Genomic DNA, 144179 nt, shown 5'->3' with positions numbered 1-144179 from the left:
TACTGCAGTAATCTTCTAAAGCACAGAGTCCTAATTGCTGCAAAAGGAATGAGAAGATAGGATTAAAAAGGGCTAAGAAAATATACAGGTCATGCCTCACTTCCACCGAAAATACACAAATCTGTAAAGCACTGGCCAACAGCGGAAAGTGAGCTTTGCAAAATTGTATTTTAACAGGAAATTCCACCGAGAACTAATTGAGCCTACTTTCCGAAATGCCCGTGCGCATCCTCACCTGCACGCGGATCATCCCCAAAAGACATCCCTGTCAGGATCCTCCTGGACCCCACAAGATGCCCTGAAAATGTGATATGGATAAGAGAGCAAAGATAAAAGTTATTAGGGCTATGCACAGAGACATGGCAATCTCAGAGGTCTTCTTCCCTTTGGGAAATAGCCTAAAAATGGCAATATTTTCTTGGATGGGAAAGAGCAAGGCACCTTACTGGGATTTCAGGGTTGAGAGAGCCCTGCACCACATCTTTAGTCCTCAAGGACTAGTAAATCGGCATTGCCAAGGTGCATCTGCAGAGCCGAAGCCCTTGTATTGGAAACCTCAGCGATAACGCAGGCTGCGGCATTGGCCTGGAATATGGAATGAGTACAAACCGTTTAGGAAGAAATATTCTGGCTCGGAACTGACAGCCAGTCAAAAGCAGCCCCTGATAAAGATAAATAACCTGTGCTCAGGGAAATTTTGTGCATCATTAAACATGGTGAGCCTATTAACTAGCAGGGGGTGGAGTTGAATCCCGAAAGAGATAAATCTAAATTATGTGCACTGCAGTGATCATAATAGTAATGCTCCATATTGGCTAAGTAGCTGACATCAACAGGGAAGGAAATTTCAGCTTTAAATGAACCAGATGAAAGAACACTGCAGTGTGCATACAGATTACTAATTAATTGGAAAACATTTTATAAACTTTTTCGCCCTTCTTCATGTTACTTTTTTGGTGAGTGCCAGAATACAAAAAGCTTAGAATTTGCATGTCAGCCCTTACATTTTTCTTTCTCGCTCTTATTTTAAATATTTTTCCCCCCATGCAGTTTGATTAATTATGCCTCAGTTTACTTTCCATTAATCTCCCTCCTCAAGCATTGATTTCTGGTTTGTTTTTTTTTCGGCCAGTAGTTTCCCTTTATTCTAGAGTTAGACTTCACAGAACATTAGGGACAAAATGAGCAAAAAAGATCTCTAAAATGTGGAAAAGGAGAAAAGACAAAGCGGACAAAACTTCTGGCTGTTCCAGACTACTTTCACACCAACCGCCTGCGAGCTTCCGGGTGAATAGTAATAATAATAATAATAATAATAATAATAATAATGAAAGTGTGCATTGAGTCGGAACATTTTGTGCCAGGAGATATTACAATTGAAGGGTGTCAGGTTTCTCTTTTATTCTTATAAAGAGAAACTCCTGATGGGGCATAAATATGGTCTTTGTTCTCTCAGCCTACCAATGTGAAAATAAGGAGACATTTAAGGCATCTGAGCTCCTCATTAAATGGCAGCCTGGATAAAAATGCTACGGCATTAAAATAAGAGCAAATCGGCTTTGTGCTGGAATCTGTTTTTTATCTAGCAGGCCTTGTGTTAATGTGTCACCAGATGCACTCATAAAACTGCAAGAGGAAATGCTGACATTTTGTTTCATCATAATTATAACAATGATATTGTTCAATACCCGTTCAATACTAATTAATGAAAATAATGTTTAATAATATTGAATGTAAAAAGATTGGTGGCACAGTATGGTATGTATAGTACACACAGTACTGGCATAAATGAATAGGAAATTCGCAATAGTGATATCCCAAAATGTTACAGAATATGAAGTATTTCGGCAGTGGTTTCTATTAGAAGATCATTGCCCACACGTCTAGATGGATGTCTCTAAACAAGGACAGGAACATCTAAAAAAGTTAAGGGCCGGTATTCTGGTAATACAATCATGGGAAACAGCTTTTGGGAAATATTTGAATAGGAAATACTACAACTTTGAATGTCTGGGTGGGGATGCCAGCTTTCCCTCAATTGCTGCTTCAGTTGTGGACTTTCAGCAGGCTTCTGCTGTCAAATATATCCCTCAAGATTAAAGTTCACATCTGATGAGCTAACAGGAAAAACCCATTTTCAAAAAGCAAAAATAATTCTTTTTTTTTTTTTTTTTTAAATCAGAGTCCATCATCTTCTTCCTGCTCTTTTGGGTTTATAGCTCAATCAGAGCCAGCCTTTGCTTATGGCGCTATGAAACTTTCTGTTAAGCCAGAGGTGGACCCTTGGGCCGAGGTGGGGATGACGCTACCTGTAGGAGGGATCCTATGGGTCCCCACCGTTGGCAGGCGGAGTGGGCTGAAGGACGAAGGCCAGCTGGTGCTTCACCAATACCAGCCCTCATTTCCCGTGGGTAGAGCCTTTGGGTACCAGGGCCAGCTGGACTTAGGTGGGCCTCCATATGTCGTTGTCGATAGAAGGATCGAGAGGTCAGCCCAGAGGCAGCAACAGTGGAGAGAAGAAGTCTGTACTGGATGAGGTGGAGTCCCGGAGACCCAGGTGCCAAGAGAACCAAAGTCAGGCAGGGGGTGCCTGAGAAAGAACAGGCTGAAGCCTGAATAGGCCAAGTCCAGTACATAGACTGAAGAAGCATCGTAGGGCAAGCTGGCGGCAATCTGGAAGCAGTGGCAAGCAAGGCTGCGGTCTGGATGAGGAGAGAGTCAAGAGCGTAGTCAGGCAATGCAGAGGTCCGGGCTTGAAGAGAGGCAATGGAATAGTCAGGCAATGCAGAGGTCTGGGCTTGGAAAGAAGTGATAGAGTAGTCAGGCAATGCAGAGATCTCAGTTTGGAGAGAGGCAATGGAGTAGTCAGGCAATGCAGAGGTCCGGGCTTGGAGAGAGTCTACAGTGTGGTCAGGCAAAGCAGAGGTCGTAATCCAAGAAGGCAATCCAAGAATAGGTTAGGAATCAGGAACACAGGAATGATTTTAAGGAGCGGTTCATACGCTCAGTTTGTCCATTGGCTTGTGGATGGTACGCTGTCATTAAACTGATGTTGATGCCAAATTTATTACAAAGGGCGTGCCAATATCTGGCAACAAATTGTGGACCCCTGTCAGAGATAATGTCCTTGGGCAAGCCATGTAGTCAAAATATATGGAGAAATATATGGGACAGTGCTATATCAGGGTATAAATTATATCGCAATGATAGGGAGGATCAACTTGGTGGGGGTGTGGCACTTTATGTCCGGGAGGGTATAGAGTCCAACAGGATAAAGATCATACAAGAGACTAAATGCTCAGTAGAATCTATATGGGTAGAAATCCCATGTGTGTTGGGTAAGAGTATAGTGATAGGCGTATACTACCGTCCACTTGGACAAAATGGTCAGACAGATGATGAAATGTTAAGAGAAATCAGGGAAGCTAACCAATTTGGCAGTGCAATAATAATGGGAGATTTCGATTACCCCAATATTGACTGGGTAAATGTAACACCAGGACTTGCTAGAGACATAAAGTTCCTGGATGTAATAAATGTCTGCTTCATGGAGCAATTAGTTCAGGAACCAACAAGAGAGGGAGCTATTTTAGATTTAATTCTTAGTGGAACGCAGGATTTGGTGAGAGAGTGGTAAGAGAGTGGTGGGGCCACTTGGCAACAGTGATCATTACATGATCAAATTTAAACTAATAACTGGAAGGGGGACAATAAATAAATCTGCAGCTCCAACACTAAATTTTAAAAAGGGAAACTTTGATAAAATTCAAATTCTCAAACACCTAAAACCACTGCTTCACCCCCAGGACTTCAGAACCGTTCTTCAAGCCCTCATCTTCTCCAGTTTGGACTACTGCAACTCCCTTCTAATTGGCCTTCCTAAATCAACCTTAAGACCACTGCAGTTACTCCAAAATGCAGCTGCCAGAATTCTGACTGGCAAAAGAAAATCCGACCACATATCCCCAGTACTCTACAACTTACAATGGTTATCGGTTGAAAAAAGAATAGAGTACAAAATTCTCACAATCCTACACAAGACAATTCATAAAGTAGATTACACTGCCCTGGACAATATTATACATTTACATAATTCATCACGTACAACAAGGTCAACATATAAAATTCAGCTGGATGTTCCTTCACTACCACAAGCCAAATTATCCTCCATAAGAAATAGAGCCATCTCCATCGTCGGCCCAAAATTATGGAACTCATTAGAGATGTGAATCGTGTCCTCGATCGTCTTAACGATCGATTTCGGCTGGGAGGGGGAGGGAATCGTATTGTTGCCGTTTGTGTGTGTAAAGTATCGTCATAATCGTTAAAATCGTGAGCCGGCACACTAAATCCCCCCCCCAAATGCCTTAAATTACCTGGTGGTCCAGCGGCACACTAAAACCCCCTAAAACCCACCCCCTACCCTTTAAATTAAATCCCCCACCCTGGGGGTCCAGCGGGGGTCAAGGAGCGATTTCCTGCTGCAAATCGTTTTCCGTACGGAAAATGGCGCCGGCCATACGCGTATGGCCGGCGCAATTGTCCGTACGGAAAATGGTGCCGGCAGGAGATCGACTGCAGGAGGTCGTTCAGCGAGGTCCGGAAATCTCGCGAGGGTTCCGGACCTCGCTGAACGACCTCCTGCAGTCGATCTCCTGCCGGCGCCATTTTCCGTACGGAAAACGATTCGCGGCAGGAAATCGCTCCTTGACCCCGCTGGACCCCCAGGAACTTTTGGCCAGCTTGGGGGGCCTCCTGACCCCCACAAGACTTGCCAAAAGTCCAGCGGGGGTCCGGAACGACCTCTTGCGTCGAATCGTTTTCGTCTATGGCCGCCGCCATTTTGCGGCGGCCATTTTGAAAAATGGCGCCGGCTGAAGACCTCACGATCTAGTGTGCCGGTTTTCGTACTCTCCCCCTTCCCCCGATTTAGCCACGGACCGCCGCTACGGAGGACTCCCAGGTAATTTAATGCATTTGGGGGGGGGTTCGGGAGGGTGGGGGATTTAATTTAAAGGGTCGGGGGTGGGTTTTAGGGGGTTTTAGTGTGCCGGTTTTCCTGCCCTCCCCCTTCCCCCGATTTACGATTTTTTGACGATAAATCAGGGGAATTGGTATTGTATCGTGGCCCTAACGATTTTTGACGATTTAAAATATATCGGACGATATTTTAAATCGTCAAAAAACGATTCACATCCCTAGAACTCATTACCTCATCACCTCAATTCGCAAGTAAACGTTAAATCTTTTAAAAAAGAACTTAAAGCCTGGCTACTCTCACAGTCCTGCAATGGTTGTTCACCCAATGACAGCAGAACATAAATCTTTGATTTCATCCTCTGTACGTTCCATTCTACGTGAGCAATCCCCCTCCTACGACGACCGCCCTGACTCACAGAAACCTTTCTCGCTTTTGTTACGGTATCAACCGTCCCCCTACAAGATTTTTTATACAGTCATATATTTAATGTATTTATTGACCATTACTAAGTTATTGTTCTGATTCAATTTTTTACTGTTATACTGTTATGGATTTAAATGTAACTGGTTTGTTATAATGTAAACCGGAGTGAAGGCAATGTCTGCTATACCTCGGTATATAAACGAATGCTAAATAAAAAAATAAATAAATAAAATGAGGAAAATAGTTAGAAAAAAACTGAAAGGTGCAGCTGCAAAGGTTAAAAGTGTTCAACAGGCATGGATATTGTTTAAAAATACAATCCTAGAGGCGCAGTCCATATCTATTCCACACATTAAGAAAGGTGGAAGGAAGGCAAAACGATTACTGTCATGGTTAAAAGGTGAGGTGAAGGAGGCTATTTTAGCCAAAAAAACATCCTTCAAAAATTGGAAGAAGGATCCATCTGAAGAAAATAGAATAAAACATAAGCATTGTCAAGGTAAGTGTAAAACATTGATGAGACAGGCAAAGAGAGAATTTGAAATGAAGTTGGCAATAGAGGCAAAAATTCATAATAAAAACTTTTTAAAATATATCCGAAGCAAGAAACCTGTGAGGGAGTCAGTTGGACCATTAGATGACCGAGGGCTTAAAGGGGCTCTTAGGGAAGATAAGGCCACTGCAGAAAGACTAAATGAATTCTTTGCTTCCGTGTTTACTAATGAGGATGTTGGGGAGATACCAGTTCCTGAGATGGTTTTCAGGGGTGATGAGTCAGATGAACTGAACAAAATCACTGTGAACCTGGAAGATGTAGTAGGCCAGATTGACAAACTAAAGAGTGGCAAAACACCTGGACCAGATGGTATGCATCCTAGGGTACTGAAGGAACTCAAAAATGAAATTTCTGATCTATTAGTTAAATTTTGTAACCTATCATTAAATCATCCACTGTACCTGAAGACTGGAGGGTCGCCAATGTAACCCCAATATTTTAAAAAGGTACCAGGGAAGACCCGGGTAACATTAGACCAGTGAGCCTGATTTCAGTGCCGGGAAAAATAGTGGAAACTATTCTCAAAATCAAAATCGTAGAGCATATAGAAAGATATGGTTTAATGGAAAACAGTCAACATGGATTTACCCAACGGAAATCTTGCCTAACAAATCTGCTTCATTTTTTTGAAGGGGTTAATAAACATGTGGATAAAGGTGAACCGGTAGATGTAGTGTATTTGGATTTTCAGAAAGCATTTGACCAAGTCCCTCATGAGAGGCTTCTAAGAAAACTAAAAAGTCATGGGATAGGAGGCGATGTCCATTTGTGGATAACAAACTGGTTAAAAACAGTAAACAGAGAGTAGGATTAAATGGTCAATTTTCTCAGTGGAAAAAGGTAAACAGTGGAGTGCCTCAGGGATCTGTACTTGGACCAGTGCTTTTCAATATATATATAAATGATCTGGAAAGGAATATGACGAGTGAGGTTATCAAATTTGCGGATGATACAAAATTATTCAGAGTAGTTAAATCACAAGCGGATTGTGATACATTACAGGAGGACCTTGCAAGACTGGAAGATTGGGCATCCAAATGGCAGATGAAATTTATTGTGGACAAGTGCAAGGTGTTGCATATAGGGAAAAATAACCCTTGCTGTAGTTACACGATGTTAGGTTCCATATTAAGAACTAACACCCAGGAAAAAGATTTAGGCATCATAGTGAATAATACTTTAAAATCGTCGGCTCAGTGTGCTGCAGCATTCAAAAAAGCAAACAGAATGTTAGGAATTATTAGGAAGAGAATGGTTAATAAAACGGAAAATGTCATAATGCCTCTATATCGCTCCATGGTGAGACCGCACCTTGAATACTGTGTACAATTCTGGTCGCCGCATCTCAAAAAAGATATAGTTGCGATGGAGAAGGTACAAAGAAGGGCAAACCAAAATGATAAAGGGGATGGAACAGCTCTCCTATGAGGAAAGGTTGAAGAAGTTAGGGCTGTTCAGCTTGGAGAAGAGATGGCTGAGGGGGGATGTGATAGAGGTCTTTAAGATCATGAGAGGTCTTGAACGAGTAGATATTAATTGGTTATTTACACTTTCGAATAATAGAAGGACTAGGGGGCATTCCTTGAAGTTAGCAAGTAACACATTTAAGACTAATCGGAGAAAATTCTTTTTCATTCAATGCACAATAAAGCTCTGGAATTTGTTGCCAAAGGATGTGGTTAGTGCAGTTAGTGTAGCTGGGTTCAAAAAAGGTTGGATAAGTTCTTGGAGGAGAAGTCCATTTACGGCTATTAATCAAGTTTACTTAGGGAATAGCCATTGCTATTAATTGCATCAGTAGCATGGGATCTTCTTAGTGTTTGGGTAATTGCAAGGTTTTTGTGGCCTGGTTTGACATCTTTTGGAAACAGGATGCTGGGCTTGATGGACCCTTGGTCTGACCCAGCATGGCAATTTCTTATGTTCTTATTCAGGAGCAGATGGTAGGCCCGGTAGTGGAACAAAATGGGCCATTTTAGAAAATCTATATATGGTAACCCATATGACCGTGTGACCCTTAGATGGTGGTAAGTCCATGATGAAATCCATGGAGAGATGTGGCCACGGTTCTTTGGGAGCTGGAAGTGGCTGGAGCAAACCCCATGGTCGACCGACCGGGGGTTTCTGTTGAGTGCAAATTTTGCAGGAATTGATGTACGCTTTAGCGTCAGAGACAACAGTGAGCCACCAGAAGAACAGCTGGAGCAACACTAGGGTTCGCGCTAGCCCTGGGTGACCGACAAATTTAGTCATGTGCCCACAGGAGGACTCTTTCACGGAGTCGATGAGGCATAACAGTCTTCCTAATAGGAACTGGGTGAGTCGCAGACAAACAAATACATGCTGGGTCAATAATGTGACCGGGTTCTTCCGGGGTATCTTCTGGTTCAAAGGAATGTGATAGGGCGTCTGCCCGAAGATTTTTTCCAGCTAGACAATAGCGAAGTTCGAAGTTGAGCCTAGAAAAAAACAGGGCCCATCGAGCTTGATGGGCGTTGAGACACTGGGTATGGCTCAAGTGTTCCAGATTCTTGTGATCTGTGAATATAGTAAATTTATGTTGAGTTCCCTCTAGCCATGGGCGCCATTCTTCTAGAGCCAATTTGATGACAAGTAACTCACAATCTCCAATGCTATAGTTTTGTTCCGCTGAAGAGAACTTGCGAGAGTAGAATGAGCAAGGGACTAAGGATCCAGAAGCAGAATGTTGGCTCAAGACTGCCCCAGCCCCAATAAAAGAGGCATCCACCTTGACCAAAATGGGGTGGTTTCGGTCTGAACGGTGAAGACAAGATCCAGCTAGGAAAGCCTCCTTGAAGCGCTGAAAGGCTGTAATGGCTTCCGGGCTCCAGTTCCGGGTATCTTAGCCCTTACGGGTCAATGCAGTAAGAAGAGCCGCCAGTGTTGAGTAATGTGGAATGAAATGGCGGTAATAATTCATGAATCCTAGAAATCATTTTAGTGCTTTAAGACCCACAGGCTGTGGCCAATCTTGGATTCCTTTGAGTTTTTCAGGATCCATAGAGAATCCTCATTATGAAATTATATACCCAAGTAAGGGCAGACTGGACTTTTCAAACAAGCACTTATCCAATTTCACAAACAGATGGTTTTCATGAAGACACTGAAGTAATGTGCGAACATCGGTGTGATGTATAGCCAGATCCTTGGAGAAGACAAGGATGTCATCGAGGTATGCCACGACCTTAACATATAATAGGTCTCTGAAAATTTCATTAATCATTAGTTGAAATACTGCAGGTGCATTACAGAGGCCGAAGGGCATCACCAGATATTCGTAATGCCCGTCTCTAGTGTTGAAAGCTGTCTTCCAGATGTCATCAGGGCGAATACGCACCATGTTATAAGCTCCGCATAGATCCAACTTGGTGAATATAGAGGCTCCATGTAGTCAGTCAAATAACTCAGAGATTAAGGGCAACAGGTATTTGTCTTTGCAGGTGATAGCATTTAAGCCGCGGTAATCAATACATGGCCTTAGAGATATCTTTCTTCATAATGAAGAACAATCCTGCATCGGAAGGAGATGTTGAGGGATGAATGAACCCTTTCGCAAGGTTCTCTTGGATGTACTTCGTCAGGGCCTTGGTCTCAGGTAGGGACAGAGGATAAGTGCACCCTCGGGGAGGCATGGTGCCAGGCAGAAGTTCAATAGGGAATCAAAGAGGTGGTAGAAGGTCTGCTTTTTGCTTTGAAAAAACATCTTCAAAGTCTGCATAGGGAGCTGGTATGCCTGAGGAGGTGGTCGCCAAAGGAATCACAGGGGGTGGCACCACTTTTTGTAGACAAATCTGATGGCAGGTGGAACCCCATTCCACTAGCTGGAATGACCCCCCAATCAAATTGGGGGGAGTGACATTGGAGCCAGGGTAGTCCTAAGACTAATGGGTGGATAGATTTCTCTAATACCAATAGTTCGATTTCTTCAGTGTGAAGGGTGCCAGTAAGGAGTGGAAGGATCTGTGGTCAGGGAAATTCGACCGGGTAATGGTTCTCCATAAATTGAAGCAATGCACAAGGAGGTCTCCAAAGGATGGGTATTTATACCCAGAAGTTGAACTATATCCTTGAGGATAAAATTGCCTCCTGCGCCTGAATCCAACAGAGCAAGAACTGGAAAGGTCCGGGAGTCCTAAATCAAGGTGACAGGTATGGATATCTGAGGGGCCGGAGACGTTGCGCCCAAGTTCAGGATCCCAACTGAACTTAGGCCGGGTAGTTTCCCGGACGGACTGGGCAGGCCTGTAGATGATGGCCACGTGCTCCACAGTACAGACACAGGCCTATTTGTCTCCACCGGAGGTGCTCCTCCGGGGACAGCCACACACGGCCCAACTGCATGGGTTCTTCCATCTTGGCCACGATAGAGACCCTACCGGAGGCAGGGCTGGTGGCTGGTGGCAAACGGGAGCGAACCAGAGAGGGCTTTTGGGGCATCTGATTCTTACGGTGACGCTCTTGGAGACGCTGATCAATTCAGCCAGTTAGATCGATAAGATCCTCAAGCGAGGAGGGGATCTCCTGAGCTGCCAGTTCATCCTTTTGCTGCGGGGAGAGTCCATCCAGGCAGATAGCTCGCAGTCTTCCTGCCAGGAGAGTTCTGTGGCTAAGGTTCGGAATTCAATTGTATAATCAAATAGGCTTCTTTGGCCTTGTTGAAGATGTAGCAAATTAGTGCTTGCCATGGCAGGCCACCCAGGATCTTCAAAGGTCCGCCGGAACATGGCCAAGAATCCTACAGTTCCTGTAGGAGAGAATCCGATCGCTTCCACAAGGGCGAAGCCCAAGCCAATGCCTTCCCATCTAGACGAGACAAGATAACGGTGACTTTCGTGAGTTCATCTTGAAAGATAGAGGGCTGCAGAGCAAACTGCATTCAGCATTGGTTGATGAAACTCTGCAGAGCTTGGAGTAACCATTGAAACAAAGCGGAGCTGGTAGGGCCAACAAGGCTCTAGGAGTAGAGGAAGACAGCTGTTGGTGAGAGGAAGCTGGCACTGGAACTGAGTTGCCGGATAGGGCATCAAGCCAGGCATGTAGACGCTCAAGGGAGGAGGCCAGTGCCTCAAGAAAATGTTGCTGTTCTCGTACCTTTGAAGCCAGGCCAGGAATAGCCTGGAGGGAATACAGCTCCGCCGAGTCCATGGCCTTTGCAACCTGTTGCACCGGAGGTGGACCCTTGGGCCGAGGTGGGGTTGACGCTACCCATAGGAGGATCCTATGGGTCCCCACCAACAACAGGCGAAGTGGGCTGAAGGACGGAGGCTGGCTGGCGCTTCACCAATACCAGCCATTATTCTCCGTGGGTTGAGCCTTTGGGTACCGGGGCCAGATGGTCTTAGGTGGGCCTCCATATGTCATCATCGATGGAAGGATCAAGAGGTCAGCCCAGAAGCAGCAACAGTGGAGAGAAGAAGTCTGTACTGGACGAGGCGGAGTCCCGGAGACCCGGGCGCCAAGAGAACCAAAGTCAGACAGGGGGCGCCTGAGCAAGAACAGGCCAAAGCCTGAATAGGCCAAGTCCAGGACGTAGACTGAAGAAGCGTCGTAGGGCAAGCTGGCGTCAGGGCCGGTGGCAATCTGGAAGCAGTGGCAAGCAAGGCTGAAGTCTGGACGAGGAAAGCGTCAAGAGCGTAATCAGGCAATGCAGAGGTCTGGGCTTGGAGAGATTCAACGGCGTGGTCAGGTAAAGCAGAGGTCCTGGCTTGGAGAGAGACAACAGCATGGTCAGGCAAAGCAGAGGTCATAATCTGAGAAGGCAATCTGAGGGTAGGTTAGGAATCAGGAACACCGGAACAAGGAAACCAGGAACAGGAATCAGTGAGGACCAGGAACGAAGGAGAATCACCAGGAGGCAACGAGTACACGACCAGCGTGGAGACCTGTTGCAAAGGCAATCCTTAGGAGTGGAGCCCGGCCTTAAGTACTGGAGCTCCTCTGATGTCATCATTTGGGGCCGCGGCTAGGTTCCTGCCGCGGCCCCTACTTAAGACTCAATGATGAGTGCACGCGCACCTTAGGGAGGGGCACAGCGCTGAGCGGTGGTGTTTCTCCACGGGCCACGCGGAGAGGCCTAACTCATAGCACAGGGATATGCAGCTAAGCCAGAGGCACCGGGGGTGGCCCAAGGACAGAGCTGGTGGCCCACTGCCGCCAGGGACGAGGAACCAAGCACTGGATTTGTCTGAGAGAGGTGAGGGGCTGGACTGCGGGTCTGCCACAGCCGGCACGTGTAACGCTTTCTTCACAACTAGCCGGGTATTTTTTTGTTTTTTGCTGTTTTTATATCACTGTCCAACTCAGTTCAGTCATCACTGCAACAGTCCTCAGCTTGGGGGGTGGGGGAGGAAGACAATGGCTTTTTCCTGAGACTAGCTATCATAAGAGCATGACATAAGAAGCGCCATGCTAAATCCCGCCAATGATCTAGCAAAACCCACTTCCTGTATGTGACTTCTGATTTGCATCCTGCAGGTGAGAAGTGGCCCATTCTTTAAAACAATTGATTAAGAACCAGGGAAACCAGGCTTGAAATCCCAGCTCTTGTTTTGCCAGTTTCTGACCTAGCCAATAGGTGGAACCATTGACTGATGACTGAGACTGATGCCTCCATAGCATCCCCAGTCTCAGTAGGCCTGAGAAGAAGAGACCGGATCCAGGAACTGAAGAGTGTGGTACTTGCCACTCAACTACCTGTATAAATAATTGTTTAGTGCATTACATTAGCTGAACACAAACAGCAAATGTTTTGCTCTGAATGAAGCTCTAAAAAAAAATCTTATGTATCAGAACTCTATTTCACTTCTATTGGAAGTGATTTGTAAAGGTCCTTATATTTTGGAGAGAAAGATCCCAGCAGAATAAATATAAATTATATTTAATTAATTAATTTAAAAACATTTATGTACCTCTATTTGGATATAACCATAATAACAGTAATGTTGTCATCAGTATACACAATGGTATATTAAAATAGCAGTATTCATCATTATGTATATATCTCCAGTTCTTGCTGTGAGTCCAATGAGCCTCTTCTAATATTTTTCTTTTTTGAGTACCAGATCACCTAGATGGGAATGCATTTTTGTATCACATATGGTAGTGGGGGGGTGGGAGGGGTGAAGCATAACTGTGTATTAGCATACTTGTGTACTACTATGTTCTCTGGGATTGATAGAGATGTGCTTCGTTTTTTTCTACCGGGTCGTTTTTCGGTTCGGATACTTCGTGGTACAATTCGGGTTTTCTCGTTTCGTTTTTTCGAAAAACGAAACGAGGAAAACCCGAAACCGGGCCGAAAAACGAATCGGTAAACGAAGCTTAAAAAAACCCACCCCAAGCATTTAAAAACATTTAGAAGCATTTTACAACCCCCCCCCCCATCCCGATCCCTCCCCAAGACTTACGAAGATCCCTCCCCAAGACTTACGAAGACCCCCCCAAGGCAAGCCTTGGGGGGGTCAAGAGCCCCCTCCTGACCCCCCCAAGGCTTGCCAATAATCCCTGGGGGTCCAGCGGGGGTCCGAAAGCGATTTCGTTGTCGGCTGCCAGTAATCAAAATGGCGCCGATAGCCTTTGCCCATACTATGTCACAGAGGCTTTCGGCGCCATTGGTCAGCTCCAGTCACATGATAGGAGCACAAGATGGCGCCGATGGCCATGTGACAGGGGCTGACCAATGGCGCCGAAAGCCCCTGTGACATGGTAGTTCAGGCTATTCGGCACCATTTTGAGGCGCACGGCTGCAGTAGTGCACAGAGGGCAAATGGAACCCGGGACCCCGCTGGACCACCAGGGATCTTCGTAAGTCTTGGGGAGGGATCGGGATGGGGGGGGGGGTGGTGTATAATAGTTAATTTAAATGTTTGAGGTGGTTTGGTGTGGTTTTTTTAATTAAAAAAAAAAAATTGTGCCCCTCTCCACAGGCAAACCCGAAAAACGAAATTTCCCCGAAATTCAGGGAAATTTCATTTCGGGTTTCGGGACCTCCGAAACCGCAACAAATTAGGAAATTTCTTGCAATTTCCTAATTCGGCCGAAAAACGATACACATCTCTAGTATTTATGTGGAGAGTACACTATGTTTATGTTCTTTCTTTTGTTTGCTAATAAAAGCTTTAATACAAAAAAAAAAAAAATAGCAGTATTCAAAAAATCTCATATAACAACAATAAATCCAGTATATTCTTCTAGTGTATGTAGTATTTGTTGTTTCATAGTATGTCATAAAATGTAATACAGTAACATTTAATTACTAATACTACTAATGTTCATTTATATAGCACTAAAAGAAGTATACAGTGTTATACAGATACACATACGAGACAGCAACTGATTTTTGGAGCTTACAGTATAGTCAAGACAGAAGAAAAAAGTAATATCTAAGGACGAGAAGGTGGGTTAATAGATGGGGGTTTAATTGAGAATGGGATCTCTTTCTCTAACTGGAAAAAGTTTCAAGAAATTAGGTGTTTGCCCCACAGAGAAAATCAGGAAATGGAGTGGGTGGGTGAGGGGTGGGGAAGATGGGCAATTAGGTAAAACTAGTTTATCTACTATACAGCCTTTTCAGTAGCCTATTTTCTGCCTTATAACAACTTTCTCACACTGATGATATATTGCCAAATGCCACTACTGCATTGGTAATAGGGATGTGTATTTGTTTGAAACAGACAAATAAGCTAATTCTTCAACTCCAAACGTTATTAACAGGTACAACAAATAAACAAAGTCTTACTGTGCAAAACTGGAGATACCAGTCATTAACACGGTCTAGGCCAAAGAAATAAAGCCAGGTAAAATGATGATTGTTTGTTTTTTTTTTTTGCAGGACTAACTTGATTAGCTGCTGAAACACACAGGCCAGACAGGACAGAGCTGACTGAAAACATGAGGAAAAACAACCAGGAATCCCTGCTTCCAAGTAAGAAATTATTTATTTAAAATATTTATAATTTATTTATAGTAATAAATTATGCTAGGCAGAGAACAAAATAAACATAGAACAATATTAGATTAAACAAAAACATAAAAATTAAAACAACTTAAATACAAACATCTGTCATTGCTGTAAATTATATTCTTCATATTGTCTGGAGACCAAAAACATCATGTTATCCAAAGGCCTCTTTAAACAAACATGTCTTAAGTAACTTCCTAAATATAGTAACCCTTTAGAGCCAGCTGCACCGAATATAACAGAAACAGTGAACATGCAGGCTGACTGCCAATTGGCAATATTATAGAAAACAAGAAACTATGCAAACTAAAGCAACGGAAACAGAAAGGCTGCTGTGGAAGCAGGACACTGTGAAAGCAGGACAACAGTGAATAAACAGAAAAACACTTGTAGAGACAGGACAGACACACTTTCATGACTGTCTCTGAAAATGGAGATACATATATTTATTTATTTTGTTTATTTGAAATTATTTATGATCGCTTTCCCAACCAAAATTATTTGTCCAAAATAGTATACAACAGTAGGGCATCCTTCACAATAAAATAAAACAATCATGTATATATATGGTAATACTAAGTTTTCATAAACCAGTTCTCTTCAATAAGCAGTTTTTTCTGAAATTTTAATGTCATGTTCTTCTCTGATCTTAAGTGGGAGCCCATTCCATAATTTAAGAATGACATACATGTGGATTTCCTCTTGTGGCATCATGATTGGGTATCCAGAATTTTCATGCAAGTGGCAGATTGACTAAAAGTACCTTGGAGGTCTTGCTGCCACTCTACCTAGCTGTCATATCCCTGACACCATACCTTGGGAGGTCTTGATGTTGCTTTGCCTTGATGCACCTCTTGGACTTTCAATGTCATTCTTCTTCCTTCCTCAGCCCTCACTATCTTTCTTGGGGCCTTGCTGCCTTGCTTCCATTCTTCTTGCTACTTTGCTCTGCACCTATCATTTGTGATTTTAATTGCTAGCTGTTGGTCCAAGCTACTCTTTATAACTTTGGGTGGTTCCTTCTCTACACCGGCTATCTGAGGTTCTTTCCAAATTCCCATCCCTTTTGGTACTTGCTGACTCTTGATCTTGCCCTGGAAATCCAATGCTTTATGCAGTCCTTACCCAGTTATCTTTAACAGTTTCATGCCTTCTTGTACTTTTTATTCTCTTATGATTCTTCTCTTATGATTCTTATTGACTATTGGTTATATCTGGTATTTAGCCTTCAACATATTATACCATAGCAAAAGAGAGAGGCAGCATAAGTGCAGGAGCCAATACCAGGACCATGTTCCTTATTTGTTACTACTTCTCAGGTAATGGAGGCATTATTTGCAAAAATTGATTCAGAAAAAGAATCCTGTCTTGGATTACATGAATCAGAGGATATTGAACAATTAGTTTCTGAAGAGAATTTGGGGCCTTTAGTTAGTAGCACCTTAGAAGCTGACATTCAGAGCTACTTAGTTGGATTAGGGACTTATCTGGCAAAGTAGTGGCAACTGAATAGCTGGCAATGTTTAGCAGTCACCACTTAGTCAGATAAACCACCTTTCTGGCTAAAGTTAGGGGTGGGCAATTGGCGTAACAGGATGGCTCTACTTATCTGGCTATCTTAGCCAGATAAGTGCCAATATTTGGAGTTATCTAGTGTTAAAGGTAGTAACTGCCACTCCATGCAAGTATCTCCATGTTTCTTTTAAGTATAGTAACTGATGCTTTGTTCAGGTTACCCCCAAACCTTATGTTAAGAGTAGTAATAATAAGAATAAAAACCAAGCAACTGACAACCACCTAACGAAATTACTGCTAACAATGGGGTCCATATTCAGCTAGTTAATTGGATATACCTGTCTGGCTAATTTAACCAGGATAGATATTCAGCACCACAGGATAAACTCAGCTATCCTAAAAGTTAGCCAGAAAGGTATATCTGGCTAAGTTTAGACCTGCCTAAAGCATGGCCAGAGTTAGCTGGCTAACTCCCAATATCGGCATTAGCCAGTAAATATAACTGGCTGACTTTTCCCCTGTCTGGAACACCTCCTACCTGCCCCAGGAATGCTACTGACATATCTGGCTAAATTCTAGCCAGATAAAGAACTATAGGGCTAGAATTTAGTTGGATAAATCACTGAATATCTTGGCTAAGCCATTTAGATGGATAACGTTTCAGTTATCCATCTAAATGGCTTTTGAATATCTACCCTGGTGTGTAGGTGGCCTAATTTTCACCTAGATAGGATTTCAGTCAGTGCTGGGGAGGAGCTGGCTGTCATGGTACATGTGGGTATGAATGACATAGGAAAATGTGGGAGGGAGGTTCTGGACGCCAAATTTAGGCTCTTAGGTAGAAAGCTGAAATCCAGAACTTCCAGAGTAGCAATCTCTGAAATGTTCCCTGTTCCACGTACAAGCTCCCAGAGGCAGGTAGAGCTCCAGAGTCTCAATGCATGGATGAGATGATGGTGCAAGGAAGAAGGATTCAGTTTTGTAAAGAACTGGGGAACCTTTTGGATAAGGGTGATACTTTTCCAAAGGGATAGGCTCCACCTTAACCAGAGTGGAACCAGGCTTCTTATGCTATCATTTAAAAAAGAGATAGAATAGCTTTTAAACTAAACAAAGAGGAAAGCTGACATTCACTCAGCAACACAATTTTCAGAAGGAGGGATCTGTGAAGGATACTAATAAAGCATTAGAGTTAGGGCATCCCAATGGAGAGATTCCAATAATAAGTAAAGTAGTCCAAGTGCCTATAATTAAAGACTCACCTGAGCTAAAAGATTCCAATTTATTCCTGACAACTGAAAAGCAGAATATTAATACAAGCAAAAAACACACTTTGAAATGTTTGTATGCTAATGCCAGAGGTCTAAGAAGTAAGATGGGAGAGTTAGAGTGTATAGCAGTGTATGTTGAAATAGACTTAATTGGCATTTCAGAGACATGGTGGAAAGAGGATAACCAATGGGCTGGTGCAATACTGGGCTACAAATTATATAGCAATGACAGAGAGGAGCAACTTGATGGCGGGTTGGTGCTTTATGCAGGGATGGCATAGAGTCCAACAAGATAAAGATACTGAAAGAGACTAAATGCACAATTGAATCTTGATGGGTAAAAATCCCTTGTGTGTTGGGGAAAAGTATAGCGATAAGAGTATACTATCTTCCACCTGGCCAAAATGATGAGACAGACAGTGAAAAAATGCTAAGGAAAATTAGGGAAGCTAATCAAATTGGTAGTGCAGTAATAATGGGAGATTTCAATTACCCCAATATTGACTGTGTAAGTGAAATATCAGGACATGCTAAAAAGATAAAGTTCCTGGATGGAATAAATGACAGTTTTATGGAGGAATTGGTTCAGGAACCAATGAGAGAGGGAGACATTTTAGATCTAAATCTCATTGGATCACAGGATTTGATGGTGGGGCCGCTTGGCAATAGTGATCATACAATCCCATTTGAATTAATGAATGGAAGGGGGACAGTAAGTAAATCCATGGCTCTAGCTCTACACTTTCAAAAAGGAAACTTTGATAAAATGAGAAAATTAGTTAAAAAATCTCTGAACGGTGCAGCTACAAAGGTAAAGCATGCACATCTTAGAAGCGCAGTCCAGATGTATTCCACTATTAACAAAGGTGGAAGGAAGGTAAAATGATTATCAGCATGACTAAAAAGTGAGATGAAAAAGGCTATTTTATCAAAAAGATCTTCATTCAAAAATTGGAAGAAGGATCCATCAGAAGAAAATCGGATAAAGCATAAGCAATGGCAAGTCAATTGCACACAGTATTCAAGGTACAGTCTCACCATGGAGTAATACAGAGGCATTATGACATCCACTGTTTTATTTGCCATTCCCTCCCTAACATTCTGTTTGCTATTTTGACCGCCACAGCACACTGAACTGCACAGCACACCATGATGCCTAGATCTCTTTCCTGGGTGGTAACTCCTAAGATAGAACCTAACATTGTGTAACAACAGCAAAAGTTATTTTTCCCTATATGCATCACCTTGCACTTGTCCAAATAAAATTTCATCTGCAATTTAGATGCCCAATCTTCCAGTTTTACAAGGTCCTCCTGCAATTTATCACAATCCACAATTCACGTGGTTCAGGTCTAGTTCCTCCATTCTTTACCCGCCACTCACCTTTGCTTGTGGTGGGCACACCTCTCCGCTACCTCTCCAGTAGACCCTCTGAGGCCCACCTAAGTCCAGGCGGTTAGGGTACCCAAAGGCTCAACCTGTGAAACCCCGGTTTGCTATTGGCGAAGCTCCAGCTAGCCTCTGTCTCCTTGTGTGCTCCGCTTCCTGGTGGCAGGCGCTCTCTGGGTCCGACCAGAGGGCCATACCAATCCTGCACCAGGCCAAGGGTCCACCTCCAGCGCAACAGGTTGCCAAGGCCATGGACTTAGTGGAGTCCTCTGCCTTGCAGGCCATTCCCGGTCTGGCTACACTCGTCTGGGAGCAGCAACAATTCATTGAAGCACTGGCCACCTCAGTGGAAAGACTGTGTTCTCAACTCGAGGAGTCCACTATGGGCAACCCAGTGGCTCTTGCCCACAGCTCGTCCGCTGTCTCATCATCCTCATAAGCATTGCTGGCCCTCCCAGCTCCTCCCCATTTCAATGGGGACCCTCATCTCTGTCGAGGTTTTATTAATCAATGATACATGCAGTTCTCACTGCAACCCACTCTCTTTCCGGATGAAGTGACGAAGATCACGTTCATTCTATCTCGTCTGGAGGGGAAGGCCCTGGCATGGGCCTCCCTGCTTTGGGAGTGCTCCAACTCAATACTACAGCAGCTGCCTCAATTTATATCAACATTCAGAATCACCTTCGAGGACAAAGGCTGACAGGCGGTCGCCAGTCACCATCTGCTACACCTCCGCCAAGGATCACACTCTCTGAATATTCTGTGGAGTTCTGAACCCTGGCAACTGAGCTGGGATGGCAGGAAAACTGCCTGCGGACACTCTATCTCGAAGGACTGTCTCCTGTTCTGAAAGATGAATTGGCCGCCCGAGAGATCCCTACAGCTTTGGAAGAACTCATCTCTCTGGTTGGGCAGATAGACCACCGTCTCCGGGAACGGCACCAGGAAGTAAAGGCTCTCCGACCTCCCGCCCTGAGACCACCCCGGTCTACGAGCCCCAGGTTAAAGGCATTACCAGCGGGTCCTTGACCCCTGGAGGAACCAATGGAGATAAATCGCGATCGACTTACTCCCGAGGAATGCCTCCAAAGAAGAAAGTCTGGTCTCTGCCTCTACTGTGGGGGTTCTGGCCATCTTCTCCAGACTTGTCCAATGCATCTGGGAAACTCCAAAGCCTGAACCCGCCAGGGGTCCCGAGCTTGGGTGCCACAGTTTCTGGCCCTCAACTGCTGCTGCCTGTCTCCCTCCTCAGGGAGGCACATTCCTTCGCTACCACCACCCTCATAGACACCGGGGCCGGTGGGAACTTCATCATTGAAGAGATAGTCACTCTCCTACAGATACCTACTCAACCACTGGAGATGCCCTTGCGCATTGCCTCCATCCACGGAGAACCTTTACCTGACCATATCACTCACCGTACCATGACTATCCGACTGACCGTGGTAACCCTCCACGAAGAAGAAATTAACCTCCTGATCTTAAAACGGTTAGTGCACCCCATAGTCCTTGGTCTCCCATGGTTCCAATTACATTCACCCCTCTTTGACTGGCAGTCACTTCAACTGACCCGGTGGGACCCTTGATGTCAAACCCGTTGTTTACGGTGGGTGTCCCCGCCCGTACCAGTACTAACTTCCATAACCCTTCCCGGGTTACCTATTCCTTACATGGAATATCAGGATGCATTTTCCAAGCAGAAGGCCGATATTCTGCCCCCGCTCCGGAAGTTTAATTGCCCCATAGAACTTTTATCTGGCTCCACACCACCCAAGGGCAGAACTTACCCTCTCTCACTCCCAGAGACCCAAGCGATGACTGCATATATTAAAGAAAACTTAGCTAAGGGGTTTATAAGACCTTCTACCTCCCCGGTGGTGCCGGGTTCTTTTTTGTAAAGAAGAAGGATGGGAGCCTGAGACCCTGTATTGACTACAGGGGTCTGAATGCCATTACCCACTTCCGCTCATCAGTGAGCACTTTGGCTGCAAGGGGCTCAGATCTTCACAAAGTTAGACATACGTGGAGCCTATAACTTAGTCCGGATTCAGCCTGAAGACATATGGAAGACCGCATTTAATACACGGGATGGACACTACGAGTATGTAGTAACGACCTTTGGGCTATGCAATGCTCCCATATGATGAATGAGATCTTTCGAGACCTTCTGTACTCATTCGTTGTAGTGTACCTGGATGACATATTGATCTTCTCCAAGGATCTGGATTCCCATTGTGCCCATGTCCAAACCAGTTCTTGATAGTAAGATATTACTCTAGTAAGTTAATTTTGTTGTCTGCTGCATAAGTTGAAAAAAGAAAAAAACCAAAAAAAAACCCCACCCCCCATACCAAATTGCTCTCCAGCTTGTAAACTGTTTAAGTCTCTCTGTTTTGAAATTAGCTGGCATAAATAAGTTGGTCAAACAAAAATTGGGGCATAAAGACTGTTTTTTAAAACAATTGACCAAAAGCAAGGAGCAGTCCAGAAGTGCCCTGCTTAACCCAGCTTGTACCAGGCTTAACTGTTTGACTCCCACCCCTGGGGCTTGTTTTCTAATAAAGACTGCCTAAAGTACCATTGGCGGCGAGATAAATTAGTGCATTGGTAAAAGTCAAGAAAATACAATTCACAAATTCCCATGATGAGGACTATCCAATGTAACTGCTGTGGAGCCTTTATTCTGAGGGAAAGCATCTGGACACTTAGAGCTTGCCCAATTTGTGCACAACTCTCTTCCTTGAAAAAGGAGCTGTCTGAGATTAAAGATCAATTAGCTTCAATTAAAAGTAATACACCCACATTGCATTACTCAGAACATAATTCCCCAATATCACAAAAAAACCAGGAGTCAAGAAAAGGAGATTCATTAGGCTCAGGTAGGCCCCACAGTCACCCATTTTTGACAGATGGGCAGCCAACAGGTACACCCCCCCACTCAAACAGGTCATTAAGTTCTTTAAAATCCAGGAATACAGTGGGCTCAGGTAGAATTAGACCTGTGATGAGGAGACACACAATGTACCAAATGCAAAAAGAACAACAAGCCATCTCTATATTAAAAACTGAAGAAGTTCTTCAGAAAAACATTGAAGTGTTACCAGAAATGAGAGAAAAAACACAATGCATGCAGTATTTCATGATCCATAACCAAAAGAAAAATCTAATTCAGATGAATAACTCTGTCAACAGTGGCACAACTAAAAAAAGAGAGAGTGAAGTGAATAGCAAATCTCAACTAATATCTTATAAGGAGTCCAGGAAAAGCAATAACCTTAAAGAGAGTACCTGGAAGGCTATGACCACAAATGCTCATAGTTTGGGAAATAAAATCCCAGATCTGCAGGCCCTAATGGCTGAGGCACAATTGGACATTGTTGCTATCACAGAGACATGGTTCACAGAATCTCATGATTGGGATACAACAATACCAGGCTATAACTTGTTAAGGAAGGACAGAGAGGATAGAAAAGGGGGAGGTGTGGCTCTTTATGTCAGAAACAACATCCAAGCATCTGAGCAACAAGGAAGTTGGGGTAAGGAAGAAGCTCTATGGCTCGACCTAAAAAAAGATGACGGAGCATCCATTTATATTGGAGTGGTTTACAGGCCTCCAAACCAAAAGGAAGAGCTGGACAGAGACCTGGTTGAAGACATCCATAAGATAGGTAAGAAGGGAGAAGTGGTGATCGTGGGTGACTTTAATATGCCAGATGTAGACTGGAAAATCCCATCTGCAGAAACTAAAAATAGTAGAGCGATAGTGGATGCCATGCAAGTATCTTTGTTCAAACAAATGGTGTTGGAACCCACCAGAGAAGGAGCTATACTCGACTTAGTGCTCACTAATGCAGATAATGTCTCAGATGTCCAGGTGGGTGCCCACCTCAGCAGCAGTGATCATCAAACGGTATGGTTTAATATCACTAAAAGAATAGGGAAAAGAACCACAAAGACCCGAGTTTTACAGTTCAAAAACACAGACTTTGAGGAAATGGGGAAGTACCTGGAGGAAGAACTTAAAGGATGGGAGAACGAGAGAGATGTGGATCAGCAGTGGACCAATCTAAAAGGAGCAATCACCAAGGCTACTGCTCTATACGTTAGAAATGTAAAGAAAAGCAAAAGAAAATTGAAACCTATCTGGTTCTCAAAGGAGGTGGCTGACAAAATTAAAGCTAAAAGAACAGCATTCAAGATATATAAAAGATCCCAAAGGGAGGAACACAAAGAAGAATATCTGATTCAACTGAGGGAGACAAAGAAATTAATCAAGTTGGCAAAAAGTCAAGCGGAAGAGAGGATTGCCAAGGAGATAAAAAATGGAGACAAAACATTTTTCAGATACATCAGCGAAAAGAGAAAGATCCAAAGTGGTATAGTGAAATTGAAAGGTGGTAATGATCAATGTGTGGAGGGAGACGAAGAAATGGCAGAAATATTAAACGAATACTTCAGCTCTGTGTTCACTAAAGAAGACCCTGGAGAAGGACCATCTCTACACAACAAAAAACTGGTGGGAAGGGAATAGATGAAAATCCTTTTACAGTAGAAAATGTGTGGGAAGAGCTAAAGAACCTGAAAGTGGACAAAGCCATGGGGCCTGATGGGATTCATCCAAGGATATTGAGGGAGCTCAGAGATGTTCTGGCGGCTCCGCTGTGTGACCTGTTCAATAGATCCCTAGAAACGGGAGTGGTGCCGAGTGATTGGAGAAGAGCGGTGGTGGTCCCGCTTCACAAGAGTGGGAACAGGGAGGAGGCTGGCAACTACAGACCGGTCAGCCTCACTTCGGTGGTGGGAAAAGTAATGGAGTCACTGCTGAAAGAGAGAATAGTGAACTATCTACAGTCCGGAGAATTGATGGACCAGAGGCAACATGGATTCACCAGGGGAAGATCCTGTCAGACAAATCTGATTGACTTTTTTGACTGGGTAACCAAGGAATTGGATCGAGGAAGTGCGCTCGATATCATATACTTGGATTTCAGCAAAGCTTTTGACACGGTTCCGCACAGGAGACTGGTGAATAAAACGAGAAGCTTGGGAGTGAGTCCTGAGGTGGTGACCTGGATTGCAAATTGGTTGACGGACAGAAGACAATGTGTGATGGTAAATGGAACCTTCTCTGAAGAGAGAGCGGATTTAAGTGGTGTACCGCAAGGATCGGTGTTGGGACCGGTCCTGTTCAATATCTTTGTGAGCGACATTGCGGACGGGATAGAAGGCAAGGTTTGTCTTTTCGTGGATGACACTAAGATCTGCAACAGAGTGGACACGCCGGAAGGAGTGGAGAGAATGAGACGGGATCTAAGGAAACTGGAAGAGTGGTCGAAGATATGGCAGCTGAGATTCAATGCCAAGAAGTGCAAAGTCATGCATATGGGGAGTGGAAACCCGAATGAACTGTATTCGATGGGGGGGGAAAGGCTGATGTGCACGGAGCAGGAGAGGGACCTTGGGGTGATAGTGTCTAATGATATGAAGTCTGCGAAACAATGCGACAAGGCTATAGCAAAAGCCAGAAGAATGCTGGGCTGCATAGAGAGAGGAATATCGAGTAAGAAAAGGGAAGTGATTATTCCCTTGTACAGGTCCTTGGTGAGGCCTCACCTGGAGTACTGTGTTCAGTTCTGGAGACCGTATCTACAAAAAGACAAAGACAAGATGGAAGCGGTACAGAGAAGGGCGACCAGGAAGGTGGAGGATCTTCATCGGATGACGTACGAGGAGAGATTGAAGAATCTAAATATGTACACCCTGGAGGAAAGGAGGAGCAGAGGCGATATGATACAGACTTTCAGATACTTGAAAGGTTTTAATGATCCAAAGACAACGACAAACCTTTTCCGTAGGAAAAAAATCAGCAGAACCGGGGGTCACGATTTGAAGCTCCAGGGAGGAAGATTCAGAACCAATGTTAGGAAGTATTTCTTCACGGAGAGGGTGGTGGATGCCTGGAATGCCCTTCCGGAGGATGTGGTGAAGACCAGAACTGTGAAGGACTTCAAAGGGGCGTGGGATAAACACTGTGGATCCATAAAGTCAAGAGGCCGCCAATGAAGAGTGGGTGACTCACCAGAATGATGGCTTCTGCCTGGAGACAACACCCTTATTCAATAAACGTACACATGCTTACTGTGACTCCAACATCGTTCTAGCTTCAACAGCAAGAGGAAATGTGGAATAAAGGATCTGCACTCACAAAGGGGGGAGTAGCTGGCTTGTTACGGCGGTTACTACCCCAAACCAAATAAGCCTGTGACTTCTATTTCTATGCATATACAGCATAGTTCTCTGCTTCAACGGCAGGGGAGAAGAAAAAACTGATACTTCACGCATATCCAGCATAGCTCCCTGCTTCAACGGCAGGGGAGAAGAAAAAAGGGTTCACACTCACAAAGCGGGGAGTAGCTGGCTTGTTACGGCGGTTACTACCCCAAACCAAATGTGCCTGATACTTCACTTTCGATGCATATCCAGCATGGCTCTCTGCTTCAACAGCATGGGAGAAGAATAAACTGATACCTCAAGCATATCCAGCATAGCTCCCTGCTTCAACGGCAGGGGAGAAGATAAACAACCAATAAGGGCTGTATAACATAGTCTGAGTAAAACAAATAAGCATGGGTGTAGCTTGCTTATTGTGGCGGTTACTACCCCTACTACCCCTAACTTATCAGCTAGATATTCACTTGGATGCAGCTCCATCACTGCTTTCTACATTAATGGTGGGGGTGGAAAGGAAATAGAACCAAGAGCTAAGAGAAACAGATAAGTATGAGAGAAAAAAGTGTGTGAAGCTTGCTGGGCAGACTGGATGGGCCATTTGGTCTTCTTCTGCCGTCATTTCTATGTTTCTATGTTTCTATGTTTCTCTACACCAAACTAGAGAAATGCCTTTTCGAGCAGTCCAGACTTCCATTTCTGGGGTACATTATCTCTAGTCAGGGGTTTACCATGGACCCGGACAAACTCCAAGGTATTCGTGATTGGCCATGGACCCGGACAAACTCCAAGGTATTCGTGATTGGCCCCAGCCAAATATTCCTGACGTTCATGAATTATTATCGTCACTTTATAGCAAACTACTCTGCGCTGGCCACTCCACTTATGGCCATGACAAAGAAAGGAAATGACCTTCAGGTCTGGAGCCCCAAGACTCAGTCTGCGTTCCAAGCCTTGAAAGAAGCCTTCCATATTGGCCCGTGTCTCCGCCATCCGGACACAAGCCGCCCCTTTGTTGTAGAGGTTGATGCATCTGCCATTGGAGTTGGGGCGGTCCTGAGTCAGTATTCTACCAAGCGAGCGCTTATCCCATGCTCCTTCTACTCCCATAAGTTCTCACCCACAGAACAGAACTATACCATTGGGGATCGCAAACTTCTGGCTGTGAAACTCACCCTCCAAGACTGGCACCCCTGGCTTGAAGGAGCGCAGCACATGTTTACTATTTTTACTGACCATAAAAACTTAGTACACTTGAAAGAAGCCCAGCTATTCAATCCAATACAATCCTGCTGGGCCCTCTTCTTTGCATGCCTCAACTTTGAGCTTCGGTACTGCCCGGTGGCAAAGAACCTCCGCGCAGATGTGCTCTCACGTTCCTTAGAGCCAGAGGATACTCCCGAAACTCCGGTGCATATCATTGACCCTGCCTGTATCTCCATCGCAGTCACCACCACTGTACCAGCCGGTAAGACAGTGGTGCCCCATCGTCTCCGTGAACGTGTACTCCGTTGGGCTCACGACTCCAAACTTGTTGGCCATCTCGGCTGAGCCAGAACTCTTGAAATGCTCCGCAGACATTATTGATGGGCTGGTATGGTCAAGAACTCCCGCGACTATGTTGACTCGTGTCCCGACTGCGCACAACAAAAGCCCCCTACTGGACATCCTTGGGGGCTTCTCCAACCACTTCCTGCACCCACCGACCTGTTTAATCCGTTAATGTGCTTCATCAGGGAGACATGATTTTCTCATGGAGTTTTAACATTTTTTGGTGGATGGCATTTACTGCAATAATTATCTTTTATATATTTTTATAAACTGTAATAAAAATGTGTGATAAATGCTTGACATTAATTAAAAAATATATAGGTATTCTCCCATTTTTGTTTTCCATATTTATATAAATTGGGATTTCTCTCTTTTGAGATAATTTTTCACTACCAATTATTACTTACTATTACTTACACATATATGTATATATACTTTGCCTGTTTGTTGTTTAATACTTAAATATTAACTTTAGGAATACAATCAAAATGCTGGAACACTAATTACTGAAAGCTTAATAAAAAATGAACATATATTCGTTTACTAAAGGAATTTGATGAGATTCAAAATATTTAACTTATTTTATTGGCTTTATGTTTATTAAGAAAATTACTATATGTATATTTGAGAGTGCTCTTACAATAATAATACTGTCATTTCAATTTGCCAAGCCTAAATGTATCCAAAATTTGTTCAGATTTGTAGTTCCAAACCCACTTTCTCCAAGAGAACATTAAGTAGGGATGGGCAAACAGATATGGCATCTACTGATGAAAATATACTTTTCCCATTACTCATTGCTAAATTATAAACTTTAGGAGACAATCAGAATGCTACCACACTACTGAATATATGGTGTGGGGTCTGTATCAGAAGGCATATGAAGAAAAGCTTATATTATATAGATAATAGTTTCTTCAATCAAAATGTAAAAATTCCCTGGGGGTCTAGTGGCTTCCCTGCTTCTCCCTCCTCACCAACCAGAATAAAAAGACCAGATAATAAGCTATCAGTCTGAAATTTTGCTGAATAAATGCCAAAATATTTATTTAGCTGGCTAACTAGTGAATTATTTGACTAAATTCCTCTGAGTATGAACCTCTTAGGATTTTTAAGTTATCCAGATACTTGTAGGATAGCTTTAGGAGAGTATATTCTGTGGGACATTTATCACTTTGAATATCCAGGACAAGTTATCCAGCTAACTTTAGCTGGATAACTCATAGAGATGTGAATCGTGTCCTCGATCGTCTTAACGATCGATTTCGGCTGGGAGGGGGAGGGAATCGTATTGTTGCCGTTTGGGGGGGTAAAATATCGTGAAAAATTGTAAAAAATTGAAAAAACGTAAAATCGCAAAACCGGCACATTAAAACCCCCTAAAACCCACCCCCGACCCTTTAAATTAAATCCCCCACCCTCCCGAACCCCCCCCCAAATGACTTAAATAACCTGCGGGTCCAGCGGCGGTCCGGAACGACAGCGGTCCGGAACGGACTCCTGCTACTGAATCTTGTTGTCTTCGGCCAGCGCCATTTTCCAAAATGGCGCCGAAAAATGGCGGCGGCCATAGACGAACACGATTGGACAGCAGGAGCTCCTTCCGGACCCCCGCTGGACTTTTGGCAAGTCTTGTGGGGGTCAGGATGCCCCCCCAAGCTGGCCAAAAGTTCCTGGAGGTCCAGCGGGGGTCGGGGAGCGATTTCCCGCCGCGAATCGTTTTCGTACGGAAAATGGCGCCGGCAGGAGATCGACTGCAGGAGGTCGTTCAGCGAGGCGCCGGAACCCTCGCTGAACGACCTCCTGCAGTCGATCTGCCGGCGCCATTTTCCGTACGAAAACGATTCGCGGCGGGAAATCGCTCCCTGACCCCCGCTGGACCTCCAGGAACTTTTGGCCAGCTTGGGGGGGGCCTCCTGACCCCCACAAGACTTGCCAAAAGTCCAGCGGGGGTCCGGAAGGAGCTCCTGCTGTCCAATCGTGTTCGTCTATGGCCGCCGCCATTTTTTGGCGCCATTTTGGAAAATGGCGCCGGCCGAAGACAACAAGATTCAGTAGCAGGAGCCCGTTCCGGACCGCTGCCGTTCCGGACCGCCGCTGGACCCGCAGGTTATTTAAGTCATTTGGGGGGGGGGGGGTCGGGAGGGTGGGGGATTTAATTTAAAGGGTCGGGGGTGGGTTTTAGGGGGTTTTAGTGTGCCGGCTCACGATTCTAACGATTTATAACGATAAATCATTAGAATCTCTATTGTATTGTGTTCCATAACGGTTTAAGACGATATTAAAATTATCGGACGATAATTTTAATCGTCCTAAAACGATTCACATCCCTAATAACTCACATAGTCAGTCCCCTTCCATCTTCCTCCACTTCTAGTAGTCCCTCCAGGAGCTCTCTCAAAATGGCTGATGCCTTCTGGAAACACACAGCTCTTAGTGAGTTTGACCGGCATGGTGCCCGCCTGTATGCCTGTGCTGGTCTTATGAGACACACCGAGAGATCAGTGTGGGAGCACAGACACCAGGTGACTCAAATTTTCAGAGAAACATGTGATGCTAGAAGGCATCAGCTGATCCAGGGGCAGTACTGGAAAAGACTGTGAATGGTACAGAAAGGTGAGAAGTCCAATTATGATACTCATTGTTTAATATTGAAGCAATCCAATTTTCAAGTTGGAGGACTTGGAAGCAAGTTTAGGGGTGCATGGACCTGTCTGCTACAGGACACTTCCAGTTCCCCTCCCACTTTACTTCACGATCCTAAGTTCAGGAAAGAGACAATGTGTTCTCCTCAGAAATAGACTTTTATTTATCAGATTTACTACTCCTAGATATTTTATCACAATAGACATCTCTGTTATATTTTTCCCTTCCACACAAACTATTGTGGTGGTTATACCACACAATTTTTAATTGTGGGAGAAATATGTAACCAAAATCACAAAGTGAAGCGAGCCTATATGTGTGATGGCTGCCCACCTCGGTTGGGGTTGCCATTGTGCTAAAAGACCTGAGGCCCAAAAAGCACTCCCCCCCCCCCCCCCCCCCCAGGTAGCAAATTGCCTCCTGGCTTAGGAATAGAGTGTGTATATATGGGTAAATGTCCTATATGTTTGTCTTAACTAGAATGTAATCTCTACAGATCAGGGATTGTCTCTTATGTGTACAGTGGTACCTTGACTTACGAACTCAATTGGTTCCAGAGGGCTGGTTGTAGCTCAAGTTGGTTGTAAGTCAAGATTATTTTTTCCATAGGAAATAATGGAAATACCCATAATGTGTTCCAAACCTCTCAAAAGCACCCCTTACCTAACCATTTCTATAATAAAAAATGGTTGTATAATGTCTGTAATGACCAAAAACACCAATAATTTCCTAGAGTACTCACCAAAAAGTTATAAAATGTGCCTAGCCTACCACAAAAAACAATTTCACCTCCTCCACCAGTTTCTTTATGATATTTGCATATGGACTCTCTACCTGGGTAACATCAAGCTAGGTTGAGAGAACATTGCACAAATCTCATTTTTGGGTGCATTTCCTCACTCCGAAGGTCATCAAATCTTCACAAGAGTGCACTGTTCTGTTCTTACATCACACTGCATGTCAAAGTAGCCCCTAACCCCTACACTAATATCTACACCTCACCTCGAGTAACTAGGTGGGCCTCATATCATACCTATAAGGGATAGGGATGTGAATCATTTTTTTACGATTTAAAATATCGTCCGATATATTTTAAATCGTCAAAAATCGTTAGAGCCGCAATACAATAACAATTCCCCCGATTTATCGTCAAAAAAATCGTAAATCAGGGGGAGGGGAAGGGGAAGGGGGAGGGCGGGAAAACCGGCACACTAAAACAACCCTAAAACCCACCCCGACCCTTTAAAATAAATCCCCCACCCTCCCGAACCCCCCCAAAATGCCTTAAATTACCTGGGGTCCAGAGGAAGGGTCCCGGTGTGATCTTTTACTCACGGACCTCTGTGCTTTGTAGAAATGGCGCCGGTGCTACCTTTGACCTGTCATATGACAGGTCAAAGGTAGCGCCGGCGCCATTTTGTTTTTTTGTCCCCCCACATCAGGAGCGTAGGAGATCGCTCCCGGACCCCCGCTGGACCCCCAGGGACTTTTGGCCAGCTTGGGGGGCATCCTGACCCCCACAAGACTTGCCAAAAGTCCAGCGGGGGTCCAGAACGACCTCCTGCAGTCGAATCGTGTTGCCGTACGGCCGGCGCCATTTTGCGCAAAAAAATCGTTAGAGCCGCGATACAATAACAATTCCCCCGATTTATCGGGGGAATTGGCAAAATGGCGCCATTGGCAAAATGGCGCCATTGGCAAAATTGGCAAAATGGCGCCGCCGTACGGCAACACGATTCGACTGCAGGAGGTCGTTCCGGACCCCCGCTGGACTTTTGGCAAGTCTTGTGGGGTCAGGAGGCCCCCCTAAGCTGGCCAAAAGTCCCTGGGGGTCCGGGAGCGATCTCCTACGCTCCTGACGTCGGGGGACAAAAAAACATAATGGCGCCGGTGCTACCTTTGACCTGTCATATGACAGGTCAAAGGTAGTGCCGTTTCTACAACGCACGGAGGTCCGAGAGTAAAAGATCACACTGGGACCCTTCCTCTGGACCCCAGGTAATTTAAGGCATTTTGGGGGGGTTCGGGAGGGTGGGGGATTTATTTTAAAGGGTCGGGGTGGGTTTTAGGGATGTTTTAGTGTGCCGGTTTTCGATTTACACGATTTACATGATTTACACGATATTTAAAAAACCCAAACTGCGATTATCCGATTCCCTCCCCCTCCCAGCCGAAATCGATCGTTAAGATGATCGATCACACGATTCACATCTCTAATAAGGGAGCCCGGACCGACGTGCCGCAAATGTGCAGTAGAGAGCGGCTGGGACCGACGGGCTGCGCGGATGGTCTGGGCTCCCTTCTGATGAAAGTGCTGATTTGACGCCCTAATGCAGAGCGATTGTCCTTCCGATGTGGGGAAGGGGGGAGGGAGCTGGGACGGCCAGCGCATGCACGGAAGAAAGCTGAGTCTTCAAGGCACAGAGATCCTTCCCCTCCGACGCTAGGGAAGGAGGGGGGGGGGGAGCTAGGATGGCCGGCTCATGCACGGCAGAAATTTGACTGCAAGGCACAGAGTTCCTTCCGACAAGTGAGAACAGCAGAGAAAGACGGCACGGCTCGCACACACACACTGCAGCATAGGTCCTGCCACTTCACCAATCATGTCATCTGAGGTAAGCCCCGAGCAATACACAATGTCATTTGCAAATCCCCAGCCCGTCCCCCGAGAAGCGCACATGAACAGCAAGTACAGGGGAAAAAACACAAGGGAGTGACTGAGGGGAGAGGGAGGGAGATGGGAGGGGGGAGAGTGAGGTGAGGGGGAAGGTGAGAGGGAGGGAGACTAGAGGAGGGAGGTGAGAGGGAGAATGGGGAGGGGAGGTGGGAGGGAGAATGAGGGGGAAGGAAATGGACTGAAAATAAAATGTTAATGTAGCACGTTGTTACGGGCTTAACGGCTAGTAGGGTTATAATTAAATGCCTACCTAGTATGAGGGCATTATGGCTAGGCTAGGCTCTGTTACTGTCACAACTCAAGACCGGAAAAGTTGGTTGTAACTTGAGCCGGTTGTAACTCAAGGGCCCACTGTATTTGTATAACACTGCATACATCTAGTAACACCACAGAAATAATAAGTTCTAGTAGTAGTAGAGTAGTGTGAACATGGAGAGTAAAAAGAGCTGAGCATTTGTGCATGTGTGTGAGTGGAAGGTGATGGAGAGCAGAACAAGGGAAAAGGAGAAGATAGACAAGGGAAAAGGGAGGAGGAGGAGATATGTAATGTGGAGGAAATAGACTAGAACATGAGGGGGGAGGAAGGAGGAGAGAGGAGCAGGAAGAGCGAGGAGACAGCACGAAGAGAGGGAGACATCTCAGCAACCTGATCCATTAGAAGTGACATCGCAGACATTGAATAACCTGAAGACACCTCCACCCAGACCCAATTCCCACAACATACAGTTCACTGTGAAGAAAAATGATCTTTCTCTGCACCTGGTCCTGGAGGACTATCCTATCTGCTTTGGAAAACAGCCAAAGGGTTCAGAGCAGCAAAAGACAAGTCATATAAGGCAATTTCTGTGGCTGTCAGCAGCTTGAAGGTGGCTCACCTTAGTCTTAACCACCACAATAAAAGATATAGAATCTGTTCTGGGAGAAGATAGCACAGATTCAGGCTCATGAACATCACACCACATGAAAGAAGCAGTGCACTATAACCTTCAGCATTATGGAAGAAGGACTGAAAGTCATCCTGGAACTGGAATAGGTGAAAGAGCTCTCAGGAGACGAAGGCATGGTCTCTATTCTGGCTGTAGAGAGATCAGATGGGAACACCTGCTTATCTGTAAACCACCACATCCCGTAGATGGAGACCTTCTACCTAACACCAAGTGGATGGCAGGGTGGGGTTACCTAATACATAGACATTCACACAAAACAACAGCACTAAGAAAACATGGAAACCAAGAAATACTACAGGGATCATACTTAGCAGGCATGCTGGGGGAAAGGGCAGGGGCAGGAAGAAGGAGGGGTGGAATGTGATGTGCCAGTGGGTGGGGGATAAAGTGCGAAAAGGGAATTCACAAGCACTGATTGTGGGAATGGCTGTGGGTTTCACAAGCATTGACTGAGGAAACAGACAGGATTGGGACTGGGAGAGAGGGCACGATCTGACCAGCCAGGGTGATAGGAGATAAAGGGCCAGCATGATGGGTTGGTGTGCTAGCCCCCTAATACTACCCTTCTATAAGAAGAAAACATTGCAGCTGGGCAAATGTTTCCACCATATTATGCAAGGTTCTGAGTAGGAGGGCAATATCTAATGATTTTATTTCCCCCCTGTTGGAATATTTTAAATACACTTCTGCCAGTGATTGATTTAACATGGGTTAGCAACTAGCATGTTTTTTAGTGCATGTGCTAGTCCGAGATAGTGCATGCACTAACAGCGCAAACTGGTGAATTGGCCCGTACAAGGAATTATTGCAAATTTCAAATAAGCAAGGACAAGGGAAGATGAGAGAGAGAGGAAAAAAACAGGAAGACAGAGAGAATGCCTATGAGCTTATCAATCACTGTACTTTAGAAAAGATACTGGTAGCATAAAGGTACATTATATTGTGATCCTGTTGGAACTGCAGGACAGAATTCATTTTGCAAAGTATGGACGTGGAATTTCCAAATGTCAATCATACTGCCACCTCTAAACCTTTAGGGATCTGTTCCGCTGTCATTTGTATGACACATGCCATTCATTTCTGGGGAAGTTAAATGACAAAGCCTCACGTCTGGCTCTCTTGTAATTGGTATTCTGCTGCTAAGGGAATCACACTTATCTCAGGTAGATTATACTCCTGAAAGAGGCTGGAGGTTATGCATTTTACAAAGGGGTAGAAGAAAATGAAGGCAAACTTCTTGCCCTCGGTGGAATTGAGCAATGTACTTCTCTAGCTCTTTTTCTGGCTATATATATATATATATATATATATATATATATATATATATACTTACTGTGCATGCCTCTGGTATATACACATGTGAGGTGCAATTAAGGCCAAAAGGCACAGGGCTTAATCTTAATAATGGTGCTAGCCTAGTTATCCATATTTTAACAACAGCACTTACACAAACTGAATATTTCTGTATATGTATCTCAAAATGCACTAACCCACCATATGGGGCACAACACTTGCTTTTCTAATTTGTATTTATTTTGGTAAGGAAGCATTTTTATTTTTTAATTTGACTTGTTTCTCTGGATGGCAGAGAATTGTTTACTTATAAATGTCTTTATGTTCTAAGTGTTGAATCTGTGGACCCTTGGGCTGGGGTGTGATAAGCTTTATCCGCAGAGAGGAGCCCTGTGGGTTCTCTCTGCCAGCAGGTGGACCCTGGCAAAGCCGAGACCAGTCAATAGCTTCACCTATACCAGCCCTTGTTTCCCTCGGATTGAGACTTTGGGTGCCAGGGCTGGCAGGACTTAGGCGAAGGTGACTGGAGATGGCAAGAGTCGTAGTCCAGGGGCAGGTTATGGTCAGAGGCAGGCAGCGTTCAGGCATAGCGGGAATCCAGGCAAGGGTCGAAACCAGGTATCTGTCCAAAGGAGAGAAAGAGGGATGGATAGGGCTGAGGCAGGCTGGGCATGCAGAGCAGGAGCAGGCTGGGCTGACGAAGGTTGGAACAAGCTGGGCAGGTGAAGACTGGAATAGGCTGGGCAGATGAAGACAGGAAGCAACAGGAAGCAACAGGAAGATAGGACATAGCTGGACCTGCTGCTGAGACAGGGTGCAATCAGGGAAATTGCCCTCAAATAGGGCTGACAGTGATGTCATCAACAGGGGCCATGGGGGCCTTTCCTGCCACGGTCTCTTTAAGAGAACCCGCATCGGGTGCATGGGCACCGAAGGAGCACTGGCAGAGGTAGGAGTTGGCGGATCCTGCTGCATGGTGGTCAGTGGCCTCCTGTCACAGGAAGAATCAGCAGCGTCTTGCTGTGCTGAGGATGGTGGCGGCCAGCTGGAGCGTGCCGGCTGTGGAGGTGAGAGCGATGGCTCGCGAGAGTAGCCCGCAAGCCATCAAACGCAACACTAAGTTTGGTCTACCTGGGAAAGGCCCCTTTGACTTCACATTAAACCTGTTCTTTAGCACACTGAAAGGCACGGTCCTACCCACCCCTGCTGGTAGGCTGCAAGTGTTGTAGTCCAGTAGATGGTGCACTAGACTTCTGGACAGTTTGCAAAGACTTCTTCTCGCGGAGGGCTGAGGGAGCCACCAGAAGTATGGATGCCTGAGAAATCAGGAGGATGTTCAGAGAGCTTGAAACTCCTTCCCAGCCCTCCTTACTCCCATCAGTTATACTCTTGCTTGCTTCAATCCCCTCATTCCCAGCATCCACTCTTTCTCACACTCAATCTTTCTCATCCCCAGCAATCATTTTCTTACAATCCCCCCTCATCTCTAGCAGTCTTTCTCTCACAATTCCCCTTATTCTCAGCAGTCTCTCTCTCTCAAAGTCCCCCTCATCCTCAGCAATCACTCGGTCAATGCTCTTTTATACCCATCAGTCACTCTCTTGCTGACTTCAATCCCCCTAATCCCCAGCACTTTTTTACTTAATCTCCCCATCCTCAACATTACTCTTTTATTCCCACTCATAGCCCAAATTATCTCTCTCAATCCCCCCATCCCCAGCAGTTACTCTTTCTTAATCCATCCTTATGCCCAGCAGTCTCTCTCTCTCTCTCCCAATCATCCCTTATCTCAGCAGTGAATTTCTCTCTTAATTGCCCATCCCCAGCAATCACTTTCTCTCTCTTAATCCCCCCATCTGCCGTTGTCACTCTGTCCCTCTTAACTTCCCCATCTCTAGCAGTCATTTTCTTTATCCTCCACGACCCCAGGAATCACTGTCTCTTTCCCAATTCCCCCTATCCACTGTTTCTCTGTCCTCTTTATCCCCAGTAGTCGCAATTTATAGCCTAGTGGTTAGAGCAGTGGGCTATGAACCAAAAAACCAGGGTTCAAGTCCTGTTGTTTCTCCTTGTGACTTTGGGCAAGTCACTTTACCCTCCATTGCCTCAGGTACAAACTTAGGCCTAGATTCATCACAGAATGATGAATCCAGCAAAAACAGAGGTGGGCCTGTGAAAGCCTGCTGCCTTCACACCACTGTGGTGTCTTTGCTGCTGGCTTTCGCACAGAATAGCACCACCGTGAAAGTTGGTGCGCTACTGCCAATGGTAATGTTATTGCTGACACTGCCGACTCCTCCCCTCCCCTAATTTGCATGATTTTGCATGCAATAAAGCTTTAGTGAATGACCCCCTAAGATTGTAAGCTCTCTGGGGGATAGGAAAATACCTACATTACCTGAATGTAATCCACTTTGAAGCGTTGTGAAAAGTGGAATAAAAATAAATAAACAATCCCCTCCTCACTCTCACCATTCAAAATTCTGCAGCTAAAATATTGACAGAGAGATCACGCTATGACCATATCACACTGATTCTCTATGCATTACACTGGATTCCAAGTGGCATGGAGGGCTCAGTTCAAAATATCAATGTTGGCCCATAAGGCTTTTGAATAATGATGTTACCCCTGCTTTAGCTCTCTTCTGAAGATCTATCACGCTCTGCTGACAAGCCTCTGTCTGAGGTCTCTGATCCCAGACTTACAAGGCTGAATGAATCTTGCAAAAGAATGTTTGCAGTTATGGTACCTGCTTTATGGAACAGGCTTCCAGAAGCAACAAGGAATGAAAGTTGAGGAAAAGCTTTCAGGAAACAGCTGAAAGCTTTATTTTTGTTTTCAGAAGCAGTTAGACCCATCTAGATACTTATTCTGTTCTCTTGCAGCATCTGAGACTATGATACTTTTATAGCATAGTCAGGCTGATGCAATATCGGCGCGTGAAAAACGGGTGCTCGTGATTGAGCGCCCGTTTTCCTATCGCACACCCATCCACCTCTCCTGGGTGTGCAGTGCAGTTGGAAAATGAGCTGCTGTGTAGGGATGTGAATCGTTTTAGGACGATTAAAATTATCGTCCGATAATTTTAATATCGTCTTAAACCGTTATGGAACACAATACAATAGAGATTCTAACGATTTATCGTTATAAATCGTTAGAATCGTGAGCCGGCACACTAAAACCCCCTAAAACCCACCCCCGACCCTTTAAATTAAATCCCCCACCCTCCCGAACCCCCCCCAAATGAGTTAAATAACCTGCGGGTCCAGCGGCGGTCCGGAACGGCAGCGGTCCGGAACGGGCTCCTGCTCCTGAATCTTGTTGTCTTCAGCCGGCGCCATTTTCCAAAATGGCGCCGAAAAATGGCGGCGGCCATAGACGAATACGATTGGACGGCAGGAGGTCCTTCCGGACCCCCGCTGGACTTTTGGCAAGTCTCGTGGGGGTCAGGAGGCCCCCCACAAGCTGGCCAAAAGTTCCTGGAGGTCCAGCGGGGGTCAGGGAGCGATTTCCCGCCGCGAATCGTTTTCATATGGAAAATGGCGCCGGCAGGAGATCGACTGCAGGAGGTTGTTCAGCGAGGTGCCGGAACCCTCGCTGAACGACCTCCTGCAGTCGATCTCCTGCCGGCGCCATTTTCCGTACGAAAACGATTCGCGGCGGGAAATCGCTCCCTGACCCCCGCTGGACCTCCAGGAACTTTTGGCCAGCTTGTGGGGGGCCTCCTGACCCCCACGAGACTTGCCAAAAGTCCAGCAGGGGTCCGGAAGGAGCTCCTGCCGTCCAATCGTGTTCGTCTATGGCCGCCGCCATTTTTCGGCGCCATTTTGGAAAATGGCGCCGGCTGAAGACAACAAGATTCAGGAGCAGGAGCCCGTTCCGGACCGCTGCCGTTCCGGACCGCCGCTGGACCCGCAGGTTATTTAACTCAGTTGGGGGGGGGGTTCGGGAGGGTGGGGGATTTAATTTAAAGGGTCGGGGGTGGGTTTTAGGGGGTTTTAATGTGCCGGTTTTGCGATTTTTAGATTTTTAGATTTTTCACGATTTTTCACGATTTTTCACGATATTTTACCCCCCCAAACGGCAACAATACGATTCCCTCCCCCTCCCAGCCGAAATCGATCGTTAAGACGATCGAGGACACGATTCACATCCCTACTGCTGTGTTAAAAAAGAGGTGCTAGGGGAAATTGTGCATTCCTAACACCTCCTTGGCATCAGGAGCCCAGGAGAAGTGGCTGTGTGCGGGTTAGGAAAATGGATGCTCTGTAACCCTGTTATAGATCCATCAAGCTAGGCAAGAGAACATTGAAGAAATCTCATCTTTGGGCAACTTTCCTCACTCCAAATTATGTCAAATCTTCACTGAGGTGTACTGTGCTGTTCGTATGTCTCACTCTGCATTTCAAACTGGCCCCAAAACCCTAAACCACACCAAAACCTCACCTCGAGTTATTGGCTGGCCCTCCTATATTGATATAAACAGTTGACTACCTGAACAGCCTTATAAAGAATGTCTCTCTCTCTCTCTCTCTGACTTGTTTATTTTATAAGACTCTGCCTTCCCTCTCTACTCCTGGGAGACTACTTGGGTGGGTTCCAGTTCCCTACGTTCTTACTCTTGGGAAACTCCAACAGGAAGCAGGGCAAATTTGTCTCTCTTATCACATCTTTTGTGGAGACAGTGACTCCCGAAATAACATCTAAAACCCCATACTGCCACAATAACTCAGTCACCTTAGCGGGAGAGACACAGCCCAGAATTGGTGGAGTATAAATAAAATAAAAAAAAAAAAACCAAGCTCTTTGGGGCGGATTTTCAGAGCCCTGCTCGCCTAAATCCGCCCAAAACCGGGCGGATTTACGCGAGCAGGGCCCTGCGCGCCGGTAAGCCTATTTTACATAGGCCTACCAGCGCGCGCAGAGCCCCGGGACTCGCGTAAGTCCCGGGGTTTTCAGAGGGGGCATGTCGGAGGGCGTGTCGGGGGCGGGCCCGAACCGCGCAGCGTTTTCGGGGCGTGTCGGGAGAGTTCCGGGGGCGGGCCCGGGGGCGTGGTTATGGCCCGGGGCGGCCCGGGGGCGTGGCCGCGCCCTCCGGACCCACCCCCAGGTCGCGTCCTGGCGCGCAGGAGGCCCGCTGACGCGCGGGGATTTACGCCTCTGGGAGGCGTAAATCCCCCGACAAAGGTAAGGGGGGGGTTTAGACAGGGCCGGGCGGGTGGGTTAGGTAGGGGAAGGGAGGGGAAGGTGAGGGGAGGGCAAAGGAAAGTTCCCTCCGAGGCCGCTCTGATTTCGGAGCGGCCTTGGAGGGAACGGGGGTAGGCTGCGCGGATCGGCACGCGCCGGCTATACAAAATCCATAGCCTTGCGCGCGCCGATCCAGGTTTTTAGCAGATACGCGCGGCTCCGCGCGTATCTACTAAAATCCAGCGTACTTTTGTTTGCGCCTGGAGCGCAAACAAAAGTAGGCTATTCGCGCTCCTTTTAAAATCCGCCCCTTTATGTACTCTTCAATCACATGTCATCCTCATACTTACTGTCTCTCTTCTCCCCTCTCCCCAGCAGTCACACACCATCACTCTCAATCCCTTCTTGTCCTGAACAGTCACTCTCTCTCTCTCGCTCTCTTTCTCAATCAATCCCTCCTCTTGTCCCGCAGTCTCTCTTAACCCCAGCCATCCCCAGCAGTCTCAACATCCACTTCATCCCCTCTGATGCTACCTTTGTGCTGATACCTCCATATGGACTCTCACTCAGATCTTCAAAGAGCCACATGAGGCTCAGGAGCCATGGATTGCAGACCTTGTCCTTAGCACCTCATCTTTTCAGTAGGACCCACAAATGGGAACTCTAAGTAGGAAGCATCTGAGCATTGGCATACTAGAGATACCAGTGTACATGCTCTTTTGAGACAAGGGCGCAGTCCCAGAGAACATAAGAACATAAATGCCATGCTGGGTCAGACCAAGGTCCTTCGAGTCCAGCATCCTGACTCTCTCCACCAGAGGCTAATCCAGGTCATAAGTACCTGGCAGATCCCATAAAGTATATCTTATTCCTGTCACTCACTCTCAGGGATATCTATAGCTTTCTTTAGTCTATCTGGATAATAATGTGTTATGGATTTTTCCTCCACAAACTTGCCCAAACTTCTTTTAAAACATGCCATGCTGGTCACCTTGGCCACGTCCTCTGGCAACAGATTCCACAGCCTGAGTGAAAAAGCACTTTATACAATTTTCTTTAACTCTTCTGGCTGTTAGTTTCATGGAGTGTCCCCTTGTTTTAGTATATTTTGAAAATAACCATCGTTTATCTATCCATTCCACCACCATTCATGATTTTATAATCTTCTATTATGTCCCTTCTCAGCTGTCTTTTTACCAAGATGAAGAGCCCTAATCTGCCTCTCTTCAATGACAGATTTAGGATTTTTGGTGTCCCTAGGCACTGTTGGTGCTGTTGCCCTCCTGTCAGCCCCCTCTTCCCCCTGAGGTTGGACATTAGGGAGCAGACGTTCAAGGGTAAATTTCAAAATTCTGAGGCAAATTGGAAAACATTTCCATTTTTTAATATTTCATTATAAAAATAAAATTGTTTTGCACTATAGCTGTTAGTATAATTTATCTTAATTTTATTGGGTAAAGAAAAGTGATCTGGCATATCAGTACAGGGAGGAGATCTCAGTAATGGGGAGAGGAAAGGAGGAGGGATCAGGAGTGGAGTGAGGAGAAAGAGAGAGGGGTGTGAGAAGAAAAGAGGAATAAGAATGGGGAGGATTAGGAATCTAGGATGGGAAAAAGGAAGGAGAGATTCTTGGATTGAAGAAGGGGAGGAGGGAGTAGGAAGGGTTGGGGAGTGGGTTCCAAGATCTGGGGAAAAGGGAGTTTGGAAGGAAGTCCTTAGATTCCAGGTCTAGGGGTTAGAATCCAAGATCAAGGAAAAGAGGATTTGAATTGCAGAGGGTGGGGAGGAGAGGAGGGAGGTGTCCTTACCATGATTCAGTTCTATTCCTCCTTACATCCCCTCTCTAACATCCAATCCAATATGATATACACATACTCTGGCACCAATGCCTTCTCTCTGTCACATACGAACATGGCCCCTTAGCTTTGTTCCCCTCTAACACCCCCCACCCCCCCACAGCTAATACCCCTCTTATGCCCCATCCTCTCTTCCTATCCTCCATTGGTCTCTACTAAGCTAATCTCCCCAAAATGATCCTCCTTTGCTCTGTGTGCCATAGACTCTCCTGTTTCCTGCATGCTGCCTGGAGGGGAGGGGCCAGATCAGGAAACAGAGGGCTGTAGTCTTCTGAGTGTGACTCAGCACAGCGGAAAAGCAGCACATCTTCAGCCAGCCTGCTGCCCCCCCATATTTCAGCTGCCCTAGGCACAGGCCTAGTGTGCCTCTTGATAAATCTAGGCCTGCCTCCCATCATAGGAAAGCTACTCCATTTCCTTTATCATTTCTGATGCCCTTCTCTGTACTTTTTCTAGGTCTGCTATGTCTTTTCTGAGATGAGGTGACCAGAACTGTACCCAGTTACAGAGGCAATATTGATATTTTCTATTTTATTTTTGGATCAATGTTAACATTCTGTAAACTGCCTCAGGGGGGAGTTCATCCCGCTTTGGTGTCCTAGGCTGAGACAGCAAAGGTAAGCCACAAAGGTTTCCTTGAGGGGGAACATCTGGAAAGCCATCTTTACTGCCAGGCTTTGTGTGGTCAAGTATAACCCACCCAATTAGTCTCCCAGGGTAGGGAGGGAAAGCATGGATAAAATTAGGACAGCGTCCTGTGAGAGAAAACTTCTGCAATAAATGATTCCATGATAATAGGTTTAATAATTTGATTGTACTAGAAAAAATAAAAAAATTGAAACTGGCTGGTAATAAACAATATAACCTATACTTGGGATCTTTCCACAATTATTTTCTAAACATTACCTCAAGAAAAGGTTTTTTTTATATACTTAGGCTATAATTTGAAACTTCAACACATTAAAAATGTTTTTTCTTTTAAACATTATTAACATTTATATTCCTTTTCTCATAGGACTTTATGCCAAAATAACTATGTCAGATAAGTATTGTCTTAGTATTTCTCTTTGCTTTAACCTAACTGCATTTTATTCACAATTTGTATTTTTAAGAAATTGAATCTTTGTGTTACCTACTCCCTAACTGTACAAAATCAATAACAAAGCCTAACTTCCTCAAACAATCTTCCACCAGTAGGGGTTCCCTAGTGAGGTGTCTGTCAGCTTGTTGAACTTATTTTCTAACCATGGAAAATAAAAAGATAATCAAAGAATTCCCTGTCTTAAATTTAAAACTGGGAAACAGTCCTTGTGCTTCCACTCATACCTTTTCACAATCTTTCACACTCTTACCTCTATTAAGGACAGGTGTAATATTCCGCATTCCTGTCCAATATACATACAATTAACTAACTTGCCCCTTATCTTGGTACAGAGCACAGGACCAACTTTGAATCAAAATCACTTTTTCCTCTCAGTCATCTCTCACTCACACAGTAACACAGGTGTTACCAGTCCCTGTGACTGTTCCCTCTTAGGTAAAAGGCTGACTCCTCCAAGATTTCTCTTGGGTTCGGCTGGTGAACAGTGCTTCCACCTTTGTCCAGCACCACCCATCTTCTGCAAACGTTTCTCACAAGAAATCCTATTTCCTACAGAGCATATCCTTGCTCTGCTGGCCTCACACAAAAATATTGCCATTTTAAAAGTTGTTACATTCTTTATCCCTGTATCTCCTAGCCTTCTTCATGCCTGGCACAGCTGCCAATCAGTTCTATTTAATTTCTACCTTTTTTGTACAGTAGCTGTGTGGACTTCAAAAGTTACAAAAAAGAACAATCCCTTCAATGTATACAGTAATTACAACAAAAAATAGAAGGGAAGAATCGCATTTCACACTTTTATTAAAATAATTTTAGAAATAGTAAAAATGTACAGTAATATTACAGTGCATAGGGAACATAGTAAAAATATAAAAAACTTCCAAACACATTCTCTCTCATAGGGAGGGGCACAGCGCTGAGCGGTTGTGTTTCTCCACGGGCCACGCGGAGAGGCCTAACTCATAGCACAGGGATATGCAGCTGAGCCAGAGGCACCGGGGGTGGCCCAAGGACGGAGCTGGTGGCCCACCGCCACCAGGGACAAGGAACCAAGCACTGGATTTGTCTGAGAGAGGTGAGGGGCCGGACCGCGGGTCTGCCACAGCCGGCACGTGTAACACTTTCTTCACAACTAGCCGGGTATTTTTTTGTTTTTTGCTGTTTTTATATCGCTGTCCAACTCAGTTCAGTCATCACTGCAACAGTCCTCAGCTTGGGGGGTGGGGGGTGGGGGGGGGGGGGGTGGAGGAGGAAGACAATGGCTTTTTCCTGAGACTAGCTATCATAAGAGCATGACATAAGAAGCGCCATGCTAAATCCCGCCAATGATCTAGCAAAACCCACTTCCTGTATGTGACTTCTGATTTGCATCCTGCAGGTGAGAAGTGGCCCATTCTTTAAAACAATTGATTAAGAACCAGGGAAACCAGGCTTGAAATCCCAGCTCTTGTTTTGCCAGTTTCTGACCTAGCCAATAGGTGGAACCATTGACTGATGACTGAGACTGATGCCTCCACAGCATCCCCAGTCTCAGTAGGCCTGAGAAGAAGAGACCAGATCCAGGAACTGAAGAGTGTGGTACTTGCCACTCAACTACCTGTATAAATAATTGTTTAGTGCATTACATTAGCTGAACACAAACAGCAAATGTTTTGCTCTGAATGAAGCTCTAAAAAAAAATCTTATGTATCAGAACTCTATTTCACTTCTATTGGAAGTGATTTGTAAAGGTCCTTATATTTTGGAGAGAAAGATCCCAGCAGAATAAATATAAATGATATTTAATTAATTAATTAATTAATTAATTAAATATCATTTATATTTATTCTGCTGGGATCTTTCTCTCCAAAATATGTTGTGTTCGTGGACCCTTGGGCCAGTTGGAACAGGCGATGGAGTGCTGTAGGGGTCTACAGCAAGTGTCCCAACCAGGAGGCGGTTCGGAGGCTCGGAGCAAGCTGAGATGTTGGACTACGGTGGAATCCTATGCGACCAAGGACTCGGTACCTACTGGGAGCACGGACGACGTTGGACCCTGGTGATAGGAGAATCTTCATCCTGGAGACCGGTACTCCCCTGGGAGGAGCCCTTAGGAGTCCAGCTGCTGGGACTTTTGGAGAAAGTTTTTTTTCACTCAACGCATAATTAAACTCTGGAATTTGTTGCCAGGGGATGTGGTTAGTGCAGTTAGTGTAGCTGGGTTTAAAAAAGGATTGGATAAGCTTTTGGAGGAGAAGTCCATTACCTGCTATTAATTAAGTTGACTTAGAAAATAGCCACTGCTATTACTAGCAACAGTAACATGGAATAGACTTAGTTTTTGGGTACTTACCAGGTTCTTATGGCCTGGAATGGCCACTGTTGGAAGCAGGATGCTGGGCTTCATGGACCCTTGGTCTGACCCAGTATGGCATGTTCTTATGTTCTTATGTCATCTTTAGTGACTTTTGTTTTCAGTTTTATTTTGTTTTTCCTGGGAATTTCAATGTTAAAACACAAAAAGTCTCCTGTTTGTTATAGCAAAGTCATTTTTCCCTTTATTTTTCATCTTTTACATATAGTGCCACCTTGCCACCGATTTGATCTGTCCTATCATGTTGTTATAATTTATTCCCTGGTATCACAATGTTCCACTGGTTGTCTTCCTTCCATCACATCTCTGAAATGCCTATAATGTCTACATTCTAATGTAACAATCTTACTTTTCAGACTTCAGACAGAATTTTGGCAAGGTGGCCAGACAGTAGCACACTTCTGGATCTATCCTTGTGGGCTAGGCACGGATTGAGTCCTTTCTGCTCCAAACAAAATATTTTTCTGTGGTTGTAAAGACTCATTTCAGAATTCTCATTAAAAGTCAGCATATTAGTTATGAGGCATCTATTCATCACAAGTAGCCAAAGAGATTGTACTTTTCTTTCTGCTAAATGCAAACCATTGGAAACGCCAGCCTAATGTATGGAGTACCTTCTTACTGCAACTCTGTGTTCTCTGCAATTGGGGGTCCATTTCAACATCTACAACTCACCCCCACCCCTTTACCACTATAAGTAAGACAAGAAGAGGCTACATTTAAAAACATATATAAAATAACATGACAGCACTTACATGTCCTTAAAGAGTTTCAAGCGTGAGCTAAAAACATGGCTCTTTAGAAATGCATACGACTTAACGTAAAATCCCAAAATGCTGATAACTGCAATGTCAGTACCAGAGACTATGTTAGCGGAGTGAGCAATAAGGACCAAACCACATAAAATGTATTTTTATTAGAATCAGAATCTGTAGTTGCTGTTGTGTCAATCTAGAAAATGTATGAATTTGTACTAGATTATATATTTGCTGATGTGTTGACCTAGAATATTTATGGATATGAACGAGAATATGCTTTTGCTATTGTGTTGACCCAGAATATGAAAGCTGACAAAGATGTGAATGCTGACCAAGAATTTTAAAGCTGACCTTGTAAACCACTGTGATCTTCTTTTGGAATGACAGTATACAAAATGCCTAAACAAATAAATAAAGGAAACTCTTTTTGTCACAATGCATGGATTAAGAAGAACACTGGCAGTAAAATGAAAGACTTTGAGATTCTACCCAAAATACCCTAGCTTAAGAGTTAGGTTCATTCCTGCCAAAGTAGACACTGCCCCTGAGAGAAGAAGTACCACTTGGTGTCTGGGGGGGGGGGGGGGGGGGGGTGTTAAGAAGTCTATTTTGAGTCATGTGACCTTGCTAGCTTCATTCAGAAGTTCTACTTCAAATTAGTGAACAGGTACTATAAATATATACAAAACATACATGCTGCAGACAAGTGGATGGGGAAAGATAAAAAGAGAATTAGATAGATCAATAGATCTGTTTCTAGAGGTAACATAGAAACAAAGTAGATGACAGCAGATATGAACCAATTGACCCACCCAGTCAGCCTAGTTGTCTTTCTCTCTGGTAGATGAGTATGTACAATCTCGTACCTCAGCCAACAATAGCTTCCCATTTCTCTGTGTAAGGTCCAGCCTCTCTACCCAGTTACAAATCTGCCCTTTGTAGATGTCTCAAGCATGTTTAAATTACATTTCAATGCTGGTGTCACAGGTTGGGGGAGGGACATGAGGAAGAATACACACAAGCAAAGCACAGACTATCTGGTCCCTTGAGATTGCTCAGGATGTTATGATGCTCTAATTTACAAGAGGTAGACCTTAACCTCATTGCAGGAATTAAGTCCATATTCAAAGGAGTTTGGATAACTTTTCAGTTAGCTGGATAAAACCTGACATTTAAAAAACTGAATCATTTAACTGGACAAACTTTATCCAGCGAAGTCATTAATTGGATACAATTTATCCAGATAAATTGGAGCCATTCCAGGGGCATTCTGGGGCAGAGTTAACGTATCCAGCTAACTCTGATAATCTGAATAATTTATTCATCTAAGTCTGGTTATGCCTCACAGCAGGGTTAAAGCTATCCGGGAACATGTATTTGGATAACTTTACCTTAACCAGCTATATTGAAATGATATAGCTGGCTAATGCTAACAAATAAATAAATAACATACAGGGTCATTTACCATTTCACGTTAGGGCCTTAACGCTAGCATTAAGGCCCTAATACATGCAATAATGCCATAATGCATGCGTTAAATAGAGCAACACGCGTTAGTATGCAAATGCCACATTTGCTATGCAAGTGGGAGGAGTTTGGGTAGAGTTAATGGTAATGAGTAGCTCCTAACATCAAATGTGATATAGTAATGCGGGTTTTTACGCCAAAAATAACTACACCTTTTTTCTGTGTGTTTTGCTTGCATAAGTGGGAAAAGATTTTTATCAGGAAGTTTGTAGCTGCAGGCACCTGATCTCCGCTTCCCCTCAAGGCTCCCAAAAATTAGTAATAAGATTGCAGGTCTGTTGGCTTGAGGAGCCTCCCCAACCCATTCCTCCATGCTTACTCAAAACATATCCAGCTTCGGGTCCTCTTCTCATTACCACCTTCTCCTTTACTCCCACAACCCTAACCCAAACTTTCTCACCCAGCTGGCACCCCTGAAAAACCCCAGGGTCACCAAGATCACAGTGCAATCAGACCACACCCAGCAGCTTCCAGGGTTGCTTTTACAGCAATGCTGGAGATGTAATTTATCAGAATTTCAGTCAGAGCGTTAGTTTACTGTATTCTGAATTCATTTTTAAAAATATACTTCTGAAGCAGGCATCTATGTTTTGAAACATTTTTATGTGATGATGTGTTTCTTTGAATTTTTTTCAGAAAAAATTATCATTGAAGATGTAGAGGTTTATGTGCCCCTGATGCAGATATTGATATCCAAATACTGGCCTGTGTAGGGCTTTGGACATTCAGTTCCTTGATATTAGACAGATTGCATAAATATGCTATGTTCAATAAGATGAGTATTTCTGTCTTTATTATCTATAGTAAAATTGTGCCATTGAGTTTTGGACTGTTATTAGTGTATTGAATATATTTTCAAAAAATTATTTTGGACTTGGAGCCTATGATTATAATAGAGGGTTAAGAGGCTTAAATCATGGCCTATATACCCTAAAATATGATGGCCCATATATAAAGATTTATATTGTAGTGATAGACAGTGGCTTGTGGGTGTTGAAATATAATTGTCTGTTTTGTAGTTTTTGGTTGTGTGATACAGATCCCTCCCACACATTGGCAACCTCTAGGCTGGTAAGTTCCCACCTGTCATGTGACTCCAGATGTTCTACCCAGTGTCCTTCACATCTCTATTCTCTCAAGTCCTCCAGGAAAAGACTGTTCCTGCAACACCTCCACCCCCATAGTTACAGGCAGCTTGCAGTTCCTGGCACCTCAGTTTGCTTTAGGCAGGCTTGTTGTACACGGTCCAGTCTCAATCACATTCCTAATTTTCTCATCCCAGAACAACATAAGCTCAAGGAGGGAGAGATACACATTTTAGGACCGTGTCACACACATCAGTATCCAAGGACTCTTCCAACCCCCTTATTAAACTGTTTTGAACCTTGCAGTTTTAAGATCTGATAACTATTGGATCGCTATCATCTGCCACTAACCCACCTCATCATACATTGTTCTTCTGGGTCACGGCAATCCAGTTTCCTTCTGCTGATCTTCGTGTCAGCTGTGTACCTTCCCTTCTAGCTCCTTTACAATATTGATGGTAAATATGTTGAGAAGAACTGGCAATAGGACTGATCCCTGTGGAACCCCACTAATTGCCCCTTCTCATCTTAGAATGAACTCTGCCACCATCCTTTATTGCTTATCATTCAACCAGTTTCTCACCAAATTTACCACCTTAAGATCCATCCCCAAGTTGTTCCTAATTCTTGGCGCTAAGTTAAACAGAAAAGATGAATCGACTGTCCTGCAGGGAAACTTCTTCAATGCCATTAAAAACTAAATGATCTGACCATGCCTTATGACCAGGAGACAGGTGGCTATCCTTAAAAAATACACAAATTATTTATTTCATCTACAGTTCTGGGTGGGGAACAATATTACGTTCATAAAATAAACATAGCTACAATTAAAGAATATCTTAACAGAAAGACAATTATAAATATGATTTGGAGAAGATGTATTATGATAACTTGAAGGTGAATTTTCCAGTTAACACGCACCCAGGCTAATTCTCGAGATTTCAGTGCTAGTTAAAAAGTAAGTGTGAGAAAAGAAGAACATAAGGAAAAAATATATCTATTAAACATTTATGCCAAATGCTTGTCTGAAATAAAAGTTCTTTCTTGAATGTCCCTGAAAAACAATCACCAGGCAGCAAGTTCCAAAGCTGCAGGCCTGAGACATAGAAAGTCCTAGCACGAGTTTCCATGAGTCATTCTTGCCACGGAGAAGGAAAATAAAAAAAAATTATGCTCTGCAGATCCTAGTGCCGGAGAATGTATATGGATCTTCAGATGTGAACTAAGGCAAATAGGAGCATCCTCATTCAATATTTTATGAATGAATGGCAAGATCTTGAATTTAATCATTCACTGGATTGGTAACTAGTGAAGAGATTGTAAAACTGGAGTAATATTACACATGGTTTCTATTTAAAAAAACCCCAAAACAAACAGCAACCTTTGACTCAGTTCATGAATAAATTGTCTGTCTACATTTCGTATTTTAGAAGTACAGACTCCTCACCTCCACTTCTGCAACTCTAATACACACAGAAAAATGATTGAAGCAGTGCAAGTCTAAAACTTGTGAGCAGCAACACCAATCCTCAAGGTTACCTTTGCTGCAGTCTCAATCACTCGCCTCCCTCATGTCATTTAGACCTCACAACGAGCTCACAAATGCATGCAGGCAGTGAAAGATTTGCTATGCAAGATGATAACTGCTATCAAGTTGATGCGCTTTATTATATGAGGGAGAATTTGAATTTTAGTAGGGTGCTATTGAATGTAGGGTGGGGCTGAAGGGTAAGATGAGGGAGTAGGGGAGTGGTTTTACTCTGTGGGAAGGGATGGGAGTAGCTCGGAGATTCAAAGTCCTGTGGGAAAGGCTAAAACTACAAATTATACCGAGAAGCATTAATTTCCCAGTCCTCGTCACCTCCGTACATGGGTTTCTAAAACTTGCTTAAATTCTGGTTAGGATTTGGTTTGTCCAAATATAGCTATCTCCACCATAGCGTAGTTTAGAAAGTTTCTCACATGCTGAGCCAAATTAAAGTTCCCTTTTTACCGTTTTTTTTCTCAGAGTCAGTTCACTGCTATTGTTTCTAGTGCCACTTGTTAACAGAATTAAAGGGGCATTCTTTGGTTTTCTCCTCCTCTGTTGGAATACATTTATTTATGATCTGCTTATAAAGGGATGAGCTAGAGGATCCAAAATAGCTTGCGGAATAAACCGAAACATGGCAGTTCGTCAGAATTCTTCCAGTTTACAGCAGAAATGCTCTTCTGTCGTCATTTTATTCTTTTCTAAGGTGTCTATGTTTGTTACATCTGATTCATCATTTTCCTACCATTGCATTTCAAACCATTCTTATCCAACTTCCATGTTACCACAAGAATAATGGCAAACTGTCCTCAACAATAGGCAGCTTAATGGGTAGAGCTGGCATTATTTCTGATGGAACTAATGGCGTCTGCTTACTGCCACCTGCTATACTACTTGGTAGTTTGTTGGAGAGCATTGTATTGTTAATGGTTTCAGAGAACTGATTAGAATGCATTGCTTAAAATCTTGAAGGCAGCAGACAATAGTCATTGTTTGCTTCTGTGTGTCAGGGACTTGATTGCCATGATTATAGCCTTGTACTGCATGCATATTCATAGCATGGACAAAGACCAATTAGCAAGTGAGTTTAAAAGCAGCCTCTTCACATCGCATTAACCAAACAGGGCAACAGCAGAGTTGTGAGAGCAGGCAGCAGCTCGAAAGTGAAAATAAAACAAAACCCGGAGCACTACTAGATGGTAAAGAGCAAGCTCATCTGTGGATGCCTTTTCTGCAAATTGGGATGCTAGCACATTGGTTGCTTACCAGAACATATAAATAAAAAAAAATAAATAAATTGAACAGCAAAAAAAATATAAAAGGGGTAAATCGTCTGATCCTTCATTCTCTTCTACCGCTGGGAAGTAAAAACTGGAAAAAACTAGCAGAAAAAGCATGCAAGGCATAACGTTGGGAATGCTTTCCCACACGGATTTCAAGAGGGATGTGTGTGTGTGTGTGTGTGTGTGTGTGTGTGTGGGTGGGAGAGTTTGTGCTGGCGCTGTATTCGGGTGGAATGGAGGGTGTGGGTATATGAGGGGGGTTATAGACAGTGTGTATGGGATGAGACAAGTGTGGTGTTTGGTTATGTCTGAGGGTGCATGGATAGGTGAGTGTGGGTGGTGGAGGTATATATTTAGTATAGAAATAAATGTTGGGGGTATAGTTCTCTGTGTAATGGTGAGAGGGTGTGTGGCTGTGTGTAATGGGGAGATGGATGTGTGAGCTGTGGCAAAATGGGATGTCATGTTGGAGTATTGAGAGTAGAAAGTGCTTTGGTGGTGAGTGAAAACGACTTGTAAGTATTGTTTTGCTGGGAAATTTTGTGACTTAAATCTTGAGAGAGAGGAGAGATTGTGGGGTAAATTGATTATTCTGTATGCAATTCTTTACAAAGAATAAAGCTAGGTTATTTTTCAGTGGGCTTTTGACTTAAAAGAGAAAGCTAGATTAATTTTCCCCACTTCCCCAAAGTACATTCTTTCATTTATAGACTGTTATACCAATAAAGAAGGCAAGAAATTTTTCACAAGAGACAGTCAGGGATTTAGATAAAACAAGGCAGTAACCCAACACTTATTAGTAGATTAACCTTAGTTCCTTTGCAGGTCATTGCCAAACTAACATAAAATAAACCAAATAAATGTACAGGACTTTGCATTAGATTAAGCATCCCTGCAATCTTAGGTCCCTATTTTCTAAGCATTTTGTCCATAGACACAAAATGGAAGAAAACCATTAGTGAATAGGCCCCTTACCCCCTCATTTATCAAAATGCACTAAGGTGTTTTCGCATGCGTTAAGGGCTTATCGCATGTGAAAAACCCCGTTAAAGCATGCGATAGCATTATATCGTATGGTGCGATGCAAATTTGAAAAACAGGAGGAGTTAGGGGTGGGCTGGGTTAGCCAGTCTGTGAAGTGCTATCACACAAGTTGATTTTAACTACACCTTTTTCATTAGTGTTAAGCCATGCGATAGCTTGTGTTACGGGGCGGTAAGGTTTTATTGCATGGTCGCCTGAAAGGCCTGTTTTAGTAGATTTGAAGCTCCCAGAGCACCAGCCTAGCCATGGGGGGGGGGGGGGGGGATGTTACCCAGGTAGAGAGTCCATCAAGCTAGGTAGAGAGAACATTGCACAAATCTCATCTTTGGGTGAGTTTCCTCACTCCGAAGGCCATAAAATCTTCACAGGAGATAACTGTTCTGTTTTTACGTCTCACATTGAATGTCAAAGTGGCCCTATAACCCCCTACACTAATACCTAAACCTCACCTCCAGTTGCTAGGTGGGCCTACCATATATATATATATATATATATATATACATACATATATGTTTATGTTAATAATTTAACTTTTATTAATGTTATTTAGCTTTTTGCTTTGTTTAAAATTATTTCATTATTGACGTTTAAATGTATTAGACTAAGGAATTTTACTTCCTGCTTATTCTGTTTCATTGTAAACCGGTTTGATATGCATTTTATGCAGGAAAATCGGTATAAAAAACTAAAAATAAATAAATAAATAAATAAATAAATAAATAAATAAATAGGGATACAAATACCTATCTAGGGAGAAGACATTATGGCTAGGTTCTCTCTCTCTCTTTCTCTCTCTCTCTCTCACTCACCATTAACAAGGGTCCCCCAGTGGTTGAATGCAGGAAATGCATCAGGTCTGGCACTTATTGCAAAGTCTGAAAAGGTTATCGCAATATGCGCTAACTTAGCTCTTCGCATGGGTAATTAGTGCAAATTGTGATAAACTGTATATTAGCATAAACCATGCCCCTTTTGCTATCGCATTTTGATAACTCCAGGCCTTAGTTAACTCATAACTCAACAATGTAGACAGCAATGAGATCAGGGCTTTCCAGTCTTTTGTACCACATGCCGCATGTATGAATAGCTATCAGTTGGTGAGAGGTTGTGAATGTGCACTTGATGCGAAGATTTCCTGGCTTTCAGAGAATAAGTACAATCTCTGGAGGTCACAGTGGCAGACTTGGAGGAGCTGAGGCAGAGAGAGGTATATAAAGTAGATTTCCAGGAACATAGTAGAACAGTGCTAAGTGTAGTCAGGAAGCCCCTGTGCTGCCTTGAGTAGCTGGGTCACCTAGACGGAGAGCATCACTATTCTATAATTAGGACCTGCCTGCTAGGTAATGCAGTAACCTCTCACACCAAGGATCTGTCTCCAGGATCATGTGCCCAGGAGGGAAAGGCTAGGATGGTCACTATTGTTAGTGATCCGATCATTAGGAATGAAGCTAGCTGAGTGGCTGGTGGATGTGAAAATCTCTTGGTATCTAGGAGTGGTAACTGTTAGGAGAAGAGGAGTCGCCTAGAGGTTAGAGCCCTGGGCTATGAACCAGTGAAATGAAGTTTCAAATCCCACTGCTGCTCCTTGTGACCTTAGGCAAGTCACTTTATTCTCCTTTGCCTCAGGTACACAATTAGACCTGGATTCACTAAACTGCAATCATTTTTCACAGGGTGGTGGTATGGTTTTGTCTTGTGGCAAAATGACAGAAGGCAAAACAATGCAGCCTTGTCCTTGATCTGCCTGGCAATTGGTTTCTTGAAAGGAGGGTTGGGAATGGCACCCTGTGGCCTTTATTTGATCTATGTTGATTGGCTAGATATTTTTATACTTTTGTGATCTGGGCTACCTCAATCAGAGGCCCTGAGGGGAGGAGGGGGTCATATTTGATCCCTGGACACTTCAATGTGTTTGCTGTTTCTTTTTCTTTTTTTTTTGGGGTGGGGGGGGGGGAATCCTTTAAATCTAACTTGGGATCATCAGGGTCTGTGTTAGGGTCTTGAAGCTCCTGCACTAGATTAGCATTTTGATCAGAGCTATAGATAAAATAAAATGGCTGACACATTTCAAAGTTAGCTGTGTTATTTTATTTACATAGGATTGCCTATGCATGAGCTGATTTGCATGGGTTTGCAAAATTCATGCATTCAAATACCATGCAAAGCAGCTCATTGGAATAGGGGAGGAAATTTTTCCAAATTTATGTAAATTATTGCTGATATTGCACAATATACGCTGTAATGCAGGTCATAGCCCTACCACAGCTTGATGAATCTCCCAATTAGATTGTGAGCCATCTGGGGATAGGGAAATACCTTCAGTACCTCAACACTGTAGATACACTTTGCTGGGTTCTATATTAGATTTTACCACCCAGGAAAAGGATCTTGGACAATACTTAGAAATCCTTGGCTCTGTGTGCTGCAGCAGTCAAGAAAGTAAATAGAATGGTAGATATTATAAGGAAAGGAATGGAAAATGGAAATGTAAGATATAACCGAACTGAGAACACAGCAAAATTTAAAAACCTTCAAAAAAGAACTAAAAACTTGGATGTTCATCAAAGCCTACCAAAACACCCAATGACTCTATGTTATAATTTCCCTCCCTACCGGCCCATATAAATATGTAGAACCAATGCAAACACGTAATATAACCTGTACAGTTTTGACAACCAAACTACGTTTATAATGCCTTCAATAACTATGTTAACAATCACATGAATTTTTTGAACACTTTGTTAAACATCAAAACTTTGTAAACCATTGTGATGGCGAAACCAAACAACAGTATATAAAATGCGATAAACAAACAAATAAATAAATAAAATAAAAAAATAAAAAATGCCTCTGTATCGATCCATGGTGCAATTCTGAATATTGTGTGCAGTTCTGGTCACCCCATCCAGGGGCAGATTCCAGATAAAGATCGGCCTGGGGATTTTCCGCCCAGGCTGGCCTAGGAGATACCCCGTAGTCTGCCGAGCACGGCTCTGGCCCGGCCGTGCTCGGCAGACCACGTGACCAGAGTGACTGGCCCACCGGGGGATACCCAATCCCCTGATAGGCCAATCTGCCCCTGACCCCATCTCAAAAAAGAAGGAAAGGTTACAGAGAAAGGAGACCAAAATGATAAAGGGGATAGAATGGCTCATCTATGAAGAAAGCATGAACAGATTAGCGCTCTTTAGCCTAGAGAAAAGACAGCTGAGAAGAGATGATAGAGATGATAGAGATGGAGAAAATCATGAGGTAGATGGAATGGGTAAATAAGAAATGATTATTTCCCCTTTCCAATAGGTATGAGGATTAGGCACACGCCATGAACTTAATAGGTAGTACACTTAAAACAAATTAGGGAAAGTAATTTTTTCACTCAGCACAACATTAATCTATGGAATTTGTTGTTAGAGTATATCGAGGAAGCAATTAGTGTAGCTGGGTTGAAAATGTGTTTATAAACGTTAATGGAGGAAAAGACTATAAACCATTATTAGCCATAATGACTTTGGAGAACCACTGCTTTTCCCTGGTTATGAGCAAGAAGAACTGGACCTATTCTTTAGGGTTCCTGCTGGGTATTTGTGACCTGCATTTGCCACTGTTGGAGATGGGATGCTAGCCTTAATGGACCTTTGGTTTGACCGAGTATAGCATTTCTTATGTTTGTTTTTGGGCGGGTAGAGGTTTATTGTGAATGAAGGGGTTTGTGGAGGAGGTGTGTGTGTATGGGAGTTGTGGAGTATGTTTTATGGGGCTATGGCTGTGTATGTGTAGGTAGTAGATGTGATTGTGAGGGAGTGTATGGGAATGTGTATGTTTGTGGGTGAGGGCTTTATATGCGTGATTGGTGTGCGGTGTGCAGGCACAGTCTCAGCCTCTTCTACCCATTTTCTCCCTCTCTGACCATCATCTAATAACTTTCACTCTTAAAAGCCCTCCCCTGCAGTCTTGTCCTGTCACTTCCAGCACCTTCAGAAATATCCCGCCTGTTGACTATGGTCTCTTCTCCAGCACTGTCTCAACCCTCCTCACCTCTACATCCTTTTTTCATTCTATCCATGAAGAAGTTTTGCTTTAGTCATTCTTGCTCCATCCCTCTGCCATCTTGTATGGCGTGCCAAACCTTAACCTTGGTTCACCTCCAGAGTGTACTTCCTATGTTCCTGTGCCCACTCTGCTGAACATCTCTGGCTGAAGTGCCATTCCCATCTGTAATGGATGACTTTAAGCAACACACCAATAGCACGTCTCGCACGCACAAGTACTCGCCCAGTTGGTTGCAAGTCAGTAGGATTTTATTAACTGGAATCTGCTCAAAAGTCAGATCAAACTTTTTAATAATTGACGTCATCTTAATTTTGCAGGAAAACACAGCAAATGACACTATAGTGGACTGGTTGTTTAACATATAAAGCAAAGCATACAGATGGAAGCAAACTGTAATACAGCTCGTCTGCTAACCAAGCCACAGAAAATGCAGCCATGCAGACGGCTAAAATAATGCTGCTTCCTGAGCTCCCAGGCTTAGGCAAGTTGGAGAAAAACTCCATTTCTATTGTTCTTTATGCTAAAAACACAGAGAAGCTAACCAGCACATCTCACCTGCTTGGAAGTTAGAATAAACTTAATTAATGACCTCTGACACAGGCAGCTTGAGGATGGGAGAGACAAAGAGGAGGGAAGCATGAGGGGGAGAAACAACGAATTACTCCTGCTGAAAACTGACTTAAAACAGTGAAATAGCAAGGAAGCTTCCATTATTACAACGTTGATATGATCAAACAGAACAGTACGAAAAGGAGGAAGGGCTGTTTTTGTTGGTTGTGGAAATAATCAGTAATAATGGGTTAACTCCCCTCTAGGCTGCACATTGGAAGATTCCAGCATTGCTGACAAGCATACCCAAAGAAAAAAAACACTTCAGTTAGAAATAAAGAAAAATTCTGGCAGAATATAGCACAATGAGAAAGATTTCTCTTTTTATGTCTGCTACACATGCTGACTTCATTCATTTCAAATTCATGCTCACCTGCTTCAAATCTGCTGTACTTGCCGAGCAAGATTATTATGAACCTCTGAGTAAGACACTTTTCTCTAACGCACACCATCTCTTTGCCATGTTCATCTCCCTCCTCAAAATACCTCAGCCTCCTATCTCCCATTCACTATCTGCTAACATTCACTATCTGCTAACATTTTTCCGTGAAAGAATGACAAGATTAATCATGAACTCTCATTTAGATCACCTCTAATGGATGGACCCAAAGGTTGCGTCACCAAGAAGACCCGGGTGTTTCTCTAGTTTAGTCAGTAAGAGTGGAGGTTAATGTGAGGGGGAGGTTACCATTCAAATGCAGCCCCTGCCTTTGAGGGGTCTGGAATGGCTGTCCCCTGAGAGTCTATTTAGCAGCTCTCCACAGAGAGGCAGTCCCCTCTCTGTGAAGAGCTAAGGTTTGCTAAGAGTTAGGAGATGTAGAGGAGCTTTGGCCTTTGTTATTTTTTTTTCAGACCCAGTCAGTGGAAGCAGGCTATCCCAGCCTGGGGATATTGGCCAGGGTCTAGAGGGTTTTCATTCCAGTCTACTCACTAGCTGGTTGGGATATCCCTCTGGGTTGGTTTCAGGCATTTGAGATTTTTCGTGTTATGAGCCTCACTGGACACCCGGGCCTTTCTGGGGCACATGGATTGGGGAACCCTGTGTCTAGGATGCCCAGGGATAAGGAAGACCTGTCCCTGAAGTGATGGTGACCTGTTGTGAGGAGGAACTCTGGTGTTAATATCATTTTGAGGAAAAGAAAGCATTTTATTAGAAGATTGAGGAGGAAGTTTTGGCTACCCTTCCTTCCTGCCTGAAGCAAGAAAGCTGCTTGTTTCAAGGGGATCTTTCCCATCAGGGATCCAGAAAGAATAACTAAAGAGATCCTGAAGATCTGCTAACCATGAGTAAGGGAAATCAAACATCACTATGGACACCCATCCCTGGAGAGGGAAAGAGAAGATTTACTCTCTGTGCCGTAGATCTTTACCGTTTTTACCAGTTTGGAAGGGTTTTTGTACAGTCTAAAGAAACCTTGCCCACCTGGAATCTCCACTTTTCCTAATCAAAGAGAATGGATGTTTCTCTGGCCCTGATAGGAGTCCTGCACAGACAGAGGGAAGGGACAATAAACAAATCAAGGCAATTCTGTGGTGCTACAGTTTGAGTTATTGTGCCGTTCATCATCAGTGTTAAACGGTAAAGGGATACATATTCAAAAGCCGTTTAGACAGATAACAGGAAAGCTTAGCTGCATATTTAAAAGGCTTATCTGGCTAAATTCTAGCTGGATAACTTAACTAGCTGCTCAGTGGTTGAGTATTTACCCCTAAAGACTTGAATTTTGGACACTAAAACAGTAATTCTAGAGAACATCTACACTCACTGCACCCTCCTTAAGGATAAGTCTATTTCTCAAGGTAACACAAAGAACCAAAAGGAATGTGTAGAAAGGACACCCCTGTCACATTGGGCCCTGGAAACATATCTATCCCACTACCACCAACAAAGGATCCGGCCCTGGAAGTAAGAAGGAATGTGAAAGAGTGAGCCGGTGAGAGGTTCCAACCTCAAAGAGAAAGAAATACTTTTATGGCCCCACCCATGCAGAATAGGCACACTGGGATGGAGTTACACACTTCCTCTGCCTCCATTTCATTCACTTACCCTTCCTTTGGTCTCTTCCTTTTCTGAAATCACAGAGGAGGAAGCCACCCATTTTCTCTTCTCCTTCAAACTTACTTCTTGTTCCTCTGATCCCATTCCCACTTTACTCCTCAGTTCTATCTTCCCTGCGGTCATCCCTCCCATCTGTCACATCCTCACTTGATCACATGCCACTGCAGCTATTCCCTCTTCCTTCATACATGCTGAGATCATGCCACTCCTCAGTAAACCATCACTGCACTGTCCCTACCCTACTAACTATCATCCCATCTCCTTCCTCTTTCCCCATTCAAACTGCATCTCCACTGTCTTGACTTGCTTTCATCTAAACCACTTCAGTCTGGCTTTCACCCTCTACATTTCACAGAAGCCGCTCTTGCCAAAATCTCCAGAGACCTCTTTGTGGCCAAGGCCAAGGGCTTTTACTCGATTCTCATCCCCCTTGACCTAGCATGTCTTTGGGACAATAAAGGATGTAAGGGATGTCAGGAGGACTGTGGCGATCTTTTCATGGGCATGGGTGGGGACATGGCAAAGGGAAAAAGACAGTTGATGTGGGGGGAACCCGAACTGCCAATCATGGAAGCGTCAGCCTGGCAATGCCATCTTTAAAGCACAATGTACCTCCAGCATTAAAACTGGCAGGTAATGCACATTATCGTGCCAGTTTTAATGCTGGTTAACACATAGTCCCCTAAGCGCTCTACTTACCATGAGTTGAAACATTTGTTTTTTAAGGGACACACACAGTTGTGGAACAGGCGCATAAAGCACCTCTGAACATGGTTAGGATTAAAATACAGCGATGAACAAGCAATAGACTAGATCTGCAACTATTATAACATTAAAGGCATATACACAGATGTTGCTATTTTATAGTTGAGCTATCACTGTGTGATTCAGAGAGGGAAGATTAAGTTTACAGGTGAATGCATACTAGACGGCATGAATCATGTCAGAGATTTAATTTAATGTGCTTTAGAACCAATTATATTTTTAATACACTCTATCCACAGCAGGTCCTCAAGAGACATACAAATAATGCTGCTGCTTTCATTAAGATTCACAAAATGGCTCTACATCTTTGCACACCAAATATTTCTAATCATTTCTAAATTTAATTAGCAAGTACCCAGTTTTGATTAACATATTTTAAATATAAATGTATAGAAGACTACAGTACTTCAATATCTTGTCAATAACTTTTATATTAGGTCTATACAGCCAATCTCTATGTTCAACCCCTATAAAATCAAATCTCATGGTGCACTGAAGACATACAGCATATTTACATACTAAATTAAAATGCCAAGTTTGTTTACTGTCATTGTACCATGTTAATTAAACATAGCACTCTGCATAATGTCATTTACATCATGGTGCATTTGTAAGGTACCTGTTGATTGGTTATTTTTTAAAGGAAGTGTATAAGCAGCAACATGTTAATAACAGTATCCAAAATGTACCTTAATTCAGAATTACATGCAGAGAGAAGATTAATTTGCTTATTGCCTGTAGCTATTATAAGAATGTCATGGAATTTTATCTTCAACCTCAGGGCCATGAAATGTCCTTGTTTTATAAGGTTTTAGAACACTGAGGTAGGGTTGGGAGTGGCAGTACAGTAACTGACATGGCCTACACTCCCTTTGTTGTGTCACTTCATGTGTCTTGAAAGACAAAACAAAATTGTCGAAAAACAGAGCTAATCTACTCATGTCTCCAGACAGGATCCACGGTATCTCTAACATCCCAGATGAATATGACATCAAATAGAAGGGAAGCATGGAATCAACATGATGGTCCTCATGCCATGCTGGGACAGATCAATAGTCCACTGAGCCCAGCATTCTGTCTCTGACAATGGCCAATAGGGGTCAATTGCAAGTACCTGGCAGATGCTAATTAGGAAGCCCATTTCTTGTTCTTCCCTCCCAGAACTGAAGGATTGCAATTCTCAAGTCTGAAAGAGACAAGGAAAGAAATCAGGATAGCAAAAGCTCAGGTAGAAGAAAAGATTGCCAAAGAGGTAAAGCATGATGACAAAACCTTTTCTAGCTATATCAGAGACAGGAGGAAGGCCAGAGATGTCATTGTAAGATTGAAAGATGACAAGGAACAATGGGTGGAGAAAGATGCAGGAAAAGCAAAGTTATCAAACAAATACTTTAGTTCAGTGTTCACTATTTATTTATTTGTGTGCTTTTATATACCAAAGTTTGGAGCAGTCCTTCACTCCAGTTTACAGTTATAACAACATAATACAGTAAACTATAACAGGCATCTTAAACATTGGAAACAACGTAATACGTTAAACTATAACATAGTTTGGAACATTGGAAACAGATAAATATAATAGCACTATAACGTTTCGTATTGATAACATTTTCTACTTTACATCTTGAATGACAATGGTCTGTTGTTGTAGCAGATAATTTAAACGCTATAGTACATTATTTGGTTATAAAATAACGTTTTGTATTTGACAATTTTTTTGTTTTTTAATGCTAGAAAATGGGATGTGAGGTTATAGGGTAGGTAGGGAAAGGAGTGGGTGGAAGGGGAGGTATGAGACAAAGGTGGTAGAATGATGGGGTATTTTATTGTCGCACTCTGTCTTTTCTTCTACCATCCCAATCCTTTGTCTTCCTAAATCAGTATGAGTGGGAAATAATTGCTGACAACTATACTTCAGACCGACCTCTAGGAGCTAGACAAACTTGCATGATTCCCTTAAATCAGGTCACCGTTCTAATTCATTCCTTTTACCATCGATGAAAGATGGTAAAGTGGTCAGATAATTAATTTGATCACCAAGGAGTGACTGTTTGCTCTTATTTGGGAACTTTGGTCTAAGAGTCCTAAAAAAGCACAAGATTCTGGATGGAATCAGGCATAAGGACAAAATGGAAGCAGTCCAGAGAAAGGTGACCAAAATGCTGCAGGGGCTGTACAGAAAGCCATATGAGATGAAACTGAATGATGTTAATATACTTGGGCTCATAAGTTTAATACCCCTGGCTTTAGAATTTGTAAGATGTGTAGCATTTTAAGAAAACATGAGTGATCAGACCAAACACGTCTGTTATTTTTAATGTATTTCAAATTAAACTATTTTATGCATCACAGAATAAAACAATCATTAAATAAACCATAGAAAAAATGTGATTTTTGAGCATCATTAATTCCTTTCAGGTATTTGAAGGTTTGTATCATATCTCTCCTGTGTTTTTTCTTTTACAGGGTATGCATACAGTTATGCTCATAAGCTTACATACCCCTGGCAGAATTTGTAAAATGTGTAGCATTGTAAGAAAACATGACTGATCAGACAGAACACATCTGTTATTTTTATTGTGTTTCAAATTAAATTATTTTATGCATCACAGAATAGCACAATCATTCAACAAACCATAGCAATACAAGAAATAATAAAATGGTCCTGTTCAAAAGTTAGCATACTCTTTGTTCTTAATATCGTGTATTGCCCCCTTTTGTATCAATGACGGCTTGCAGTGTTTGTGATGGTTGTGTTTGAGGCTCTTTATTTTCTCATGTGGTAAAGCTGCTCATTCCTCTTGGCAAAATGCCTCCAGATCCTGTAAATTCTTTGGTTGTCTAGCATGAACTATATGTTTGTTCTCCCCAAAGTGGCTCAATGATGTTGAGGTCAGGAGACTGTGATAGCCACTCCTGAACTTTCACTTTCTTCTGCTCACAGATCCTTTGGCAGTTCTTTTGCTTACCCCATGCTTCAATAATCTCCAAAGTCAGTGCAGCCCTGATTGAAATGCAAAACAGTTTTTCAAGAGCTAAGAAACTCATTGACTATTTATACACCAACACTAATTACAATCAAACACGGCACAGGTGTGGATACCTACCCTTATTGCCATCTCAACTTGTGTATGTCAACTTGAGTGTATATTATCAGCTGATAAAAATAGGGGTCATGATATGAAACTACAAGGGGGAAGACTCAAGAACCATGTCAGGACATTTTTCTTCATGGAAAATGTAGTAGATGCATGGAATGATCTCCCAGAAGTGATGAAGACATTAACGGTAATGGAATTCAAAAGGGCGTGGGACAAACACTAAGGATCCCTACTGGCTAGAGAATGGAAATGAAGAAATGGAGTAACTTTTCTATTACACCCGTAGTTTTCATTTAGGTTTGGGGTAGCCTGCACAGTTGTTACTTCCCTTAACAGAAAGCTTGGGGGTGGCTTGCACTGAGTGCCAATTGCTACTACCCTTAACAGAAGGCTTGGGCTTGGCCTGCATGGAGTGACAGTTGCTAATACCCTTAACAGAAGGCTTGGCCTGCATGGAGTGACAGTTGCTAATACCTTTAACAGAAGGCTTGGGCTTGGCCTGCACAGAGTGACAGTTGCTACTACTCTTAACAGAAGTCTTGGGCTTGGTCTGCATGGAGTGACAGTTGCTACTAATGTTAACAAAAGGCTTGTTGATGGCCTACACAGAGTGGCATTTACTACTACCCTAAAAAATAAATACATAAAAATGGTGGGCAGACTGGATGGATTATTTTGATGTTTATCTTCTGTTATTTACTATGTTACTATGTTATTATGTCTTGTAGAGCTGAAGCCGAACAGTCTTCCAGCTGGCAGATGTCTTTTGAAAAATAGGTGTTTTAGAGTTATATGTTTATTTCAGTCTTTGAAGGTATTTACAAATGGGAGCTGGGAGCCTTCAGCAAAAAAAACCCTGATCCCTAACTGTATGGATAGACTGCGTGAGCATGGAGAGAGATAGGCTAGATGCAGGTCATTAATCAGACACCAGTTTTAAACTTTGTAGGACTTCCTTCTCTGTAGTATTTGCAGAATTGCAATTATTTTAAATTACAGTGGAAGTGCATGGAACACGAAGGTAACTCAATAGATCTTTAAGCTACAGCCTGCTTCAGGAGAATGCAGCTCATACAAAAACCTCTATATCACACCTTATCTCTGTTGTGAAATGTAATGATTATGAAAGGGCCTTCTCTTGTGTGCTTATTTCTCTATTCTGTGACTTAATTGAAGGGGATACCTAAAATACTACAAACCTGATACACAAAACTCTTGCTTGTGTTTTGCTGGCATTCACATCTGGTGCTCTTTGGGAGGTGAGTTGAACCTGTGGATATATACCTTTCAATTTGTGTTCTTCCAGACTGGTAGCAATTTTAGGGGTGCAAGATTAGCACATGCTGATGTAAAGGAAAATAAGAGGAGTCTAACAAATATTGTACAACTCAGCATGGCAAGCAGTATGCAGGGCTATGCATGGTTTAGAGAGTTATGGCTCTAGGATATCCTTTAATGGACTTTATTGTTGTAGAAAATAAACCATTGTATGTACAACATAATGGACACACACTGTAAAGTAAATATAAATGTATAAAAATGTACTTTCATTAATACATTTATTTAACTTTTTAAAAACTATGTACAACAGGTAAAAATAAAAAGAATGGGGTGGGGAAATCTATGGTGCAAATTATTTACAGTAACAAAAAAAGTTCCAGGGATCTAAGGAAGCTGGATGCTACAGACTTAGGAGTCTGGTCAATGTGGTGGGAGCTTCTGAGCAAAGAGTTGTACCACCATGATGAGATACTGTTGCATCTCACTAACCTCCTCATTTATCAAAATGCGCTAAGGCATTTTTGCATGCGTTAAGGGCTTATCGCATGTGAAAAGCGCTGTTAACACATGCGAAAACTCCTTTAACGCATGCAATAGCACCATATCATATTTGATGACCCTCGGAGTGAGGAAACTCATCCAAAGATGAGATTTGTGCAATGTTCTCTCAACCTAGTTTGATGTTACCCAGGTAGAGAGTCCATCAAGCTAGGTTGAGAGAACATTGCACAAATCTCATCTTTGGGTGAGTTTCCTTACTCTGAGGGTCATTAAATGTTCACAAGAGAGCACTGTTCTGTTCGTAAGTCTCACATTGAATGACAAAGTGGCCCCTAACCCCTACCTAAACTTTACCTCGAGTTACTACGTGGGCCTCCCATAGAGATATAAATACCTATCTAAATTTTGGTAAATCAAGGCCTACCATATCTAGCAGAAGAGTGAAGTCAGGTTGGATTCCTCTCATCTCTTCCACCATCATTTGCACCTGGGCAGAACAGGGAGGAGGTAGGGGTGTGCATTCATTTTGAACTTAAATGGAAAACGCAACTTATTTTTTTTTTTAACTTAAAAAAATGATTAGGCGTAAACGATCGGATTTCCGACTTATTCAACATAGCTATGTTGAATACGTTGGAAATCGCGATTGTTGATCTAAATAAAAATTTAAACCCCTCACCCTCCTTAATCCCCCCCCCAAGACTTACCAAATCTCCCCAAGCTGGCCAAAAGTTCTGTGAGGGTCCGGGAGCGGACGCGTGGGGAATCACGTGACGTCACGTGATTCCCCTCGGGTTCGCTCCCGGAACCCTCGTTGGGCCCAAAAGGCACTTTTGGCCAGCTTAGGGGGGTCAGGAGGCCCCCCCAAGCTGGCCAAAAGTGCCGTTTGGGTCAAATGAGGGGTCCCAGAGCGAACCCGAGGGGAATCACGTGACGCCGCGTCACTCCGACGTGGCGCCGACGTCACGTGATTCCCCTCGGGTTCGCTCCCGGAACCCTCGTTGGGCCCAAAAGGCACTTTTGGCCAGCTTGGGGGGGGTCAGGAGGCCCCCCCAAGCTGGCCAAAAGTTCCTTTTGGGCCCAACAAGGGGTCCCGGAGCGAACCCGAGGGGAATCACCTGACGCCGCGTCACTCCGACGTGACGCCGACGTCACGTGGTCCATCGCGGTTCCGCTCCCGGACCCCTCGTTGGACCCAAACGGCACTTTTGGCCAGCTTGGGGGGGCCTCCTGACCCCCCCAAGCTGGCCAAAAGTGCCTTTTGGGCCCAACGAGGGTTCCGGGAGCAACCCGAGGGGAATCACGTGACGCCGCGTCACTCCGACGTGGCGCCGACGTCACGTGATTCCCCTCGGGTTCGCTCCCGGAATCCTCGTTGGGCCCAAAAGGCACTTTTGGCCAGCTTGGGGGGGTCAGGAGGCCCCCCCAAGCTGGCCAAAAGTGCCGTTTGGGTCCAATGAGGGGTCCCAGAGCGAACCCGAGGGGAATCACATGACGCCGCGTCACTCCGACGTGGCGCCGACGTCACGTGACTCCCCTCGGGTTCGCTCCCGGAACCCTCGTTGGGCCCAAAAGGCACTTTTGGCCTGCTTGGGGGGGGCAGGAGGCCCCCCCCAAGCTGGCCAAAAGTTCCTTTTGGGCCCAACGAGGGGTTCCGGAGCGAACCCAAGGGGAATCACGTGACGCCGCGTCACTCCGACGTGACGCCGACGTCACGTGCTCCTTGCAAAGGAGTTCAGGAATGGCGTCCTGACCCCGCTGGACCACCAGGGAGTTTTGGTAAGTCTTGGGGGGGGGGGGGGATTAAGGCGGGTGAGGGGTTTAAATTTTTATTTGCACATATGGACATAGACTCAACTTATGGAATTCTTCATATGTCCATATTGACCGCAAATGGGACCCCCTTTCGACTTATGGACATATGAACTTAAACTTTTGGTCTGCACATCCCTAGGAGGAGGGACTACCAGGATGGGAGGAAGTTTGGTCTCTTCTATGGGCCTGGGTATGCCAGTTGGGGTGGAGGGACTGGACAGCCACCACTGGGTCCCCTAGTGGAGGGGATGGAGGAGTAATGTCCTGCTCCTCCCCAGTGGTGGCATGGGCTGTCTGTGCAGGAGGAGCAGGGACCTTACCACTACCTTCCTCCTGCTGCACCTCCTCTGACAGCAACAAGGAGTTATCACCTGAGAAGAAATTAGCAAATGACTGTCATTAGGTGTGCTTATATGCTCCAAGGTATAATGTATCAGAGGTTATTTATTTTCTGGGAGAGCTCTAGGCAAAGGGAAGTGCTCTTAGCTATGGAACACCCATGTTATATAGATGGTGGCAAGGCCATACTATGATTCCTTGACATACAGAAGCTTGATTTCTGAAGTATATAACTTGATGGCACCTCACTTGTGATATGGGCACAGAGTTAGACTCTGTGTCAGGATTTTAAGCATAGGGTTGTGATCTACATAGCAAGACATCTAGGGCTATGATGCAGTACATACTTGATTTTGATAAGGGGCATATACATTCAGTAGACATTCATTTTGGAGTGGGTGGGAACACCCTGAAGAGTTTCTTGTTAGGGAGTCACAAGTAACACTTCATGACAGTACTGCCTCTGACCCAGAGAAATGCCTAGATCTAAGTGGGGGCTTGTTTAAGCTGAAGGCAGGCACAGGGTGGTACAGTGCTAGGCCTATAATGTGGCTTGTGGTGGAAAAAGGACATAGACAGCCCTTGTAAACATCTCCCTGATGGCCATATCCCACCAGGAAGGATTCATCATAGCTGGCTTGCAGCTGGTCTAGCCACTTTAGTCTCTTCTGGCATGGCTCCTGGGCCTTCTTCTTCAGCTCCTCAATTTATAGAGAGAAATAGGATTACAAAGTTGTGTGTCTACTATAGCTGTCTCTGTGACCTCTATACTGTTATATATCAATGAATTCTGTTGACATCTGACATGAGTGGCATGGCCTTTGCACTCCTTTAATACACCTAGAAGTGATGTGTTGCCACCTGGCCCAAACGTGGACCACAACACAAAGCCTCCATGAAGCACCATGGCACCCCTGTTCATAAGGAAGCAAATTGTGCAGTCCAGCCAATGGGAATATCCCTTTCCAGAGAGCAGAAAGCTTTGGGGAGTTATAAGAACCATGCAACAGGACCAAACCTCTCCCTTCTAAAAGGAGGCCATAGGTTTTTTCTGTTATTGGTGCCATCATTAAATATATTAAATTTCCCAGAGGAACATTAAATTAACACTTAATTACACCTTTACTATACTTGAGACTATTGGTTTAAGTCTATTCTTGTTATCCTTCATGCCTACTATTTCAGTTACGTTACATTACATAGGCACATGTACATTCATCATGCTATTAATAGAACGTACAACCAAAAGAGCCTTTAAAACAATGTTGTTTGAACGTAAAAGCTGCTTGAGAAATAAAAAGATGGAAGCACCTATTACACCGCATTGTGTGGATTTTCAACACAAATTCTCGTTTAAAATGTTGATCGGGTTGAACGGGACATTAGGGGTGGTGATCGAGACAGAAAATTACTTCAGCTTGAACAACCCTGGATTTATAGGGTTAACACTGTATTGAACCACATGGAATCAACATTTCTATCGAGTGGTGTTCTTTTTTGTAACATCTAGATTTAACACACTGATTCTCTTCAGACCTGGAAATTGAATTCATCCGAAACATGCAGGGGAGTTTTCCTTGATATTTTTTATTTTCAAATTGGAAGAAGCTGGGTTTTGAGGGTTTGGGTTGATAGCGTTTACTGCACATGTTCATAAAGTGAAAACAATTTTTCAAACTGTTTTTGTGGGAACAATAAAACAAGGAATAGAGCATTTGTCTCTCAATATCAGTTTAATGATGTTTTTTAGAATAAGAACAGAATAAAAACATTTTTTCTGACCCAATAAGGGTGTTTACGCAAAACTCATCATTTGCTATAAAAACACTGTGCGCATGCGTTGGCATTTTATTTCATGCAAGTTTGAAAGAGCGGCTCAATCCATTGTAATGAAGTGCTGAATATGTAATGAACTGTGAGTATGCATTTTTATGGGAACAAGTACTATATTTATGTATTTGAAGTTATGTACCACATAACATTTGTTTTAAAACTAATTATGTGCTCTCATTTCTCAGAAATCACCCTGAAGCAGCTAGAAGGCAAAATACTAGCCATTGGCGGCAGTTTTGTTCTTCATATTCAGGAGCACAAAAATATGAGATAAGTCTCAATTTTATTTTAAAATATAAAAGGACAAAAAATATGGATTAAAAAGTACGATGTTTTCGATAAAATGTGGGTGGATATGGAAGTTTTTCTAACCCGTGCTAACATTACCCATTAGCATGTTTTTGCATTTGAAATGAATAGCGTACGCTGGGTTCTGAGGTCTTTTCCTCCATGCAAATAGTATTCAGCAACAACAGATCATTAACTCTCACAACTATTACTGTATCCATACATACCTATTGACTCTTGACCTATTTGTAGGCCACATTGGACCCACCCTATTGACTCTCCAGGCATACCTGAACCTGCCTCTATCCCCACCCCCCACAGTACCCTCTAGTAATCCTCCATGCACACCTGAACCTGCCTCTACCCAACCCCTGCTCCCCTAGAACCCCCCCAGTGATCCTCAAAAGCAAATCCTTGCCTGCTTTCACCTCCAATATCCACATTCTACTTACCCCACATAGGCATGAAGCTCTGCAATTAAACAAGCTTCTCAGCAGGTGCCAAGCCTGCTTGTTGATCACAAGAATGGGGAAGAAGTCCTGCTCATGCTCCACCACCAGAGACACCAGGTCAAGTTACCCCTGGTAGGTGTCGTGAAGGGCCTCGAAGGCCTTGCATTCTGTTGTGAAGGGCCTTGAAGGGCTTACGTGGATGGCCTCGAAAGGCCTTGCATTCTGTTACGTGAACGGGTGTTTTAGTGTGCCCTTGGGCCTCAGCCCAACCCCAGACAGATCCAGGACTGAACCGAGGGTTGACGGCGTGTTCCACCATGGCTGACGGTCTTACCCTCCGCCAGGCCTGCAAGCTCCCAAGGCCAACAACAAGATGAATCGTCCTCCGACCATTCCGAGCCCTTTCAGACCTGTCGCTTGGATCGGCATGGAGCAGCAGGCCTGGCCTGAGGATGAGGGCAGACGGACCTTGACACGAAGACATGACAGACTTGGATTGATGTGACAGCATCACAGACGAAGACTTGGGTTGATGTGACGGCATCACAAACGAAGACTTGGGTTGATGCGACGGCATCACAGACAAAGACTGGGGTTGATGCAAAGGCATCACAGATGAAGACTTGGGTTGATGCAACGGCATCACAGACAAGACGAGGAACTTGACGAAGTCCAAACGAGACGAGAGATTGGGCGGAAGGACATTGGCACTGTCTCTCAGGGTGCCCTACATAGTCCACCCGCAGGACTGGTCACGGACCACCCTGTCCCACTGAGCGCCATATACAGCCTGAGGAGGCTGGTCACGGACCATGCTGAGAACGGGACGAGTGCAGGAGAGGATCCAGTCAAAGCAGAACTTCCACGGAGCCGATGTTGTCCGAAGCTCCACCAACGGCTGGCAGGACATGAAGCTCAGGAGCGCAGGGACCGGAGTCCACTGCCGGCATCTCCCAAGACGAAGCAGCATCACCTGGAGATCCAACAGCCGGCAGTATGGAAGGCTCAAGAGCACAGGGACACAGGAGCAGGATACCAAGGAACCTGGAACATCAGGAAGCAGAAGATCTATGGCGAGACATCAGGACACCTGGACAAGGACCTCAGGTAACGAAGACATGGCATGACGAGAAGACGAGACGAGATGAGGAGCTCCACAAGAAGACAGAAGACCTAACGGAGCTCTGGCAGGCAGGAGCCTCCAGATTGAAGTAACTCCGACGCAAGGCGAAGCCGTACTGATGGAGCAGCCCTTTTATAGGGCTGGAGCAGGAAGTCCAATCAGAGGTGGGGCCAGCACACTTCCTGTGTCTGGCCCTTTAAATACAGAAGAGAGGCGCAGCCACACACCTAGAGGGAACAGGAAGAGCTGTGCAGGACTGTGGACAGCGGTCTGCACCGACGTACAGCGTCAGAGGCACAGGGCTGGGCCTGAGGAGCAGGCCCGATGACGGCAGCGGCTCCAGCCACTGCAGAAGTCCACGGAGGCAGCTCCTGCCGCTACCCGAGCCCGGGGGTGTGGCCTCCTAGCTGCAAAGATGATGGATGTCGTCAGCGGCGGCTTCCAGCCATGAAGAGGACGCTGAAAGTCCACGGCTCCGGCCGCGGTGAAGTGGAGACTTGATGGGCGGCCTCCAGGCCACGTGAGCAAGGCGAGACCGCGGCTCCAGCCAAGTCGAGGGCCCGACTCCGGCGGTGTCCGTGCTGAGTCGGGCAGAAGAAAGCAGCATAGGGTGAGTGAGTGCCTGCTCGCAGGGAGACGCGCGGGCAGCGTTCATAACAGTAGGTTGCCTAGTTGATGGTTCAATAAACCTGCCACTGAAGAACCAGAAGTTGTGTGATGCAGAAATGTGTACATAGATGGTACATGCAAATTTGCACTTAAACTAAAAAACACCCAGAAATGTATGCAAAAGTCCACCTGTAGCATTATTGTTAAAGTTACATGTATTTTATATTGTGCATGCACATTTGTATGCGTAATATGAAATACATGCGCACAAGCATGTGAGCCCATTTGTTCATGCATATGGGCTCAGGTGCAATTGTTTTAAAGTTATCCTTCCTATGCGCACTTGCCATTCTTATGCACGAAGCAGACTCTGAAACTGCGCAACAAAGTACATCAGCCTCTCAGCTTGCACTGATCTCATTATACAGCTGTTCAAAATCCTAGGCACTTCTGCTCAAATAATGGTATAAAAACCACATAGAAGCATAAAAGCCACTTATATAATGAAAGTAGGTGCTAAACCCTCATAGATGAGCAGAAGGCATGAATGCAAAAAGTGTTTTTTTCACAATTTGTTCACTTATTAATAAAGTGTAACAGTAATGCCTGCTCTATTTGTTTAATCACGGGGTTTATTAACTCTATGTACAAAGGTATTAAGCCACTTTATGTCCTTTTTTTTAATGTATTTTTTTCAAAAACAATTTTTTGATGCTTTGTTAAATGCATATATATCTTTTTTCTTTCTTTGTTAAACACATATATATTACTCCAACACCGAAAGAAGCTTAGAAAGACACTTATCCTTTTATGTAGCGCAAGAGCGTAGAACAACAGCTCCGCGACACCCGACACCATGGGTGTTTCGGTATCTTCGTCAGGGGCTATTATATCATTAAAAAAAGAAAATATATTCTGTATATATCCAAACTAAATATAGTAAAACTTTCTGCTCTCAGAAATACATACGTGTCTTAGCTGGAGATTTGTTATGTGGCAATGGCATTTTAGCAAGGATTCGCCATTTTGAAGACTATGTTTATACAGTGTACTTAGATCATTAACTGACCAATCAGGGATAAGGATACATAGGAGCCAATCAAAATGGAAAGAAAAGTCCCTTTAAATTAATGATGACCATTCAATGCTATCATTCATCCCTTGAGGAAACTCAGTGGATAATTTGAAAATCCATCTTTGCTCTTTGTAATTAAGGAGATCATGACTGTCTCCTCCTCTGATGTTAATAGACATTGGGGTACATTTTAAGAAACAGCGCGCGCGCGTACCTTTGTTCGCGCACCAGGCGCGAACAAAGGTACGCTGGATTTTATAGGATACGCTCGTAGCCGCGCGTATCTTATAAAATCCGGGGTCAGTGCGTGCAAGGGGGTGCACATTTGTACACCTTGCGTGCGCCGAGCCCTGCGCGCGCTGCCCGTTCCCTCCGAGGCCGCCCTCCGAAATCGGAGCGGCCTCGAAGGGAACTTTCCATTCACCCCACCGCACCTTCCCCTCCCTTCTCCTACCTAACCCACCACCCCCCCCCCCGGCCCTATCTAAACCCCATCCCTACCTTTATCTTACAAGTTACTACTGCCTCCGGGCAGTAGTAACTTACGTGCGCCGGTGTGGCAGGCCCCGACACAGGCCGCTGTGTCGGGGCTCTCGGCCATGCCCCTGGACTGCCCACACGCCCCCGAACACGCCCCCAATCCGAAACCACACCCCTGGCCACGCCCCCAACCACCCCTTTTTGCAAGCCCCGGGACTTACGCGCGTCCCGGGGCTTGCGCGCACCGCCGAGCCTATGCAAAATAGGCTCGGCGCATGCAGGGGGGATTTAAAAGGGTTACACACGTACCTTATGCACGTAACCCTATTAAAATCCAGCCCACTGTGTCCAAAATGGTCCAACGTAACTGAGAAAAATTGTGACGTGCTGTTAGGCAATGCTTCACGATCGGGGCTTCAACGCTTTCAGTGTTAAGCCAACTTCTATGCTCTGTTAGCCTGATTGATCTTGAGGTTCACCCCACATAAAGAAGGGGACACTCGCATTGAATCACATATACGACATTATTAGAATTACAATCTGAATTTGATGTCTTCTTATATACCATGCCAGTAATCTGATTTATTTTTATTTATTTATTTTTATATACCGACATTTGATCTCAGATATCACATCGGTTTACATTCAGGTAATGTAGGTATTTCCATACATTACCTGCCCCTTAGAGTTTACAATCTAAGGGGCAGATATTCAAAGGGGTAGGCGCATAAGATATGCGCGTACCCCCGAAAACCTGCCCCAAGCTCCCCCTGCGTGCACCGAACCTATGTTGCATAGGCTGCCGGCGTGTGCAAAGCCCAGGGACACGCGTAAGTCCCGGGGCTTTCCTGGCGGGGCGTGTCGCGGCCGACACGTCATCAGGGGATTTTCGGGGGCAGGGCCGCGAGCGTGGTTCCGGCCCAGGGGCATGGCTGCGGCCTCCAGACTAGCCCCCGGACTGGAACATGGCACGCTGGCAGCCGGCCCAGCGCGCATAAGTTACGCCTGCCTGAGGCAGGCGTAACTTTTAGAATAAAGGTAGGGGGGAATTAGTTAGGGCCGGGGGGTGGGTTAGGTAGGGGAAGGTGTGGGGAGGTGGAAGGAAAGTTCCCTTCGAGGCCACTCTGATTTCAGAGCGGCCTCGGAGGGAACGGAGGCAGGCTGCACGGCTCAATGCGCGCAGGTTTCGATTTTGCACAGCCTTACATGCACTGACCCCAGATTTTAAAAGATATGCGTAGCTACGTGCATATCTTTTAAAATCCGGTGTACTTTTTAAAAATCTGCACCTAAGTTTGTACCTGAGGCAATGGAGGGTAAAGTGAGTTGCCCAAGGTCACAAAGAGCGATAGCAGGACTTGAAGCCTGGTCTCCTGGTTCGTAGCCCACCACTCTAACCACTAGGTTATTCCTCCTCCCATTGCTATCTGATGTTCCCAAATACTTCCCAATATCATCATAGCACACATATCACATTGTCTGCAGGCTTTGTGTGTATATTCTTCTAAAGAATTGACAAGTTTGGGCAATGCAGCGCTCAAACAACATTTTTTATGTTTGATCCTCTCTGAAATGAAATAAGAGGTTGTTCAGTAAATTCTGGATGGCATTGTAACACATGCCAATGTTGACGAATGCTGCAGACAATGGCAGATGATTAATCTGTGTGTTGTAATATGTTTATGCATCTTGTGACAAAATCCTCCTGGCTTGGTATTCCAACAATGATTCTCTTGGGGAATAAGGGCTCGTTTGTATGCTGCCCGTAAAACTGAAATAGGATAACCTCGGTCAAAAAAACATTTTGCTAGTAAATGTGCCTGGTATTTAAAATTATCCAATGAAGAACATATACGGCAAAGGTGAAAATATTGACTCACAGGGAGGTCATTTTTAAAGGCCTTCAGATGGAAACTTTGGTATCTAAGAAGATTGTTTCTGTCAATGGATTTTCGAAATAATGTAGTTTTTATCTGAGAACCTTCTCTAATTAACATTATAATCCAAAAATGATATATGAGAATTGTAAAATTGTGACGTAAATTTAAAATCATTATCCATTGAGTTTAACCATTGTAAGAATTGTTGTAATGATTGTACGTCAGACTTCCACAAGAATAGCAAATCATCAATATAGCAGACCCAAAAGATAACTTCATGAATAAAAGGGGATTTGTAAATACATGTAGTTTCTAAACGATTCATGACTAGGTTAGCGACTGAAGGGGCCACCGAAGACCCATCGCTATACCATGTATTTGTAGGTAAAATTTGTCATGAAAAGAAAAATAATTCTGTTGAAGGACCAATTTTGCTATTGCCATTAAAAAAGCGGTAGGTATCCAATGATTTAAGGATGATAGAGCTTCTGCTACCACCTCAATGGCCACTTCATGAGATACATTTGTGTAAAGTGCCACCACATCCATTGAGACAAATAAAATTTGTGTTGACGGCAAATGGATGTCATGAATCTTCCTCAAAACATGAGTGGTATCTTGCACATATGAACGTGTTAACTTGACACATGGTTGAAGATCTTATGGTACTTATTGTGGAATGTACCAAGAGTTCTATGACAGAGACAAGTGAAAGCTTGGAAGCTTTTCAGGTTTCAATCAAAAATGAGTATTCAGCCAACTGGACAAAATAATTGAAAAACACAAAATAGCTTTGGGAGATTTCCGGTCTACTCTTAAACAAGCAAAAGTCAAGAAATTGAAGAGGGACGAGGATGACTATTTGACCAACAATGTGTATAGGTGGCTAAATAAAGAATCCACAGTTCCAAATTGAGTAACTTTTGAAGACTCAAATAGTGATAACTCGAGTGGATCAGATAGCAATGTCACATACACTTTTCTCTCTCTCTCTCTCTCACAACAATTGTGATACTTAGTGCAAAACATTATTGTACTCTATGGTAATACCTGTGTTAAGATATCACACTTTGTGGTAAATAGGCTATTACCATAAAACACACCTCTTTTCCTATCACATGTGATATTTACTGCATTTTGATAAATCCAGGCCAAAGTTTGTAACCTTTTTTAAAACTCTTTGAGAGCTTCTAGTAGCATATCCTTCACCGTCAAGAGCTAGAGAGGAACTATAGAGCCTCTGGATATGCTCAGTGGGAGTGGGTCATCAATACTTGATCCAGATAGCCACTGTAGGCTAGCTAAAAAGAAGCTGTACCGGAAAATGCAGAGTTGTCATTAGCACTGCTGTTTGTGCTAGTTCCCATGCCACCCTACTGCATTTTCCGACAAAAGGTTTGGGGCTTTAAAAGGCGGAGCATAGTGGCATGCCACCAAAGGGGTACACTTCAATATACAGTTTTGGCATTCTCTTTATATTCCATTATTCGATTAATGATGGGAAAGAAGAGAAAGCAGAATATTCATTCTCACACGTCTGAGTTGCAGACTCCTCATTCGTCCTCCTAATTGACGACTCAACATTTTTTTTGACAGGATATGTTGGTTACCTTGGAATCTGGAGTTGTTTACCCTGTTCATAAAGAGAGAGTAGTCTCATTGAATCCCATTGCACCTATTCCTCCCCAATCAGGTGTGGTAGTTTCAAGTGACTCTCTTAGTGGGTTGATTTGTATTTACATGGGGAGATGTAGAAAGTCTCTTGATAGGAAGATCATTGTCATCAGTTTTATCCTTGGGTTCTGAGGTTAAAAATTACCAATCTTTGGAGAAGCCTGCGTAGATAACAATGGAAGTGTTGTGGACAGCTATTGCTAAGTTAAACTAGTTGATTTCTATGAAATTTGATTTATTGTTAGGATCTGTTCCTAAGCTATTTCAGTTAATGAAAATTCTCAGAAGTTATGCAATCATTCTATAAAGTTAAAGCAATTGGAAAATCAATGTTCTAGATTACAACAATGTGATACCATTTTAATTAAGGATTTTCAGATAATCCATTAGAAGTTAGAAAATACAGAAAAACATTTGAGATGCTTTAATCTTAGGTTTCTTAATTTTTTTGAAGTGTCCCATGATACCTCCTAAAACGATGCTGGAAAAATTATATTTAGATTTTTGAAAGGCCTCTGAGGAAGTAATTCCTGAAATTATTGATCTTTATTATTTGGAAGAGAAGCTCATTCACTGAGGAAGAAATCTAATTCTTTTTCTAAAGTGGATCTTTCTCTATTTTTGGAACAGTCTAGTTCTGAGATAGTGGAGACATCCACATTGTTGGTAATATTTGCAAAAGAAAGTGATAAGCAGTGGATTTTGAGATTCTTTTTTTGGGGGGTTAAAATGTTTCTTTTATGGGTCTATATATTTCAGTATATCCTGATTTGGTTAAGAATCCACAGGATTAAAATGGATTTTTCTTTAAAAGAATCCTAGAGCTTTGGCCTCAGAGAATCTTTTTTTTTACGATTCCCATGTAAATTCATTATAAAATTATAGGGGAATTAAATATGTTTTTCCAGACCCTATACAGTCGGAAGGATTTCTTGAAATCAAGTCTGTTTCATAGGCCATCCAGTGCTCCTACCATGTGACAGGGGCTGGCCAATGGCACGGATACCCTGTCACATGGTAAGGGCAAAGGGGCATCGGCGCCATTTTTTTTTTTGGAACAGCTGATGCCGCGAAATCTCTCCCCGAGGCCCCCCTGGATCTCTCCTCTCCCCAAGGCCCCCCCTGGATCTCTCCCCGAGGCCCCCCGAGGCCCCCCTGGACCACCAGGTAATTTTAAAAGGTTTTGGTTGGGGAGGGTCGATTTAAAGGGTCGGGTGGGGTTTTTTTTATCGGGCCATCGGCGCCATTTTAATTAGTGGCAGCCAAAATGGCGCCGATGGCCCGAGAGCGGGAGATCGCGCCGGGACCCCCTCCCCCACTGGACCACCAGGTAACTTAACATTTTGGGGGGGGTTCGGGAGGGTGGGGGAGGGTAAGGAATTGGTTTTAAAGGGTCGGGTGGGTTTAGGGGTTGTTTTGGTGTGCCGGTTTTCCCGCCCTCCCCCAAATAATTCCCGTGCCCTATTTAACGATACAATACAAATGCCCCTGACGATAAATCGGGGGCATTTGTATTGTATCGTGCACGCTAACGATTTTGGATGATTTTAAAATTATCTGACGATAATTTTAATCATTCAAAAATGATTCACATCCCTAATCGTGTGTCTTCGCTGCCAGCGAAAACATTGCCAACGTTATCGGCAGCAGTAGCGTGCTGAACAGCACCACCTTTCACAGTGGTGCTATTTGGTGCAAAATCCAGCAACGAAGACACCGCGGTGGTGCGAAGGCTGCGGGCTTTCGCAGGCTCGCTCCCCTTCACCCCCTGCCCCCCTTTTTCGCTGGCTTCATCATTCAGCGATGAATGATGAATCCAGGCCATAGGAAGGTCCTATATATACATAAAATGTGAATTTCCGATTTTTATTTTTTCTTCCTTTAACTCCCCTTGATGGGGTCTTGCATTGATGAATCATGAATATTTTTTGTCTATATTTTTTGGAGTATAATCTGCTCAAGGTAATATATTATTCATCTAATATTCCCATATCAAGTGTTGTACTTGTTATTTAGAAAACCTAAAAAAATTGCTGCACCATGATTTGTCCTCCAGCTAGTCTCTTTGCCAATTTATCCTGCCTTGGCTAAAACAAGGCAGTGAGCTCACACAGGAAAGAACTAGTTGCTAAAGTTATTGGTTGTTATTTCTCAGCAATACACAGCCATAGACTTCAATGGGCCATAGAAATGAAAGGAAACATAAATGAATGGGACGAAGTTTATTCATTTCATTCACTGGACTCCTCCATTCATTTTGGAAGGCCACAAATGAAATAAATATGGGCGCATTTGTTATGTTTTACCATTTTGTTTCAAATGAATGTACATCCCTAATATTTGTATAGTGCTGTGTATGTCTAATTTCACATTAAGAATGATTAATAGTAATATTAGTAGTATATTAAAAACATTCACAAGTTTAAGTGAGAACTTTTGATTTTATTTTAAAATTTGTTGTTTATTTCAAACTGTGCTGTTTTACTCATATTGTTATCTGTTTTATATACTGTATTTTTTGCTTTTTTGTATACCACTTTGGGCAATCATTATATGATTGTGGATACAGTAGAAAAGAATGCTAAATAAAAAATAATAAATAAAGTCTGGTTTCATAGTTTCAGGTAAATTCAAGATAGCATGTATCACTCTCAAGTTCATAAGCATAATCAAAAGTTATTTCCTATTCATGCAAGTAGTGGATTTCTATTGTGACATTTCCTTGTCTCGTTAATATTTTCTTCGACAAGATTGAGGTATCATAATTTTTAATGACTCATATATTGGAATCTGGGAGAAATAATATTATACCATATGACTTTGACCTATTCAATATTCTGCAGTTTGATTTATGGGCTATTCTTATTTTTCCATTTTCAGTGTCAAATCTGTAAGGGGAATATGCAATGGCCATATTATGGATTGTCCCCTCTGCCATCATGATTTTACTTTAGTATGCTAATTATATATTAATGCTTAGGAAGAAAATGGTAAGGATTTTTACTTTAGAGAAAAATGAAAAATGGAGGTTCAGGAAACCTAAACATACAAAAGACTAGGAAATGGAGAGGAACACATGGAATAACTACATTAGTCAGGATTTGTTTATGTTTTTGTTGATGGGATGCAGAGAAAATACATTTTGCACATAGCTAATGTAATAGGTAAATGTCATTAATGTTAATTATTAGCAGTTTTATACAACCAATGCCTAGCCTTGAACACGAGTTTCATTACGTTATATGTGTCTCTATTAAACCTCTTATTAAGGCTCCAGTTTAGCTACACTGGCTGCAATATTCATGAAAACATGGATCCTGGAAATGTCCTCTTGAATCAGGCCGTTTTTAATCCAAATCATGCACATCTTAGGGTTGGCTCCTTTTTGCTTTGTACCATGAAGCCAATAGGTCTATAAAATATTTTTTTTTAGAACAGTATTTTACTCTAATAAAACCTGTCTTACTGACTGGGACATTACTAATCTAAGGGTCACGATTAATAGCAGAGGCTTTATTTTGGCCTACATGCCTCCTTGCATGCCTCATGGTTATGAAGAACATTTTAAAAGGGTACATTTTCAAAGGCTTAATCATATACCAAGTAAAAGCAGGGATTTTGAGGGCAGAATGGATGAATTTGCCTTACTGGATTTCTAGCCACTTAAAAATTATGTAGTAGATTTTAAAACACTACGCCCGCGCGTACATTTGTTCACACGACCATTGCAAACAAAAGTACGCTGGATTTTAATAGATACGCGTGAAGCCGCGGGTATCTTTTAAAATCCGGAGTCGGCGCTCGCAGCCTGCCTCTGTTCCCTCCGAGGCCGCTCCGAAATCGGAGCGGCCTCGGAGGGAATTTTCCTTCCGCACCTTCCCCTCCCTTCTTCTACCTATATCACCCCCCCAGCCCTATCTAAACCCCCCTACCTTTGTTCGAAAAGTTACGCCTGCCTGAGGGAGGCGTAACTCATGTGCGCTGGCCAGCCAGCCGGCGCACGATTCCCCGGCTCAGGAGCGGTTTTGGAGGCCTCGGCCACGCTCCGGGCTGGAACCACACCCGCAGCCCTGCCCCCAGATGACGTGCCACCGCGACATGCCCCTGGCGCGCTCCCCAGGAAAGCCCCAGGACTTACGTGCGTCCCTGGGCATGCGCGCACCACCGAGCCTATTCAACATTGGCTCGGCGCACACAGGGGGAGCTTGCGGCGGGTTTTCGGGGAGTATGCGCGTATCTTACGCGCGTACCCCTTTGAAAATCTGCCCCTATGTGCATACTTTGCAGTGTGTGTACTTCTAACTGCAGTAGAAAAGAGAGGTTCCAGAAGTTTGCAAATTGATTGGGTGGAAAAGCTATGCTCGTTCATTAAAGTTTAAAATATGTGCACACATATCTAATTTGCACACTGGATGTCCACAGTTGAGATGACTTTATACGTAAATTAACCATTCTGAAGAGAATGGTGTGCCTGTAGCAATGACCAATGAGAAATGCAGTGCTGTAGGACACGAAATACTGACAGAACTGAAGTCCAACATAGTTTAAATCGCAGCATAAAAAATGCATTGATCATCACTCATAATTGTATTAGTACAATGGTTCATAAAAGCCATTGTGACATGTAAGCTGTAGTGTCAAGGATTCAACCTTAGAGCTGATGACTGACAGTACTGGTTTCAAGTTTCGATGTTACTTTTTTATGTATGAATTACCATATGTCGTGGCCCTTGTTGCACCACTAAAGTCTGTTCTATGTAAATAATGGATAATTTTACAGTAAGGGGAAGAGTATCTAGTTGTTGTGTGATGGCTGGTGTCTTCCCCCAAAGGGGATGGGTCTTTCGAGGTTTATAAAAGTACCTCTTATGTTAGAGGAGTTGTTTTGAATTGGAGAAGGGTTTCTGAGACTGAGGGGTAGATTTTATAAACGTACGCGCTCGCGTACTTTTGTTTGCGCACCAGGCACGAACAAAAGTATGCCGGATTTTATAAGATATGCGTGTAGCCACTGTTACGGTCCTGCCCGTGAGGAGCGCGGGCAGGTCCTCACCTTCTCGCGGCTAGTCGAGCCGCTGACGCTGCTGCCGCTGCCGCGGTCCCTCCGCGGTGTCCGGGCTCCTCCCCGGCTGCCTTCTTCGCCGTGCAGCGGGGCCAACCCACCGCAAGCTCTCCCTCGCGGCCGGGACCCCGCTGTCCTTCCGGGCTCTCCCCGACGTGCCTCTGCCTTCCTGGGGTCCTCAGCCGGCAGGGAGGGCGTCCCTGTCGGTGCCTGTGCTGCAGTCCGGGTCCTCGCCCGGCAGGGAGGCCGTCCCTGCTGGTGCCTGCAGCCTACTCAGCCCCTGCAGCCAGCCTTACCTTCTCTCCTGCTTCTGACTTCACTGCTGGAAGCCGCTCCAGCAGCCTGCCACTTCTCCAGCTTCAGGGCAGGGCTACCCCCACGCTTGCCTGGCTTCCATGGCTCCTCTACGTGGCTGAGGATGCCACCAGCTTCCAGCACTCTTCTCTCCAGCTTCCTAGGGCACGAGCGCGCACCTCTCGTCTGTTCTTTAAGGGCCAGACAGGTGTGGCCCCTGCTGGCTCCTCCCTGGGCGTTGTCCACCTCAGTTCTACAAAGGGATTCCGCGTCCAGTCTGTCTTTGCCTTCGCAAGGAGTTGGTCACTCCTGAGATCCTCATTCCAGGAGCTGCCTTGTGTTCCAGCCTTCTGCAAGGTCCAGTGTTCCATGTTTTCCGTTGAAGCTTCCTGTCCTGTGTTCCAGTCCTGATGTCTCTAGTGGTTCCAGTCCTGATGTCTTCAGTTGTTCCAGTCCTGATGTTCGCTTGTTCCTGTTCCTGTCTTGAGGTCCGATTCCTATCCAGTATCCATGATCCAGTCCATATATTACAAGCCTTGCACCTGTTCCTGAAACCCGCCTGAAAGCTAAGTACCTTGCCTTGAATCTCCTGAAAGCTAGCACCTTGATCCTGTGTCCTCCAATGTCCTGGTATCTCGCGGCAAGCCACACCGTGGTCCGTGACCAACCCTCGGGGCGGGCTGGTTAGGGCCATCTGTGATGCAAGCCATGTACCTCGTTTTCAAGTCTTTGAGAAGTCCTTGTTCCTGACCCTGTATCCTGCCTTGGCTGCCGGTGACCTTTGATGTCAGTGCCAGATCCAGTTCCTGATCCAGTCCTATATGTGCTGCCCTTCGTCTTTGTCTGGTTCCTGAGCCTTCTGGCCTGTTGGGCCCTGGAGTGGCCAACAGGTGGGATTCGTCCCTGCGCTTAGGAGCTTCTGCCCTGCCAGCCGACGGGGCTTCGGATGTCAGTATCCCAGCATCGCAGTTCGCGTCGCCTGGTTCTCTCCTGCATTATCCCGTTCTCAGCGTGGTCCGTGACCTGCCCTCCAAGGCAGTGTTGGGGACGCGTGGGACAGGGTGGCCCTTGACTCAGTCCCAGGAGTGGTCTGAGCAGGGTGCCCTGAGGGACTGTGCTCATGTCTTCCTTCAGTCCTTGTTCCTGAGTCTACATCTGCACCTTCAGTACCTTGCTTCTGAACCTACCCCTGCATCTTCAGTACCTCGCTTCTGAATCTACCTCTGCACCTTCAGTACCTTGCTTCTGAGTCTACGTCAGCACGCCCAGTTTCTGAGTCTTCGTCTGCACTTCCAGTATCTTGCTTCTGAGTCTACGTCAGCACGTCCAGTACCTTGCTTCTGAGTCTACGTCTGCACTCCCAGTTCACTGCTTCTGAGTCTACGTCTGCACTTCCAGTACCCTGTTCCTGAGTCTCGTCTGAATCTATGTTCCAGTCTTCGCTGCCCTGGCCTCTGTCCGGCCTGCCGCTTCGTGCCGTACCCTGCGGCAGGTCCGAAAGGGCTGGGAACGGTCGGAGGACTGTTCACAAGACCAACATTGCGTTGTTGGGTCTTCCGAAGCGTGCAGGTCCGGAGGAGGGCCTGTCGCCTGGTCATCACTCCAGTCTTGCTTCCGTCCTACCCATGCTCGGGCATGCCACGCCTCCCGCGGCCCTCTTCGGAATCCTCTGGGGTCGAGCCGCGGCCCAAGGACACACCTCACTCAGGAAGTGGGATCGCTCTCCGAGCGCTCCACAACAGCCACGCATATCTTATAAAATCCGGAGTCGGCACGCCCAAGGGGGTGCACATTTGTGCACCTTGCGCGCGCCAAGCCCTACGCGCGCTGCCCATTCCCTCCGAGGCTGCTTCGAAATTGGAGTGGCCTCGGAGGGAACTTTCTTTCCACCACCCGCACCTTCCCCTCTCTTCCCCTACCTCACCCCCCCCCCCCCCCCCCCGGTCCTATCTAACCCCCCCCCCACCGTTGTCGGCAGAGTTACGCCTGCCTGAAGCAGGCGTAACTCTGCGCGCGCCATCACCCAACCTGGGGGCTGGTCCAGAGGCCTCGACCAAGCCCCACCCCAAAATTCACTCCGCCCACCTGCTGTTCTGCACAGCGCTGCTTCCGTCTCTCACACACATCCATTTGCATGCAGGTAACAGGTATGACAAAAGCAATAGAACATTAAACTGATGCACAAACCTGCCTAAAAACTTGCATTGGATTATTCAGAAATGGATTAGATTTTGACTTTCTATGTCAACATAAGACAAGACCCTGAACTTTAACAGAATTGCAATGGCAGGCACATACAGGGATTAAAAAAAAAAAAGTGATTGTTATTAATGCATTATTTGTTCACTGCTGCAAATATTTTATATTAATATTGAATTCATTGTTTTATTTTTCATTACAGATTTTTTCCCATCGTATTAATCAAGTGCATTGCGCTACTAGCATTAATTAGTAATCAAAGTGTTTTTTTATTGCCTGGATTATCCTGCTCTGTACAATATAAAACAAATTCCAGAATTATCACCAAGAAAAGTATCTCATAACAAATGATCCTCTTTCCTCTTTTTTTTTTTTTAATCTTTTGTCTTCTTGGCACTGGGATGAACAATGATTCTTTTTTAATTGTTTCCTAGTTAACTGAAATAATGGACCCCTCATTCACATTATATTTCTTCGAACTGTATTTTGAAAAGTAAAAAAAAAATTGCAGTACTGCATGTTAAAAAACTATAAATATTGCCCTTCCAACCAGCCCATAAAGTTGGGACCATAGGGCCTGACTATCTTTACTGCATGTACTACCAGTGAAAAAAAAAAAAAAAGAAAAAAAAAAAACCTTTCACAATCAATAGAACTCAGCAAAACTGCAGCACGTAGCATCTGTAGCTCAGGCTGCCTTGAGACTACGGTTTCCAAAGGGGCTGCTCACCTACGTGAGAACTGTGTGCACATTTTCACAGAAGTGCAATCTGCAAAGGTTTGCTTTTAAATTGTTAAAAGAATTAATTGGGGTTCTACGCAACAATAGTAGAGGTAATAAAATTCTTCTTGGGAATGAGTAAAACTTGAACGTGCACAGTAAAATACCCCTTAACTTGGTAAGTAAAAGGTATTATTGTGTAAATGTTTCATTCTTGCCACACAGGTATGGAACCTTGTTCTTGCTGCTGGAGATGGTCATGTAGAAGGGATGGGGGAGGATTCCTCCCTGCCAACAGATCCTTTACTTTTTTGGCTAGTCAGGATGGAGGATTTCAGCTGCCATTAGACCTGCTAAATTTTAATATCTGGTCCGAGGCAGTTGTTAAATTTTTGGACTTTATGGAGTCTTAAAGAATTAACAGGTATGGAAAGCATACTTCCTGTATGCTTGGTAAAGTCTGATTTGTATATGATGTTTCCTCATTTATATTCACACAGACATTCATTTTAGCTTTTACATATTAATGTCTTGCTGTAGAACATTAATTTTTAGCACATATAAAAAGCCCATAATGTTCACGTTAGACGTTTTTACATAGACCCCCGCCTGAATTTACAAAGAAAGATTTGTTTTATCTAAACTAGTGGGACTTTGTTTTTATATTGTACATTAGGTATTTACTTTTATTGTATATTCAAGAAGACAAGAGGATGCCAACATTGACATGTCAAAGGGCTTTTATAAAAGTTCTAAGCAATTTTATAGTATAAGTAAATATGGCACATTTTGACATCATAAATATTCATTTATTTCAAACGTGTTTGCCAAAGTCAGTTCATGTTCACATTTCTCCTTATGGTTTGAAAGCCAGTTGCAAACACTAAAATAGTAACTTTCAAACCGGAGTGTGGACACACACTGATGCGCATGCATTGGTGCGCACCCAAAGGCACGGCCATTTTATAACTTGTGAGCATATATGCATGCAAGTTATAAAATAGCCTGGCCGTGCACACTTGTGGGGCCTTATTTTAAGTGGGCACGTGCTTAGATACGTAAATCCTGCTTCTACTACGTAAGTCGGGGGATTTTAAAAGGGTCGCATGCGCACACCATTGCCAGTTACACCAGTTCTTCCACAGGTTTGCCCAGTTAAGATCTCAATCCTCCAAACCCCTCTAGTTTAATAGTCTTCACTCCCTTCAGTTAGCCCAAACTCTTAAAACCCTTCAGTTATGGCTAGTTTTCTTTTTCTTTTTTTTTTTTTAACTTACATCTTCATAGCAGAGTAAACTTACATGGCTCTAGACCTGGGCACACGCCCAGGCATGTCAGTATTTGCACACATATCTATCAGCTCCACCCTGGAATGCCCATGCCCCACCCAGACTCTGCCCATGCCAAATCCCTTTTTGAATTGGAGTGAGATGTGCACACTGTGGGAGATACACATGTATCTTTAAAATACAGTGGGCACGTGTGAGCCTGACTTGTTTGTGCATCCCCTAATTGATGCTTACACCAGGCTTTTAAAATTCACTTCTAAGGCACTAGAAGGAAATGTCTTTAAAATTCAATTACTAGGTGAAAGGGTATTAATATTCCAGTTGACTCCCATAGGAACAAGATGTTAAAGATGCAAGCTAAAAGTCATAGCAATTCAGAGTTGTCCTGCTGTTTAGAAGCTGGCATGTATTCACAAACACCTTTGCAATCTGATAGAAACACAGAAATATAGTAATGTGATGGCAGAAAAAGACTATATGACCTATCTTACAGGCTGATACAGTAAGGAGTGGTAGGAAGAGGTGCGTTAGGGCTGGGCGCATCCGCGTTTTCCGCACGCACAGTTTGGATCACCTACCGCTCGATACTGTATTTAAATAGCTTGCAAATGCAAGCCGCGTCCAAGAAGCATCCGTGAAGCGTTAGGCCCGCGCAATTCATTTTACTCTATAGGTGCTGTTGGGTGCGCTGGTACCTGTCATTTCAAATGTCATTTCAAATGACGTTTGAAATGACAGGTACCGGGGGGATTGCGAGGCCTCTCTCCCCCCCTCCCGAAGCAAGGCGCAGGGCGAAAATTAAAACAAAAGTGAATAAATTGTAATAAAAGTAAACTTACTGCATGTGAATTTTCTTTGAACAGTCCTCTCTCTCTCTCCTCCTCCCGAGGCACGCACCACGGCTCCCCTGCCTCCTGGGGGCAGCCGGCGGCGAAAGCGGCTTCCAGCAGCCCCCGCCGGCGAAGGTGAATGAATGTGCGCCTGTGCGTGCAATTTTGGCACTCAAGGCGTGATGTCACGATGTTTGGCGTCACGGCATGTGACGTCGGCGTTCGCTAATACACTGCCTTGAGTGCCCAAATTGCATTCATTCACCTTCGCCGGCGGGGGCTGCTGGAAGCCGCTTTGACTCCCCTGCCCTCGCCGGCAAAGGTGAATGAATGCACGCCTGTGTGTGCAATTTGGGCACTCAAGGCAGTGCATTAGCGAACGCCGATGTCACATGCCATGACGTCAAACGTCGTGACGTCACGCCTTGAGCACCAAAATTGCACCGCCGGCGGGGGCTGCTGGAAGCCGCTTTCGCCGCTGGCTCCCTCTGCCTGGATGAATGCACGCCCGCCGGCGAAGGTGAGTGAATGAATGCACGCCCGCCGGCTCCCGCCTGGATGAATACACGCCCGCCGGCACGTTCGGGCGTGCATTCTAGAGGTGTGCATTCATTTTCGCCGTATTGGCGATCCGCAACGTATATTGCACTATTCGTAGTATTCGTGGGGAAGCGAAACGTATCGCGATTCCCCACGAATACACGAATCTTCGCCGAATTATACGGCCACCTAAATAAAAATTTAAACAAACCCCCCCACCCTCCTAAACCCCCCCAAGACTTACCAAAACTCCCTGGTGGTCCAGCGGGGGGTCCGGGAGCCATCCCCTGCACTCACACCCTCGGTGCCGATTTCATCATTGCGTCGATAGCCTTGTCACAGGGGCTACCGGTGCCATTGGTCAGCCCGTGTCACATGGTCATCAGCGCCATCTTGTGCTCCTACCATGTGACAGGGGCTGACCAATGGCACTGGTAGCCCCTGTGACATAATATGGGCAAAGGCTATCGGCGCCATTTTGAGTACTGGCATCAGACGGCCGGAGTGCAGGAGGTCACTCCGGGACCCCTGTTGGACCCCCAGGGACTTTTGGCCAGCTTGGGGGGGGCCTCCTAACCCCCACAAGACTTGCCAAAAGTCCAGCGGGGTCCGAGAGCGACCTCCTGCATGCCGGCCGTCCGATGCCAGTACTCAAAATGGCGCCGAAAGCCTTTGCCCATACTATGTCACAGGGGCTACCGGTGCCATTGGTCAGCCCCTGTCACATGGTAGGAGCACAAGATGGCGCCGATGGCCAAGTGACAGGGGCTGACCAATGGCACCGGTTGCCCCTGTACAAAGGCTATCGGCGCCATGATGAAACCGGCACCGAGGATGTGAGTGCAGGGGATGGCTCCCGGACCCCCCGCTGGACCACCAGGGAGTTTGGTAAGTCTTGGGGGATCAGGAGGGTGGGGGTTGTAGTTAATTTTAATTTTAGCTGGGACACGAATAGAAATCGCCCTATTAATGCATCGGGGCACCATACAGCCGAATGCAACGTATCTGCTCCCCGATGAATCCGAATCACGAATGCAACATATGGCGTCCCTCTGCACATCCCTGGTGCATTCATTCACTCACCTTCGCCGGTGGGCGTCCATTCATCCCGGGGGCAGCCGGCGGGGGCTTCTGGAAGCCGCTTTTGCCGCCGGCTGCCCCCGGGAGGCAGGGGAGGCAGGGGAGCCGCAGTGCGCGCCTCGGGAGGAGGGGAGAGAGGACTGTTCAAAGAAAATTCACATGCAGTGTTTACTTTTATTACACTTTATTTACACTTTATTTACACTTTATTTACTTTTGTTTTAATGACATGTTGAGCCGATTTTTGCCCTGCGCCTTGCTTCGGGAGGGGGGGATTTTGGTTGGAGCCTGCCTATTGCTGTCACACCACACTAACGCCTGGGTAAGGGTCCCGGGGGGGGGGTGAGGGAGTCGTTTGCCCATGAAATTTCGTCTCTCTGACCTGTCGCTCCACACTAACGCAGGGGTAAGGGTAGGCGGTAAGTTAGCAGGTTAAACGTGCAGCAAAACTACAGGTTAAAAAGGAGATAATCGGGGCGCACATTACTGTATGGGAGGGAATAGCTAATCGGAGCATTTACATCTCATATACATGCTGCTGGCGGAAAGGGTTACCGGTTGATTTAAAGAAGCGGTAAGGATGATTTAAAAGGGATAGTGAATCGCGGGTTGGACTTACACGGCCAAATTGTGAGTTAGAAGCGGGTTAGAAGCAGGGTAACCGCGACCGCGCTTTACTGTATCGGCCTGTTAGTCTGCTCATCCAAATGAACTACTCAGCTCTGTAATCCCTACCACTCCCTCAGAGATCCCCTGTGCTTGTCCCATGCTTTATTTATTTTATTTATTTATTTAGGGTTTTTCTATACCGGCATTCATGATACAATCACAACATGCTGGTTTACAAATAACAGGGGTGTAATAACTTAGAACCTTGAACAAGTGAAGAGAATCAATGCAGTTACAATAAAACAAGGCTGCTCAACTGGGAGGAGATGAAACAAAACTATAGTAACTTAACAGTCAGAGGTATAATTATTTACAGTATTCTGAAGTGTCTTTCTATAGTTGATGCTGAGAATCGGTTAGGGTCTGGAAAGGCTTGTTTAAATAACCAAGTCTTAAGCCTTTTTCTGAATGTTAGAAGGCATGGTTCCTCTCTTAGATCATGGGGAATGGAGTTCCATATCGAAGGTCCCGCTGTAGAGAAGGCCCGTTCTCTAAATGATCGATAATGTGTGTATTTGGTTTGTGGTACATGTAGTGATCCTCTGTAAGCTTCTCTAATGGGTCTGGAGGAGGTGAGCTGTCTGAGCGGGATTTGTAGGTTAAGTGGAACATGATGATGAATGGCTTTATAGATAATGGTGATGGATTTATAAATAATTCTGAAATGGATTGGCAGCCAGTGTAAGTTTTTGAGAATGGGAGTGATGTGGTCTCTTCTCCTGGTGTTAGTCAGTATTCTGGCTGCCGCGTTTTGGAGCATCTGGAGAGGTTTGGTGGAGGAGGCAGTTAGACCTAGTAAGATAGAATTACAATAGTCTATCTTCGAAAAGATTATTGCTTGAAGGACCGTCCTGAAATCTTGAAAGTGAAGGAGTGGTTTCTTGAAAGTGCTTTCTTGGATTCAGATTCTGACTTTGTCTCCATCACCTCCACTGGGAGGCACTTCCATACATCCACATTCTTTAGATTACTCCTGAGACTATCTCTTTTCATCTTCATACCAAAACATCTTGTTCCAGAGCCTTCTTTCCGTTGAAAGAGTCCCTCCTCCTTTGCATTGATATCTTGGAGGTACTTAAATGTATCTATCATTTCTCGCTTATTCTATTTTTCCTCTAGGTTATGTATGTTTGGTTCTTTAAATCTATCTGCATATGCTTTATAACAAAGACCACTGACAATTTTAGTAGCCACCACCTTCTGGACCGACTACAAGTTGTTCACACACTTAATCATGAAAAGCAAGAAGTATATGCACACAGTTTTAGCTCTGATAATGTTTTTAGGTATTGGAGACTCATTGGAAGATGGAGGTATGAAATTCAAAATAAGTAGCAGTGAAATACTGCCCTCATCTGCCTTAGCCCTTCTCTGTTACTCAGTGAATCTTACAGTCTTATGTGCTCCTAGGGTGGGGGGGGGGGGGGCACATAAGACTTTGATCCACCGAGTGACAGAGAAGGGCCAAGACAGTTGCATTTAAAATAAAAGATTTATTTAGCTAGATATTGTATTTTCCCTATCCCCAGAGAGCTCACAATCTAAAGCCTATATTCATTAAGGGCCGGATTTTAAAAATATTACGTACGTAAATCCAGAAGATTTACGCGTGTAACCGGTCTTACGCGTGCCAGGCCTATTTTAAAAAGGCCAGGCGATGCGTGGAAAGCCCCGGGATGCGTGTAAGTCCCAGGGCTTTACTAAAGGGGCGGTCCGGGTGTGGGGCGGGGGCAGAGCCAGAGGCCTCCGGCAGAGCGGCTATTGCCACTGTGTCGGAGGATCGCGTGCCTGTAGGCTGCCAACGCGTGCAACTTGCACCTGCCCAGAGGCAGGCGCAAAAGGTAAGACAAAGGTCGGGGATGTTTAGAGTAGGGCTGGGGGGGAAAGGTTAGGGGAAGGGGTGGGAAGGTCAAGCTAGAGGGGAGGGAACGGGGAAGGCAGCATGGCTCGGCTGCCGAGGTGGGGGGAGGGGGAGGTATTGCTATGATAGTGGGGCTCTTCTCCCAAAAAAACATTGCGACTCTATCATGCATTCTTTTATCTTGTGGCCAAACATTGCGGGTCAAAAGAATGCAGCCAGTGGCCCTTTAATACAATGGCAGCCCCAAACTCACAGGACTTCCATTGCCTTAAAGGGTCACTGGCCCAAAATTTAAAAAATTGCGGGAAAACAGGGAGGTTGCACAGGGGTCAGGGCTGACCCTTGTCTCAATCTCATGGTGGCAACTCAAGGTGGCAGGAATTCCCCAAAATACAAAAAGAATTCAAAATGTAGTTGCATAACAACACCCCGCCCCAAAGACCATCAATAAAATCAGCCTGGTTCCCCTGCTCCTTCACCCCGAAAATACCTTCAATAAAATCAGCCCTGTCACCTGATCCCTCAGCTCCCCAAGACCATCAATAAAATCATTGCCCCAGCCTAACCCAAGAGTTAAAAAAAAAATTAGGGTCCTGAGCCCTGCACCCCCTTCAACACCCCCATGAATCTTAAAATATATCATGATCAGGCCTGGGATCACACTTGTACCTAGCCCAGTCTGACCATTTTCCAAAATGGTACCAACCTGACCTTGCCTAAAGAGGTATAGGTATTTTATCATGGCTGACTACTTTCTCAGTCAGCAGTGATAAAATATTTGCATAAGATTGCCTATGCATGACCTTCTCTGAATGCATTTGCATTATTCATGCATGCAAATTGCATACAAAGAAGGCCATTGTAATGGAGAGGGAACCTGGGCAAGGAGATGCAAAATATCACATATATCATGAGATAACCATGATATAATGCACGTTAGCGCACTACTGCGGCTTGATGCATCTCCTCATAAGTTTGTACCTGAGGCAATGATTTTAATGAAAAATGTCTTTCTGAGCGCTTACAATATGTATATTATATGTACATGTAGTATTGTGGTGCTAACCAAAAAAGTCAATTAGAACCAGTATGGTATTAGGCCTATTGTAATACATGTCGGGTGTGGGCTTTGTTTCAGAAAGCCATGAGTAAACTGAATTACAAGTACAATATAGTAAATCTCCCATACCAAAACACCGCTGTCAGCACTTAAATAGTAACCACCCTACCAATTAGGGATGTGAATCGTTTTTTGACGATTTAAAATATCGTCCGATATATTTTAAATCGTCAAAAATCGTTAGAGCCGCGATACAATAACAATTCCCCCGATTTATCGTCAAAAAATCGTAAATCGGGGGAAGGGGGAGGGGAAGGGGGAGGGCGGGAAAACCGGCACACTAAAACAACCCTAAAACCCACCCCGACCCTTTAAAATAAATCCCCCACCCTCCCGAACCCCCCCAAAATGCCTTAAATTACCTGGGGTCCAGAGGAAGGGTCCCGCTGTGATCTTTTACTCTCAGACCTCGTTCGAGGCACTTTGTAGGCATGCCGGAATCGATACCTGATGCTGACCTCGCCAACCAACTTTTACAATGGCTCCCTGAGGCCTTAGGTATTCTGGAGCAACTCAGCGCCCTGAAAATCGAACGGGCACATAGATTGGGCAGTCGTTCCCCGCAAAACCAGAGGGCTAGGATTGTTATCACCCATATACTGGACTTTGCTGACCGTCAACGTATTTGGCAAGCTTAACGTAAAATCCAAGTACTGAAGTACAATAATGAGTCGATAAACATTTTTCTAGACTTTTCTGCTCATGTAGCCACAAAGCGTAAGGAATTTGGGCCGGTATGCACGCAATTGCCGGTGAAACAAGTGCGATTTGCCTTTCAATATCACGCTAAACTTCGCATCTGGCACAATGGTCAATCACAAATGTTTGACACCGTGCCTGAAGCTCAAAAGTATATCCAAACCACCTTGCCTTTATCAGCAGAATGAGAAGGAATTGCTGCATACCAAAGCTGTACGTAGAGGACGACAGAATGTTGTTTATCTCAATTCGGATGCTTGATTCACATTTCCCAGAGAGGCTCGCTGCATCAGGCATGCAGGAAGATTTAGATCCAAGTGAATTTTACCCGGTTTTGGACACTGGTTTATGTTTTTCTATACTGCTGGTGATTACTGTTCAAGCTGGCAAGCGGCTGATTGCTACCCCAAGCAGGGGCTGTTTTTGTACAGCACTTTGGGTTCCATTATAGCCGCTGGATTGTGTTGTACCAGTTGTAATTACATTTCTCCAGGAGGCCTTGCACCTGGGAATTTCCTATTTTTCATTTGGGGACTGTCACCTGACCACATCCTTACGGCTCCAGCTCTCACCATTGGAAGCTTAAGCAAGCTTAAGAAAGGAGTGCAAAGGGGGGTTGTGGGTGGGAAGGGGGGGGTAGGGAAGAGGGGATGGCACCTTACGGTTTGGAATGGTGTTCGTAGTTTTTCTGTTGGGCAGGAAGGCTGATTGTGTTAAGTGTACAGCTGCTGCTAGTCATGGAATTGGGAAATATTCTGACTTCTCACTGTTTTAAGTCTGCTGTAATTTCCACAGTATATGCTAACTCCCCGCTGGGCTTATTACCACATATAGAGTTCGCTCTTGGGATGTCCTATATGTCATGGCAATTTATGGAACACGATATCAGTCTTTTGTATCTTTATGAGCCCTAAAGTAAATTATATGACCTGGAACGTTGCTGGTCTAGGCTCACCTATAAAGCGAGAAAAGGTACTTGCTCAATGTTACAAGGCTCATGGGGACATTGTGTTCTTGCAAGAACCGCACATGCTGGAGAGTGAGCATCTTAAATTAAAGAATAGACGAGGGTACAATCAGGTTTTTTTTTTCTTTGGGTACACGCAAGCGCAATGGGGTTGCGATTTTAATACATAAATCTATGTCATTCCAATTAGAGCTGCAATGGCATGACCAAGACAGACAGCTTATAATAATCAAAGGCTGTCTTTTTGGCAAATCTGTCATACTCGCCTCTCTCTATGGTCCTAATAAATATAATCATGCTTTTTTCTCTAATTTAGTCACTCAAATCTCTGAACTTGGTCCACCCCGGTAATACTGGCAGGAGATTTTAACTGCTTCATGGACCTGGCTCTAGACAAATGCTCTAACACCCCTCTACAATCTATTGGACCTGGGAAGGGTCTTTCCTTTCTCTGCAAAACACTGCAACTTTTAGATGTCTGGCGGGTGTTACACCCAACAGAGAGAGATTACACTCACTATGCTAGGGCGCATCCGGCCAAATCCCAAATTGATTATATTCTCATATCTGAATCTCTATTTTCCTTGGTAGACAAAGCAGAGATTGGAAATATCATAATATCAGATCACTGCCCTGGCTCCTGTACCATGGGGTCCGGGTTACCACCTCCCTCCTTGTTTTCTTGGCGGATGACCAAATGGCTAGCTACAGATTTAGAGCTTAGGGACTTTATTAGTCAGAAATGGAGATAGTATGAGGAGTTTAATAAACAGCATGTAAATAACCCGGTCCTCTTTTGGGAAATGGCTAAGGCCGTCCTACGGGGGGGATATTCTCAAATACACTATCTAAAAGAAAAGACAGCAGAATTATCAAATTCTGATGCTAGAAAAAAGGCTGACTTACTATAAAGCTCAGTGGAATCGACAGAATACAGATGTTTGGAAAGACAGATTCTGGCAGACTCAGGAGGCCTTAAATGATATTCTACACCGCAAAACCACAGGAAACATTTTTTCTTTTAAACATCAGCTGTTTCTTTATAATAATAAACCTGGACGGCTTTTAGCCCACTTGTCTAAGGCCAAACAGCCCTCTAAATATATTATACAAATTAATAGACTGGATGGCTCATGTGCTGTATCCACTTCTGAGATAGGGCAGATATTTCAAAATTTTTATGCAACCCTATATGCCTCGGAGACCCCGAATGACCTAAACCAGTGGTCGTTCCTTCAGACTTGCAATTACCTACCTTGATGGATAAACAAAGAGAAGGCCTGAATCGACCCATATTATCTCAAGAAGTCATGACTGATTTCTGATCTTAAACTTCATAAATCACCTGGGCCTGATGGCAGGCCTTCTCTCTTTTACAAATCATTGCAGGAACAGGTGGTACCATCATTAACAGTCTTGTTTAATCATATGATAACACAGGATGTACTCCCGGACACTATGAAAGTGGCAGCTATTACGATATTGCCCAAACCAGGGAGGGGCCCTGCTGATCCGGGTTCCTACAGGCCAATTTCCCTCCTTAATCAGGATGTGAAAAGATATGCCAAAATGTTGGCCAACAGGCTGAAATATATCTTACCAGATATAATTTCTTTAGAACAAACTGGTTTTGTGCATGGCTGGCGACCGGTTTCAAATATTAGGCATTTAATGGTGGCTCTAGAAAGCTGCTGCCTTCAGGCAACACCAGATCCCCTGTTAGTAAGCTTTGATGCTGAAAAAGCATTTGACAGGGTGGCTTGGCCTTATCTGTTTGAGGCTATGCAGCAGCTTGGGTTTGCCGGCCCCTTTCTGACAGCTATCAAATTATTATACTGAGATCCTAAAGCTTTTATTTGTATCAATGGTTACACTTCCCCATTATTTACCCTGGGAAGAGGTACGAGGCAGGGATGCCCCCTGTCACCTCTCCGCTACATTCTTTTTCTAGAGCCGCTGATTCATAAAATTCAGCAATTTACTCAGATTCCTTGCATCCGAACAGGAAGAATGGAACAAAAAATGATGCTATTTGCGGACGATATGTTGATGGTAATTTCTAATGCTCGCCACTCTCTACCAGTGTTACTGGATACCATCTGGATTTTCAGTACTTTTTCTGGATTGAAATTGAATCTAACGAAATCTGAGGCGTTGGATGTTACTGGGAGCCTTCATGCCACCTGGCCTGATTTTCCACTGCTTTGGGCCACTGACACAATTAAATATCTTGGCATAAAAATACACAGTGACCCGCGGCAATGGCATCGCTACAATGTGACCCCCTTAATAAAGGCATTCCAGCTGAAGGTGAACAGTTGGAATTCCTTTCCTTTATCCATCTCAAGGAGAATAGCTTTAGTTCAAATGATACTGTTACCTAAATTACTGTATCTTTTACAGTTGACTCCCTTTTATTTGCTAGCGAGAGCCATACGTACCTTTCAAAATATATTTGGCGAACAAAAGTACGCGCTCGCGCAAGTATTTAAAATCTGCCCCATAGTGTATAGTACCTGCTTACCGAATGTCTCTCTGACTGACAATTCCGCAAGGCTCATCCATTTCCGGGCTACCTTTGCCTAACTGCTGTATATGAAGTTTATACCCTTTCCTGCTTAACGTACCACACTTCTTATCTATTTATTTGGAATCCACTTCATATTTATACACCAAATCTGTAAATATCCATTACTTATTTGTTCAATGCCTTTTACTTTATATGATCTATCTTGGGACTACCTTTAGAGAAAGGCAGAATATCAATGGCTTATAAATAAATAAGTCAATAATGTGAGCATGTCATTTTCCAAGGACATTAAAATAATGTGATTATGCTAAGCTGAGCATGCTCAGTTTCTCTTTTCGTCTTGACTCTTCCTTCTGGTCTCCATCTAAGCCCGATACATGAGGGTTGCTTGTCAATGTAGAGGGATGAATGGAGAGACCTACTACACTTCAGCTGAGGAAATCAAAGGAGAGTAGAGAGTTCCAAGAGAGAAGAAAATATGACTGCATGTTTAGAATTATTTATCTTATGTATCAGTAAGGATCTCAAAAGAACAGTATTAGAGGACATGGCTAGGAACAGAAGAAAGCTTGCACGGGAAGACCAATGGAGGAATTTCGTTGCTCTGCCTCAGAAGGGCATCGGCATCTGACCATTTCCCCCTCTATGATCACTCTGTTGTATAAGCACCACAATGGGTGCATCACACACTTTGATACTCTCTGAAAGCTCACTGAAATGAGCTCTATGCTCAAATTAAAACAATTGGTCAGTTGAAAAAACTTTTCAGGCTCAGACTGCTGCTCAGCCACAAGTCTTTGAATGCTTACAGTGGCCTTTGGCTACGTTAATAATGCCAATGGCAGCAAAGACATTTGTCCTCTGGTAATCTATTGATTAGAAATATATCACCTTGTGCAAAGAAAGGTGGATTTATCTTATGCTTTGTGTGTATCACTTTGTCCTCTCCTTCTCTCTCTTTTATTCTCTATGTTCCATGTCTTCTTTGCCATGCTGGTACCCTGTGAACACTTTGAGGAGGGGGAGAGACTGGGGCAGCCCACTCGCTGGTCACTTGTCTCTGGGGGGAGCCTTCTGTAGAAGAAGGCCTCTAATTTCATGATTAGCCAGGGGATGAGACTGAGCTACCCTCAAAAAAGACTGTCATGAACAAGCATGTAAATATCTGTAGTACTGAATGTTTAAACTAATCCCAGCAATGATAACAATGATCCTGAGAATCGTGCCAATAACTTAGCCTCTGAATGCTTCTACACCCATATGAAACTTCTATGCCTTGTACATTGTGATGTGTGGAGCAATGCTGTAACAACTATGATGTGTCACTTTTGAGAAAGCCTATTTCTGGTATGAATATAGGTATGTGTGTAAGAATTAGTGAAGAAAGTGTATGTTAGCTGTGTTTTGTTTTAGCAGAGAGAGGTGTGGTCAAATGTATTTATCCCCAAGGACCTACAGTATGGGTATAGTTGTTTAGGGTCATCAGCTGTCTATGGCCTTCATTTTTCAGGCTCCCTTGTTACAGTTAACACAGTCCTCTTAAGAGCATGTTCAATATAGCATGCTCATGCGAATTAGCTTGCTCTCAGTAAGTATCATGTTCACATGAGTAAGTTAACACAGGTCCTAGCAAATATTAAATAGTGTCCAGTTAGTAAGCCTTCACTAAAAAACAATGATGTGGGGGCGCCTACTAACAATATTTAATGTTTGATCTGTAATCCCCTATTTACATAGGACATTCTTTGATTTACATGCATGGATACACATAGGGGCAGATTTCAAAGGCTACGCGCGTAACATACATGCGTAACCCGAGAAAATCTGCGCGCGCCCCGGTACGTGCGTATGTCCCGGGGCTTGCAAAAAGGGGCGTTCCGGGGGCAGGACTGAGGCCTCCGGCACAACCGCTGTGCTGAGTGATGGCGCTCCGGCAGCTGGCCGGCGGATGCAAGTTACGCCTGCCTAGAGACAGGCGTAACTTTCGAGATAAAGGTCAGGAGGGGGTTTTAGTTAGGGCAGGGGGGCGGGTTAGTCAGGGGAAGGGAGGGGAAGGTGGGGGGGCAGAAGGAAAGTTCCCTCCGAGGCCGCTCTAAATCGGGGCTCCCCTAGGGCTTGGTGCGTGCAAGTTGCGCGCCGACCCCGGATTTTATAACATGCGCATGACTCCGTGCGCATGTTATAAAATCGGGCGTAGATTTGTTCGCGCTGGGTTGCACGAACAAATCTACGCCCTTGTGCTGTTTTTAAAATCTGGCCCATATTTTTGTATGCTCGCACTAACTTCTTTTTAGACCACTTTAGCATGCTTGTTAAGACCTTCTTTCAGAGTTTGCTTTTATTTGCATGAGCATGAGGTCCTTAACATGCAAACTAAAGTTTATTGCATATGTACCCATAGTGTGGAAGTCTGAAAAGACAACTAACCCATAATACCGTTGAATAGATTTGCCTTAGATGTTACTTGTATTTACCAGTGATAACATTAGGATTTTGGAAGGGCATACTAAAAATAAACATAATTTTAAGTTTTTAAATTATACAATATGCAGTTTCAGTAGATGAGATTTGCAGATCTCACTTTTCTTGTCTCATAAAGGAATAGAGGGAGAGTGAACTTTATGGTGCTTCTGCGTATCTCTTCCATTAGCACTGCTCCTTTCCATCTCCAGCAATATTATCTCACATTACTAGTTGTCATGCCATTGGATGAAAGCAAGAGAAAGAAATGCATTCAAAACGGCTGCTATCCTCTTAACAGAACAACATAAAATAATTGCAAAAAAAGCCACTGTAACTAAAGAATAGCCAAATTATGCCTTCTATGTACAATTTAAAGACACCTTAATAAGTAAAAAAACAACAATCATGTGAATCAATGGTCTTCATAAGCATTCTGTTGACAGAAACAACTTCTATTTAAGTAAGGAATGTGTTTAATCATGAACCAAAGGATAAACTGGGAACATATCAAACACTAAACAATCAAAAAATGCAAAAAAAAAAAAAAAAAAAAAAAGCACACAATCCATTGTTTTTGGTTTTCATTCCTAATTTTGAGATGTTTTGTGGGCACTTTTGGAACATTTTTTTCTTGTTTGCTGTCTGAAGTATTTCCAGCTTTTTCTTTGGTTCAGGATTACACACATTCTTCAACTGATTGCAATTTTTTTTTCCTGATGATGGGATATCTGTGCAGACCATTGGATTTACAAAGTCCAGTTTTCTAAGATGTTTTTCAGCTATAAATAACGAATATGATGCTGTCATTCTTTGGTTATTTAGAATGTATAGTGTGTGTCCTTTTTGGAAATCCTTCTCATCACTGGTTGTTTACCACTAATTCCAGCTGAGGAACAGTTCTCTTTTTCTGTGGTTCTTCCTCTCAGCATTTATCTGAGAAACTGGGCAGAGCACTTGGGTGACTTAGAGAAAATATATGAAAGCAAAATCTTGTATTCTTTGATGCAGTTACCACATAATAGATTCAATGGACATTTTCATATACTGTCCTCAGCTGTAAGCAAAAATCTCAGTATTGTCTTTCTTATAGCTGTAGCTATGAAGGCAGGGGGAAAATAGTACCATGGTTTAGCCCATAGACAGTTCTACTAAAACCCTGGCATGGATTCTCTGAAAGGTGGGAAGATAAACCTCCAAGGCCTAGGATGAAGGGTCTCTCTTTCTATGGGTGTAACATAGCTCAAACCATGTATCTCTGTATCTTTCCAGTGCCAAGAACCAGGCTGGACACACAGGTAGGTATTCCAAAAATAAAAGTTTACTGTTCAGCTTTGATCAATGGAAATTAATTTTCTTCCTACCAATTCACAGCAGTAAGTCAAATCCCAAAATGATCTATGACTGAGGTCTCTTGATGTTTTCCCAGGATCCAATGTCTTCCTTTGGATAGAATAAATATATATGCTGCCTGGTTTGCACTGGAAAAGATTGTTTTACCCTTAAGGATCTCCCTTGCACAATAGCTGGGGTCCACTGCTCGATCCTTCTTTCTTCAAAACTCTCTTTTCCTGTTCTCCTGGCTGAAATTCCAGAATGAAGTCCCAATTTCCTGCTCTCCTGTCCTAGCTCTGGCCTCCTCTCATTCACAGTTCTCCTACATAGTCTAAGGAATCCAAAAAATACGGCAAACAGGGAAAAATAATCCTTCTTTCTCACTTCCCTCTCTCAGGCAGGAAGGATGGATAAAATCTTTCTTCCAAAAAAAATTGGTAAATGGGATTCATCTCCTTGGGTGATCTTCAGAAATATTAAGGACATTGATAACAGAGATGTTGGCTTCACAACTAGATTGCGTTGAAAATTTTATGGATATTTTTTGTTGATAAACAAGTTCAGGAATGTAATTTGGTTTTGTCTTCTATTTTGGACAAGCTGGCGGGATTGTAAACCGTTATCTGGTCTTCTCTGTATTATATTCCTTGCTATCACCCTGGTTTAAAGTTGTTAAAACTACATCAACAGCTTGTGAATATGTGACATAAGTCAAAGTCCTGCAGGAGTATTCATAAGTGGAGAATTGTTTTTCACACTTTAAAAATGGCTATTAGATCTACTAAAAAATAAATAAAGGCTGAAAATTCTGACTTCATATAAAACTAAAATTGCCCTAGCAATCTTTCTTCTAATGGGTTTGCTGATTTATGTTATTTAAAATGAATTTCCTCCAGATGGTGCTTATGATAAGGCTGTTTTGAGTAACTTGGGGGATGAGAATGTGACCACAGTGATAGGCTGCAATAATTTTTCCTTACTTAATAAAGTATCAGAATGTACCATTGCCAGGCTTGACATTACTAGAAAGAGAGCTTTTTCCATTGCCGGCCCTTTACCTTGGAATGCTCTGCTTGATCCTCTACGTGTTTGCACAGATCTAACCACATTTAAATGCAGCCTAAAGACAATTTTATTTAACAAGGCTTTTGATATGGAATTATCATAGTACATAACTGCCCAGCCTACGCTAAATTTTAATTTTCTGAAAGCACCTTTCTCCCAAACCTTAAGATGTTTTCATAGAAAGTAATCATTTTTTGATTTTTTTAGATAATAGTATTAATTTTTGCAGTACTATTCTGTATTATATTATTTAACTTTATTTTGTTTGTCTTAATCGATTGGCTTATTATGTATGCAACGATGTGAACCAGTATGATCAGTTCTGGAGATGGTGCCATATTAAAACGTTTTAAATAAATAAATAAATAAATTCAGGAGCTTCTTTTTTAGTGAGGCCAATCCTGTTACCTCACTGCTAGATCCATTTCCCCCCAAACTGCTTAAGAATATGAAATTGTAGATCGACTTCTGTTAATCTGTAACATATCGTTAAAATCTGCTACTATACTTGAAGACGAAGGTAGCAAAAATAATGCCGGTTTGCAAAAAGGGCTCCAGTTGTGATCCTGGAAACTAATACTGGTAAGAGAATTGCCAGTGCTGGGGAAAAATGGCAGAAACCATAATCAAGAACAGAATTGCTCAGCACATGGAGCATGGCTTAATGGGAAAAAGCCAACATGGTTTTAGCAAAGGGAAGTCAAGCTTACCAATCTTTGGGATGCACAAGTGAAGGAATTTTATAACAGACGTGCATCCAGGCCATGACCATTTTCACCAGTTTATCCACCAGTTTGTCCAGTCTATAGCTAAGTTCCCTAGACTCTCCTGGTTTTTACCTCTTGTTAACACAGACCCCTAAACCAGAAATAGCTTTTTTCTGACTTACACCTCATCTATAGCAGAAGTAAAGTTGCGCTGCAATAGACTTGGATGTGCTCTCAGGCTTATAGCTGCTTGTATACATTTCTCTTGGCCTCGCCTGGAAAACCCATGTGCCACTCACATTCTGTGCCTTTTTGTTTCCTGATGGGAGGTATTTGTGCCTCAGTACTTATGCACACATGTGGGCGGCTTATAAAATTGGGTGGACAAGGGCATGTGCTAGTTGCACGCACATCTGCTTGAATGTAATCTGCTTTGAAGTGCCATAAAGCAGAATATAAATAAATAATAGCAGCCACTTAAATCCCATGTTCTCTGCAATCTGTAAAGACTGTTTTAGGCACTCATTTCCCAGATGCGATGTGTGACTAACTGTCATGCTGTCTGCTTCATACTATGGAATAGTGAGGTCTGCTCCATGGTGGCTTGCTGCTGACATGGGGCTGGGGCTGCTGGCCTGTCAACTCACTGGAGAAAGAGGCTAAGGTTGAACTTTGGAGACTGACTTTCTCTGTTCCATTGCTTTCCTGCTGCTGCTGCTGCTTCTTTGACTGGCAGACAGGTTCTGCCGACTTCTACATTTTCTCTCACCCTGAAGATCATGTTATCAGGTGTTTTCTTTTCATGTGATATAGCATACTGTTACATAAGAATATAAGAACATAAGAAATTGCCATACTGGGTCAGACCAAGGGTCCACCAGGCCCAGCATCCTGTTTCCAACAGTGGCCAATCCAGGCTACAAGTACCTGGCAAGTACCCAAAAACTAAGTGGATCCCATGCTACTGATGCTAGTAATAGCAGTCAACTTGTTTAATAGCAGGTAATGGACTTCTCCTCCAAGAACTTATCCAAACCTTTTTTAAACCCAGCTACACTAACCACATTAATCACATCCCCTGGCAACAAATTCCAGAGTTTAATTGTGCATTGAGTGAAAAAGAATTTTTTCTCCAATTAGTTTTAAATGTGCTACATGCTAACTTCATGGAGTGCCCCCTAGTCCTTCTATTATCTGGAAGAGTAAATAACCGATTCACATTTATCTGTTCTAGACCTCTCATGATTTTAAAGAACTCTATCATTTCCCCCCTCAGCCATCTCTTCTCCAAGCTGAACAGCCCTAACCTCTTTATTCTTTTCTCATAGGGGAGCTGTTCCCTCCCCTTTATCATTTTGGGCACCCTTCTCTGTACCTTCTCCATTGCATCTATATCTTTCTTGAGATGTGGCGACCAGAATTGTACACAGTATTCAAGGTGCGGTCTCACCATGAAGCGATACAGAGGCATTATGATATCCTCCACTTTAGTCACCATTCCCTTCCTAATAATTCCTGTTTGCTTTTTAGACTGCCACAGGACACTGAGCCAACGATTTCAAAGTATTATCCACTGTGAAATCTACATCTCTTTCCTGGGCGGTAGTTCCTAATATGGAACCTAACATGGTGTAACTAACTCCAACATGTTTTATTTTTTCCAATATGCATCACCTTGCACTTATTAGGGATGTGCAGAGCAAAAGTTTATGTTCATAAGTCCATAAGTCGAAAGGGGGTCCCATTTGCGGTCAATATGGACATATGGAGAATTCCATAAGTTGAGTCTATGTCCATATGTGCAAATAAAAATTTAAACCCCTCACCCTCCTTAATCCCCCCCCCCCCCCAAGACTTACCAAAACTCCCTGGTGTTCCAGCGGGGTCAGGACGCCATTTCTGACCTCCTTTGCAAGGAGCACGTGACGTTGGCGTCACGTCGGAGTGACGCGGCGTCACGTGATTCCCTGCGGGTTCGCTCCGGGACCCTCTTTCGACCCAAAAGGAACTTTTGGCCAGCTTGGGGGGGCCTCCTGACACCCCCAAGCTGGCCAAAAGTTCCTTTTGGGTCGAACGAGGGTCCCGGAGCGAACCCGCGGGGAATCACGTGACGCCGCGTCACTCCGACGTGGCGCCGACGTCACGTGCGCCTCGCAAAGGAGTTCAGAAATGGCAGAAATGGCGTCCTGACTCCTCGCTGGACCACCAGGGAGTTGTGGTAAGTCTTTGGGGGGGGGATTAAGGAAGGTGAGGGGTTTAAATTTTTATTTTGGATCAACAATCGCGATTTCCAACGTATTCAACATAGCTATGTTGAATAAGTTGGAAATCCGATCGTTTTCGCCTCATCACTTTTTTAAGTTAAAAAAAAAAAAAAAGTAGCGTTTTACATTTAAGTTCAAAACGAATGCACACCCCTAGCACTTATCCACATTAAATTTCATCTGCCATTTGGATGCCCAATATTCCAGTCTCACAAGGTCCTCCTGCAATTTATCACAATATGCTTGTGATTTAACTACTCTGAATAATTTTGTATAATTTGCAAATTTGATTACCTCACTAATCGTATTGCTTTCCAGATCATTTATAAATATATTGAAAAACACGAGTCCTAGTACAGATCCTTAAGGCACTCCACTGTATATCCTTTTCCACTGAGAAAATTGTCCATTTAATCCTACTCCCTGTTTCTTGTGTTTTAACCAATTTGTAATCCACAAAAGGACATTACCACCTATCCCATGACTTTTTACATTTCTTAGAAGCCTCTCATGAGGATCTTTGTCAAATGCCTTCTGAATGATGACATAGACTTAATTGGCATCTCAGAGACATGGTGGATGGAGGCCAACCAATGGGACAGTGCTATACCAGGGTACAAATTATATCGCAATGACAGAGAGGAGCACCAGGGAGGCAGTGTGGCGCTTTATGTCCGGGATGGCATAGAGTCCAACAAGATAAACATCCTGCATGAGATTAAATGCACAATTGAATCTTTATGGGTAGAAATCCCTTGTGTGTCGGGAAAGACTATAGTGATAGGAGTATACTATCGTCCACCTGGTCAAGATGGTGAGACTGATAGTGAAATGCTAAGAGAAATTAGGGAAGCTAACCAAATTGGTAGTGTGGTAATAATGGGAGACTTCAATTACCCCAATATTGACTGGGTAAATGTATCATCGGTACACGCTAGAGATATAAAGTTCCTGATGGAATAAATGACATTTTTATGGAACAATTGGTCCAGGAACTGATAAGAGAGGGAACAATTTTAGATCTAATTCTCAGTGGAGGACAGGATTTGGTGAAAGAGGTAACGGTGGTGGGGCCACTTGGCAATAGTGATCATAATATGATCAAATTTGAATTAATGACTGGAAGGGAGACAGTAAGCAAATCCACGGCTCTCGTGCTAAACTTTCAAAAGGGAGACTTTGATAAAATGAGAAAAATTGTAAGAAAAAAACTGAAAGGAGCAGCTACAAAGGTAAAAAGTGTGCAAGAGGCGTGGTCATTGTTAAAAAATACCATTCTAGAAGCACAGTCTAGATGTATTCCACACATTAAAAAAGGTGGAAAGAAGGCAAAACAATCACCGGCATGGTTAAAAGGGGAGGTGAAAGAAGCTATTTTAGCCAAAAGATCTTCATTCAAAAATTGGAAGAAGGATCCAACAGAAGAAAATAGGATAATGCATAAGCATTGGCAAGTTAAATGTAAGACATTGATAAGACTGGCTAAGAGAGAATTTGAAAAGAAGTTGGCCGTAGAGGCAAAAACTCACAATAAAAACATTTTAAAATATATCCGAAGCAGAAAGCCTGTGAGGGAGTCAGTTGGACTCTTCCCTCCCCTGCCTCCTCCCCCCTCCCCTCCCCCTACCCCTCTTTCCTCCAAGCTGCCCTCGCCCCCCTGTCAAAACGGCCCCTTGTAAACTCCTCTTAAGCTATGAATCTAACCCGCTCCTAACCTATGTTCCCCATTTTTGCAAGCCCCCAATTTTCCTGGGCTCGTCTACGATATGTATTATAACTAGTTCCTTGTTAACTGTTCTAAGTTATACTGTAAAATAAGCAGCCCATGCATTATATTAAGCGCCACAGGTATTATAATTGGTTCCTTGTTAACCGTTCTAAGTTACACTGTAAAAAAATAAGCAGCCCATGTCTTATTTACTGTTCAGTTTTATGTGAACCGATGTGATATCTCGATCGAATGTCGGTATACAAAAAAAAAAAATAAATAGGTAGCTTTATAATTGCTAATATGTATTCTATAGCAATTATGCTTCAGTTTTGTGCTTTGCCTTTGCTAGACAGGCAGTTGCCACAGAAGGGGAGATGCTGGATAGAAATGCTGCATAAGTTAAAAGTTACTAGGCCACAGTATTATAGAATTATGTGTAGAAAACACAGCAAGATTGTTTGGCACTGTAGCTTAGTTGCAGGCACATAGCATTTGCATAGAAAGCAAGCGTGGATTTACATGCAGAGTGGGAATGAATTTACATACAGCCATTTGGATTAATTATTTATAATAAAAGGCCAATCAGAGAAATATTTGACAATTGTGTAACTCAGTTATTGGTTTAGGAATTGGAGATGTGAAGAAGTTTAAACCCCATATTGCCTTTTCATCAGTAAAATCATTTGAGAGAGAGCTTTTTCTGGTATGTCTTGGGTGGCACTTGTCTCTCTCTCCATAATGTATGCCTTATTATATTATTAGTAGGATTTAATAAAAATGGGGTTTTCTCCACAGCTTTTGGCCGTAAATGTCTATTTATAGAACCATAACAGTGACTTTCCAGAAGGAGATAAAGCTTTTCCTTGCCCTCTGCAATTGTTTTCACCATGCCTTCCTCTTCCTCTCATTATTTGTGGCATTATAGAAATTTGACACAGTCACTAGGAATGTCTGCTGCCTATGGATAGGCGTTTGTCTTTTACAAGTGCTGCAGTATTAGTGTGAGTACTCTCTTTTCTAATAAACACTGCCTGTATCTGGAATAGTAGTACTACTTTTTTTTTTTTTCACAGATAAAGACACAGTTTATGTAAAAATAGCATGCCAGCACATACACAGAGTTTACACACTTTCCCATTCCAAAATGAGACTCAGAGAATCCAAGCCTGGCTCCTTTGCTTTGTTTCCTAATCAGTACACACAGATTACAGTGCATTTCTGTCATTTAAAAATCTCTGTATCAGTGCACTGACTCACATCCACTACAGAGAGTTTTCCTTCTACTCTGCTTTTGCAGTGTTACAGTTACACTGTATGTGTGTGTGTTTGTGTGTTTGTGCTGTTTTACTACAAAACAAAAAAATGTTAACATAGAGTAACAAAGTATGTGTTGGTCACCTCAAGGAAAAGGCAGAGCTAGAGATTACTTCATTTTTCACTTCTCCTAGTCCAAATCTTTTCTCAGTCTTTTGTCTTTTCTCAATTTGAGGTCAATTTCAAATGCTTGGTTTTGCATCTTACTTAGGGGATATGCGAACAATTTGAGCTCATGGTACACCTTATGTATTTTAAAAGCCACCGAGATATGTGTGTATCTCCCGCGGTACTCATATTTCAAAGTTTTCAAAAAGGGGTAGGGCACAGGCGTAGGGCACAGGCATAGTCTGGGCAGGGCATGGGCATTTCGAGGCTTGAACCTGAGATAAATACTGGTGTGACCCAATGCGCCAAGGCCCCCTGCTGCGGAACGTTACTTCTGCTATGGATGACGTGTAACCTAAAAATTAAAGAAAGCTAGGCAGATGTGCGGGGTTTTAAGAGTCAGGGCTTACTGTGGGGAGTGAAGGCTATTAAACTGGGGGGGGGGGGGAAGTTTGGAGGATCTATATCTTAGCTGGGTGAACTGGAGACAAACTGGCAAAACATGGAATAGCGTCAATGCGTGCCCCTTTTAAAATCCCCCAATTTATAAAGTAGAAGCAGCATTTGCGCGCACATTTATTTATTTTATTTAGTTGTTTTTATATACTGACATTCATTGGAGTATGTCACATCGGTTTACATTATAACTGTTGGAAATCGTAAGACTAAGGTGTCTTAGTATTGATACATTGTAACATTGAGAAACATGCGCGCATATGCCACGTATATTATAAAATGATCTTGTCCCTGAGCGTGGGCCAACCTATGTGCACAAATATATACGGATGTGCGCCGGTTTGAAAATTACCGTCCCTTTGTTCAGCTCTCAAAGATCAAAATTCAAGCACCTTATCTCTTCCTGCCCAGAGACAAATGAGCTCAAAATGGTACTGACTCCCTGCTTTACTTTTCAGTTTGAAATAGAAAGAGGAAGTCACTGTCAATCCATGCAGATGCCAACTAGGATAGACTTGTTAAAAAAAAACAACCCCACACACTTGACCTTGATTCGTCCTGCTTTCTGGCATGTTTCCTCTCATTCCCAGCTCCAGTTTCAGTCAATTTAGTGTCAAGAATGAATTCACTGGTTTATAGCTGCCTTCAGAATAAATAACGCCCTTCTAGTTTTGTTTGTCTAATAGACTTTAATGGGAAACAAAAACAAATGGAAACAATGTTTGCTAATGATGGGGTACTGGTCATTTGTATTTGTTTTCCATGAACCAAGAAAAATCTGCTTGATACAGTTCCTTTTTTATTTTAAACCAGGGGTCGGGAACCTATGGCTCGCGAGCCAGATGTGGCTCTTTTGATGGCTGCATCTGGCTCGGAGACAAATCTTTAATAAAAAAGTAAAAATCTAACAAAACCCCCCACCCTCTTGATGCCCCCCAAGACCTCCAAAATTAATTTACTACAACCCCCCACCCTCTTGACCTCACCAAGACCTGCCAAAAGTCCCTGGTGGTCCAGCGGGGGTCCAGGAACGGTCCGGGACCGATCTCCTGGACTTGGGCTGTCAGCTGCCAGTAATCAAAATGGCGTCGACGGCCTTTTGCCCTTACTATGTCACAGGGGCTACCGCCACCATTGGTCGACCCCAGTGACATAGTGAGGGTAAAGGGCCGTCGGCGCCATTTTGAATACTGGCAGCCGACAGCCCAAGTCCAGGAGATCGCTCCAGGACTGCTCCTGGACCCCCGCTGGACCACCAGGGACTTTTGGCAGGTCTTGAGGGGGTCAGGAGGGTGGGGGGTTGTAGTACATTAAATTTGGAGGTCTTGGGGTGTGTCAGGAGGGTGGGGGGTTGTAGTTAGTATGGCTCTCACGGAATTACATTTTAAAATATGTGGTGTTCATGATTCTCTCAGCCAAAAAGTTCCCGACCCCTGTTTTAAACAAATGCATTTCCCTACCTTATATTTTAAATGTGACCTAATGAGGACCTCTTAGAATGAAAGGATTATAATTTACTTATGTTTCCATCCCTCAACCTTCCTTCAACATACACCAACATTGACCTAGTTTTGGATGCTGTTTCTTGGCTTTGTTCACTCTTTTCTAGCTTATCTTCATCTAAAATGATTATTAATTTTCTGATTATTACTAGCAAGTATTGTCCAATTCTAAATATATTATCATTTTCAATTCTTGTGCTCCAAATGCATTACCCTATACCTATTCTCATTAAAACTAATCTGTCAATTGCCTGTCCATTTGCCAAAAGTTGTAAAATCAGGATGTCTGCAAAGTATTTACAATGTGACAGTTACTTATTCATTCTGTCAGATTATTAATATAATTTTAAACATAATACAACCTTCATTTAGCTTTCATTTAACTGTGTTCCATTCATTTCATTTGAATTCCAAATGCATTTTATGTCAAATGAACTGCTTTTAAAATTAATTTGATGGAAAGTTAAATGAGAACTGTATTGTAGCAAAAACGTTGACCTCAGTGGAACCCAAGTATCCTCTTATTTCAACTGGCATATGTGGCCTTAGTTATAAACTCATTTTCAGCCAGTTCCATACTTACTTACAAATGGAATGTCTACTCATCTTTTTCTTATGTGAAAATATGTCTTGCATAAGGTACATTTTAAGAAACTTTATCAAGCTCCAACAAACTATATCAATCTTTTGCCGTCCCCATATCTGTTTTGCTGAAATTCTAAAAAAGCCTCTAAAACCTAACATTTTCTCTAGCAGTAGTTGTTTATCCTTTGAATCATTTGCATTCCCACTAAGAAAACATCTATTCTTTTCTACTGGCTTCCAGTGTTTCCCCTTTAATAATATTGGGCTATGCGGCCTATCATTACTTCACTTTAATGAATGTCCCTCTTTGAATCTGGGACTAAATGTATCCTGCTACAAGTCACGAGGAAGCTCCCTTGGCCTTAGCTGACTCTTGCAATGTGGAGTAGCATGGCCCTGCAAATGCTCCATTTCCCAAAGTAACTTTGGGTGAATTTTGCCTAGCAGTGTTCTCTTACTAACTTTCGCACAGTCTTGTTCTTGCTTTCTGCTACTCCAAGCTATCATATAAACTTTATGTTCTCTGTCTCAGTGGATGCCGGAATGTAGATGGACAAATTTTAGAAACATAATTTTATGAATATGAACTTATATATAAATTCTGTCTAAGCCTGTATTTGCTCATCAGAAACCACCCATAGTTAACACTTACATTACCTTGTCATAGACATCTTTTCTTATGTTCTTATATTTACTCTTTCGGATAGTAGAAAGACTAGGGGGCACTCCATGAAGTTAGCATGGGGCACATTTAAAACTAATCGGAGAAAGTTCTTTTTTACTCAACGCACAATTAAACTCTGGAATTTGTTGCCAGAGGATGTGGTTAGTGCAGTTAGTATAGCGGTATTTAAAAAAGGATTGGATAAGTTCTTGGAGGAGAAGTCCATTACCTGCTATTAAGTTCACTTAGAGAATAGCCACTGCCATTAGCAATGGTAACATGGAATAGAATTAGTTTTTGGGTACTTGCCAGGTTCTTATGGCCTGGATTGGCCACTGTTGGAAACAGGATGCTGGGCTTGATGGACCCTTGGTCTGACCCAGTATGGCATTTTCTTATGTTCTTATATTTCTTATCCATAGTTCATGGAATTTGTGTTATAACTCCCAGTCGCAGCCGCCCGCGGCTGGCCCCTCCTACCTCCCTCTGCGGCATCGGGACCACTGCCGGCACCCCAGTGACAGCAGGGAAACATTCCCGTTGCAGGCTCCCTCAGGGCAGTTCCCCTGCCGAGCCCCTGCTGCATTTCGCAACAGAGAGAGCGTCCCTCGACCTCCTCTTCGTGGCGTCGGGCCGCACTGCAGCACTTCCTGGTTCGTCCTCAGGCCACCCTCTTCTTAGGTGCACAGCCGCGCCTCCTGCATACATTTAAAGGGCCCTCATCACCTAATCAGCTCCAGCTGAAACAGATAACGTCAGGCCTAGGGAAGTACTTAAGGAGGCTTCCTCTTCCTGTTCTTCGACTTGGCAATGAGTCTGCTTACTTACATAAGTTTGTCTGCACCTCTGGTACTCTTGTTCCTGCTCCTGGATGACTCTCTGGCTTCTGACCTCGGATTGGTGATTGACGACTCTCTGGCTTCTGATCTCGGACTGGCGATTGGCGACCCTTTGGCTTCTGACTTTGGACTGGACTCTGACAAATCTTCCATCTTCTCAAGGTCCCACCTAAGACCAAGTGGCCCAGTTCCCTAAGGGATCCACCCGGGTGAACCGTGGGCTTTCAGTGGCAAAGATCCAGTTGGCCCGTGTTTCAGTCCAGCTTTGCCTCTTGACGAGGGAGCTTCACCTAAGTCCAAGTGGCCCGGGTCCCTACGGGCTCCACCTGGGGGGACGCAGGTTTCCAGTGGCGAAGATCAAGTTGTTCCTTGCTTCAGTCCAGCCTCGCCTCCCGACGAGGGAACCTGGGAGAGTCATCTCCTCATATGCTACCATCTCCACCTCGGGCTAAGGGTTCACATCTTCTCAGCATTCATGACAAGATTGCCAAGTCCATGGGCCCTTCAGGTCATCCCAGGTGTGGCCCAACAGATCCTGGATCAACAAAAGACTCTGGATGCCCTCGTATCTGCAGTAGAAAACTTGAACCGACGATTTGATGCCATCGGCCCCATGAACCCTGCCTTGCCTTCAATACTAGCAGTGGTACCAGCGACCTCGGATGTCCGTCTAGTAATTCGCTTACACTGGCTTCCAATTAAAGCCCAAGTTGAACACAAATCCATGACCATCATACATAAATTACTTAACAATGAACATCAAGGCCTAACTGGCTTAAACATAACCCCCCAGAATCCTCAAAGAAACTTATGTTCAAACAACTCAGGCCGCTTAACTGTTCCCCCCCATCAGAAATGCTCACTTGACAACAACCAGAGAAAGAGCTTTTTCCATTGCCTGCCCTAAAATATGGAACTCCCTCCCAAAAGATTTAAGAACCCAACCAAACCTCAAAACTTTCAAAAAAGACCTGAAAACATGGATGTTTCACAAAGTCTACATTGACATTCAAACTTCTCATCATCCTAACACCCAATGAAACTACCAACCAAATCCACAAAATAACTTGTCTCCAATCAGCACCAAACAAACCCTCCTCACTCAAAAATCATTATCTTCTGGACTATAAATGATTAATCTTCTGTTTTAAATGCATCCTGTTATACCTTTTTTCACAATTGTTAAGAAAATTACAATTTGAATCTTGTAAACCATTGTGATGGCTTCACCGAATGACGGTATATAAAACTCATCAAATAAGTAAATAGATAAAATACAAGTAGTTAACTGTCCAAGGTGAAGTGACCCAAATTAATAAACAGCAAAGTAGCCTCTAGGCCCAGATTCCCAGATTCTTAGATACCACTAAATCCCTCATCCCCCAAACCCCAGTGTTCCTTAGATATCTCCATCTGTAGGAGGAAGCCATGTTTCTTTTCTGCCAACTGCATTGTCAAATTCAGAATGGTTCCATAAACACTCTAACTCACTCACCAGCACATGCAAGTCACTGTCAGTTGTGCCATTTTGAATTTGACGCTGCTGCTGGCAGGAAGGAAAATGGTTTCCTCCTGATGATGAAGATTTGTAAGGAACTATTTGAGGGAGAAGGTGGGAAGTAAAGGTGGAAGATGGTGAGAAGGGTCGGGGGGGGGGGTAGGTGGTGATGTTTAGATTCAGTGTCTGTTTTTACTTGGTAATTTATTTTTTTTGGGGGGGGGGGGATTCAGATCCAAAGATCCTTTTCTTTTTTGGGGGCTAGGGGATAGGGAAGGTTTCAGACTGGAGACCTCTTTTTGCTTCAGACCTGGAGGCCACTTTGTCAATTGTTAATGCAACCCACTTTATGGTATAAAGTTAACTACATCTCAGAGCATGAGGTGAGCTGCATTAACCTAGCTTGCTTCTGCAGGTGAAAAAGATTTCTAAGGGAAACGGAGGTGTCATTAGGTATTCCAACCAGCTGGGCATTAGTATTTTGTCCATTACTGTTTCTGAAAGAGCTCATCCCTTGATCTGTCAATTTTCTTTGGCTCTTTTTAGATGTGGTAAGTAATATGGCCATTGCCTTTTGGTAGCTAGGGTTTTAGGAAGGATTTAAGCACCTGTTTAATAAATGCATTTTGCTTACTTTACAGCATCACATTGATACATTAGAGGTCCAGGAAGAAGAAGTGGAAAAGTGGAGTCCACCTAGAAATGTAGCTACAAGAGGAGAGAAGAGGGCCCAAGCCATATCCCATTACCATCACTATCCCTATTCCCTTAGCTAACAAACCCCTAGATTCATCAAAATGCGTAATTAACATTGATAACATGGACGTTAAGAAAAAGGGGTGTGTGTGTAGTATGAGAGAGAGAGAAAGAAATAGACTATCTACAAGGTACTCATAGTAGTGAAGTATTTATAACTCTATAGGAGGGCCACCTAATAACTCAAGGTGAGGTGTTGGTGGTGGTTTAGGGGCCTATTCGCATGTAGAGTGAGATGTACGAACAGCACAGTACACCTTGGTGAAGATTTGACATCATTTGGAGTGAGGAAAGTCTCACAAAGATGAAATTTCTACTATGTTCTCTCACCCTAGCTTGATGGACTCTATAACAGGGTACATCACCAAAGTGTACTATGCTGTTTGCACATCTCATTCTACATGTGAAACTGACCCCTAAACCCTAAACCACCACCAACACCTCACCTTGACCTATTAAATGGCCTTCTTATAGAGATATAAATAGGTGCACACTGTGAGGGCCTCCCCAGAGGCTCTCTCTCTCTCTCCTTCCCACCCCTCCACTCCATTCTACTCTCCTCCTTTCTCCCCTCCCAAGCCCAGAAATGGCCAAAATGCATTTCTAAAAATGTATCACAAATTGCATTATGGCCATTTCAGGTATATCACCCAGCCTAATGCCAGGAAAAAAGGTGTAGTTATTTCCAGCATTAAAACCATGCGATAGCATGCTTTGATCCCACCCCTCCAAAAATTTGCATTCGTGCCGTGCATTATTGTTCATAACACATTTTGATGAATGACCCTCTTAGATGGTACTGAGGCTTTAATTTTACTTTTTCCCTTCAAATAGCTTTTTATTTTCTGTGTATTAAGTGTGCATTCTCAATTTTGTTATGAACTATTTTGTATAGTGCTAGTGTATGTTTGACTTAAAGGCTATAATTGATGAACCTCAAATGAGTTGTATATGTGGTATCAAGTCCTAGTATCCATAGTTCAATGAATGCATGTTGTGTGATAGAGATGCGATTTGAACATATTAAAAAGGTTTTGCATTCAAGTAGAAAATTCATGAAGCACGAGTGTGAGTGCATGGATGAATATTATAAAGGCTGATAATATCTTGCAGACTAACAGATTTATTGAGTCTTAAGCTTTCAAGGAAAAGAGTTCAGAGTGGACACGCTGGAAGGAGTGGAGAGAATGAGACGGGATCTAAGGAAACTGGAAGAGTGGTCGAAGATTTGGCAGCTGAGATTCAATGCCAAGAAGTGCAAAGTCATGCATATGGGGAGTGGAAATCCAAATGAACTGTATTTAATGGGGGGGGAAAGGCTGATGTGCACGGAGCAGGAGAGGGACCTTGGGGTGATGGTGTCTAATGATCTGAAGTCGGCGAAACAATGCGACAAGGCGATAGCTAAAGCCAGAAGAATGCTGGGCTGCATAGAGAGAGGAATATCGAGTAAGAAAAGGGAAGTGATTATTCCCTTGTACAGGTCCTTGGTGAGGCCTCACCTGGAGTACTGTGTTCAGTTCTGGAGACCGTACCTTCAAAAAGACAAAGACAAGATGGAGGCGGTACAGAGAAGGGCAACCAGGAAGGTGGAGGATCTTCATCGGATGACGTACGAGGAGAGATTGAAGAATCTAAATATGTACACCCTGGAGGAAAGGAGGAGCAGAGGTGATATGATACAGACTTTCAGATACTTGAAAGGTGTTAATGATCAAAAGACAACGACAAACCTTTTCCTAAGGAAAAAAATCAGCAGAACCAGGGGTCACGATTTGAAGCTCCAGGGAGGAAGATTCAGAACCAATGTCAGGAAGTATTTCTTCACGGAGAGGGTGGTGGATGCCTGGAATGCCCTTCCGGAGGATGTGGTGAAGACCAGAACTGTGAAGGACTTCAAAGGGGCGTGGGATAAACACTGTGGATCCATAAAGTCAAGAGGCTGCCAATGAAGAGTGGGTGACTCGCCAGAATGATGGCTACTGCCTGGAGTCAATACCCTTATTAAATAAACATACACAGGCTTGACTCCAACATTGCTCTAAGCTTCAACAGCAAGAGGAAATGTGGAAAAAAGGATTCACACTCACAAAGAGGGGAGTAGCTGGCTTGTTACGGCGGTTACTACCCCAAATCAAATAAGCCTGATACTTCACTTTCAATGCATATACAGCATAGTTCTCTGATTCAACGGCAGGGGAGAAGAAAAGAGGGTTCGCACTCACAAAGCGGGGAGTAGCTGGCTTGTTACGGCGGTTACTACCCCAAACCAAATGGGCCTGATACTTCACTTTCGATGCACATCCAGCATGGCTCTCTGCTTCAACGGCATGGGAGAAGACTTATACGTCACGCATATCCAGCATAGCTCCCTGCTTCAACGGCAGGGGAGAAGAAAAACAACCAATAAGGGCTAATAACATAGTCTGGGTAAAACAAATAAGCATGGGTGCAGCTTGCTTATTGCGGCGGCTACTACCCCAAACTAATCAAGCTAGATATTTCACTTGGATGCAGCTCCATCACTGCTCTCTACATTAAAGGTGGGGATGGAAGGGAAATAGAACCAAGAGCTAAGAGAAACAGATAAGTATGAGAGAAAATATGTGTGAAGCTTGCTGGGCAGACTAGATGGGCCATTTGGTCTTCTTCTGCCGTCATTTCTATGTTTCTATATGTTTCTATGTTATCAGATGACAGAATGAGTGAGAAAGTAGTTCTGATTAGAAGATTTCAAATAAGAGATAGTATCATCGTTGTTTAGACTTAGGTAGGCCTTAAATTATTCCAGTGTGGTTTGTGAAAGTGGAGTACACAATCCCTAGTCGCGAACTCATGAATCCCTGACAATGACCCTTTACAAGAGAATTTCGTATGGTAAACTTTAGATGATGCGTAGATTATATATAACATTTTTAACAGCCTTTACTTGCTGGTTATAAATAGGCAAAGCTTGTTAAGCTTTGTATGTAATCTGAAACAAGAGATTTTGTTTCAGCTAGCTATTCTAATTTTTCCCAAGCATAAAAAAGTTTAAAAGAAATGTCAATATCATTCCCTCAAACAGTAATGGAGCTGTGTGGGCATATCAGCTCCAGCCCAGATTTTCTCCATCCTGGAGCAGGAATAAATATATTTGGGTCTGAGATGCTGCCAGCGGGCATTAATGAAGAATCTATGTTCTCTCTACCTACTCATTCTAGATATTTTTTTTCAGACTATGCTGAATATTTCCTTTCTTTTCTTGAATATCTCTTGAATATCTGCGCTTACCACAACTGCGATTCTGGTTTTCAGTGTTATTTGTCCCCCAGAGACCAAAAAAATGTCAAACCATAAGCTTTCGCGTTCCACCAGAGATGCAAAATCAGCCTATTTAAAGTTTAACATTTAGATGAGGTCAGCAGCTGGAATAGTAGTTACTTACAAGGAAAAGTTTAACATTTAAAGACACCGGGTTATTCAAAAAGCAACTTATGACAAGGATTTATTGTTCTGAGGTACTCAGTGGCTAGAAAATAAACTCCCTGTGAAATATATTAGTTGTTTAGAGTCACTTACTGACTTGGAAAGAAAAAAAAACCCTTTAATGAAACAATTCATTAATTGGCCAGAGCAGCTTAGTGGCTGGAAAAGCTAAGTGTTATAAAATATTTATTGTCTGAAGCAGCTCAGTAGCCTGAAAAGCTATTTAGAAAGTGCAGTATATATTGAATGCTGAGAGTTAGATGTAGGGAAGGCAATTTGTGTTCTGCATCTGGGAAATGCACTGCATAACAGCAGCTTAAAGTACATATGTGACAAGTTTTTAGACGTGAGGGGATGTGTCCCAGAATGCTTTGCATGCCCCTTAATTATGTAAACCCTAGCAATGTAGCTTCAGATAGCTAATTCAAAAATCCAAGTTTTTTTAAAGGTGGAAAAAAAATCACAAAAATAATATATGTTAGTCTCCCAGACTGTATGTGATTTCCTTTAAAATGTATTAAAAGACAGGCAGAAAATATATCAAATTTCACAGCTAAGCTAAAACATTATTTTAACTGTTTTTTGTCAGGAAACTATATATACCAGCCGGCTTCTTTCAGGTCCACAAAACACAAAAAGAAAACCGTCCATGAGCTGTTATTGTGAGGCAGGGTCCTATGAACTGTGAACCCTTCCATCAGTAGGATGCTTACTCTGATTCCAGTTGGCATTCCTTTACCAAAACAATGACAGCCTTGCACTGTGGAAGGCAAACAAGTGCTCCTCTCTTCTGTTGCAGCTGCTTCACAGCAGTGATTCTGGATAGTCACAAACATCTTGGTAGCATCTATTATAGACATTCAGATTAAAGTGGCAGACAATTCAGTCGAAAAATAGATAACTAAGTCAAAAGTCCAGGGTGGACTTAAGGACATAAGAAGTTGCTTTACTGGGTCAGACCAAGGGTCCATCAAGCCCAGCATCCTGTTTCCAACAGTGGCCAATCCAGGCCATAAGAACCTGGCAAGTACCCAAACACTAAGTCTATTCCATGTTACCATTGCTAGTAATAGCAGTGGCTATTTTCTCAGTCAACTTAATAGCAGGTAATGGACTTCTCCTCCAAGAACTTATCCAATCCTTTTTTAAACCCAGCTACACTAACTGCACCAACCACATCCCCTGGCAACAAATTCCAGAGTTTAATTGTGCGTTGAGTGAAAAAGAACTTTCTCCGATTAGTTTTAAATGTGCTACATGCTAACTTCATGGAGTGCCCCCTAGTCCTTCTATTATCCGGAAGAGTAAATAACTGATTCACATCTACCCGTTCTAGACCTGACATGATGTTTTCCACCTTGTTCCCTCTTGCTCAGTTGCTCTTCCATGTCCCTACTATCCTTTGAGTGAAAAATACTTTAATACATTGCTCCTTGGTATACAGTATCCCAGCTTCATATCATATCCACTGTTTTTAAAACCTCTTTGATAACAGCAAAAGGTTTGTTTCTCATACATGTTCAGCTCATTAAGGCATTCAAGTCCGTCAACTGCATTCCTCCTCTTCCTTATCTCCCCCGGGATATAAAATATTTTGCTTGTTAAGTCTCACCTCATAAACTCTATGTTGCAAATCCTTCACATGTTGGATAATCTCCACTGATTTGCCTCTATTCTTTCAAGGTTCTTCTTTCATATAGCCTCCAAAAACAGAGCACAATTTTCTTGTTGATTTCTCTCTAATGATTTGCATGTAAGCGCCACTTCTTCCTTATATCTATTGGTTACAAATCTTCCTATATACCTCAAAATTTCACTGGTTTTTCTCACACACTCTTTAACATTCTCTTTGTCCATACTTAGATCATCAGAATTGGTCCCTCCTGTTTTTGTCTGTAGTACTGGTAAGCATTTTAACTTAATGCCCATTCATTAATGCTAATTTTAGTAGTTGCGGCAGGTATAGTAACTGCCTTCCATGTTGTCATCATGGAACTTATCCTAGGAAGGATAATGAGGGGAGGAGACACTTTATTGAAATAATGATGTATTCCTTAGCCAATAGTAGAGGACAGTTCTGTTTCATATCTTTTTATGCGATGCTAGAAGGGGCTTGCCTTACACTTAAAAGTCTGTCATTCAGATGACATGAAGATCTGAAATCAGAGCGGCTTCGGAGGGAACTTTCCTTCCGCCTCCCCCCACCTTCCCCTCCCTTCCCCTATCTAACCCACCCCCCAGCCCTACCTAAATCCCTCTCCTAACCTTTATCGAAGAAGTTACGCCTGCCTCTGGGCAGGCGTAACTTGCGTGTGCCGGCTCTCCATCCCCTGGCACGGTGGCTGTGCCGGAGGCTTCGGTCCAGCCCCCGGCACCCCCCTGGGCCGGCGCCCCGCCCCTGGCCCCACCCCCAGAATGCCCCCTTTTGCAAGCCCCGTTACTTACGCGCATCCCGGGGCTTGCATGCGCTGCTGAGCCTATGCCTGATAGGCTCAGCGCATGCAGGGGCAGCTTGGGGCAGATTTTCGGGAGTTACGCATGTACCCCTTTGAAAATCTGCCCCATAGTCTAATGTGAACAAATCCCCACTTTAAATATTTTTGTGGAATCTGAAATATGCAATTCAAAGGGAATAGAGTCCCACAGCACTGGAGTTGCCACAGATAAAGCTGGTTCTCTTGTCTCTGCATGATGGTTTGGCCTCTGTTGGAAACAGGATGCTGAGCTTGATGGACCTTTGGTCTGACCCAGCATGGCAATTTCTTATGTTCTTAGGATGTGCTTGATACAAAGATGGAACTTCAAGTAGGTCTCTTTGTGAAGATCGTAAAGACGTGTTGGATTACATATTCTAAGGAGAGTATTAACCCTTGGACAAGAGTCCAAGTCTAATAACTTATGTAACAACATTGCTGCTTTGTAAGAAACTCTCCATTGAATTGTGAGCCAATGTAATTCCCAAAATATCGGTGAGATATGGTCTTTCAGGGCTTGTCTTGAAATCAGGTGTGCTGCTGCATTTTGCAACAATGGTATTGCTTTAAGTGATATAGCTGGTTGGCCCGTATACATTGAGTTGCAGTAATCCAGAATTGGCATGATAAGTGCCTGCACTACTGAACGAAAATCAGTATGAAACTACAGCGGATCCCACGCAAAACATGCAGCTTGTAGAACCCTGAACAAATGACAGCCTTAATTTGTGAGTTAAAAGTTAAGGCAGGATCAATAAGGACACCTAGGCTCCTAACCCAAGCGGAAGCTGCTACCTCAAAGTTGTTAATTTTAATTGAAGGAGGTATGAACGAAGGGCTCTCCTGTTGCAGTACTACAAACTTGGATTATAAAGATCATCAACAGGAAAACCAATGAACGACCTCATTACTTATTTAGGGTTGTTTTTTTTAATTTTCCAATGTCTAGTGTGATTTATTATTCTAAGAGGACCCAACACTAGACAAAGAAATAAAGGAGTATATTTTGGGATGCCTTCATTATAATTTATGCAACTTTGTACTTTCCACAGTGATTTTCTTTGTTGCTGTTCTATAAAATACCTTAAGGCTGCAGTTTAAAAAAAATTAAAAGATCATGAAATCAGACACATAGCATTGTTAGAAACCATTTCATAATATCCAAATATAATAACCTTTCTGATAAACAAAATTGTGACTTAGTGTGATCTCCTTTGATGCCATGGGGCAGAAAGATTATTCAGAATGCTATTTTAAAATTAGCCTAAATGTGCAAAATCAAGCATTCCAGCTTTGTTGTTTTTTCATTTTCTATAAAAAAAAAAATAAAAAGCCACACAAATTAAAGCTGATAAGCTTCAGGGTCTCTGGCAGTAAGAAGGAAAGAGTATAATGGAGCCATCAATTCAGCTACAACAGAACAAAGAACAATCTAGTATTTCATTTTTTTTTCTTCAGATCTGCCACTCATAGAAGATGAAAGCTCCTTAGTCAGCAAAATCTAATGTGTTTTCTCAGGGTATGCACCATGAATACCTGGGCTAGTTGAGCTCTGGCTTTTGAACTCCTGTATTCATCTTTGCTCACTCACTAATATTTCACATGAAAACAATTACCACTGGTTTTTACAGTCATACAGAGAGGAGAAAGTGGCTTCCATCTGATAAGCTACATTTTGGAGTGGTCCAGTTCAATCCTCTCAGAGTGTTTTGTTTTTTAAGGTGCAGTTGCTGCCTATGATCATCAAATAGTTTTCAAATACCTTGCCTTTATTTTCTGAGGAGCACATAGAAAGTGGGAATTAAACTTGCGTTCAGATCCCATGTTACTCTGCTTATTCTAGCCAAAAAAGGGGTGCTATTATCACAGATATCCCAATACACGGGATATCTCCCCTTTATAGCAGTAGGAAGTGGATACATTCTTAGTTCTCTGACACTAATCTAAACATTACAATGAATGGGAATTGTCGATCTCCCTTTCTTAACACATGGATCCAAAATACTGTTTGACTTTGATAATATCTATGATACTTTATCATATTGCCCTTAAAAAATAGTTAGGAATATACAAAGCAGTAATACCTTAGCCATTTCAAATCTAAGCTCTTTATTTCTGTGACAGTTTTTATCAGATATCATAGTCTCATTCAGAGTCTGCGGAGGAGTTGGGTAACTCTGCCCCTTTCTGACAACATCATCACCTGAGGCCCACAGGGCCCGTTAAAATGCGGACTTCCCTTAGTTGCTGCTATTCCTGCTGTTATTGAGCACCCTGAACCTTAATTGTCCTGCTTTCAACGGCTTATCTGGCCATACTGTCCTAATGTTTCTTCTGCCAGACACTGCCTCAATGCCGGGACTGTGGAAGAGTCAGGTAACTCCACCCTCTTCTGACAACATCATCACCTGAGGCTGGTGGAACCCATTAAAACTTCAACGGTTCGCACTGTGGTAGACTACCGATGAAGGGCCATGGCAAAGGCCATGTCCCTTTGCTGGTTTCTTCGTTGGCATCTTCAATGGCATCTTTGTTGACTTTCTTTTTTGTGGTTCTTTTGGAAATGATGGCTATTAACACAATTCCAGTTCATAGATCAAGGAAGGTATAGTACTCATTGGGCTTCTAAGCCAGCATCTATGCCTATGTTTAGATTAGATCATTGGTTTATCCAGAGCGTGTTTCAAATGGGCAAACATCTAATCTGAATCAATGTAATTTAGTTATAAGCTATGTAAATATATTATCGCTTAGGAATAAACATGATATAATTTCTTCTTATTAAATGAGTCATTTTATTTATTTATTTTTTTGACAGGAAAATGGTTGTTGTCTGCTGACCTTCCATTATTGCAAGTTTTTTGTCCTGCAAGCTATTCTTTTATTCAGCAAGTGAGAGAAGATAAACATGGTGGTGGAGTTCTATTATTTTACAAGTCTTCTTTAAATTTGCAGGTTATTTCCAATTACGATTGGTTATGGCTGTGAAAGTATTTAATTTAAAATAGATAGTTGAGCAATTTCTCTAATCTGTTGTCCTCCCAGAAGTTCTTTGTAAGGACCTTTTACTAATATCAGAATTTTTTATGAGTCTGTTGTTAATTTCCTCTAAAGTTATGATTCTTGGTGATTTTAACATACACCATGGTTGCAAATCACTATATATTTTTCAGGAATGTATGTATTTGTTAGTCTCCCTGCATTTAAAAAAATATGTCTCCACTGCTGTATCAAGTTTTGATTTCTGATCATTTGAGTACTATTTCTGATTTCAGTATTAATCCCATTTTATGGTCAGATCATTTTTTAAAACTATTTCTTATTCGAAAGCTAGTTTACCAACATTTGGTAGGCCAAATGTTAAAAAGATCCCTGCACTTGACTATTATAAAATGTTTCAATCTGGATAGATAGTGGCTTAGAAAGATCTAGATTATAGTACTGTTAACAACTTAGCTGGATCACATCATTCTACGTTAAGCATTATAACTGATAAGGTTGCCCTAGTTATAAGCAAAGAAATTTGGCGTGGCCATGCCAGAGTTACCTGAGTGGATCAATCACTTGTCCTTAGTAAGAGAAAAATATGGAAAGCAGAAAGGAAGTGGAGGAAAAATCCTGATGGGTTGCAATTTAAATATCTATGTACTAGGAGAGAGTATAAGACATTGTTTTATGCAACAAGAAAAAATTATTACACCATTCAACTGCAAAATCATTGAATTGACCACATGAATTGTTTAGTACAATAAAGAAAGTGATTGAAGGTCCAAAGAATACTGACTCCACTGTGATCTTTTCCCTGGAAGAATTTGTATCCTATTTAATCTCTAAAGTTAATACCTTAACATCTAAGTTACACAATGGGGCAGATTTTCAAAGGGGTTCGCACGTAAGATACACGCGTACCCCCTGAAAACCTGCCCCAAGTTCCCCCTGCGCATGCCGAGCCTATGTTGAATAGGCTCGGCGGCGCGTGCAAGCCCCAGTACACGCGTAAGTCCTGGGACTTTCCTGGGGGGCGTGCCGGGGTGTGTCGGGGGCATGTCGCGGCGGCACGTCATCCGGGGATGGGGCCATGGGCGTGGTTCCGGACCGGGGGCATTTCAGGGACATGACCAAGGCCTCTGAAACCGCTCCCGGGCTGGGAATCACGCACCAGCCAGCTGGCCGGTGCGCACCAGTTATGCCTGCCTCGGGCAGGCATAACTTTTTGAACAAAGGTAGGGGGGTTTAGATAGGGCTGGAGGGTGGGTTAGGTAGGGGAAGGGAGGGGAAGGTGTGGGGGGTTGAAGGAAAGTTCCCTCTGAGGCCGCTCCGATTTTGGAGCGGCCTTGGAGGGAACAGAGGCAGGCTGCGCGGCTCGGTGCGTGCAGGCTGCCGATTTTGCACAGTCTTGCACACGCCGACCCCGGATTTTAAAGGATACGCACGGCTATGCATGTATCTATTAAAATCCAGCATACTTACTTTTTAAAAATCTACCCCAATATGTCCTCCCAATTTGGCTTTACATATAATAACATGTCCTTTATGGACAATCCAGTTTCCCTTTCTCACCCCATGTTTTATGAGAAACATTTCAGGATGCTGGTAAAATCAAAGTGGAGACATGTATTTCTCAGCTTAATAATTTATATTGTCTCCTTCATTCATGTCCCCCTTCTGTATTATATTTGTTAAGGGATGACTTTTAAGAATTTTGATCATTATCAAAAGGGTATGTACCCGATATTTTAAAAAAGAGAAGTTATTAAAGCAGTTCCCAAACATGGCAATTTGGATATGCCTTACCCTGCCAGTTTTTGGCCAATTTCTAACCTTAGTATGATGGATAAATTCTAGAGAATTTGGTCTATTGTCAATTTGCCAATTTTTTTGAAAGACAATAATATATTGTATCAGTTTCAGTGTGGATTTAAACATATGCATAGCACTGAAACCTTGCTAGTTTCTGTTAAAAATTATCTTTTGCAAGAGTTTCATCAAGGAGTTAAAATGTGTAACCTAACATTAAAATCATCCATTGTACCTGAAAACTGGAGGGTGGCAATGTAACCCCAATATTTAAAAAGGGCTCCAGGGGCGATTTGGGTAACTACAGACTGGTGAGCCTAACTTCAGTGCAGGAAAAAATAGTGGAAAAAAACAATTCTAAAGATCAAAATCGTAGAGCATATAGAAAGACATGGTTTAATGGAACACAGACAACATGGATTTACCCAAGGAAAGTCTTGCCTAACAAATCTGCTTCATTTTTTTGAAGGGGTTAATAAACATGTGGATAAAGGTGAACCGGTAGATGTAGTGTATTTGGATTTTCAGAAGGTGTTTGACAAAATCCCTCATGAGAGGCTTCTAAGAAAACTAAAAAGTCAAGGGATAGGAGGCGATGTCCTTTCGTGGATTACAAACAGGTTAAAAGCCAGGAAACAGAGAGTAGGATTAAATGGTCAATTTTCTCAGTGGAAAAGGGTAAACAGTAGAGTGTCTCAGGGATCTGTACTTGGACCGGTGCTTTTCAATCTACCATATAAATGGGCTTGGACCGACATGCCGCAAATGCGCAGTAGAGAGCAGCTCTACTGCGCATGCGCGAGAGCACGTCGGTCAGAGGGGAGCCCAGCGGATGGCTGTCTTGGAAGTGGCGAGGAGGAGCTGCGGTGGCGGTGGCAGTACAGAAGGTCTCCGGGAAGTCTCTCTCTCTCGTGCGCGTGGGGAGAAGCAGCGGCAGTGGCACAGACACAGAAATGGGAGGTCGCCGGGAGTCTCTCTCTCGCGCGCACCTCATCACCGAGCGTTGGGCGGGCCAGCAATGAGCCTTCTGGAGAGGCGTGTGAGAGAGAGAGAGAGCCCCCCGGAGACTTCCCATGGAGCAGTAGCGGTGGTATCTAAGTGTCAGGCGGGCCAGAGAGAAGAAGAGGGAGTGGAGGAGGGCTGAGGGAGAGGGACAGGGTTGTGGAGGAGGTGGGAGGGGAAGGAAGAGGATGTAAGTGGGGAGGGTAAGGTTGTGGAGTACAGAAAAATGGAGTGGAGGAGGGCTGAGGGAGAGGGAAGGGGTTGAGGAGGTGGGAGGGGAAGGAAAGGGAAGATGAGAAGGGATGGAAGGAAGAGGATGTGAGTAAGTGGGAAGGGTAAAGTGGAGTAGAGAAAAAGAGGGAGTGGAGGAGGGCTGAGGGAGAGGGGAGAAGGGGAAGGAAAGGGAAGGTGAGAGGGGAAGGAAAAGGGAAGAGGATATGACTGAACAAGTGGGAAGGGTAAGAAGTTCTGGAGCAGGGAAAAAAGAGTGGAGGAGGGCTGGGAGAGGGAAGGGGTTGTAGATGAGGTGAGAGGGGATGGAAGGAAAAGGGAAGTTGTGGAGAACAGAGTGGCTCTAACCGTGCCAGTCTGACCGATGGAATCTCGCCCGTTTTAACGGGCTTAATGGCTAGTATATACATAAATGATCTGGAAAGGAATACAACGAGTGAGGTTATCAGATTTGCGGACGGTACAAAATTATTCAGAGTAGTTAAATCAGAAGCAGATTGTGATACATTTCAGGAGGACCTTGCAAGACTGGAAGATTGGGCATTCAAATGGCAGATGAAATTTAATGTGGACAAGTGCAAGGTGTTGCACATAGGGAAAAATAACCCTTGCTGTAGTTACACGATGTTAGGTTCCATATTAGGAACTACTACCCAGGAAAAATATCTAGGCATCATAGTGGATAATAATTTAAAATTATCAGCTCAGTGTGCTGCAGCAGTCAAAAAAGCAAACAGAATGTTAGGAATTATTAGGAAGGGAATGGTTAATAAAACAGAAAATTTCATAATGCCTGTGTATCACTCCATGGTGAGACCACACCTTGAATACTGTGTACAACTCTGGTCGCCATATCTCAAAAAATATATAGTTGTGATAGAGAAGGTACAGAGAAGGGCAACAAAATGACAAAGGGGATGGAACAGCTCCCCTGTGAGGAAAGGCTGAAGAAGTTAGGGCTGTTCAGCTTGGAGAAGAGACGGCTGATATGGATAGATAGAGGTCTTTAAGATCATGAGAGGATTGAACGAGTAGATGTGAATCGGTTATTTACACTTTCGGATAATAGAAGGACTAGGGGGCATTCCATGAAGTTATCAAGCAGCATATTTAAGACTAATTGGAGAAAATTCTTTTTCACTCAGCGCACAATTAAGCTCTGGAATTTGTTGCCAGAGGATGTGGTTAGAGCAGTTAGTGTAGCTGGGTTCAAAAAAGGTTTGGATAAGTTCTTGGAGGAGAAGTCCATTAACTGCTATTAATCAAGTTTACTTAGGGAATAGCCACTGCTATTAATTGCATCAGTAGCATGGGATCTTCTTGGTGTTTGGGTAATTGCCAGGTTCTTGTGGCCTGGTTTTGGCCTCTGTTGGAAACAGGATGCTGGGCTTGATGGACCCTTGGTCTGGCCCAGCATGGCAATTTCTTATGTTCTTATGAGTTCTGTTATTGGAGTATCCCTTGATGTGTCTCCAGCTTTTGACATGGTTTCTCATCATATTTTTCTTGATCGCCTTAGAAATCTATGAGTCAGTTGTGTACTTTATAAATGGTTCAAACTTATCTACATAATAGAGAATAACAAGTTATGATTGCTGATTCTTTGTCTGAATGGTTCACAATTTCATCTGGGGTTTCACAGAGGTCAGTGTGTCGGCAGTATTATATAATCTGTATACGACTTCATTATGCTCTACTTTAGAAAAGCATTCCATCATTTTTAGAATGCACACTGATGACATTAAGTTGTTTTTTGCAGTTGTTAGTTCTTTTTAAGTGACCTTGGTTTCTATCAGTGAAGGTTTCCAAGTAATTAACAGTTGGATGTGTTAGAACCATTTAATGTTGAAAGTCAATAAGTCTGAAGTCATCTGCTTTTCTAAAGATCTCAGCTATTTGCAGAAACAAATGTTAGTCTTTTTAATGTAATGGGAAAGGATATCTATTTTAAATCAGTAATTCTGAATTTTGGGTTTTACATTTTATGCTAGATTATCTTTCCAGCCACATATTTTTAATGTTTTGCTGGTAGGTTTTTTTTTAAATTGAGCCTGCTATGACATTTGAGATGTTTTCTGGAAAAAGATGACTTTCATACAATCGAACAGTCATTTGTACTTACAGTAATTGTTTACTGTAATGCTTTGTTTATTGGGCTCCCTGACTCTGCCATTTGCCCACTTCAAGTATTGCAAATTTCCACCACTCGCTTGGTCTCAAGAGCTCATAGATGAGAGATCATGTTTCCTTTTTGTTAGATAAACTTCTTTGGCTTCCTGTTCACAAGTGAGTGTAATTTTAGGTGTTGATGCTTGTTTTCAAAGCAATAAAAATTGAAGGTCCATCTTATTTGTCAGCTCTACTTAAAAAAGTAGAAACCTAACCAGAATTTAAAGCCCAAGACAACATTTTTATTACACATTCTTTCTGTTAAGGAGGCCCACGAGCTTTTTATGTAATCATACCCTCCCTGATTTGTTAAGAAATATTGATAACATTCTTATATTTCACAAGCAGTTGAAAGTATTCCTGTTTTAAGAGCCTAAAAAAGGTTGCCAGTGGTTGATAATATTGTACAAGTTTTGCCTTTAGCAGTATGGATTACTTGTAGACATTAATTATGTGTATCTATTTTATGTAATTTGTTATTCAAGTTGATGTGATTTTATTGAATTTTTATTTGATGTAATCCACTTAGCATGGATAGCCATTATAGGTAGAAAATAAATTGTTTTAAATATATAAATAATAAATAGACCTTAGTAATACATGATGAAGAGTTCTAGTAGCTTTATTGGTCATAGAAAAAAGCTTTTGGGATCCTAGAATACTAGCTATTACTCATTGAAACTCTCCCCATTGTCTCCAGCTTCATGGACCTACATCCAGTCCATGTGACCTCTTGATTTCTGCCTGAGCTGGGCCTCTTATCAGGTGTATGCAACTGTCACAGCCCCAGTTCCATTACCCCTGTTCATTGTAACTTTTGCTTGTACATCTTCTTCTTCTGGTTAAGGTTAATGTTATTACTCTCCTGTTCCTTGTAAACCGATATGATATGATCTGTATCATGAATGTCGGTATAAAAAAAGTATTAAATAAATAAATAAATAAATAAATAAATAAATAAATAAATAAATAGATATATCAGTGGGTGAGCACATGTGTACTTCACTGGCCCCAATAGACAGAAAAAACAGTCAGGATAATTTTCAAATAACTCTGTGCAGCTACATATATACCCATATATGCTGTTGTGGAGGTCTACCTAGTTTTTTTTTATAACCCGTACATATTAGATACATGTGTATTATAGAATATGCATATTTTTACCCCCCAAAATATGCATGTATGAATATTTATGCATGAATGCATGGAAAGCAAATATTTCAATGTGCCAAGCATGTGTATTTTTCCTAACAATTCAAAAAATGTATGCCCGTATATTTTACACACAAAGAAAAGGTAGGACTTGTTCACATAAAACCCAATTTATGTGCAGAAGTTGGTATATTTTAAAACATGCATGTGTAATTTGTTGCACGCCCCGTCCGCGTCTGGCCCACGCATGGGCCTGCTCACCTTGCTAACTCCTCTGAATGGTCACGGGTTGGCCTCCCCAGCGGCAACCGCGAGCTCCTCCAGACCTCGGTGTGCCGTGGCGGCGGTCACCAGGCCTTCCATTGCGCACCAGGCCTCACACTAGAGTTCGGCGTCTCCAGTGGCTTTGGCCACGCCCCTACACGTGCGCACGTGGACCGCCCGGCCTCTTGTAGGGCCAGGGGCGGGTCCTAGCTCCGTGGCATGCCCTGATTGATCGAACGATATAAGGAAGTCCCTGCCTGCACTTCCTTGCCTTGGCAATCGGGTCAGCACTGTAAGTGTTCTAGTTTGCCTCCGCGTTCATAGTCTTGTTCCAGTCTTGTTCCAGCATCCTACTGTTCCAGCATCTGTCTGTCCTGTGTCCCCAGGTAGTACCCTTGGATTGTCTCTCTGGTACTGACCTCGGCCTGTTCCTTGACCATTCTGTCTGCTGCCTGTATCCTGACCTCTGCCTGCCTTGTGATCTTGTCTGACCTCCGAAACCTGACCCCTGCCTCGTTGACTACTCCTCGGACTGATCCTCAGATTCTGACCTCGGCTACCATTGACCATGTCTCCTGATTCTGGCTCTGTCCCTTGCCTTTTCATCGTCTACGTTGTTCTGGTCTTCCTTGCTCCTCCAGACCTACAGCCTAGAGTCTGACCGTGTTCCCTTGCTATCAGTGGACACGTCTATCTACTACCTCTCCAGGAGACCCTGCGAGGCCCACCTAAGTCCAAGCGGCCCGGGTCGCTATGGGCTCCACCCGGGGGGATCGCGAGCTTCCAGTGGTAAAGCTCATCCTAGCCTCTGTCTCCTCCAGTGCTCTGCCCCTGGGGGAAGGAGCTACCTGGTCCCTACCAGGGAACCATTCTCCACTGCCCCAGGACAAGGATCCACCTCCAAGTGCAACAGGTTGCCAAGGCCATGGACTCGGCGGAGTCTTCTGCCTCCAGGGCCCTACCGGGTTTGGCCGCCACAGTAAAAGAACATCACCAAGCTTCAGAATCGCTAGCCTCTTCGGTGGAAGAGCTTTGTTCCCAACTGTGAGATACAGCTCTGGCCAATCCCGTGGGCCTATCGCTTCTATGCTACCCAAAGCATCATTGGCGCTCCCTGCAGCACCTTGATACAACGGGGACCCATGCTCCTGTTGTGGCTTCCTCAATCAGTGCTTCATGCAATTTGCACTACATCCCTCCTTGTTCCTGAAGGAAACCACCAAAGTGACCTTCATCCTTTCCCGCCTGGAAGGGAAGGCTCTTGCATGGGCCTCCCCCTTATGGGAATGCTCTGATCCCATGCTTTCCAAGCTATCCAAGTTTGTTGCTGTTTTCAAGCAGACCTTCGGAGACCCAGGCCACCAAGCTGTAGCCAGCCATAATCTACTTCACCTCCGTCAAGGGTCACGAACCCTCTCTGAGTATAAGGTGGAGTTCAGGACCCTGGCTACTGAGCTCGGGTGGCAAGAAGATTGTCTGTAAGCCATCTTCCTAGATGGACTCTCCAGCGATCTCAAAGATGAACTCTCCGTCCGTGAGACTCCCACATCTCTAGAGGACCTGATTTCCCTCACCGGGAAGATCAACCATCGTCTCCGGCAAAGGCATCTAGAAGTAAAGGCTTCCCGCTCTCCTACACCACGTCCCACATGTGTCCAGAGTCCTCCAGCCAAGACTACAGCACCACCTTCTCTTGTGGTGGAAACTATGGAGGTGAACTGTGGGCAACTGTCTCCAACCGAACGTCTCCGTCGGAGGAAGGAGGGTCTTTGCCTTTACTGTGGCACTTTCGGACATCTTCGGCAGTCCTTTCCGGTCCATCCGGAAAACTGCAACATCTGAGCCCGGCGGGAGTCCCGAGCTTAGGCACTACTGTCACTGGCCCCCAACTCCTGCTTCCAGTCTCTCTGGGCATCGAGGCCCACTCCTTCGCCATCACTGCTCTTGTCGATACAGGAGCAAGTGGCAGCTTTATCATGGATGACATTGTCAAGCTCTGAACATTCCTCTTCAGCCATTAGATGTGAGCCTCCTCATCACCTCCATTCAAGGAGAACATCTTCCAGGGCTTATCAGTGGCTGTCCATCTTACCATGGGCACTCTCCATGAGGAGGAGATGTTCTTCTATGTGTTAAAATGTTCTACGCATCCAGTCATCCTGGGGCTGCCCTGGCTCCAGGTCCATGAACCCCAGTTTGATTGGCATTCCCTGCAGTTGGTGCAGTGGGGTTCCAAATGCCAGAAGACATGTCTGAGTCAAGTATCTCCAGTAGTCTCTGTCTTGAAGTCTACCACTCTATCTGGTTTGCCTATTCAGTATGTTGAGTTCGAAGACGTCTTCTCGAAGCAGAAGGTGGATACCTTGCCTCCGTTACGCAAGTTCAATTGCTCCATAGAACTTCTTCCGGGCACGATGCCTCCTAAGGGCAGAACTTATCCATTGTCTCATCCAGAAACCCTAGCCATGTCTGAGTATATCAAAGAGAACTTAGAGAAAGGGTTACTTCATCCCTCTGATTCTCCTGCTGGAGTGGGCTTTTTCTTCGTCAAGAAAAAAGGACGGCGGGTTATGCCCTTGTATTGACTACAAGGGGCTCAACGTCATAACCCGCAAAGACTGATACCCCCTGCCCCTTATCAGTGAGCTGTTTGACCGCCTTCAAGGGCATGGATCTTCACCAAGTTTAATGTGAGGGGTGCGTACAATCTGGTATGCATCCAACCTGAAGATATCTGGAAAACCGCATTCAACACAAGGGATGGTCACTATGAATATACCTTGATGCTCTTTGGGCTATGCAATGCCTTATGAATGAAATACTCCGAGACCTCTTGTACTCATTTGTAGTAGAGATGTGAATCGGAACCGGAATCGGTTCTGATTCCGGTTCCGAATCATATCGTGTTTTTTTTTTCGTCCGGCCCGATCGCGGTTTTGTTTATTGGCTGCGCCCGAGCTGATAAACAAAAAACCCACCCCGACCCTTTAAAACGAATCCCTTAGCTTCCCCCACCCTTCCGACCCCCCCAAAATCTTTTTACAGGTACCTGGTGGTCCAGTGGGTGTCCCGGGCGTGATCTTCCGCTCTCAGGCCGTTGGCTGCCACTAATAAAAATGGCGCCGATGGCCTTTGCCCCTACCATGTGACAGGGTATCCGTGCCATTGGCCGGCCCCTGTCACATGGTAGGAGCACTGGATGGCCCGCGCCATCCCTCCGAAGCCCGATTCACATCCCTAATTTGTAGTCATATATCTTGATGACATCCTGATCTTTTCCAAAGACCTTGAATCCCATTGATATCATGTTTGAATTGTCTGGAACGTCTAAGAGAAAATCATTTCTATGCCAAGTTAGAAAACTGCCTCTTCGAGCGAAATTGCTTACCCTTCCTAGGGTACATCATATCTGATTGAGGTTTCTCCATGGATCCAGATAAAGTCCAGGGGATCTGAGACTGGTCCCATCCAGTAGGCCTATGGGCCTTACAACATTTCCTTGGCTTTACTAATTATTACAGGAGCTTCATTGCCAATTATTCTACCCTAGCTGCTCTGCTCACCGCCATGACCAAGAAAGGGGCTATTACTCGTGTGTTGGCTCCCAAAGCACTAGCCGCCTTTCAGACCCTAAAAGACATTTTCTGTTCTGGTCCTTGTCTACAGCATCCAGACCCAAGACATCCATTCATCATCGAAGTCGACGCCTCTGCAATTGGAGCAGGAGCTGTCTTAAGTCAGTTTTCTCCAAAGGGTAACTTGATACCTTGTTCATTCTACTCACACAAGTTGTCTCCTACAGAGCAGCACTACACTGTTGGTGACCGAGAACTTCTCACCATCAAGTTGGCGCTCCAAGAGTGGCGCCCCAGATTGGAAGGGGCGCAACATAAATTTACCATTTTCACCGACCATAAGAATCTTGAGCACCTTAAAGAAGCTCAACTCTTGAATCCTAGACAAGCCCGATGGGCGCGCTTCTCTGAATGGTTCAATTTCATTCTACGTTATCGCCCAGCTTCCAAGAACCTCTGTGCTGATGCACTATCAAGATTCTTCAAACCAGAGGATGTTCCTGATGTTCTCAGACACATCATAGATCCTGCCTGCGAATCCCTTGCCATGACCACTACAGTTCCAGTGGGGAAAACCGTCATTCCACATAGATTACGTGAACGTGTTCTGAAATGGGCCCATTATTCCAAGTTGGCAGGTCACCCGGGTCGTACCAGGACCCTAGAGATGCTGCAAAGATATTACTGGTGGCCCAACATTGTGCAAGACTCTCGTAACTATGTAGATTCATGTCCCATCTGCGCCCAACAGAAGCCACCTACCAGATGGCCTTGGGGCCTACTCAACCGCTTCCAGCACCTACTGCGCCATGGTCCAGCATCTCAATGGACTTCATCACAGATCTGCCTCCGTCCCAGAACAATACTGTAATCTGGGTCATCATCAACCGTTTTTCGAAAATGGGTCACTTTATTCCCTTGCCAGGCCTCCCATCGGCCCCAGAACTAGCCAAGTTGTTCCTAAAGCACATTTTCCATCTCCATGGACTCCCAAAGGAAATTATATCCAACCGAGGACCACAGTTTTCCACCAGGTACTGGTGCTCCCTATGCAAAAAGTTTAATATCGCCTTGAATTTCACGTCGGCCTTTCACCCACAGGCCAATGGTCAAGCTGAAAGGACCAACCAAACCTTGAAAACATTCCTTTGTTCCTACTTGAATGACCAGCAGGACAACTGGTCTGATTTGCTACCCTGGGCTGAGTTGTCACATACCACTTGAACTGAGATTAATGAAAGAATTAAAACTTTTCAAAAAAGGCCTAAAAACTTGGCTTTTCAAAAAAAGCATTTCAAAATGAGAGCGATGACTAACAAATACATACAGCTGAAAGTCACCAAAAAAAAAAGGAAAATTGACAATTTTATTATTTTATCCATAATTAAATATTAAATTAAAACAGTATACACATATATGATTATCCCAAAATCATATAAATAGTAACCCCAACCCATCTCTCATTTAGAGTATATTACTGAACTATGTAACCGTAAAATATTGGCACACCATGGATAACTTAGAAACCTAACCAAACCTATTTCGTGCCAAAATGTAAACCGTTGTGATGGTGTATTACTAAACGACGGTATAGAAAATTTTTAAAATAAATAAATAAATAAATAATACCCACATCACTGCTGCCACCAATGTATCTCCGTTCTCCGTAGTATTTGGATGACAACCTCGGCTACCACTTCCAGTTCCTCTGACTTTTCCTTCTCCAGCTGCACAATTCATGGCCCACACCATTCGCCAGGTGTGGAATCAAGTCAAAGAATGCCTTACCCAGGCCGCTGAGCGCTCCAAGCATACTTCCGATGCCCATAGACATCCCGCTCCACTCTTCCGTCCTTGTCAAAAGGTTTGGTTAAGCACGCGACACATATGGTTGAGACTTCCTTCTCATCATCTGGCTCCCAAGTACATCGGCCCGTTTCCAGTGCTTCGAAGAGTGGGAGCAGTGTCTTATCAGTTCCAGCTGTCTTGTGCCATGGGTATCCACAACACATTCCATGTCTCTCTGTTGAAGCCTTTGGTCCTCTCCTGGCCCTCTCGTAGAGATCCTTCACCTCCACGGATCTCTGTCAAACCAGACTCATCACTCCAGGTAAGAGAGGTCCTCAACATCCGTCAGTGTCAAGGTAGATGGGAATACCTCTTAGCCTGGAAGAGTTATGGGGCCGAGGAGAACTCATGGGAACCCTCCCACAACATTCTCGACAAAGAGCTCCTCAGGACTTTTCATAGGACTTTTCCTGAAAAGCCACAACCGTGTAGAGGGAGGCCTAGAAGGGGGAGGTACTGTTGCGCACCTCGTCAGCCTGCTCACCTCGCTAGTTCCTCTGCAGGTCACGGGTCAGCCTCCCCAGAGGCAGCTGCAAGCTCCTCCAGGCCTCGGTGTCCTGTGGTGGCAATCGCCGGGCTTTCCACTGCGCACCAGGCCTCACGCCGGAGTTCAGTGTCTCCAGTGGCATTGGCCATGCCCCTACGCATGCGGACCGCCCGGTCTCTTGTAGGGCCAGGGGCGGGTCCTAGCTCCGTGGCATGCCCTGATTGATCGAACGATATAAGGAAGTCCCTGCCCGCACTTCCTTGCCTTGGCAATCGGGTCGGCACTGTAAGTGTTCTAGTTTGCCTCCGCATTCATAGTCGTGTTCAGCACGTGCATGGGCTGGCGGGTCGTGACTCGAGTGCTCAAGGGGATTATTTTTTTAAAAACACGTGGCGAGACAAACAGCCCATTCCCAGTGCCCTCCCAGTCCGCTCCAATAAAGAAGCTTACCGGAAGGGAACTTTCCCAACTCCCTACCTACTCTGCCTCCCTTTTCCTCTCTCCTCCTCGACCCCTAAAACTTCTCTTCCCACCTTTTGTCTTTTGAAGCTTACTTCATCTGAATAGATAAAGTAAGTTCCACGTGCTGGCCAGCTGCTGCGTGCATGCTTCCCAGGGACAGAGCCTAATGGTCGCTGTCCCAGCCAGCCCCCACCATTCCACTGTTCTGCCCCTGCCCTGCTCAGACCCCGTTCCTGGCCTGCCACTTTTTTTTTATCAACCTGGACTTCTGCGTGTACCAGGAGATCTGTGCATGGCTGGATCATTTTTAAAATGCGCTTGGCATCCGCTTGGCCCGGCCAAGTGTGTATCTCCCAGTTTTTGCACATGCCGGCATTTAACAATTCAGCCGTTAGTGCATATAAGACAGATAAAACCTATTGACTTCAATAGCATATATTGTAGCAATTTTATATGCTGTTGAATTGCCAATAGGTTTTACTTGTCTTATGTGCTCTTAATGTGGGTAAATGGGCTTTTTAAAATTGCTACAGTAATGTGTTATATTTACATTTCCCTTTGATTATGTATAATAGAAGATGTCAAGTCTGCTCAATTTCCATTCTGTTGCAGCCATAGACCCTGCTTAATCTATGGGTTTCTCTTCATTGTATCTGCAAGGGTTAAGAGTTTATATTAGGCATGGATGTTGTTTAAAAATACCATCTTGGAAGACCAAATCAGGTGTATTCCATGCATTAGAAAAGGTGGAAGGAATGCCAAAAGACTACCGGTATGGTTGAAAGGTAAGGTGAGAAAGGATATGCTAGCCAAAAGAACATCCTTCAAAAAATGAAAAAGGTATCCAAATGAAGAAAACAGGAAACAGCATAAGCACTGGCAAGTTAAATGCAAAGCAATGATAAGGAAGGCTAAGGCAGAATTTGAGAAGAAGCTTGCTGTGGAAACAAAATTCATAATAAAAACTTTGGGGTACATTTTAAGAGGTACACCCAGGCGTACATGTGTGCTTGCTACCTAGCACACACACATGTACGCCCAATTTTATAACATGCGTGCGCAGGCGCCCACATCTTATAAAATTGGGGGTCAACGCATGCAAGGCAGAGCAAAATTGTGCACCGTACATGCGTTGAGCCCGTGCCGAGCCACGCTGCCTTCCCCCGTTCTCTCCTAGGCTGCTCCAAAATAGGAGCGGCCTCAGAGGGAACATCCTTACCCCCCACCCCACCTTCCCTTCCCCCACCTCCCCCGCCCTTTCCCCTCTACCTTTTTCTTTTTTACACTTCTGTTTTAAAACTTACTTCAGCCCTAGGGCTGAAGTAAGTTGCGTGCGCTGGCCAACTGCCGGCACGCGATCCCCACCACAGCGGCAAATGGCGACTGTGTCAGAGGCCTTTTGAAAATAGGCCCAGCGCACGTAAGCCACTCTATGCATGTAAATCCACTGGATTTACACGTGTAGAGCTTTTAAAATCCAGACCTTTGTCAGGTACATTGAAAGCAAATCTGTTTGAGCATTAGATGATTGAGAGTAAAAGGTTCACTAAGGTGGGGACAAAGTCATAATGGAGAGATTAAAATTAATTATTTACTTCTGTCTTTATTCATACATGCCAGTGATAGTTAAAGATGATGATTCAGAAGAACTGAAACAAATGTCAGTGAACTTGGAAGATGTACTAGAGCATATTGACAAACTAAAGAGTAGCAAATCACCTGGATCAGATGGTGTACATTCCAGAGTGCTGAAAGAACTTAAAAAATCAAATTGTAGTTCCACTGTTAGTAAGCTGTAAAAATTCATTAAAATCAGCTATGGTACCTGAAGATTGGAGGGTGCACAACGTAACCCCCATTTTTAAAAAGATTTCCAGGGATGATCTAAGAAATTACAATCAATGAGCTTGATATCAGTGCCAAAAAATGGTTGAAACTATTATATAGAAAAAAATTACAGAACATATTGATAGAATTTGAGACAAAGCCAATATGGATTTAGCCAAGGGTAATCTTGCCTCACCTATTGTGCTGATGGTGGACCCTTGGCCCGAGGTGGGGTTGACGCTACCTGCAGGGCAAGCCATATGAGTCCCAACCATTGGGAGGCGGAGCAGGCTAGAAGATGTAAGCCGACTGGAGCTTTCCCAATACCAGCCCACGTTCCCCTTAGGTTGAGCCCTTGGGTGTGGGGGGCTGGCTAGACTTAGGCGGGCCTCCCTGTGATGACTCCCAGTTGGTGTAGCAAGGGTATTCCAGGAACCAGCAGAGGTATTGGAGGGCCGAGGACAGTCCAGACAAGGCAGGGTTCCAGAGACCCAGATGCCAACAGGAACAGAGGAGAGCAGGGGGCGTCCAGGTAAAGATAGGCCGAATCCTGAGAGACCAGGTCTGTAAGATAACAAAGGAGAGTCTAAGGCAAGCTGGAGTCAGGGCAGGCGGCAGGAAGGCACAGTACTAGGAGCAGAGCTGAGGTCAGAGCCTGGAGATCAGATCAAGCATAGTCCAGACGAAGCAGGGGTCAATAACAGAGAATCAGTCCAAACGTAGTCCAGATGAAGCAGGGATCAATATCAGAGAATCAGTCTAAGGGTACAAGGGGCAGGCAAAGGAACAAGCAGGAACAGGAACCAGGAACAATGACAGGAACAGGAGACAGGATTGATGACAGGAACAGAAACCAGAAACCAGGAACCAGGAATGAGCAACGAGCACATGAGCAATCGTGGAGACCTGTTGCCAAGGCAGGGAACAAGTGGCTGGGCCCTGCATTATATACAGAGGCCCAGTGATGTCATCAGCTGGGGCCGCGGGCTACTTTCCTGTCGCAGCCCCCTTTAAGAGAGTGCGAGTCGCGTGCGCAAGTGCCCTAAGCCAGGGCCTGGAGGAAGCAGGGCAGCGGCGTTACTCAGCCGCCAGCGTGGGGAGACTCGCCGGGCGCATGGAGGAACTGCGTAGGAGTCAGAAGCAGCAAAGGTGGCTGCAGGTGCTCGGGACGGAGGTGAGAAATTGCAGGAAGACTTTACGAGACTGGGAGACCTGGTATCCAAATGACAGATGACATTTAATATGGAGAAGCACAAAATGATGCATAGTGAGAGGAGCAACCCAAATTATAGCTACACAATGCAAGGTTCCACTGTGGGAGTAACCACCCAGGAAAAGGATCTAAGCCTCATCGCAGATAATATGTTGAAAATCCTCTGCTCAGTGTGTAGCAGCAGCAGCCAAAAAAGCAAATAGAATTCTAGGAATTATTAGGAAAGTAATAGAGAATAAAACAGAGGGTGTCATATTAATGCCTCTGTATCGCTCCATTGTGAGACCACACCTTTAGTATTGTATGCAATTCTGGTCACCACATCTTAAAAAAGATATAGTAAAATCAGAAAAGGCACAGAGAAGAGCAATTACAATGAGAAAAGGAATGGAATGATTCCTTATGAGGAAAGGCTAAAGAGGTAAGAGTTTTTTAGCTTAGAGAAGAGACGGCTGAGAGGAGATAAACTGGTGTCTATTAAATAATGAGTGGAGTGGAATGGGTAAACGTCAATCAGTTGTTAACTCTCAAAAATTACAAAGACTAGGGGACACACAATAAAGTTTCTAGGTAATACATTTAAGACAAATAGGGGAAATATTTGTTTTACTCAACACATAATTAAACTCTGGAATTTGTTGCAGAAGGATGTGATAAAAGCTGTTAGTGTTGCTGAGTTTAAAAAGGTTTTGGACAAGTTCTTGGAAGAAAAGTCCATAAAGCATTATTAAGGTAGAGTCGGGGAAATTAATTGCTTATCTCTGGGATAAACAGCATGGAAGCTATCGACCTTTTGGGATCCTAGGCTACCTGATACTTGTGATCTGGAATGGTGACTGTTGGAAACAGGATACTGGGCTTGATGAACCTTTGGTCTTACCCAGTATGGCATATCTTATGTTCTTATGCTTTGCAATGAATGATCATGCGTTCTTGGACTGTGTTACTGTTTTTGCCTCTACTTCTTTCACTGGGAGGCTTTTACATTCATCCACCACACTTTCTGTTGAAGACATATTTTATGATGTTGTCCCTTTGAAACTCCTAGCATGACTTCCTAGACTTCATTTCCACTGGAAAAAATGATTAGTTCTTATGTATTTCATATAACTAAGGTATTGGGTTGTTTCTGTCATATCCATCTTCATTTAGGGTATACATATTCTGATCCTTATATCTTATTTCATACAATTTTTTATGCAAACTCTGCACTCTTTAGGTAGTCCTAACTGGAATGGGTCCATCTCCTTTTGGAGGTACAGCATTCAAGAGAGGATAAAATATGCCATATGTGTTCTTGCCAATTGCTTGTACATTGGCATTATCACCTCTTTTTTTTTTCTTCTTATACTACTCCCTATGCAACCTAGCATTCCTTGGGCTCTGACCACTACATTGTTGAACCAGTTGGCCACTTTGAGATCATTAGATCTGCTTGTTGCACACATCAGTATTTCACCCACCATCATGCACAGTTATCTTGGCTTTCTGTACACCAAATGTATGTTTCTGTAGTTAAGTCCTTGTATAAATTTGAAGGCTGCATGTATATTTCAATTGTGCTTCATTTCTGCTGTTTAACCTCTACCATTAGTTCGATTGGGTGGACAGATCTGCAATACAGGATAACCTTTATTTGACTATTCCTTTATTTGTTTATTAATCATATATATAAAACCATCCCCAACTAAGTTCACTGGGCATAAACATAACATGAAACATAAAATACAATCAATAATATACACTAAATGAATGTGCTGAGAGAGATGACCTCTGGAGAGAGTATTGCCCTGATATAAAAGCCTGAGTTTCTGAGTGGTATTAGTTGATTCTGGAGGGTCCAAGAGATTCTAGAGGAGTTCATAGGTAAGGGACTCATCTCTGGGCTCTGCAGTTAATCCCTTAATGCCTGATGGTTGTCCTAGTCCCAGTGCTTTTTTGATGAGATCTTTATATACAAAATTAAGGGTTTATGAAAGAGTATTTCACAAAATGGGCATGCATACGCTCCTGTCTACGTGAGTGAAATATATCACATTTGCTATATTGTCTTTTTCACTCTTAAGAGTTCTTTACATTTTTCAGGTTCTTCCAGTCCAGCAGTGTGTCTTCTTTTACCATGCATGTTGGTGTGCCAAAGAGCTGATCCTAGTCACAGATGCTTAGCCTCTTACCAAGAGCCCTTGAAGGGACCATGGACAGAGCAATTTATCACAACAATGTATGCCGAGGGACTCAAGACTATTCATGAGTACTATCTGGTTTTACAAGCTTTAAGTATTTTGTTTCCTTCCTCTTGTTTACTAGAATTGCTGAAATTCTAAAAACTGTACTACTATAAAGATCTGAGATTCATTTTTTATCGAAGGCTACTTATTGTTATCTCATTCCATTAATTTTTTTTTGTGATTATTGCTGATATCCCCAGCATGTATGGATTCAGCTGGTATCTTTTTTATGGGTTTCACCAGATTATACTCCACTGTGACATTTGCTATGACATTAAAGTTGTTACGCCCATTGGTTGCAGATGGCTGCAACCACTTCTGCTCACCTCTTTCTTCATGTCTCTGACTCCATGGAGTAGATTGGCAGCGTCCGCTAGCTACCTACAACCTGCCTATCGCTTCCAGGCCTCCTGGGATGGCATGGACGCCGCCAACCGCCATCTTGCCATCAGGTCCCTCTAGGCGCACGCGCACATAGGCCGGTCTTATTCACGTCATGGCGGGAACCTCGGGGGCGTCTCCTCCAGATGACGTCAGGATCTCTGGATATTTAAACCTGCTGGCCCTCTCCGAAGATGATTTGGCAAAGAGTCTCATCCTTGCTATTTCCGCCTTGCTTCCTGAGGACCTGCATTCCAGATTCCAGTTCTGACGTGAACATCTCAGGTACCTGCTCCTTTGGGGCCTCTCTCTTGTCCTGGCTATCCACTCCTTGGACGGCCTGATGCCTGGAACTCTATCTGCCCCTTTGCCTGGGGTTTCCTGGAACCAACTTGCTCTTTGTGAGTACTCCGCTCTGCGGATCACTTCCTACCTACCAAGTGCCTATTGGATGTACCCCGCACTACGGGCCATTACCATCGCTACAGAGAGCTCCGTCAGAGGTGCTTGCTCTACTATACTACCGAGGACCTCAAGGTGCTTCCCGCCTTGCGTACCGCTACTAGACCAACTGAGGACCCTCACGGTGTACCCCGCGCTGCGGGCCATTACCACTTCCACCTTGGGCCTCAACTGTGCTCCTCATTCTGCAGGCTGCTGTCACCTCTTCTGAAGACTTCATCTGCATATCCTACTCTGCGGGCTTTTACCATCACTACCGAGGACATCATTGGTGTACCTCACTTCATGGGCTACTACCATCTCTGTCAAGGCCTCTTTGGTGTACCCCGCTTCACGGGCCACTACCATCGCTACAAGAGACCTCTCCGGTGTACCCACTTCATGGACTACTATCAGCGCTATGGAGGTATTCCCTCAGGGTACTACCTATCCCATCGACCCTGTATCTCAGGGCCTGTGTGACCATCTCTCTCTGGCACCTCCCGCTCCACGGGTAGTGCCTCTATCTCTATTAATAAAGACTCTATTTATTCTGTGCCTTCCTTAGCTGAGACCTAGCCTCCCGACAGTGAGGCTCATGGGTAAAACATCTCCCCCTTCGGCCCAGGGTTCACACACCATCTGATACCTCAGAATCCTAACAGATGTCTCCCCCTATTATAGATTGGTAATCTAACATTTGTAGGAATTTACTTACTAAATCTTGAAAAAAAAGATCTTGGGAGTATTTATTAGGGCCATAGATGTTATGGAAGGAAAATTTCTGCCCAAATATGATTCCTGCCACAATGACAAATCAGCCTTCATCATCACATGCATTAGCATTCATAACAAAGGGAAGCTGCTTATGAAACAATGGCCACCCTGTAGGACTCACACTTTGAAAAGTGATGTAACTTGTATACTTATTTGCCAGCTAACTTATGCACAATGATTCAAAATACCCCTAAAGTAAAAATATGCAAGAGAAATACAACAAACAAACAGGCAACAAAAGGTTTATCACATTATAAACGGCATAAAAAAGCTTAAATAAAAAATAAAAATTAAAAAATATTCATGTGTTTTATTGTAGGCAAGAATAAGGTAATTCAGAAGCCACATATGCTGAAAGGACCAATCTGAAAGTTGAGAAGGCAATGGAATCAGATGAGATACATCAAAGATATTTTTCTAATTGATCTTTCTGTTCTTCTCATGATAACATGTTATAGATTCCTTTGTAAAGCAAAACCCACAGGTCATTATCTTAAACCATTTATTCTAAACAAAATACAAATATACAATTTTTTGCAAGGTATGTCAGGTTACGGAAGTATAATATAATCAAATAATCCCCACACCTCAATTAGTAAATATTCAATAGCGCATAGGTTATATGACCTTCATAATAGGCGTCATAGTGTGGTAATCCATACCATTCTGTCACTCTGCCTTATGCTTAATCATTGGTCAGTCCGTTTTTTTATAATTTTTCTTGTGCAAGTGCTCCGTGTGTTAAAACATTTCTTCAAAATTGCTTCAATATTAAAGTTTTTTCTCAATACTTATCTTGGAATGACATAACTTTCTTTGCGTGTTGTTGGCCCGAGACTCTCCTCACCGATGGTGGATAGCAATGTGACCATCTCACATTGCTTCACGTGTCTGTAATAGGTTACGGAAGTATAACATAATTTTACAACTTTTATTTAAATGTCAAAGTCTCATTTCGAAGTCTCTAGCTCAGAGAAAACTGGGCATTTTGGGTCAAAAAGTAGTCCTTGACCTTCCTTTGTACAAAAAGGTATCTCTCTGCCAAGTCTGTTTTCATTTACTTTAATGGTGTTGAAATGGATGAAGAACAAACTTTTGAAAAAAATAAAATAAATATATATATATATATATATTAGATGTCCCATGTGGGTCATCTGTATTCAACGTAGTACAACATTTCTTATTAATTAGTAATAGTGGATTAAACTGAGAGGAAAGAACAGCTTTTCACCATGCTATCATACCAAATCACCCCTTTTCTCCCCATAGTTCTCATTTTGGCTGGCAATTTTTGCAAAAGTACTAACTGAAGTTTGTTAAGAATCTAGTCCTGCAGTTGTAATTGGATTTGCTTGCTTTTATAAATCCTTTCAAATACAAGTTTTTTTCTTTAAGATATAGGAAGTAAAAGACAAATAGCATGAGGGTTATATTAGACTTCTTGTGTTTTCTTTCACCATGTGCTAAAAGCATAAATTATTGACCCTATTAGGGAAGCATGCCTATGATTTATCCAGTCTTTGTGGTCCCAAATCTGAGTGACAAGACACTCAAAAGGAAATTAGCATCCTCTCTCTCTCTCCATTCCAAATACAATAACACTTTTGAGAGGTAGAAAAGATAATCTAACACAATGTAGGAAGTTCTATTGTGTTTTTTTTTAATTGTTGGATAAACATATGATTTAGATGGAAGTAAATCTGCATATTATTGTTACTGGTCCAAAGCCGTGAGATTGCTGTCTTAAGAACAATTCTTGAGAAGCAACACAAGATAAGTGTTTTGCTGTATATAAATCATCAGAAACTAGTCAAGATGATGAGCAGCAGCTGGTCTTTTCTTATTAACAGTGCATGTGGTTCCTCTATGGAATGGAGCTGATTGTCTAAGTTGTTACCAACAAGACAAAGCACAGAATCCTCAAATAATACAGTATTTTGACTCAAAATCTTCCAGCTGTGGCATATTTACAACTGATATGCTGTGTAAGATTTTAACTAATCTGTTCAGTGAAGTAACAGGTACTGTAGAAAGGAATAGCAACCATATCTATCTATATTGAAAATAAAAATGTTAACTAAGCATTTCTCAGTGTAAAAATGTATTTTATACAGTGTTTCAAATATTTATCCATTTC

This window comes from Rhinatrema bivittatum, chromosome 3 (genome assembly GCF_901001135.1).
Source record: "Rhinatrema bivittatum chromosome 3, aRhiBiv1.1, whole genome shotgun sequence".
NCBI lineage: Eukaryota > Metazoa > Chordata > Amphibia > Gymnophiona > Rhinatrematidae > Rhinatrema > Rhinatrema bivittatum.
This window is presented reverse-complemented; position numbering follows the sequence as displayed.